At 40.6% G+C, this 144,179-nt stretch overlaps 1 protein-coding gene and 1 long non-coding RNA gene across 4 annotated transcripts in view; one reads left to right on the top strand and one right to left on the bottom strand.

Annotated features, from left to right (window-relative positions):
* Nucleotides 1-34,893: 34,893 nt before the first annotated feature.
* On the bottom strand, nucleotides 34,894-118,558 carry LOC132392643 (uncharacterized). Of its 3 annotated transcripts, none has more exons than XR_009511602.1 (3): nucleotides 118,334-118,558; nucleotides 78,124-78,558; nucleotides 34,894-35,831 (listed from the first exon to the last, which is right to left on the bottom strand). It is a non-coding gene; the product is annotated as an uncharacterized LOC132392643 (long non-coding RNA). The 3 variants fall into 3 exon arrangements; XR_009511603.1 differs by lacking the exon at nucleotides 34,894-35,831 and adding an exon at nucleotides 35,851-36,429; XR_009511601.1 differs by lacking the exon at nucleotides 34,894-35,831 and having other exon boundaries at nucleotides 75,753-78,558.
* A 14,939-nt stretch (nucleotides 118,559-133,497) lies between these two features.
* The window catches only part of pde1a (phosphodiesterase 1A, calmodulin-dependent), a 449,561-nt gene continuing 438,879 nt past the window's right edge, over nucleotides 133,498-144,179 (top strand). The window contains exon 1 of the mRNA XM_059966798.1: nucleotides 133,498-133,532. The gene's annotated coding sequence lies outside the window, so the exon portion shown is untranslated. The remainder of the gene's footprint in view (nucleotides 133,533-144,179) is intronic.

Raw genomic sequence — 144,179 nt, 5'->3', positions numbered from 1 at the left:
AGGGTGTGGTCATCTTCTCATTGCTACCACCAGGAAGGAGGTCTAGAAGCTTGACGGCACATACTCAATGATTCAGGAATAGCTTCTCCCCTCTGCCATCTGATTTCTGATTAAACCCACAAAAACACCACCTCACCACTCTTTATTTCCATTTTTTTTGCGCTACTTATTTAATTTAACTATAATTTATATTCACTGTAATTCAGTTTCTCTCTCTATTGTGTTACATTGTGCTGCTGCCACAAAGTTAACAAATTTCATGACATATGCTGCTGATATTAATTCTGGTTCTGTTTTTGAATGATATTAGTGAACAAGTTGAGTTCTCTAAAATCAGTTTTTAAAAATATTTAGAGTAAAGTGTCTGAATTTTTATGGTTCTTGTTGCTAATGTTGACTGCTTTGGTTTCAAATCCAAGATTTATTTAAATACTTGGAATTAACCTCCAGCGTCCATGCTTGGATACAAGGTGATACTTTAGATCAGTAGTCAAGGCACCGTTAGCTCAGTGATAACCCCTTTGTTCTTGTACCCTATGTTGGAACTGCAATTATACTTCGAAAGGCATAAGATGATTTAGAATATCTTCCAAGTTTCTGAAAGAGGCTATATAAATAGATGCATTTTTAATTCCATAATCTTGGCTTCCTTTACGTAGAAAAATAACTATTGCATTAAGTACTTTATTTGTTTATCTTTAGTAGCCTATTCGAACAAGGGATGGCATAGTAGCACAATGCTTTACAGTACAGTCAACCCAGGTTCAGTTCTTGCTGCAGTGTGCAAGGAGTTTGCACGTTCTCCTCATGACTAGGTTTCTTCCAGGTGCTCAGGTTTCCTCGCACAGTCCAAATACATACTGGTTAATAGGTCATTGTAAATTCTCCCATGATTAGGCTCGGGTTAAGTCAAGGGTTGCTGGGCAGCATGGTTCAAAGGGCCAGAAGGGCCTATTCAGCCTTGTATCTCAATAACTAAGTTGCATCTACCTATTAAATGGTATTAAGGCTGCATAATTTTACTTTGATGATAATAAGTTTTTGTTTTTTAGCTCTAGTTAAAAATGGTTAACATTTCATGTTTGGGTGACATTTTGCATTGAATCACTAAATTTCAGTAGTCTGGTTATGTTGATTGATATCCTGTTGAACCAACACGTATCTAATTGAATATAATTTCAGTAGCATTTAGATATAACTTCCTTTGTTTGAATATGGACAACCTCTTCACCACTTGCATGCAGTTAATGCCATTTATACATGTTTGTGTTATCTAGCAAAGGATATGGTGATGCAGTGATTATGTTGCCAGATGAACAGCCAAGGATGTGAATTCCACAGTGTGGCTGTGAATTTAAAAAAAACTAAGTAATTAAATTATAGGATTATTGTAAAAGCGAATGTTCTTCAGTGAAGGAGATCTATAGTCTTTACCTATATGTGATTCTAGACCAGGGGTTCCCAGCCTTTTTTATGTCATTGACAAATACCATTAAGCAAGGGGTTTGTGGCCCTCAGGCTGGGAACCCCTATTCTAGACCCAGCAATGAGATGAACTGTTAATTGCCTCCTTTGTGTAGGGGAAACGAAGGGTAGACAATAATTGCCAGCAACACCACTGATATCCACATCCTTTGAAGAGTAAACCAACAAAGAGTGGATTCATCATGGACCAAATCTTGCTTCATTTTCTCTCATCTAATCTTTGGTTAAGTTATCAGGTCCTAATGCTGGTTTTTCCCTCCTTTCCATCACCTGTATTTTGCCTTGTTGACAGAGGGTATTTTGTGGAATTAAGTGCATCTGATAAATATAAGGTTGCATTTTTTTGAGTATAAGGTTGAATCCATCTTGAATTCTCATTTATTGATGTAATTCAACAAACATTTTGATATTAATATGGTTTTCATATATGAAGTAGTTACTTCAGTTCTGTGGTCGGAATCATCCCTAAATTGTACATTGATTACTGATGTACAGACTCAGCACTTACAAATCTCTACATAATTTCTCTTCGATTCAGGCATGTTAGTCTCTCAATTTATCAGGCTATTTCTAGGTCTGTCTTTTGAATCAATACAATCTGCCTGTGACATTAAAGAGAGTGATCCAGAACTATAGCAAAAAAGTTCAGGTACAATCTACAGAAGGCTAATTTAAGAGCAAAAGACAATTCTGATTGAAGTTGGAGGCAGAATCAGATGCACATCAGCTGAGGCAGGGTTTGCAGGCCATTACTTCCTACAAGGCAAAACCTAATGTCATGAATGGCTGAGGTGCTTCACTCCCAGATGAGCTCAATGCCTTTTTTTATGCACGCTTTGAAAGGGTGAATAAAAGTGTGAATCCCTGCAGCATCTGGTGATCCTGTGATCTCTGCCTTGGAGGCTGACATTGGCATATCATGCTCTGATTTAGCTGCTAAGGCACTGAGAACCTGTTCCAGCCAAGTGGTGGGAGACATGTTCAAGGACATCTTCAAACTCCCACTACTGCAGTTGGAAGTTCTCACTTGCTTCAAAAGGGTGAGAATCATATCAGTGCCCAAGAAGAGCAGGGTGAGCAACTTCATTGACTGTTGCCCAGTTGCAATCACAACTACTGTGATGAAGTGATCTGAGAGGTTGTTTCTGGTTAGAATCAATTCCTGCACGGTGCTGGACTGCTGCAATTTGTCTGTTGCTACAATGGGTCTACAGCGGGTGCAATCTCATTGGCTCTCCACTCGTCCTTGGATCACCTGGACAATAGCAATGCCTACATCAGACTGCTGCTTATTGATTACAGCTCAGCGTTCAACACCATCGTACCCTCATTACTAATCAACAAGCCTAAAGGCCTCTGTACCTCCCTCTGCAACTTACACATCAGGAGATGATAGTCAATGTGGATTGGAAATAACATCTCCTCCTCACTGACAATCAACACCTGCGCACCTGTGCTTGGCCCGCTGCTCTATTCTCTTTATATCCATGAGTGTGTGGCTAGGCACAGATCAAACCCCATCTATAAACTTGCTGATGACAAACTATTGTTGGCAGAATTTCAGATGGTGACAAGGAGACATACAGTGGTGAGATAAGTGAACATTACACACAAAGTCAATAAGACCAAGTAATTGATTTTGGACTTCAGGAAGGGGAAGTCAAGAGTTTGCACACCATTCCTCATTGGGAGATCAGCAGTGGAGTGAACAGTTTCAAATTCCTGAGTGTCAGCATCTGTGAAGCTCTATCCTGGGTCTAATACATTAACAAAGGCATGACATTGGCATCTTTCATTTGCATTTGAAGACACTTGGTTGGTCTCACAATTTCTACTGATGTACTGTGGAGAGCATTCTAACTGGTTGCATCACTGTCTGGTGTGGAGGGGGCCATTGCACAGGATCAGTAAATACTCAGCTACAGCATGAGCACAAGCCTCCCCAGCTTCAGAAGACGATGCCTCAGAAAATGGCATCTGTCATTAAGGACCCCCTCCCCATCATCCAGGACCCCCTCTCTCTTTGCTACCAGCAGGATGAGTTACTGGAGCTTGAAGACACACATGCAGCATTTTAGGAACAACTTCTTTCCCTCTGCCATCAGATTTCTGAAGTCCATAATTTATTAGCTCTACCCCTCTACTCTTAACCCACCCTTCTTTCTTGGTGGACAATGAACCCATGTACACTACCTCACTATTTTTTCTTCTCCTTTTGCACTGCTTGTTTAATTTTTATATATATAATTGTAATTAATAGTTTTTTAAAAAAGTTGTGTATTTCAATTTACTGCTGCTGCAAAACAAGTTTCACACCATGTGCAGTGATATTCAATCCGATTCCGATTCAGTTTTTCTTGACCGATGAATCTTAATGGCCAGAGAAAAGGTCAAGAAAGTGGTACATTGCAGATTGGTTCTAAAGCTCAGTGATGTGCCTCTAGTGCCCTCTAATGGACAAATTGCTTCATGTCTTCTGAACTCAAAGTTCAGAATCGGGTTTATTATCACTGTTTTATGACGTGGAGTTTGTTATTTTGCAGCAACAATTCAGTGCAAAGATGTAAAATTACTATAATTTATAAAGCGTATTTATAAAAATGTAAAAACAGAATAATAACAAGATGGTGTTTATGGACTAATCAAAAACCCAATGGTGGAGCGGAGGAAACTGCTTCAGAATTGTTGAGTGTGGGTCTTCAAGCTCCAGTGGTTGTAATGAGAGGAGGGCATGCCCTGGATGGTGAGGGTCCTTATGGATGAATGTTATCATCTCGAGATACAGCCTCGAGGATTTTCTTGATGGTAGGGAGGATTGTGCTTGTGGTGGAGCTGAATGAGTCTACAATTCTCTACAGCCCCTGGTGATCCTGTGCATTGGAACCTCCATACCAGTCTGTAATTTAACCAGTTAGAATTCACTCCACTGTACATCTGTAGAAACTCTGTATGTCTTTGGTGACATACCAAATTTCCTCAAACTACCAACAAAATAGAGCTACTGGCATGCCTTCTTCAGGATTGCATCAATATCTTCAGCCCAGGACAGTTTCTCGGAGATGTTGATACCTAGGAACGTAAAGCTGCTCACCCTCTCCACTGATCCCTCAGTGAAAATGGGTGTGTGCTGAAGGAACAACTTTCCCTTGTTGAAATTTACGAACAATTCTTTGGACTTGCTGACATCGAGTGTGTGGCTGTTGCTAAGGCACCATGAAATCAACAGATCTTTTTCCCTCCCGTATGTCTTCATGTCACCATCTGACAGAGAGGCGCTGGAGGTCTCAGTGAGCAAAGGAGGTGTGCATTCTAACAGTGAGTGATTGTCTTGTTATCACAAGGCTCTGGATATTACTAATGTGGACTGCTGCAAGTCCGATTCACCGATTAAACGGCGGAGGAGCTGCATAGCTATGTTCGTGGCGAAGACTTGTCTCAAGCCACAGTGTCATCTGTTTACAGGCGCTCAGGAGAGAGGTGTTAGAGTTGGCGTGCTGTACTGGAGTGCTGGAGGAGCTGGTGCTGCCCCCTAGTGCTTGCTTGGCAGAAGAGAAGCCATATTGTGTTTGGCAGCAGATGGGGCCTCAAGGTCTTGGACTAACTTATTTGTGTGAATGTATTTTACTAATATCTTGTATATATGCTTGCTGTCTTTTATGTGCTATGTACTTTGTTTCAAAGTTCAAAGTAAATTAGAAGTAAATATACGTCAGCATATACAACCCTGAAATTAATTTTCTTACGGACATATTCAATAAAACCAATAACCATAATGTAATCAATGAAAGACCATACTGACAGGGCAGATAAACAGAGTGCAAAAGACAACAAACTATGCAAGCAAAAAAAGGGACAAAAAATAAAAAAATAAAATAAATAAGCAATAAATATGAAGAACATGAGATGAAGAGCCCTTGAAAGTGACTCCATAGGTTGTGGGAACAGTTCAGTGATGGGGTGAGTGAACTTAACCCCTCTGGTTCAGGAACCTGATGATTGTCCTGTACCACCTTCCTGATGGCAGCAGTGAGAAAAGAGCATGACCTGGGTGGTGTGTGTCCCTAATGATGGATGCTGCTTTCCTGCAATAATGCTCCATTTAAATGTGCTCAATGGTGAGAAGGGTTTTACCCATGATGGGCTGGGCCATATCCACTACTTTTTGTAAGATTTTCTGTATAAGATGTTTCCAGACCAGGCTGTGATTCAGCCAGTCAATATACTCTGCACAGTTGTGGATCTCATGCCAGATCTTCACAAACTCCTAAGAAAGTAGAGGTGCTGCAGCACAGTCTTCTTAGTTGTACTTGTGTGCTGGACCCAGAACAGGTCATCTGAAATGTTAACTCTGGGGAATATAAAGCTTCTGACCCTCTGATGAGGACTGGCTCATGGATCTCTGGCTTCCTCCTTCTGAAGTCAATATTCAGTCCTTTGGTCTTGCTAACATTGAGTGAGAAGAGGTTGTTGTGGCATCACTTAGCCAGATTTTCAGTCTCCCTCCTATATGCTGATAGGGCCTATGACAGGGGTGTCATTAGAAAACTTAAATATGACATTGGAGCTGTGCTTAACGGCACAGTCATAAGAGTACAGCGAGTAGAGTAGGCGCTAAACACTCAACCATGTGGTGCACCTGTGCTGATGGAGACCGTGGAGAAGATTTTGTTGCCAATCCAAACTTACTAGGATCTGCAAGTGAGGAAATTGAGGATCCAATTGCACAAGGAGTTATTGAGGCCAAGGCCTTGAAGCTTACTGATTAGTTTTGAGGGGATTATAGTATTGAATGCTGAGCTGTGGTTGATAAAGAGCATCCAGCCGCATGTATATTTGCTGGTCGGATGTTCCAGGGTTGAGTGAAAAGCCAATGAAATGGCATCTGCTGCAGACTTGTGTGTCTTTAGGCAAACTGGAGCAGATCCAAGTTGCTTCTTGAGCAGGAGTTGATGTGCTTCATCACCAACCTCTCAAAACATCTCAACACTGTGTATGTAAGTGTTTCTAGATGATTGTCATTGAGGTAGGTTACCATGTTCTTCTTGGGCACCAGTATAATTGAAGCCTGCTGCCAAAGTGAGAGGTTAAAGATCTCTGTGAACACTCCAGCCAGTTGTTCAACACAGGCCTTTAGTACTTGGCTAGTTACCCTGCTGGGCCGGATGCTTTCCATGTGTACATCCTCCTGAAGGCCTCAGAGACTGAAATCACAGGATCATCAATGGCTATGGGAGTTCATGATGGTTCCTCTATGTCTTGCTGGTCAAAGTGAGCATAGAAGGCATTGACCTCGTCTAGAAACAAAGCCCTGTTGTCACCTATGTTACTTGATTTAACTTTATAAGAGCTGATAGCATTTAATTCCTGCCACAGCTGTTGGATATCCTTCACTGATTCAAGTTTAGTCTGGAATTGCTGCTTTGCCTGCGAGATGGCTTTCCAGAGATCGTACCTGGACCTCTTGGTTGCCAGACTTGAATGCTTCTGATCTGGCCCTCAGCAGACTGCAGATCTCATGGTTCATCCAGGATTGAGGAAGACTGAATGATCTTGTGGGGACACGCTCATCTAGGACTGTCTTTATAAAGCCCGTGACAACTGAGGTGTATTCATTCCAGATCTACAGATGAGTTCTTGAACACAGCCAAGTCCACTGACCTGAAGCAATAATCTGTAGCTGCTGCTCTGCCTCCCATGACCACCTCTTTGTTGTCCTAATGTCTAGAGCTTTTCTCTTCAGCCTTTGCCTGTATGCAGGTAGGAGAAGGACAGCCAAGTGGTCAGATATTCTGAAGTGGGGTCTAGGCATGGAATGGTAAGTGTTCTTTATCTGAGTATAGCAGTTATCTAGTATGTTGGGACCTTTGGTGCCACAGGTTATATTCTGATGATAACTGGGCAGGGAAATCTTTAAACAAGCCTGGTTGAAATCCCCAACTACAGTTTGATATGCTTTGAGGTGACTGTTTCTTGTCTGGTGACAGCATCATGCAGTATCTCAAGTGGCTGATTACAGTGAGGAGAGCTCTCATGGTAAATAGAATGGTTAGCATTTGAACATTAGGTGTTCAAGGTTGGGGGGAGGAAGAGTGTGACAAAACTGCCACATCGGAGCACCACAGAGAGTTTATCATGAAATACACACCTCCAGCTTTTGGCTTTTCTGAATCTGTAGTTCAATCCATCCTGTGTATTGAGAAGCCTTCAGTTCTGATCATCATATCTGGCATACTCTGAAGTAAGCCACATCTTGGTAAAACACAGAACACAGCAATTTCTCAAAACAGCAATCAATTTTGTTCTCCAGGACTGCACGTTTGCTAACAAGATGCTGGGTAGAGGGGTCCTCATCCCTTTATACTTCAGCCTAGTTTGGAGACCCCCCTCCTTCTGCCTCAGTTCTGGCATGATGATGAATGTTTGTCTGCTAAAGTTGCTGTACGTACTTGCACCTTGGCCCCAGAGTTACACTGCTTTGTTTGACTGTATTCATGGCTATTCATGTATGGTTGAATGATAATTAAACTTGAGCAATGCCAAATTTCATAGGGGCCACAAGCAAAAGACAAGAAACTAGGGACCACAGGGGTTTCTGAATGGGCCATGATAAGTTTTGTATTTTAATTAAATATTACTAAAATTTATAAATCAAAAAGAAATGAATATATTTAATTTGAATCCTGAACGAAATGAATGGGAAAACGTGCCAGGGTGATGCAAATTATTCAGCAGAACACCTTAGCGCGTGTGTGTGTGTGTGTGTGTGTGTGTGTGTGTGTGTGTGTGTGTGTGTGTGTGTGTGTGTGTGTGTGTGTGTGTGTGTGTGTGTGTGTGTGTGTGTGTTGGGGTGTGGCTGAGGTGGTGGTTTGGCACATCAATTGTTATCTCTGCTCCTGCTTGACCACGCAGAATTCACTGTTCACACCCTACCTTAAAGACACACCACATCTGTTCCCTTCACTGATTATACAACGAGTAGGCAGGTGTGAGCCAACACAATACCCTGCCATGTGCTCCTCCAGCTCGTGACTGTGAGGGAAAGGAAGATGATTTAGAATGGCTACTAATGCATACAGAGGTCCTGTGGTTATTTAAAAGTAATTGTCTTTGTCGCTTTATTTGGCATAGTATTGTAGCATTTCTAAGAGATGAGCAGTTGGAGAACAAATTGTCACTGCTAAGTCTGACATTTTACCTGTCAGATATGATTGGAAAAACTGAACTTATGAAACAAACAGTTACAGGGAAAAAACTGCAATCTCATATCATACAAAGAAGTTATCAGAACTTTCCTTGGAAAACTCAAACTTTCCAGCAGCAATATCAGACATCTCAAGTTTCCTTCATTGGTTGCTCTTAAAATAGAACTGTAAGATTGTATATCTTGATCATTTCAAACAACCGCACACAGATATGGAATTTTGGTTCAGAAACCTGCTGGAGATGCACATTCCAGATTGGGTGGTGGATCCATTTAGGGTGAACATAAAATGATGTTGGCACCACATTGCAAGAGTATCCTTTTGAGCTGCAAAGAGATGTGGCAGCTTGAGCAAGTTCAAACATAGCGGGCAAAATTTCTGAATAGTGATATTCAAGATAAGTTTCCACAGCTCTGAGAGAAAACAAAGTTGTTTCTTCTTGGACTTCCCAGCTTTTACTAGTTGAATGTGGTTTTATTCAAGCTCTTCACTTGCTATCGAAACCTCATAACCTCCTTGATGTGAAAAGGATCTTTGACCATCTTTAACTCAGTTGCAACCAAATAGTCAAAAACTAGCATGTTTGTAACAGTCGCAAGGATCACATCAAGTACCCAAAGTAATAATATTAAGCGCATTTTCATTGGTGGTTGAAATAATATTTTATATGTATGTAAAATAAAGGATCCTATTCAGAGCTTTGAAGTACTTTATTTTTCATATACATCTCTAACATTATATTTAACATATAATAGTACCTATAATCTGTTGAAGCATTGACTGTATACAGTTGATGGAAAAAAAAACTTCAGCAACTTACAGAGATTGTGGAGGGTGGGGGCCACAGAAATAAATGAAAAAGATCTACGAGCAGAAAAAAGTTGAGAACCACTGTGGTAGTTTAAAGGAAGAGTGGTATCATTAGATATGAGGGCTCCAGTGCCCGGGAATGTAAGGGGCTTCAGAAGGTTGTAGACTCAGCCAACCCCCATCATGAGGTGGTATTCATCATGGTAGACTTTCACCATCTGCAATATGCCCTCTTCTCATTATTACCAGGGACCTGAAGACCCACACTCAGTATTTTAGGAACAGCTTCTTCCTCTCAGATTCCTGAGTGGTTCATAACTTATGAACACTACCTTTTTACTCACCCTTCTCTCCTTCCTTCCTTCCTCTTCATTATATTATTTACTGTATATAGCATCTTGGTTGTGAGTGAGTAAAAATTACTTTTAAGCCAGAGTATGAGCAGATTATTGATGAATGTAGTTTGGCTGTATAAATAAGTAAATAATATGCTTCACAGTTTCTGAGGCTGCCAAAACACTCGAGCTAATTTAAGTATAGTTACTGTTCTTTTGGGAATTGCCCTACAAACTGTGATGTGATGAATGATCTGTTTGTCTGATTAATGATGTATACCTCCTCTACTATTTCAAATAGTAGAATTTAAATTTTTTTATTCCAAAACCTCTGACACCCTCAACCCCCCTGGAGATTTGATGGAATGGGTTAAAGGTGTCAACAGAAAAACATCTCCTGGTGCGGGGTATGAACCTAGCAACCTTTTGACTCCTGGCCAACTCAGCCATAGTTGATGTGCATTCTTTTATGATGTGATTGGATTCTGCTAGTTTCTTTTGCTGCTCATAAAGGAAATCTAATACATAATTTTCAGTAGTGTGAGTAAAATTTGGAATTGGTGATCAATGAGATGGGAGCAGAGGTAGGGAACTAAGTGAATGGTTGACATCTTGATGTGAAAAATTTAATTAGTTTCTGGAGCATCTGCAGAGATTCTCAGGTGGATGTTTAATAGTGAAAGGCACTTGAGGTTATCATGGAGGATCAGAAGTGGAGAGAGTGAGCAATTTCAAGTTCCTGAGCGTCAGTATCTCTGAGGACCTAACCTGGATGCAACATATTGACACAGCTATAAAGAAGGCAAGACAGAGACTATATTTCATTAAGGGTTTGAGGAGATTTGGTTTGTCAACTAAAACACTCAAACTTCTACAAATGCACCATGGAGAACATTCTGACTGGCTGCATCACCATCTGGTATGGGGAGGGGGCAAGGAGGCTACTGCACAAGATCAAAATAAGTTGCAGAAACTTGTAAAATTAGTCATTAGTCATGGATGTCAGCCTCCAACATATCCAAGACATCTTCAAGGAGCGGTGACTTAGGAAGGTGGTGTCCATCATTAAGGATCCCCACCACCCAGGACATGCCCTCTTCACATTGATACCATCGGGAAGGAGGTACAGAAGCCTGAAGGCACACACTCAGCAATTCAGGAACAGCTTCTTCCTTTCTGCATCTGATTTCTAAATGGACATTGAACCTATGAACACTACCTCACTATTTTTATAATTTATTATTTTGCACTAATTTTACCTTGACTATTTAATAGACATATATGTACTCTTAATGTAACAGTTTTTTCTCTCTTTATTTATCATGTATTTCATTATACTGCTCTGTAAAGTTAACTAATTTCATGACCAAATGCTGTTGATATTAAATGTGATTCTGATTAACTTCACCCTCCTGGATCTTTTCTAGAATACAGTGTAAATGGGTATTCGGATTACTTCCTCACATAGAAGTCAATTAGCCCACCTGGTCAATACCTACGACAAGCTGCTGTTGATTTTATTACAGTTCTGGATTCAACACCATCATCCCCTCAGTACAAATCAACAAGTTTCACAATTTGCCTTCTGCAGCTGGCTCCATGACTTTCACATTGGAGACCCCGGTCAGTGCAGATTGGTAACAACATCTCTTCACTTGCAATCAACCCAAGCACAACTCAGGGATAGGAGCTTAGCCCACTACTCTACTCCCTTAAATTCAGACTGTGTGGCTAGGCATAGCTTAAACACCATCTATAAGTTCACCAATGAAACCGCTGTTGTAGGCAGAGTCTCAGATGGAGACGAAGAGGCACACAGGATTGACTGGCATACAGGAGTGGTGTCGCAACAACACCTTTGCACACACTGTCAGTAAGACCAAGAAAGGGGAAGCTGGGAGAACATGCACACATGAGTCCTCATTGAGGGGTTAGCAGTGGAAAGGGTGGGCAGTCAAAAGTTCCTGGATATTGACATTATGAAGGAACTAACCTGGCCCACATTATTGACACAATCAGGAATAAGATGCACCAGCTGTACTTTGTTAGGAGTTTGAGGAGATATGGGATATCACCAGAGACTCTAGCAAGTTTCTATTCATGTACCATGGAGAACATTGTGACTGGTATAGAGTCTCCAATGCACTGAATTGTAAGATGTTGTAAACTCGGCCAGCTCCATCACGGGTACAAGACTCATCACTATCAAAGACATCTTCAAATGGCAGTGCTTCAAGAAGGTGGCATTTATAATTTAGAACCCTCATCATCCAGGACATGCTCTCTTCTCCTTATTACCATTAGAGAGGAAATATGGGAGCCTGAAGATGCAAGCTTCGTGTCTGAGGAACAACTCTGCCATTCCGCCATTAGGTTTCAGAACAGTTCATGAACTTGTGAGCAGTACCACACTGTTATTCTTTTGCTCAATAAATTTGCCTATTTATGTATTTATGACTGACAACAGTAATTATTTTTGTCTTGCACTGTACTGCTGCCTCAGAACAACCAATTTCACAGCACACAGCAGTGATAAACCTGATTCTGACTCTGTTTCCCAATAAATAAATAAATACCTTGCCTTCTTATTAACCAGGAATGCACCGTATATTAATTCTTTCTCACTCTTACTCTCACTCTCCTTTTACTCTATGTATCCTTTTTCCACTTACCTACACCAGGGGCATTTCATAGTGGCCAATTAATACATCAGTTCATATTTTGAGAGGGGAATCTAGGTGTAGGTGATCAGGATGGAACCCAAGTCCTTGGAGCTGTAAGGTGGGGAAAAGCTTGGTCAGATCCAACCTCTATGTCAAGAGATAGTTAATCCATCTGGGTGCCAAGTTCACTCAAGCTTGTGCTACTTTAGCAGGCAAGGTTGGAAGGGGAAATCCAGGCTGAATGGTACAGTTTTGAAGGGGGTAACAGAACAGAAAGAGCCAGGACAAGAAAAGATAAATCCAGAATCAATTCATTATTGTTGAAGGTTGTATTGACTTGCAATTAAGGTGGTTTTCAGAGAAAATCAAAGAACAGTTCCACAGAAACCCAAGCTTTATAAATGGGAAAAAAAAACTGGATCTTTCTTCATAAGTCACTGGTTAGATTTCATGTGGAGCATTGCATCTGCTTTCTGGAATCCCATTTGAAAGGGTGATAAAGTTTAAGAGCAGGTGCAGATGAAATTGACACAATGGTATCAGTAACAAGGGGCTTTGACTATTCACTTTGATTGGAATATCTGGGTTTGTTTTCCTATGAAGCGGAGAGGTTAAGTGGAAATTGAATGTAGCTGTTCAAAATTAGAAAGTTCTTTAATTAAGTTGATGGGGTAGAAGCTGGTTCCACCTTCCACTTAGCAAATCAGAAGCTGAGAGGTTGGTACAGTTGAGAATTAGAGGGCTATGGCAAGACTTGTGGGATATTGGACATAAGGAGAGAAACATTTTATCAAATACATAAACTGTTGTGTCTATGGGGGAAGGGGGCCAAACAAGGGAAGAAATTACTTTACTCAACTTTGAAATGGGCAATTATTCCTTATACCTTGTTGGAAAACATCATTCTGGGTTGTGCAGGTTTTGTTATAATCATGAAACAGTTGAGCATATATTCTTACTGTGTGAAGCATATAAGATTGAATAAAATCAAATGCAAGCTTCATTACACTCTTTGGGGTTTGATAGTCTTCATTTAAAAACTTTTAAGTTATGGGAGTGACTAATTAAATTCACAATATTGTATTTCATTACTTACATTTCATAGGACTTTTGCGGTAATTTAGCTTTCATTTGAAGGAGAAGTAGTAAGGGATTTCTCCCTCTACCCCCCCCCCCCCCCGATTCTCTACACCACACTCCAGTCCAGTTGGTGGTGGCAATGCACCTTTAAGTTGGACTGCCAAATGCCATAAAAAGCCAAAAGGAGAAGCAGCTGTTCTACTGGTGGGAAGACCCATAATGTGATGAAGCCAGGAAGGGAGTGATAATCAAGTGAATGGTCCCTATCTGGAATGCATTACCAGTGAGCTAGGTAGAAGGTGATTCAATCGCTACTTTTAAAAGGGAAGGGTGTTATATAGAAAGAATAAAAATCTATATAATTATGGGTAAAGAGCAGATGATTCCAATTAGAATTGGCCATCTCTTCATAGACCTGGTGGTGGCAGTTGTCCATCGTGTCTGACAATGATCAGAGACCTGTGCATGAGTTTTTAAAGTGGAGAAGCTGTTGCACTGGGGTAGTTCCATTCTCTCAGCCTCAGAAGTCCAGGTCCAGTGGTACAAACAAGCGTCACAAACTCTGGTCTTCTGAGTCTGGTCATGCCCTTTGCTTTCCATGGTGCATTGCAGTATCACTTACCTGGCTGTTGGATCTCACTGCCCGGTCAGCTGGAGCTGACTCCACATGTTAAGACAGGCATGTCCACATCTCACTGGGATATGAGACTGCTGGCTACTCTCAGCTGGTTTGGTTCGACAGGTGTATCAGGGTGTGGCTGCTGTTGTGTGCAAACAATTACTTGGAGCCACAGATGGAAGCTGAGTGTCCAGTGGGGACCAAAGGTGGGCAAGATGCCCTGAAATGGACATGACAAGCCCTTTCACCAAGGTGCTATCCCTCCCTGGACATGCCATGCACCCCTATGGACATAGTACACAATAGGCATGAATCTGTTTCCAGGCAGAGACTGGAAGACTTGCATTGCAGTTTTGTAAATTGGTTTACTGTGAAATACACTGAGGTACATTAAAAACTTGGCTTTGTATGTCATATAATCACATCAGTGTATTGAGGACGTACAAGGCAAAAGCAATAAAAATGCAGAATAAAATGTTATAGTTACAGAGAATGTGCAGTGCAGATAGATAACAAGATGCAAGATGGTCAAGAGTCTTATCCTATGGGACTGTCTAATCGTCATTTTGAGAACATTTGTGTGCCACTGTCTGCTGATTACCCTTTCCACTGACAACTTAACCTTGCAAAACAACTCTACCTTAATTGTATCTCTCCCATCCAACCTAGTCATTCTCCTCTCAATCCCCAACTTAATATATGAATATTACTGTTATTCTTGTATCCATAAGTGGTAGATGGGAGTTGCTGCATTTCACCCTTGCATGCAGAAACTTGACAACTGCGGTATACTTACCATCAGTGACCACTACAGTAATGTTGCTGCTTTTGATGCACCTACGCAGACTTAAATACACAAGTATCCCTGAATGGCAAACTTTCAAATTTTCTGTTAGACTGTGTCCATTGCCTCCTTTGCAAAAATCATCAAAGTTGCTGTTGTCTTCTTTTCTTTCAGCCCTTCTCCCAGTCCCACGCGCTTGCACTCCAGCATGAGCTTTAAGACCTTCTGCTTCACTTGATGTTCCATTGCTTTCTCAAGTACTCCCGCTCTGATCTTTCCAGTATAGGAGTTCCCAACCTGGGGTCATAGAAGCGTAGAAAACCTGCAGCACAATACAAGCCCTTGAGCCCACAATGCTGTACCGAACATGTACTAACTTTAGAAATTACCTAGGGTTATCTGCAGACCCCTCGGTTAATGGTAGGGGTCCATGGCATAAAAAAGGTTGGGAGCCCCTGATCTTGTATATGTTTATATCATTTTGTTGTATGTGATTTGTGTTCAGCTAATTTGTGGGCAACTGGTGCAGGGGGGAAATGTTTCAGCTCCAGGAAACTCGTGTATTAGTTCATAAGTGGTCTTTGTAGAGACATAAATTTATGGGGAGGGTTCTGGGATGGAAATAAGGTTCAACCAGAGGAATGAGAGAGTATGTTACAGAACAGTTACATGAGGAGAGAAAAAACTATGGAAGATGCATAGAAAGCAGTACAAAGAATCAGGGTGAATGCTGGAGGAAGGAATAATAATTTGGCATTTCCTTTCTCTATAAATATCTACATCAGCTCCTAAGCCAATTATTTTCCAAAGTTATTAATTATATTGAATTAAATGAAAAAGCATTATTTGTTTTCTCCAATCCTATGCTATTCCATTGCTGAATTCAGTGTTTATCCTGTCAATGTTGACATGCATGAACACCTTTAGTTATTTTTAATACATGGATTCTTTACATTCTCATGATAGTGAACACACACTCGTGCTCCACTAGGTTCTCTCTGCTTTACACCTGTATTGGTTATACATTTTGTCCTATGTTTAAATGTTGTCAAAGTTTCAGCTTAATCTAAGTAAAAATATATTCTTATTTAGATTAAGCATGCAGGATTATTGCAACAGACAAGTTGCTGGAGGGACTCAACAGCTTGCAGTATCCATAGGAGTAAAGAAATTGTCAATGATCTGGGTTGAAACTCTGTATCAGAACTGGGGATTAGTGTATCCTTTCAAGTCTTACTTCACCAGAAATGCTCCCAAAATTACTTAAATGTTTAATTATAGCAGATTTTACTGAACCCAAAGAGGACAAAATGTTCTCATGTTGTTTTAATTAAATTCCTTGCTACTGACTTAAAAGCATTTTCTGGAGACTGCCTCTCCATTTATTACACTAGGTGGCAGGGTATTCCATATTTCAGCAGGTCCATCAGAGGTAACATTTTCCTTGTGGTCTTTTTAAGTGGTAGCATTCAAATGAAAAATATAGTTTACGTGCCTTTACAAGATTATCTCTGTAATTTTTTTATTATTAAGGCTAGAGAGATTTTTGAAAAAAAGATAATTATAGCTTAGTAAGCCATTAAAAATGTAGATCTCATTCTCTTTGTGTATATAACAAGGAACTTGACTTTGAATTTGATCTGAAATTCTGGACCATTGCTGTAAATTTAATTCCCACAGGAGCTTTTCAATTTGATCTGTGGTGTTATAATGTAACGATACTTGGGGGTGCAAATGGCTTTTGCATATACCACGCAACAAAGCAAATTATCATAGTTGCGAAAATGTGAAATAAATTGGAAAATATTAGGAACGCCTAACACACTTTGAATTTATGCAGGGAAACCAAAATCAATAATTCACGTCAATGACTATTACTCTGCATTGATTACCCAGTTGAATTCAATAAAATGAATACTAGGAGGTGAGTATAATTGACTGCTGGTACACTTGCATGTATTTAGTGCTACCAGCCAAAGAGAAGTTCTCTCCCTATGCAGCAAAACCTCAGTAGGACAGCAAATTAAACTGTATCTGAGGTTGGGGAGAATTGTTAATTGACAAAACTACCTACTCTCAGCCCATAGATGAGCCATTGGAACGTAAATTCAAATGCTTATTTTTAAGTTCAAAAATTTAGGATTGTTTCCTAACTTTAACCAATTTAAGCCAATTATGACTATGCTTTTGCTGGTCACTTGGACATGTCTGATGGGATGTTATGGTAGGATGAAATTATTATAGAGCCTGAAATGTTTACTGTATTTGAAAATGTTTGTTTCTAAATTTTATGTCACATGCAGATTGTGGTAGACCATAATACACAATTCCAGAACTGTCAGTGTAGTAGCTGAAGGTAGGCTGTGTCCCAGTTAAATGTTACTGGAGCTTTCTTGCCATAATAATGTATGATCTTTAAGGTCACTACTTGTATACTCATGTGACACTTGCATATTTACACAGAAATCATTCCCTCTTCTCTCCTCTTCCATCGGGCAGAAGTTATAAAACCTTGAACACGAGGCTCAAGGACACTTGAATTGATCTCTTGTAGGATAAAGATAAGCTCCTAATCTGTCAATCTGCCTTATCATGGCCTTTGAACTTTGTCTCTCTGCACTGCACTTTCTCTGTAACTGAAACACTGTATTCTGCATTTTATTATTATTTTCCATATTGTGCTAGCTCAATGTGCATACTGTATGTTTGAAATGATCAGTCTGGGTGCCTGCAAAATCGGGCTTTTTCCTATTTCAGAACCAGCGGCAATAATTTGTGAATTAATTTATTTCCTTGTGAGAAACAATTATAACTTTAGCTTGTTAAATAGTTTATTCGAATACTTAGACCTTTACATCTGCCTTTCAGTTCTTTTCTGTTGTGGTTATTTCCTGAAGAACCTATCAGATCTTCACTAAAGAGTCTATTAATGCATCCTCTTTTTTTGTTGATTCCTGGTCCACAACTGGGATAAATGCATCAACATATATTTCTTTAATATGTTCAAATATACCTCTTGCATTTTTTCAATCAATAGAGATACTTGTAAGATACTTTCAATTATCACAAGATATTTCTTCAGACTGCAGTCTTGTGCTTTCTCATTAGTTTCCCACTTTTATTGTCGTTCTCTTTCATCAGTCTTGACACCTATTTTTTGTGTTTCGTTTGATTTGTTTCTTTTTGAATTTTCCTATTTGCTTTATTCTTCCTGCCACCTCCTTAGTCTCTCCTCCAGTCAGATCATATTAAACTCTCAGTCTGTGACATTCCAGTTCTGCTAGAATGAAACCAATGATGGAATGTATTGTACAATCTTTGAATAATAAGTTAGCCAATGTATCTAATTGGAACAGCCTTGGCAAATTCGCTTCTTCAAGGTCACCTGCAGAACATGTAGCAACCTTTTCTGTTATGCCGCTGAAGGCAGAATGATAGATAAGAAGGTCTTAGACAGTAAGACCATAAGACAAAGGAGAAAATTAAGCCATTTGGCCTATTGACTCTGCTTGGCCATTTTATCATAGTTGAACCATTTACCCTCTCAACTGTATTCTCCTTCCTTCTCTCCATAACTTTTCATGCCCTGACTAGTCAAGAGCCTATCAACCTCTGCCTTAACTACACCCAATAACCTAACATCCATCCACAGCCACCTGTGACAATGAATTCCACAAATTCACCACTCTCTGGTTAACAAAATTCCTCTTCATCTCCATTTTAAATGGTCATCTCTCTATTCTGAGGCTGTGCCCTCTGGCTTTAAAGTAACTATATTGACTTTGATCCATTTCCTCATGAGTTATCTGCATTCAGACCTGTCAGCTTCCAAAGCACCTTATCCCTAGTAATAGCAACTGCCCTTACTTCTCTCCCCTGATACTCTGTCTTCCAGCTTACTGCCAGTGTCTTCCACAGTGAAGATCAATGCAAAATACTTAGTCAGCTCATCCACCATTTCCTTGTCCCCAATTTTCAGTGTCATTTTTCAAGCGGCATGATATCTATTTTTACCTCTCTTTTACTCCTTATGTATCTGAGGAAAAAAAAACTTTTGGTATGCTCTTTGATATTATTGGCTAGTTTTCCTTCATGTTTTATCTTTTCCCTCATTATGGCTTTTTAGTTGCCTTCTGTTGGCCTTTTAAAGCTTCCCAATCCTGTATCTTCCCACTAATTTTTGCACTTTTATATACCCCCTTTTGCTTTTATGTTGTCTTTGACTTCCCTTGTCAGTCACAGTTTAGATCAGAGAGGCTAAAGACAGGTATAGGAGGAAGCTTGAGTGGAAACTCCAGCAGACCAACATGAGAGAGGTCTGGAGAGGGATGAGGACCATCACTGGGTTCCGGCAAACTAGCAACAGAGGAGCTGAAGGCAGTGTGGACAGGGCCAATGAACTTAACCTGTACTTCAATAGATTTGACACTGTGGCCCCTGCCCATCCCCCCACATGATTCATCAGTTGTTGGCCCCCAACCAACACATACTCCACTCTCCCCTCCTACCCCTCCTCACAGCCCTCCACCCTACTCTCATGACTACACCCCTCCCCCAGCTGATACCACCACGGTGGGCTTCACAGCTGAACAGGTGAGAAGACAGCTGAAACGTCTCCATCCAAGCAAGGCTGCAGGCCCGGATGGTTTCAGCCCCAGGATGCTCAAAGCCTGTGCCCCCCCCCAGCTATGTGGAGTACTTCACCATGTCTTCAACCTGAGCCCGAGTCTCCAGAGGGTTCCTGTGCTGTGGAAGACATCCTGCCTTGTTCCTGTACCGAAGACGCCGTGCTCCAGTGGCTCCAATGATACTGACCGGTGACATTGACCTCCCACATCATGAAGACCCTGGAGAGACTTGTTCTAGAGCAGCTCCAGCCTATGGTTAGGCCACACTTAGACCCCCTCCAATTCACCTATCAGCCCCAACTAGGAGTTGAGGATGCCATCATCTACCTGCTGAACCGTGTCTACACCCACCTGGACAAGCCGACGAGCACTGTGAGGGTCATGTTTTTTGACTTCTCCAGTGCGTTCAACACCATCCGCCCTGCTCTGCTGGGTGAGGAGCGGACAGTGATGCAGGTGGATGCTTCCCTGGTGTCATGGATTATTGATTACCTGACTGGCAGACCACAGTACGTGTGCTTGCAACACTGTGTGTCAGACAGAGTGGTCAGCAGCACTGGGGCTCCACAGGGGACTGTCCTGTCTCCCTTTCTCTTCACCATCTACACCTCTGATTTCAACTACAACATAGAGTCTTGCCATCTTCAGAAGTTTTCTGATGACTCTGCCATAGTTGGATGCATCAGCAAGGGAGATGAGGCTGGGTACAGGGCTACAGTGGGAAACTTTGTCACATGGTGCAAGTAGAATCATCTACAGCTTAATGTGAAAAAGGCTAAGGAGCTGGTGGTGGACCTGAGGAAGGCTAAGGCACCGGTAAACCATGTTTCCTTCCAAGGGGTCAGTGTGGACATAGTGGAGGATTACAAATACCTGGGGTTATGAATGGACTGGTCAAAGAACACTGAGGCTGTCTACAAGAAGGGTCAGAGCCGACTCTATTTCCTGAGGAGACTGAGGTCCTTTAACATCTGCTGAACAATGCTGAGGATGTTCTACGAGTCTGTGGTGGCCAGTGCTATCATGTTTGCTGTTGTGTGCTGGGGCAGCAGGCTGAGGGTAGCAGACACCAACAGAAACAACAAACTCATTCGTAAGGCCAGTGATGTTGTGGGGGTGGAACTGGACTCTCTGACGGTGGTGTCTGAAAAGAGGATGCTGTCCAAGTTGCATGCCATCTTGGACAATGTCTCCCATCCACTCCATAATGTACTGGTTAGGCACAGGAGTACATTCAGCCAGAGACTCATTCCACCAAGATGTAACACTGAGCGTCATAGGAAGTCATTCCTACCTGTGGCCATCAAACTTTACAACTCCTCCCTTGGAGTGTCAGACACCCTGAACCAATAGGCTGGTCCTGGACTTATTTCCACTTGGCATGATTAACTTATTTTTATTTAATTATTTATGGTTTTATATTGCTATGTTTCTTCACTGTTCTTGGTTGGTGCGGCTGTAACAAAACCTGATTTCCCTCGGCATCAATAAAGTATGTCTGTCTGTCTGTTTCTTCCTCCATTTAGAGCACTTCTTTGAGATATATCTACCCTGTGCCTTCTGAATTGCTCCCTGAAGCTCCAGCCATTGCCGTTCTGCCGTCATCATCCCTGTTCATGTCCCTTTCTAATCAGCTTCAGCTAGCCTCTCTTTCAGGCATCTGTAATTCCCTTTTCTCCACTGTAATATTCATACATCTGACTTTAGTTTGTCGCTTTTAAATTGGAGGATGAATTCTATCATATTATGATCAGTGACACCTATGGTTCCTTTACCTTAAGCTCCCTTATCAAATCCTGTTCATTACACAACACCTAATCCAAAATATCCTTTCCCCTAGTGGGCTCAACCAGAATCTGCTCTAAAAAACCATCTTGTAGGCATTCTACAAATTCTCTCTTGGGATTCAGCTCCAGCCTAATTTTCCCAAATTGCATGCATATTGAGATCCCGAACAGAATCGTAATATTGCCCTTTTGACTCGCCTTTTCTATTTCCCATTATAATTTGTACCCCACATCCTGGCTCCTTTTCAGAGGCCTGTGTATAATTCCCATCAGGGTATTTTTACCCTTGCAGTTTTTTAGCTCTACCCACAAGGATTCTATATCTTCTGAACCTATGTCACCTCTTTCTAAGCACTTGACTTTACTCTTTACTACCAGAGCCATGCCACAACCTCTGTCCCTGCCTGCCCTTTCAATACAATCTGTAGCCTTGGATGTTAAGCTCCTAACCATAATCTTCTTTCAGCCATGATTCAGTGATTAAAGTATTCTCAATATAATTGTATTTCATGAAACATTCAAATGGAAAATTGGTGAACTGGTGTCATTTTAGTCAGTCACTATGTGGTAGATTGATCTTAGCTTTTCGATTGTGTTTTTCAGTTATGCTGGATGCCATGTATTTAACTAAAATGTACTTCAGGTGTGCATCAGTGAAGATTAGGAAGTTGTCTTTCTGATAATAATCAAAACATATTCTCTGAAATGTCTATGTTGGTTTACTTTATGTCTATAATTGTCAAGTGGTGCTATTCCAAGCTCCTGACAAAACCAAAAAACATTAGCAAGAATTCTTCTAAATTCATTACCTTTTATATAAAGCTCTGATAGTACCTTTCATATTTTTATTGTCAATATATTCTGCATGTCCATAATCTATCTTATCAGAACATTGGGAATAACTATTCTATATCCTCTCTGCAGGCACACTTGGTTAATGGGCAGTTCAGGTATTCATAAAATATTGTACCTGTACATTTTGAAGACTTATAAAACTGATACTACCACCGAGTTCTTAAATTCATTTTAAGAGCTGGTCTTGCTATGTCATCTAATTTTCTGCAGCTGTCATTCAAGTGGCGCTATCTAATGGGTGTATTGCAAAATTCATGCTTTCATCACCACCTCAATATCTTCAATCTGGAAGATCTATTCAATTAAATAGCAGTACTGGAATATTGAACTGCATATATTTGCAGCTTGGAGCTGCCTTTTGTTGGAATTGCTGATTCTTTTGTTTTGTAATGGCTAAGGTCTCTGCGATCAATGAAATGACTCAAAATAAATTGATGAAGTTATTCCACTCTAAAACTGGGACCATGTTTCCTTCTGAATTCACGTATCCATTTTGTCTGTTTATTCAGCGAAACCTGCTACTGGTTCCTCTTGGACTCATTCAATGACGTGGCTTGAGACAGCACCTACCACACAGTTCTGGGTATATCACATGACCTTGAGTATCTTCATGTCATATTGAACTGACAGTGATTTACTCTTTAAACTCTGCTAACATCGATCTTATGTTTTATGTTGGTCCTTAATCCATCTCCATTTCTCATTCTTAATAATCTGATGTGGTGGTGTAAGCGCTATAGTTAGATTCAGTAAGATTTTGGACTATTATTGAATCATTTGCCATGAAGATTCTGAAGCTGTGATGAATATTCACTGTCCGGGACCAGAGGAATTTTTTTTTTTTTTGCGATATTCAGCTTTCTAACACAGCAGCTGACAGGTAAACTTCCAGCCAATATTCTTTGTTCAGTTTCTTGTCTTAAACAGAAGCAGTCACCATTCCATAATGTAAATGGCAAGTGATAACCAGTCTGAAGTTAAAAGGGCAGCTTTGCAAACAAACAAAACTGTCTTTAGAACATAAGATGCTGTAAAAAAAAAATCAAATGTATGTGAAATCTTCCAAGTGCCAGAAAAGCAGTATAAATGTAAGAACGTAATCAGTCCTTTAGAAATGATCACAGAACACTAAGAAGAATGTCAGAAATGTGGGGTGACTAGAATGCATTCCCCCGTTTTCAAGTTCTGTGATGGACGAGTCAATAGACAATAGACAATAGACAATAGGTGCAGAAGTAGACCATTCGGCCCCTCGAGTCTGCACCACCATTCTGAGATCATGGCTGATCATTCACTATCAATACCCAGTCCCTGCCTTGTCCCCATATCCCTTGATTGGTCTGCAACTCATTGGTGTCATTTTAACTTATAGGAATTGTATTTATGTTTTGGAAATCACTTGTGTTTCAGAAATCATTTGTAATTTGGAAATCTTTTATAAGATAATCTCCCAAGTCTTAAATTTTTCTGGATTTAAACACCTATCACTAAAAATAAGTGAACTGCTTTTAAACTACTTTGATAGTATCTTCTCGGTAGGGATGGGGAGCACACCACTCAAATAGTGGGTATTGGCTGTTAAACTTGCCAAGGAGGATAAAAAGGGAAGTGAACTAGACTTTGAGTAGGTGGTTACAGAATAAACTCCCTTTAGTGAGTGTACCCATCGCTCTCTATATTGAATAGAGCTTCAGTATTTTATTTGAATTTAGAACTTCAGTCAGCAAACCCAATAGCATCATTGCTTCTTCTATAACTCCCTGAGGTGATACTCCTTTAATTTTTTTCAGAAACTTCCCCACACAACTGTGCCTTTCCGTATGTGGTAGCAGAAGGAGCCTACACTGTGACCCTTTTCCGCTGAGCCTTGGCAGTGGCTGAATCAAGCTTCAGTGTATCCCTTAGCATGTACTCTTGAAGCCTGAACTGTGTCAAGTGCAGCATTCTTTTGCAGACATCAAGAAGTTTCAGGCAGACCAAAGGGCATCCTTCAAAGAGCTCATAACCTTTCAGCAGTGCTTGATGTCTTTCTCAGTATGTGACCCAGAGAGCAGCCTGTAGATCAGAGAGTCCTCTGTCACGTGGCTACTGGGGATGAACTGGGTCCTGCACCCTTGCATCAGTCTCTGAGTGAATCTTCAGTCTGCAAAGAGGTAGGTGACTAGTATTTCTTGTGCTCCATGGCCATACCGAGTACAACATACATAGATGATGGCTCCGATTGGGAGTGCACCTCTCCCTACAGCCAAGCAAAGTCTTGATGCTTGATGGTCATATCTGGCCATAAGGCATTCTGCTATATGGTCAAGACAGTTTGTTCAGGAACAAACACATAGAATCCATAGCACTCTCCAATGGACTTGTGGTCAAGGGTGTTTACTTGGAAGAACTCTTCCAAAAAGAACAGGTAGTGTGGAAATGTTCAGCTGACAAGGGTGTGGTGTGGCAGAGTGGCCAGCCCTATTTTCTGCAACAAAGGAAATGGGTAGAACCACAGCACCTGGTGACATTTAGTACCCACAAGTACAACATGGGTCCACATGCCAACTGGTACAGACAAATGAGAAGGTGGTAATCAGGATGAGGGCATTGTCGGGTACACATTTAATCCCAATCTCAGGTGACTTGTGGATTGTGACCCAACAGACTTGGTCCATTTTGGGCCCACAGATAATCTGGAAGTTGTCCTAGATGATTACTGAGGCAAGGAACAGGACACACCTTTGTATCCATTGGCACCTGCATTCTGTCTGAGATAAGTCACTTCTTGTTATGTTTATGATTCACGTCAAAGTGGTGGAAGCTTTTAAGAGTTTCCTCTATATAGATTATCTTGTACATTGAAGTCAAAGTCCAAAGTAAATTTTATTATCAAAATGCACATATGTGACCATATACAACTCTGAGATTAATTTTCCTGTGGGCATACTCAACAAATCTATAGAATAGTAACAATAACAGGACTGATGAAAGATCAACCTGTCACATTTTCCATAGCCTTGCAATATACTTCCTTGCCATGCCCAGTTCTTTCTGACAATGGAACTCGACCCTATTCCCATCTTCAGTCTGCACTCCAGATTCCATTCACAGTTTATAGGGAAAAAAAATCATCATATACTGTAACTTATGGGTGCTTCCTTTTGTACCTCCTCTCCTCAATCCCTCCACCAAAATGGAACAGCCTTCTTCTCTGCATTTTAGCCATACTTTCAGATTTCTCCTCAACTTTTCTTTCAAGGAAATAGTCCCAGCCTCTCCAATCTAGCATTCTCCAGCATTTTGTGCGTTACTCTCCCGTCTCTCCTTGTCAATGCATTGCTCAATCCAAATGCCATGCTGGTATAGCTTTACAGAGCAGTCTCCATTACAATGAATTGATCAGTATTGAGCAGAATACTCACAGAATTTTAGAAGTTCAGCAGAACATTCTTGCTTTATATAGTTCATGTCTTTATCAATAAAGACCAGAACTGCTTATGTCTTATTCACTACTTTTTCATTCTGTCCTGCCACTTCCATGATGTGTATCCATGTCCTTGGGTCCTTTGACTTGGTCTAGCAGAATCTTGAGTTTAATTTACTTGTCCTTAAATTCAACTTATTGAGATCTTCCACTCCCTGCTTCTGTGATCTCTCTCTGAGATATCTGTACTCCTATTCTTATCTCTTGAATATTCCTTAATTTCTTTGCTGTGGGTGGCGATGTCTTCATTTGTCTGTGGTCAAAACCCAGAGATATTCATTTTTGTACTTCCGAGCCTCTGCCCTTCCTTGAGCTGCACTTAAAACCTACCTCATTATGCAGACCATTATTTGTCCAGTTATCCCCCAAGGATCCGAATGCATTAAAGTTGTTATACAAACATGAAATGTGGTTGTTTTTTGTACTAGCATGTCTGAAGCACATCTGAAAGAGCAAACATTTGCCATGGCTTCAATGAAACTCAATTTTGGAAGAACAGAAGGCAGGGTTGTCTACCAACAGCACAAGTGATCGAAGTCAGCATTTTCCAAGTAATTTGATGAAAGCAGCAGTGAAATTAGGTTTTGCCTTACCCTATCATGTTGGTCCTTTTAATGAGTTGCCATGACATCAGAATATAAATCAAGATCAAACAAAGACTAATTGTCCCATCAAAGCTTGTGCTTCTAGGGCTGTAATTATCCGTTATGATATTCAGTCTTCAATTGAACACTCCAAAGCCTTACACTTTACCAGGCCACCACTTCCCATTGTCAACAAGGAAGAAGTGTATTTCTCTTATTCTTATTCTCTTAATCACACCAGGCAAAAGAAGAAGGGTTGTTGCTCATGAGATGCTCTACTTTTATCACACAAAAAAAATAACTTTATATGCTAGCAGAGTATTTGATCTCGGTGATGTGCATTTTGATCTCTAACAATCTGCAAAGGTATAATGCATTTCTTTTTATCCTGCTTCCTTTTTATCTTCCTTCTGTATGTTGCTAAGTACCTCACCAAGTTCCAAGCACTCTTTTCTCCAGCTCACTGATAGCATTCGAGCAACAATTTGAAATATTTGTGAATCTTTTGCAATCCTCCTTGCTTCTTTAAGATGACATTTGCAAGTGCAGCAAGGATTGTACAAGATCCCCATCTCATTCTTTTGTCTTTAAATTTTTGAAGTTTTGCAAAATGAAGTAAGGCACAAGGTAGAGTAGATTTCATGGATTTAAGAAAGCACGCAGAAGTCAGTGGGGGGGGGGGGTGGAATTAAGGATATCAATCTTCTTTCATTGCTATTTAATTCATTAAGAGCAACAACAATGTGAGACATTTTCCTTAAGAGTATTTTAACTTTTATAAATTCTGTATTTAAAACATAAAAAGAAAACACCAGAAATCGATTTGGTTTCAGTTTGTTGCACTGATAAATGAAACTGACTGAATCTGCGAGAATCATCACACATTCTCAGAGCATTGTGGAGAGGCAGAGGCAGACACATTGTAATTGGCTGATGAGCTGCGAGATGCACATCCTGTTAAGTGCTGGATTCACTCAATGGTGAAGCCTTCTAGCCCAAAGGAGTGTGGTTAGGTTTAAAAGCTGATTTTTCAGTGCAAGTGCTGCATGTGCTAGCAAGCCTAAAGCAAGACCAGTTGGATTACGCAAAAATATCACAAACATTGGGATGAAGAAGAGTGGATTCGATAAAGATCATGATGCCTTCAACATTACAAAAATAAGACCTACATTAGGTAAGGAAAAATATTTTCAACGTTAACCTTTCCTTTTGTAGCTTAGTGTTTTTCATGGTTCAGCTATTGTATCAAACTGATCACCACTGTTATACTTTTAAATTGCATAGTTATTTTCATATATTTCTTAAGTATAATAATTTGGCTACAGCAAATTAAGTTTTACTTATTAATTTAAGACACTGCTATTTATGAGTACATTTTGCAACCACACTTGCTAACAAATTAAATAAACAGAAAATATCTAGTTCAAATCTTAAGGAAAAATATTTGTATGAACAGTCTTCATAATTGTTAATTGCTTATGATCATGAACAGCAAATCTGGAGCATTTTAGCTAAAATTTATTTGTTTTTGTAAATAAGTAGGATATTTAAAAAAAAAACTTGTGGATTTGCAGTGAGTAGTCAGGTAGAATTTTCATTCTTCCATCCTTTCAATTTGTAGTTGGGGAATGTGTTTGTAAGTATACTTCAAGCAATCATAATCAAACATGTTATTTAGCTGCTCAGGCTGCCTACAGCGTGTGTATTAGCATTTTGCTTCATTTGTGCTATCTAAATTAAAATCCAGGAAGTTGGAAGCAACAATTGTTTTTCTTTCATTTAATGGGAGCCTCAAGATAGTCCACCACTGTAAAATATCTTAGTAAAACAATTCTCATCCTAAAATATGCATAGTAGTTTCTGAAAAGACATTTATACTTGTATTCTAACATGTAAACAAAAATGAAGGGAGAAAAGTTTACACTAGGTTCAGTTTTCTGTTCGGGCTCATACAATTGTCGCAAAATGAATGGATTTATGTGAATTTGATCAGATTTTTAAACTTGCTAAGTGTCTCAAATCAAAATCAGCAGTGAACACTGAGCATTAGAAACTGAGAAATTGAAGCATTTTCTGTACATTGATCACGTTTCTTATTGTAATACTTTGTTTCCATCAAAAACTATACCGGTAAAAAAGGATATTACAGCTTGTGGCACAGTCTGACTTCATTTGAACTTATTCAAAATCGATGCTTTTATTTTTACAATTTCTTTAATAAATTATTTTCATGAACAAAGATCTTCAGAAGTCAAAATACTATCCTTTATATAATGCTATACATTTTAAATTGTGGAGATTTTGGTCACCATTTTTCAAATTTAACTTTTATATTTTTATGTGAAAACAAATGTTAGCATTGGCACCTCTTGCTGACTTTAGCACATGATGGAAATGCACAAAATAGTCTTTTAGGGGCATCTGTTGCCAAGCAACACAAGACAGCTGGCTTCTTAGGGGCCACATTGTTAACACAAGCATGCCATACATTAAGATAATCAAAACCAGCATAATGTGTTAGTTGCTTTCTTTAGAGATCTGTTTTTTATTGCATTGAACATGATTCATGTACTGGCATGCAAGATGAAAATTTCAGAGCAAATTGAAACGAAGCAGCAATTACTTTAAACATAATGAAGCTCATAAATATAGAACATCTGAAAACCTTTGAAGTTTTGAAACAATTGCTTAAATAACGTCAGGATGTGGGAAGGTTAGAACAGTTTAACTTGATAATAGAGTGAAAGATTGGGGATAGTATTTGGCTTGAGGAATGGTATTGAGAAGACAAAAGCAAGCCCGATGCTGGTTCAGAGTGCTTATCATCTCATATGTATTTCCATTAACTACTATGGTAGGCAGATCTCTTTATGCCAGATCTTGAGCAAGTTGAGTAATTGCACCACGCATCCACCACTACTTGATTCAGTCTGTTTTTGTCAAGTACTTCTCTATTCCATAATTCGGTTTGCTCAAACTAATCAGCATTGTAAGGCTTTTGGTCTGTATTTTCTAAGTTGCAATTTTCTTTTTTTCCTGGTGACAAAAGATAAATCTATTGTTTCCAATTAAATTGCAGTCCACTATTTGTGTCACAACACAACAATGTAATAACTGTTATATGTTTGGATTCAGAATATCTTCAAAATAAAATCAGATATAGTTTGTTTACCTCATTAATTATTTTACACAATCTTAATATCAGTTGGATAGAAATCCTCATGTCTTTCACATTAATCTAAGAAATCTTTTAAAGAGACATAAAATATGTATACACAATATGTGCTGAATTGAAATATTTATTTTTCTTCACTGGCAAACACTCTTTATCCTCAATATTAAAGATTCCAACTATTTTCAACCAATACTGGAATTCAAATAAAAGTTAGAAAATAGTTGCTTTAAATCTATTGATGCATCATTTCCAGAAACTCCATTCTACCATCCCTGAAGAAAAATCGGAATTGCTATCTCATAGTGCCGTAATCATGTACGGTGTATCAAATCTTTTGTTAAAAGACAAGTAAGTATAATCAAAACTGAGTAAACCAGGATTAAAATTGTTTAATAATTTCCATTTTAATCATAAATTGGAAAGATTTGGTAATTATGTATATAGAAGAAATTCCATAGAAAACAAAGTGGGAGGATTATTCGAGTGGGGCTGTATTCTAGACACCCCTCCCCGCAATCGACTGTCCCATTAGTCAGTGGGAGCTTCATCTCATAGTTGTAAGAATAATGGGGTTGGATTAGCGGAAGATTTTAATTTTCCTGATATTGACCGGATCACTCAATGTGTTAAGAATCTGGATGATTGGAATTTATGAAATGTGTCCAGGAAGGTTTCTCAAGTCTCTGTATAGAAGGTCCTACTTGGGAGGTTGTAATGCTGTCCATCTTGGAGAACAAGGCAGAGCAAGTAACTGAAGTGGCATTCAGGATGGGAGCACTTTGGCTCTAGTGACCATAATTCTATTAGTTCTAAAGTAAAGGACAGCTCCACAAGTTCTAAACTGGAAACAGGACTAACTTTGCAGGAATTAGGCAGGATCCATCAGAGGTTACTTGGGTGAACCTGTTTGAAGGGAAGGGGTAGAACTGCAAGTGGGGAGGCTATTAAGAAGGTGATATCAAGCGTCTAGGTGCAGCATATTCCTGTTAGGGTGAAGGGTTAACCTGGCAAGTTTAGGCAGAACAGGTTTGACCTAATTCTGCTCCTATGACTTGCGGTCTAATGAGAGATATTGTGCTTTGGTCAAGAAAAAGGAGGAAGAATACACTGGGTTTTGGAGGTTGGCAATAAATCTCTTGATTAATAATTTTAAGGAAATCAGGACAATGAGAAGGAATGAAAAGAACCCTGTAAGTAAACTGAAGGAAATTTCCAAGAGTTCCCCAGCTGTATTGGAAGGGCTAAGCAGAGAGAAGATCCCCTTAGAGATCAGCAAAGACCACCTATGTCTCAAGTCGCAGGATGGGTGGGATTACTGAGGAAAAACTCATAGTTGCTCAAGAGATGGGGGAATAAGAGGAGATGCTTGGAGGACATTAGTAATACTATGGAGGAGGTATTTGCAACCTAACAGGGCATTAAGGTGGATTAATCCCCAGTGCTTGACAGTGCATTGTTGGAGAGGTGAAGGTGCTGAAAACCGAAAGGTAGCTAAAGCTGTTCTATTGCAAGCCAGGAAACTACAGACTGGTCAGCCTGACATCAGCAGTGGACAAGTCTGACGGAATTCTTGGGGACAGGATCTGCCAACAGTTGAGTAGACAGAATCTGATTGGGGGAAGTCAGAATGGTTTTTGGTGTGGGACGTCATGCTTGATGAATATTTATGAGCTTTTTTGAAGAGATGTCCAGAGCAGTAGATGAAGTTAGGACAACGGATAGGATCTATTTGGCCTTTGATAAGGTGTGTATGGTAGGTTGGTCTAGGTTAGATCCCATGGATTCCAGGGTTCAAAATTGACTCAGATAGGAAGCAGAGGATGGTAATTGAAGGTTGTTGCTCAGATGTGCTGCAGGGGATAGTGTTGGGACCCTTGTTCATTATTTATATACTTCAATTTGGATGCAAATGCACAAAGTTTGATCAATAAATTTATGGATAATACAAAACTAGGAAATGTTAGTGAAAAAGGTTTTCATAGATTATAGAGGTATATTGATCTGTTAGGCAAATGTGCTGAGGAGTGGCAAATGTATTTCAATACAGATAAGTGTAAGGTGATGCATTTTTTGAAAGTCAAACCAGTGTAAGACTTATACTGTGAATGGTGGGGCACCAGGTAGTGCAATAGTACAGGGAGTCTGAGAAGTACAAGTTCATTGAAAACTGTGTAGACACGGTGATGAAAAAGGTTCTCATCATGCTGGCCCTCATCAGTCAGGGCAATGTGTATAGAAGTTGGCGCATTGTTACAGCTGTACAAGTTATTGGTGAGGCCAAACTTGGAGTACCCCTGTTACTGTTTTGGAAACACTCAGTTAAGCTGGAAAGGGTGCAGAAAAGATTTGAGAATGTTGCCAGGACTAGAGGACCTGAGTTGTAAGGAGAAGTTAGCTAGGTAACATCTTCATCCTTTGAAATTTAGGGGAATGAGGAGCAAACTTATAGAAATGTTTAAATTATGAGAGGCATGGACAAGATGGATGGGTATATCTTTTCCTTTGCATAGTGGAGTCCAGAACTAGATTTGGGGTGAGAAGGGAAAGATTTAATGGAGACTTGAAGGGCAGATATTTCATGCACAGGGTGCCGATTATGTGGAACAAGCTACCAGAGGAAGTGGTTGAGGCAGGTTGAATTATATCATCTAAGAAGAGTTTGATTGGTATATGCAGGGCAGGTCTTAGAGAGATGTGGGCTAGACACAGGCAATCTGGATTAGCTGGGTGGGCACTATGTCAGTATGGACTCCTTTGGCCAAAGAACTTACGTTTGTGCTGTATTGCTCTATAACTTTTCAATAACTAATTTCATAATTTGTGTACAAATTTTGTACTTCCAGTCAAAATCTTCCACTATCAGTACCCTGGGAGTCACCATTACCAGAAACTGTGCTGTACCAGCTGTATAGATATGACTGCAGGTGAAGGAACTAGCAAACCTAGCGATTCACCACCTCGAGTCTTTGCCCCTTGTACAACACAATACAACAGTATGATGGAAATGTGTCTGAATGAATGTCATACCAAAACTTTAAATATTGTGGGCATTATCCAGGACAAAGCCCCATGCTTGTTTGGCAAACCACCAACCACTCCAAACTTTCATTCATTCCACCAATACACAATGGCGGCAGTATATACTATCTACAAAATGTATTGCAGCTACTGGCCCAAACAGTTCTGATACCACCTCAGAAACCTGTAACCTCAAACACCAAGAGTAGAGTGGACTACTATAGTTATTAGGAAATTTGTCTAGCATCTTCTGCACCATGCTGGCAAGGTAGAGCTGTCATTGTCCTTCCCCCAGATGATTGCAGGTGATTGCAGTTAATTCACTGGTGGGGCGGGATGGGAGCAACATGAAAGGCCAAGTATCCACAGTACTTTAGTTGACTGCATTTCATGTTCAAAGTTCAGAATACATACATGTCACCACATTACAACTCAGATACTCTTTTTCCTGTGAGCATACTCAGCAAATCTATAGAACAGTAACTGTAAGCAGGATCAATGAACACCAAACTGTGCAAATGCAAATATGAATAAATAGCAATAAATAATGAGAGCATGAAATAACAAGATAAAGCGTCCTTAAAGTGAGACCATCAGTTGTGAGAACACTAGAAATAGAATGAGTGTAACTATCCCCTTTTGTTCAAGATCCTGATGGTTGAGGGGCAGCAACTGTTCTTGAACTTGGTGGTTTGAGTCCTAAGGCATTTGCACCTTCTACTTGATGGTAGCAGCAAGAAAAGAGTATGGCCTGGGTGGTGAGGATCTTTTCTATGGCAACATTTCATGTAGAAGTGCTCAATGGTTGGGAGGGCTTTATGCATGACGTACTGGGCAAAAAAACACTACATTTTGTGGGACTTTCTGCTCAAAGGCATTGGTGTTCCCAAACTTCCCACCACACATCTATAGAAGTTTACCAAGGTTTTTGATGACATGCTGAATCTCTGCAGATGCCTGAGAAAGTAGAAGCACTGTTGTGTTTTCTTTGCAATTATATTTATATGATAGGTACAGGACAAGTCCCCTAAGATGGTGACATCCAGGAATTGAAAGTTACTGACCCTCTCCACCTCTGATCCTCTGATGAGTATTGGCTCATGGACCTCAAAATCCTCCACTATCAGTACCAGAAACTGTGCTGTACCAGCTGTATAGATATGACAGCAAATGAAAGTTTCCCTCTCCTGAAGTCTACAATGTTGATCTTATTGACATTGAGTGAGGTGTTATTGTTATTACACCACTCAGCCAAATTTTCAATCTCCCTCCTGTATGCTGTAAGGCAACAGGAAAACTTACCTTGTGCTTAAGTTGCAATAATTTTGGGTGTGTTTTCAATTTGCTACAGATTGAATGAGCAGCTTCTCTCTTTCCTTTAGATTGTTGGATTTAAATTTGACTCAATTATTTTGCTTTGATGAGGCAGCTGATTTATTTCTGACCTAAAAGTAATCCTTTGAGGTGGACTTTTCTTAGCCTCTCCAATAGCTCAGCATGTGGATGTACTTTGAACTTCAGCTGGCCATGCATTCGAATAAAGTGAATCCTTTGCATACGTATTGTTGCTGTTTACAAAGGTGGTTATCCTAGTTATCCTGGTTGTACTACCATTGACTTCGGTGTCATGACTGCTGAGTGGAAACATCTGAATGAATGCATGTGTTGGATAGCTCAAACCAGAATTGTGGGATCTTTATGTTCTTGAGGTTAAATAGTAATTTGTATGAAATGCTTAGTGGCAGTAAGCAAACCACATTGTAGAAGGGGAGGAAGAAAATACTGTGAGGAAATTAAATCTTTCTCTTAACCTCTGGGGGAGGAGAAATGTTCGTTGTTATTTCAGACCAGTTATGCACATCCATGCAATGGTAATTTTTGTTTTACAGTCAGAATATAAGAATCTTGCAAAAAATGGGAGCAGGCGAAGGCCATTTGGCCCTTTTGAGCATGCGCTCTCATTTTTAGAGATCACTTTTTACCTCAATGTTATTTTCCCGCACTAGTCCCATGTTCCTTGATTCCCTTAAGACTGTGAAGTGGATTGACCTGTTTTGAATGGACTCGATGATTGAGTAGAAAAACCTAAAGATTTCTCATCTTCAAAGTGGGGAGAAAGTTCTTCTCATCTCCAACCAGATTGGTTGTATCCTTATTTCGAGACTATGACCCAGCTTGGCGGACGTTCCTCACAGAAGATTGTTTTTCTGTGCGGAGGATCTGTTAGTTTCTGGGTGTGAGAGAGGGGTTGAGAGGTTGATGCTATGTTGCTGTTTATTTTTGCGAGGGAAGGAGTTGGGGATTTGGGGTTTTTGACGATCTAGCTGCCGTAAACCGGATGGGTAATCTGTTAGTTTTTGTGTGAGAAAGGGGGTTGGGGATCTGGGGTTTGATGTTCTAGATGCTGTTTTCCATGTGGGCAACCTGTTAGTTTTTGTGCAAGGGATGAGGTAGGGGTTTGGGGTTTTAAAGGTACAATTAATGTTGGAGAAATGTATACAATATACACCCTGAAATGCTTTTTCTTCATAACCATCCATGAAAACAGAGGAGTGCCCCACAGAATGAATGCCAGTTAAAGTCCCCCCAGCTCCCCTCCCTCCCGTGTGTAAGTGGCATCAAGCAACAATCCCCCCCACCAGCAAAAAAAAGTGTCAGCATCCACCACTGAACACTCAAGCATGAGCAAAGGAACAGCAAAGACACAGACTTGCAGTTAACCCAAAGACTTCGCATTTCACTCAGTATTCGACATACCACAGGCTCTTTTTCTCCTTAATAAGGGAGAAAGGGGTGCCTCTGTTTCACAGTGAGAGGAGAGACATATAATAAATAACTCATTGGTTTACGATGTTAAAGGTCCATTACATTGCCTTTTTGAGCTCTGTGCCCAAAGATCTCGGGTCTCTGGGCACAAAGCTGTAGATATTCCAATTCCCCTGACAACACACAGATCTCCTGCCATGACATTTGATCTGCCCTGGTCCAGAGCCCCGAGATCCTAGGCCTCCAAAGTTGAGCTGAACTCTTAGGCAGAGCCCTCGGCATGCCGAACAATGGCCAGTTATGAAACCCGAGAGAGAGTCCCATTCTCGCAAAGAACCATAGTCAGCGTGTAATTGCAGGTCAGGGTCTTCAAAAGAACCCCGAAGGGGAAAAAGAGATATTAAAGATGGAAATACAGCTGTTTCCGAAGATGCAAGCAAAGGAGTCACTGTTTAGTGCCATTATCACCGCTCTGCTCCTTGTGTTTGTGGATTTTGTTTCCTTTTTCTTTATCATGATGGGTGGCTGATGTCTTCCCTTTCAACAACCCCCATGGTTTTTCTGTATTTCATGGCTATGGAGAAGACAAATATCAGAGTTTTATTGTACAACCATACTTTGACAATAAAATGAACCTTTGAACACTGAACCTTTGACTCTTGGTTCTTGACTTCCCAGGGAGGGTAAGTATTCATACCACATCCAGTCTTTAAAAGTTTTGTAAGTTTAAATGAGATGTCCCCTCATTCTTCTAAATTCTAGAGGCTATAGGCCTAGTGTGTTCAATCTTCATACAGCAAACCACCATCCCTGGAACCAGCATAATAAATTTTTGCTGAGCTGCTATGCAAGTACATCCTTCCACAGTTAAGGAAACCAAAACCAAGCCCAGGTATCAATGTCATAGTGTAACTGCAGTAAGACATCTTCAGTCCTGTACTCATGAAGGGCATCACACCATATGCCTTCCCAAAAGGTTGTTGCATCTCCATGGTGGTTTTTAGTGACAATTTGAAAATAAGGGGTCTAACATTTGGATCTGACATTAGTTTTCCCTGCACATGGAGGACGGCCAATGTTTGGGGCTCCTTTTTTCAGAGCGTTATGTACATTGTTGTATTCATTCAGAAGTGAGATGAACAGATTTCTGAGCCTTGACATGATTAAGAGACCTAAGGAAAGTACAAGAAACTAGATTAATTTGAATATTAAAGTGATCTAATTTCTCACCATTATAAAAGCACTGTTTTATTTTTGATGCATCAAAATGGATAACTACACATTTCCCCTCAAAGTGTTGCACTGTCCATGTCTTCTGTCATTCATTCAGTTGTTTTATAACCCCTTCAAGTGTCTTTACCTCTACCTTTTCATTCACAATCATGCCTTGTTTTACAAGAGCAGCAAATTTCAAATTGATTTGTGAGACAGTATTTAATTTGATCATAGTTGGGAAAATAGTGCCCAATATAGAGTGTGGGATCAAAGAAGGAAAATGGAACTGGACAGTTGGTAAGTTGATGGAGAAGATCCTGAGAGGCAGATATTTGGAGAGGCATAATATGATTAGGAATAGTCAGCAAGGCTTTGTCAAAGGCAGGCCTGACTGAATTTTTTGAGGATGTGACTAAACACATAGATGAAGGTAGAGCAGTAGATGTAGTGTATATAGATTTCAGCAAGGCATTTGATGAGGTGCACTATGTAAGGCTAATTGAGAAGGTAAGGGGGCATGGAATCCAAGGAGACATTGCTTTGTGGATCCAGAATTGGCTTGCCCACAGAAGGCAAAGAGTGGTTGTAGACGGGTCATATTCGGCATTGAGGTCAGTGACCAGTGGTGCACCTCAGGGATCTGTTCTGGGACCACTTCTCTTCGTGATTTTTATATATGACCTTGGTGAGGAAGTGGAGGGATGGGTTAGTAAATTTGATGATGACACAAAGGTTGGGGGGTGTTGTGGATAGTGTGAAGGGCTGTCAGAGGTTACTGTGGGATATTGATAGGATGCAAAACTGGGCTGAGAAGTGGCAGATGGAGTTCAACCCAGATAAGTGTGAAGCGGTTCATTTTGGTAGGTCAAATATGATTGCAGAATATAGTATTCATTGTAAGACTCTTAGCAGTGTAGAGGATCAGAGGGATCTTGGGGTCCAAGCCCATAGGACATCAAAGCTGCTGCACAGGTTGACTGTGCGGTTAAGAAGGCTTATGGTGCATTGGCCTTCATCAACCAAGGGACTGAGTTGAAGAGCTGAGAGGTAATGTTTCATCTATATAGGATCCTGATCAGACTCCACTTGGAGTACTGTGCTCTGTTCTGGTCAGCTCACTACAGGATGGATGTGGAAACCATAGAAAGGGTGCAGAGGAGATTTACACGGATGTTGCCTGGATCGGGGAGCATGCCTTATGGGACTAGATTAAGTGAACTTGGCCTTTTCTCCTTGGAGCGACGGAGGATCAGAGGCAACCTAATAGAGATGCATAGGATAATGAGACATTGATCGTGTGGATAATCAGAGGCTTTTTCCCCAGGGCTGATTGGCTAACACGAGAGGGCATAATTTTAAAGTGCTTGGAAGTAGGTACAGAGGAGATGTTTTTTTTATGTAAGGAGTGGTGAGTGCATGGAATGGGCCACTGGCAATGGTGGTGGAGGCAGATATGATAGGGTCTTTTAAGAGTCTCTTGGATAGGTACGTGGAGCTTCAAAAAATAGAGGGCTATAGGTAACCCTAGGTAATTTCTAAAGTAAGTACATGTTCAGCACAGCATTGTGTGCTGAAGGACTGTATTGTGCTGTAGGTTTTCTATGTTTCTATAACAGAAGTACATGGTGGAGTACTCATTAGATACCACTGTCGGAAATTCCTCATGTAGACAGTGGTCTCAGGGAGAATATACCATAGAAACATAGAAAAGGTACAGATAACCTTTAGTTAGCTAGTTAGCACACAACCCTGGAGAAAGTTTATCATCTTTTCCTTGGATGTTGCATGAAATTTTTTTTTTACCTGGGATGGCTTCTTCAATGCAAAGTTGTTTCACTGTAACGAGGAAATCTGCAGATGCTGGAAATTCAAACAACAACACACACACAAAATGCTGGTGGAACACAGCAGGCCAGGCAGCATCTATGGGAGAAGCACTGTCGACGTTTCGGGCCGAGACCCTTCATCAGGACTGAAGCAAACTAGATTGTTTATGGAACATAGAGCTTCACCAACTACATGCATGGTATAGACTAATACTTGATGGGCTGTTTATTTTATATTATATAGTATTATTGTGTTTGTTATAGTTTAAAATATTTTGTCAATACCATTTCTTTCTAACTTTATACTCGTGTGCGTTAAATTATTGTTGCCTGGCAAATGGTAAATTTTCATGCATATGTCAATGATCACGTAAGTAATTGCCTTCATCTTTCTTTGGAAAGTTCATTCAAACTTATGTTTGTGAATGATATTTACCTGAATCATATTTACCCTCGACATGTTTGTTTAATGGAAATGAACTTCTCATCGTTATTCCCCATGCATTGTAGACTTGTGTTGCTGTTGGGCTGAATTCACAGTAAAAGCTAACTCATCACGAGCCTAAGTGGGTGGGTTACAATATACTGTACATAATCACAAACCTAAAATCAGGCTGCAAAATAAAATTTGATATTGTTTTCTTTATTTTTTTAATGTACTTAAATTATTCCTAAATTGTCTATGAGCAGCTTTTCTTCCAAAACCATTACTTCAATCCAAGCAATTTATTGATATTATTTCCCCAACTACAAACATGCCTCCCTTTGCTGATGTCAGGAGATAATGTCCAATGCCACATATACTGTATACAACCAATAACCAGCCCTCACACCTTCAGGTGTCTTACTCCCCCACTGCCTATGTTGCCAGACTCATTCACATCTTAACCTAGGTGAAATGAATTTAATCCAAATAAACACTGGCTTTTGTAGTCATTGTCTTTTGTCCCTGGCTGAACCTTCATTACTAATCCCATTTCCTCCCTGGTCACTGTTTCAGCTGAACTAAGTTGTTTGCTGTCTCTGTGTTGTATTTGATACCAAGGTGTTCTTCCTATTCTGAATTCCTTTCCATCACAAAGTCTGTCTACTCTCACCACCCTTGCATTGCCTGCCTCTTTTCCAGTCGCAGCCCATCTACTGTAGTGCTGAAACCTTCATCCATGGTTTGATTGGCTCCAGATTCTGATTATTCATGGAAGGTAGATCCATTTACTTTCTATCCTCTGCATTCAAGCATCCAAAACTCTGCAGGCCAAATCCAGAATTGTCTTCATCACCTCCACTCACTCAAATGAATAATGAAAAATGATACAAATAAATCCTACCAAATTGTGCAAACCATCTCCCCCATAGGTCACCTGTTTCAAACATTTTATCTGCATAAGCAGATGGCATAGGCAAAAAATAAAATCCACTGCAAAAGTGATGATCATTATGGGTGAAGTGCCCAGTTTCTCTCTGTTTTCACTGGCTTCCTGTCCCATCCTCCATTCCTACAGTTCTCATTTTTAACTCTGGCACTTTGAGGTTAAAACCTTAAGAATTCTTTTTACAAACCTTTTCTTCAGTTGTCAAGATTACCAATCAAGAGCTTGATCAGCTGCCTTAATATCTTCTCTATCAACTCAATAAAAAAGTTAGAACCCTGACATGTCGTCCCTCAGACCCGCTCCAACATTCAATAGATTACCTTTGTTCTTTTACCTTAATGCCACATCCCTGTACTATAAGACCTACTGAGCAGAATTAGGCCTTTTGGGCCATTAAGTCTGTTCTGCCAATCCATCATGATCATGGCCAATCTATTATCCCTCTCAATGCCATTCTCCTGCCTTCACCCTGTAAACTTTAATAACTTTGCTAATCAGAAACCTATCAATCACCACTTTAAATATATTAAATGACTTGGCCTCCACAGCTGTCTGTGGCAATGAATCAGTGAATCTTTACCACTGTCTCAATGTGCAGGTTAACCTTTAGGGAATCCTGCATGAGGACTCCAAAGTTCCTTTTCACCTTTTGATTTCTGAACCTGCTCCACATTTAGAATATTGTCTATGCCTTTATTCCTTCTACCAAAGTAAATGACCACACACTTCCCTACACTGTATTCTATCTGCCTCTTCTTTTCCCATTCTGTAGACTCCCTGCTTCCACAGTAGCAGGGAGTCTACAGAATGGGAAAAGAAGAGGCAGATAGTTCTACTGAACTTTCTATTGTCTGTAAACTTAGCTGCAGAATCATCAATTCCGTTGTCTAATCACTAATATATAACGTGAAAAGAAGCTGTCGCCTCATCACTCATCACTAACAGCCAACCAGAAAAGGACCATCTTTGCTTCCTGCCAGGAACCATTCTTCTATCCATGCTAGTATCTTTCCTGTAATACCATGGGCTCTTACATTGTTTAGCAGCCTCTTGTGCAGCATCTTTTCAAAGTCTTCTGAAAATCCAAAGAAAATATTTTATTGATTTGCCTTTGCTGATAATGCCTGCTATTTCCTCAAAGAATACCAGCAGACTTGTCAGGCAATATTTCCCCTTAAGGAAACCATGCTGATTTTGGCCTATTTTATCATATACCTCCAAGTACCCAAAACCTCATCCTTAATAATGGACTAACCACTGAAGTAGGGCTAACAGGCCTACAGGTTCCTTTCTTTTGCTTCTTAAAGAGTGTTAGAGGCATTTTCAACTTTCCATTCTTCTGCAACCATTTCAGAACCTGGTGATTCTTGAAAGATCACCACCAATGTCTCCACAATCAAATCAAGTTTAATTAACATTCAAACCATACATGGATACAGCCGACCGAGACAGCGTTCCTCTGGGACCAAGGTGCAAAATCATATATGCAGATCCAAAATAACGGAAGAGCGAAAAATAGAACATAATCATACAAGAAAACACATTTTTGGTCCAAGACCCTCAGAGACAAGTCCCGCAAATTGATGGTTCCCAGGAGCCCAGCCTCTAATTCCCTGGATCCAACACTGGAGGGCAGTACCAACAGGAGAGGCTATTCTCCACCAAGCCAATATACCGCGCTATATTGCTTCTGGGGTTTTCCCTTCACCTGGCCTGCAGCAGCAGGCAAGCCCACTGCTTGAAGCCTAGACCTTGCCACAAAAGAGGCAATACTACTACCTCAGCTCCTGTCTCTCCACCAAACAAGGGATACAGGCCTGTGGCAACCTATGTTCAACAGGGTCTTACGATTGCAAGAGAAACATCCAAGACAGTTACTCATGGTTTCTCTGCACACCGCTGTTGTGCAGCAGCTCTGGTGCCTTAAAGTAGCAGGCAGCTGCACAGCCTACACCCAGGTCAGCTCCTGTGAGCCCAGTCCTGACTCCTCCCACTGCCTGACTTTCCTCCTGTGGCCCATTGGCCTGACTTTCTTCCCGCTGCCTGATCTACCACAGCGGCCTCCTCTTCTCTGGACCACCAGCCGGCTACTCTGACAATGAACAGCTCACTAATGCAGTACATCTGCTGTACTCATTATTGGGGTCCAGTATAGACATAATTAAAAAAAATACATTTAACAAAGAGAAAATAACTATTTGTTGGCCCACGAGAGGCTGCTGCATCTACATGCACCGCCATTTTACCAGAAGTTAAGACCTCTGAAGCTATCTCTCGCAGAACCCTGGGCTGTAGTCCATCTGGTGCAGGTGACTCATCTACCTTTAGACCTTTCAGCTTCCCAAGCACCTTCTCCTTAGTACGAGTAACCACACCCACTTATGTCCCCTGACAGCTCTAGCTTCTGGCATACTACTGGTGGCTCCCACAGTGAAAACTGATGCAAAATTCTATTGAGTTTGTCTGCCATTTCTTTGTTTTCACATTGTTACCTCTGCAGTGTCATTTTCCAGCAGTCCAGTATCCACTCTTACTACTCTTTATGTATCTGAAGAAACCTTTGCTATCATCTTTTATATTATTGCCTATCTTACCTTCATATTTCATTTTTTTCTCTGCTTATGGCTTTTTAGATGCCTTCTATTGGTTTTATAAGCTTTCCACCAATTTTTGCTATATTATATGCCCTCTCTTTTGCTTTTATGCTGTCTTTGACTTCCTTTGTCTGCTACGGTTGCCTCATTCTCCATCTTTAGGATCTATCTATCTTGCACCTTTCAAATTCTTTCCAGAAACTACAGTCTTTTCTGTTTTGCCATCATCTCTGCTCATGTCCCCTTCCAATCAACTTTGGCTGGATCCTCTGTAGATCTGTTTATTCCATTGTAATTCTGATTTTAGCTTCTACCTCTCAAACTGCAAGGTGATTTCTAACATATTATGGTCACTTGTCTTCTAAGGGTTCCTTGACCTTAAACTCCCTAATCAAATTCGGTTCATTACACAACTCCCAATCCAGAATTGCCTAGTCACCCACAAGCCATTTTTAAAAAGCCATCTTGTAGACATTCTACAAATTCCTTCTCTTGGGACCCAGCACCAAGCTGATTTTGCCAACCTATCCGCATATTGAAATCCACCATGCCTATTGCAATATTGCCCTTACTAATATTCAAATCTCATATCCTTTTATTCCCTATAAATCCCCAAATCTACTGGTAATTGAATATACTCAGCAATTTGGTCTGCACAGCCCTCCTTGAGTAGAGAATGCCAAAAATTCAACAGCATCAGTGTGAAATAAATTCTTCTTATTTTAATCCTCAATAGGTGAACCATCTGAAAATGTTAACTCTATTTCTCTTTCCACATATGTTGCCTGGCATGCTGAATGTTGGCAGGGTTATCTGTCCATATTTTGGGTTGCAGCATCTGCACATTCTTGATTTGTGATCTAAGGACTTGATACCCTTAGATGGGTATACCAGACCCACGAGCCATTTTCCAGGTGTGGACCAGAATCCTTTATAATTGCATTAAGATATCTTCCATTGTGTCCTCGATAGTGTTTGATGTTTTCCTTTCTATTTGTTAGTTGTACCTGCCTGTTGTTTTTCAGTGATTTGTGTTCAAAGACAAATCTGAATACTAACACTTCACAATCTCAAAGTTCAGAGTAAGTTTATTATAAAAGCATGTATTGCATTTGATTAGATTAGGGTTAATTTGGTTTTACTGGGGCAGTGGAGCTCAAAGGGCTGGAAGAGCCTTCTCTGCATCATATTTTATAAATAAATAAATAAGCCACCATATTCTGCCCTGAGATTCATTTTCTTGCAGGTATGCTGACGTTGGAGTGTGCATAATTAGGTACTTAGAAAGGCCCAATAAAAAGAATTTAGGTTTAAGTAGAGTGGCCATTTTGGGAGAAGGCCACTATTAGAATAGGGAGTTCAGGCTTGGCTCCCAGAGGCTTCAGCGTGGAGAGGAAGATGCTGTAGGTAAACTTTATTGATTTAATTTTTCTTTCTTCCATATTGTACAGTTTGAGCAGTGGCAATGCCAGGCAGTATAGTGGAATGCTTCACTTGTGGAATATGGAAAGGCAGGGAGAGTTCCAGGCTCCCTGACAACTATACCCGCAAAACGTTCATCCAGCTTCAGACCATTAAGGAAATGGATCTGGAGCTAGAAGAACTCTGGATTACTTGAAAGGCTGACGGGTTGATCTACAGGACATACAGGGAGGTAGTTATACCCAAGGTGCAGGATGCATGTAACTGTGTCCCTGTTAGGAGGGCAAAAGGGGATAGGCATCCTGTGGCTGTTTCCCTCAATGACAGGTATACTGCCTAGGATACTGTTGGGGGGAGGAGGGTGAATACCTAACACAGGAAAGCCTCAGTGATCTGATCTCTGGCATTGCGTCTGGCTCTGTGGCTCAGAATGGATGTGGGGTGAAGAGGTGAGTTGTGGTGTTGGGGGATTTGGTGGTGAGGGAAACAACAGGAAGTTCTGTGGATGGGAATGAGATTCCAAACAAATCAGCCGAAATGAGCTTTGCTGATATTGTGAAAGTAATGCAGGAACATTTAGAACCAAAAACATTGTTGAATGCAGAATGCTTTAGGTTTCATAAGTGAAAAGGGAGTCCATTTCAGCATACATAGCTGAATTGAAGCTGTCTGAGCATTGCCAGTTTAGTGAACAGCTTAATAATGCACCAGGAGATTGTTTAGTTTGTGGAATCTTACAAGAGAACATTTAAAAACAGGTCCTCACTGAAGAACATTTCACATTTAGAAGAACAGTTGAAATAGTTGATTCAATGGAAACAGCAGACAGAGACTCAACTGAATTGCAGCCAGGAATGAAAGTGAGCGTGAGCAAAATTGTAATGTCGACAGAAAATGGCCTCTCCGAACAAATTGTGGCAGTGGTTCATGAATAGCAGGCCAAATCAGGATTAATGGTGAAACCCACAGAAAATGTAACTAAGTAAGATATATACTAAGAGCATGTTGGGCAGCCAAAAAGAAACAAAATGCACAGAGAAGATAAAAAGATTAAAAAGTTAAGCTATAGTTTTAAAAAGAGCACTGACCTGCATGCTGTTGAAGAAAAATCTGATAGTGATAGTGATGCAGGACTGAGAAACCTTGAGATTTACAGTGTGAAAATTAACAAGAGACAAACAATGTGGCTTACACCAGAAGTGAATGGCAAGTTAATTAAAATAGAATAGGATACTGGCTTGGCTGTTGCAGTCTGTCTATAAAATGAGTTTTAACGGCATTTCAAAGATACTGAACTGAAGCCTACAGATATCCAACTAAGAACCTAGACTGGATAAAAGATAATTCCTGTGGGAATGACAACAGCAGGAAATATAACAACCAACAAGCCACATTGCCACAAGATAAGGTGCCCAAACCCACTCATAATACTCCAAGTGAGGCCTAACCAGTGCTTTATAAGGTTTCAACATTACACCTTGTTTTTATATTCTAGTGTTCTTGAAATGAATACTAACATTGCATTTACTTTCCTCACCACAGATTCAACTTGCAAATTGTCCTTTAGGAATGCTATGACTCAGTCTTTTTCTACTTTCTCTCCATTTAGAAAATAGTCAACCCTTTCATTTCTTCTACCAAAGTGCATGAACATACACTTCTGACACTGTATTCCATCTACCATTTCTTTCCCCATTCTCCTAATCTCTCTAAGTCCTTCTGAAACCTCCCTACTTCCTCAAAACTACCTGCCCCTCCACCTATCTTTCGGTAGATAAATCCATAAGACCAGACAAGGTGTTCCTCTGAGGTGTGAGTGGCTAGAGCAGGAAATGTATGAGCCCGAGCACAGATATGAAAATATGCCTTAATCAATGGGTGAGGTGCCAGAGGATTGGAGGATATTTAATGTTGTTCCATTGTTTAATAAAGGCTCCAAGAATAAACCAGAAAATTATAAACTGGTGAGCCTCTCATTAGTAGTGGGAAAGTTATTGGAAGGTATTCTAAGGAACTGGATATACAAGTATTTACTGTAGATAGACGGGGACCAATTTATGGGTAGTCAACATGGCTTTGTGTGTGGTAGGTCATGTCTACCGATCTTATAGACTTTTTTGAGGAAGTTACCAGTAAAGTTGATGAAGGCAAGGGAGTGGGTGTTGTTTACATGGACTTTAGCAAGGCCTTTGACAAGGTATGTGAGTTTCGTCAAGAAGTTTCAGTCACTAGGGCTTCAGGATGAGGTAGTAAAAAGAATTAACTTTGGCTTTGCGGGAGAACCCAAGAAGTGGTGGTAGATGGTTGTTTCTCTGATTTGGAGGCCTGTGACTAGTGGAGTACCAAAGGGATCAGTGCTGGGTCTGCTGTTTGTCATCTATATCAACAATCTGGATGATAATATCATAAATGGATCAGCAAATTTGCAGATGACTCCATTATCAAGGGCATACTGGACAGCAAGGAAGGCTATCAAAGATTGCAGAGACAACTGAACCAGCTAAAAAATAAGCTGAAAATATCAGATGGAAGTTAATGCAGACAAATGTGAGGTGTTTCACTTTGGGAGTGCAATGTCAGTGAGCAATAGGACACTGCGGAGTACGGTAGAACAGAGGGATCTGGGAATAGAGATCCATAATTCCCTCCAAGTGGAGTCACAGGTAGATAAGGTTGTAAAGAAGGCTTTTAGCCCATTGGCCTTCATAGATTAATGTATAGAGTATAGGAGTTGGACATGTTGAAATTATATAAGATGCTGGTGAGCCCTAATTTGGAGTATTGTGTGCAGTTCTAGTCAACTACCTACAGGAAAGATGTAAGTAAGATGGAAAAAATGCAGAGAAAAGTTTCAAGGATGTTGCCAGGACTTGAGGGTCTGAATTGCAGGAAAAGGTTGAATAGGTTAGGATTCCCTACAAAATAGAAGATTGAGGGAGATTTGATAGAAGTATTCAAAATTATGAGTGGTATAGATAGGGTAAATGCAAGCAGGACTTTTTCCACTGAGGCAGAACTTTTTTCACTGAAACTAGAACTTTAGGTCATGGGTTAAAGGTGAAAGGTGAACTGTTTAATGAAAAAGTGAGTGGGAACGACTACACTCCAAAGCTGGTAAGAGTATGGAACGACCTGCCAGAACAAGTGGTAGATTTGGGTTTGATTTCAACGTTTAAGGGAAAATGTATGGGAGGGGTCTGACTGCAGGTCAATGGAACTAGGCTGATGTCCCGACTGGAAGTCAATGGGACTAGGCAGATTAATAGTTTGGAATGAACTAGGTGGGCTGAATGGTTTGCTTCTATGGAATGCTGTAGTTTTCTATGTTTCTGTGACTCTATTCACAGTGTTACGTCCATAGCCCCCTCCTTTGTGAGAATCACAAGATCACTGTTGGGTTGGGTCAAGGGGCCCAGGAAATGAGAGAAGAGACGTGCAGAACGTCTTGTTTCCCCGGCGAAGTAAAGCTACGGGACATGGCCATTGTCTCCAGAAGGCGAAGTTGTGGATTGGAGACTATGCTACGTGAATGCTCTCAGGCAAAGTGGGCTGGTTGAGGGAGAGATTGCACACCCCCAACCTGATTGACATCTACGACCCTGCGAGTCAGGATAAATGAGGGTCTGTAGGAACAGCCCCTCAGACGCACCAGAAGAAACAGTAAGCGACCATGTAACAGCAGGAAGTCATCTGAAGGAGGCCACGTGCGTTCAGTTCCGTTGCTGGAATTGGTGGCTGGAACCACGGAAAACGGCTTTTAGCTAACAACGGGGAAACTCACTCCCCTGACTCAACGGATTGGCATCATAAGAGACCTGGGCAAGATTAAACCGCCTTGACCTTAAACCCAAAAACGCTGCAGCTTGAATGAACTAACAGTGACTGTTATATTTCTATCGGACAATACATTATCCCCTAGACAACGATAGAGCTATTTCTTATTGGTTATTATTATACCCACACTTAGATTTAGTATTGACAACGTATATTATCTGTATGTTTGCATTAATCTTATTTTTGTGCCCTTTATCAATAAATACTTTTAAAAATAGTACCATCAGACTTCAACGGACCTCTCTATCTTTGCTGGTAAGTGACTCAGTTACGGGGTTTCGTAACAACAGTAGAAAAATTTTTTTTCAGATCAATGTAAATCTATTCACAAAAGCTGAGAAACAACCAATGCGCAAAAGAGGTCAAACTATGCAAACCCTGAATAAATAAATACACTTAACAACACATTGCTCTCCGACGTCACCGGTGCCAAGCTGCATGGGTCCTAGTGCCCTTCCCTTGGACAACATCGGTGGCGTGGAGAGGGGAAGGCCTGCAGCTTGGGCAACTTCTGGTCTCCCGTACAACCCTGCCCAGGCCCGCGCCCCGGTAACTCCAGGCGCATATCCATGGTCTCTCGAGACCAACGGATGCCACCATTAAGTAAATAGAAAGAAAGCTGACACCATGAGTTCATAGATTGTGGAATCAGTTTAGAATTGTGGTGAGTGAAGCTATCCATGTCAGCTCAGGTGCCAGATTATTGAAGATGATAAATGTTCATGAACTTGGTGGTGTCGGACCTAAAGTTCCTGCACCTCCTTTCTGGCAGCAGTGAGAAGAGTGCATGGTCTGGGTGGTGGGAGTCCTTGATGAAGGATGCTACTTTCTAGTGATGCAGTCTCTTTTGGGTGTGTTTCTTGTGGGGAAGCCTTTCCCTCTGATGGACTGGGCTGCTTCCACCATTTTTAATCCTTTTTCATTCTTGGGCGTTGGTGTTAATACACCAGGTCACTTTGCAACCAGTGAGGATAATCTTCACTGTTCATCGATAGAAGTACATCAAATTTTGGATAACTTACTGAGCCTGCATGAACTTCTAAGAAAGCAGGGGTGTTTCTGTGCTTTCTTTGAAATTCCACTCATTCTGGTCCCAATACATGATATGATAACAGATAACGATACCATTATCTGATATGATAATGCCAAGGAATCTCTTACCATTTTAAAAAAAAGAGGCCTTCATATTTTCTCTGCCAAAGTGAATAATTTTTTTTTCTCCCAGTTTAGATATTATTCCTTATTTTTCCAGTTTAGAGTTTTCTGCCATTTCCTTACACATTCACTTAAGGCTCTCTGTATCACTTGGAAGTCTTTGCATATCTTCCTTACAATTACACTTCCATCCAGCTTTGTTCTGACAACAAAGTTGCACCTCCTCTTCCAAATCAAAGATGTAGCTTGTGAACAGTTGGTGTCTCAATAATGTCCTCTGTTATACCTATTTGTCACAGCCTCACGGCCTGAAAATGGTTTGTTTGATCTTTTTGTTTCTGACCATTACTGCAACGCTCAGATCCATCCTGGTGTATTACCTACAACGCTGCATTCTGATTACATTAAATATCCTCTTGTGTGGTACTTTTATTAAGGACCTTCTAATGGTACAAATATATCATATCCACTGGTTTTATTTTATCTCTTCTGCTACTTACAGCCTCAGTAAGTGCTAACAAATATTTGAACATCATTTTCCCTTTCATAAATCTAATTGACTCTGCTCTGACCTCTGACTACCTCCTTAAGAAATACATGCATTTTTCCTATTATTGATGACAGATAAACTGGGTTTTAGTTCCCTGCTTTTGCTAGCCCTCCTCTAGTGGAGTACAATAATTAGTCAGTGACAACTGCTATATTCACGAATTCCACAACCCATTCTTTCATACCTTGGAATGCAAGTTACTAGTTTCTGGAGGCTTAATTACTGCAACCCATTAATTTCTGTAACATCTTTTCAGTAATTCAAATTCCTATTTGCTCCAGATTCTTTATTATTTCTGGGGAGAGTTTTCTGAGCTTTCTTCCATGAACAAAGACAAAATATGCTTGTTTTGTTTCTCTGCCATCAATGCTCCCTTTAATTTGTAATGACTTTGCGCAAAAATCTTGTACTGTGCCTTTTTTTTGATCAGTGACATGTGTGCACTGAATTATTGCTTCAATAATTTCATCAATGAAACCAGTATAAATAAACCAGTTCTAAAATGGCAGGCAAATCATTGCAAACTCCACGTCATCGACGCTGCATCAGAAACCGAAAAAGGAAGTGATTGTGTATGATTGTGAGATATACTTAACATGCCAATGAGGTAGAGGGTGACAACCCTTTGTGCGCAGTTTAAGTTCCTTTGTGCACTAGTAGCAAAAGATGTGTGCGCACATGCACACACACCTTAACCTTAGAGGGAGCATTATCTCCTTGTCCCTCAAGACAATTTCTTCTGTGTTAATAAGGGATTCATGTTAACTTTTGCCATTCTTTTCTGTTATCCTCACATATAAACTCTTTTACATTCTTTGTTTTCTTCAAAGATTACTGTTATACTTAACAATTAAATTGCTCCTCCTTTGCTAATTTTTGACATTTTCCTGTTTTGGGGAACCTTAAAACCATTTGCCTTTGATCTAATGCACTGTTGGCTGCAGCTGGACCACTTTTTCCTGTTGGGATTGTGTCTTAAAGGGATAAATATTTGCTGTAAACTATGTATTGTGGTGAGTATTTGGTCCATAATGACAGACGAGGAACCTCTTTAACCCAACAACAGTTTTTATTGTGATAAACACAAAACAGACCAGGCACAATAACCCAGAGAGTGAACCAAACCAATCTCACACCAACAGAGGAGGTGACCATCACACACCCTGGTTACAGTTAGGGTGACCCACAAATACACAAGCAAATAACTATATAACCCAAGCTAAAATGTAACAATAAACCAACTGGAACTCCCCACCATAATCCCATGAAAGAATTTTAGCACAAGAACAATAAACAGTACTGGTCGTTAGAAACGCAAAACACGACAAAATCTGCAGATGCTGGAAATTCAAGCAACACACACAAAATGCTGGCAGAACACAGCAGGCCAGACAGCATCTATAGGAAGAAGTACAGTCGGCGTTTCGGGCCAAGACCCTTCAGCTCTTAGCTTCATTCCTCCCCGTCCACCCCCCATCTTCTATCATTTCAGATCTCCCCCTCTGGCTCCCACTTTCAAATCTCTTACTACCTTTTTTCAGTCAGTCCTGATGAAGGGTCTCGGCTAAAACGTCGACTGTACTTCTTCCTATAGGTGCTGCCTGGCCTGCTGCTTTCCATCAGCATTTTGTGTGTGTTGCTGGTCATTAGAAATGCAGGGGCAGGCTGTTGACCATGCCCCCACCCAGAATGTTACAGTATTAATTATTTAAATGTTAGCTATTTGTTGTTTTACCTTTTAATGTACTGTAATTTACAATCTACTATTGCTAACTTGGTCTTTATGCTTTTGTATTTGCTTTGCTTCAATTTTAGTTTGGCTTTGGGATGTACTAAATCATTTAAATTTATATAGAAAATTCAATAAAACACTCTTTCGTGCAGCACTTGGGATGTATTGCCATTTTTCCGATGAAAACTGTAGTATAAATGTCATTCTCTGCTGGTTTTCCAGGTGATTTCAAACAAATTTGTAATGGGTGACTATATGGGGTAAGATTTATCATGCAATGCATATTACCTAATAAACAACATGGAACTCTGAAACAAAATACTGCAAACACCTTTCTGTGGAATCTTGTAATTCTTTTAAACATTTAGAGCCTCATCATTTCCTCTGTCCCTACACTACTATAAGTGGCTAAGGAACAATTTGATCACATTTTACATACATATAATCCACCCAGGGATCACTATTCTAGTCTTGCCACTTGAGAATTTGAGTGTCTGTGGAGACCAATTTATGTGGGTGGAATGGTTGCAACTCAAGTTAACAAGGAAAGGTTTGCTTTATCAAGGTGTGTTGGAAGTGTTGTTTAGTTTTACAAGCATGGTAAGATCACTGTCAATATTAAATATCAATATTATGACCAATTGAAGTTATTAAGCACAGTTGGGCAGCAAATGTATATAGCACACTACCGCACTGTACAGGCTTTTCGGTCAACTAAATTGTACTGACCTCTTAACCTACTCTAAGATCAATCTAACCCTTCTCTGCTACATTGTCCCCCATTTTTCTGTCACCAATTTGCCTATCTAAGAGTTTCTTAAATACCCCTAAGCCTCATCATCTTGTATACCTTTATCAAGTTACCTCTCATCCTCTTTTTCTCCTAAGAAAAAAGCCCCAGCTGGCTCAGTTGATCCTCACAGGACCTGCTTTCTAATCCAGGCAGCATCCTGGTAAATATTCTCTGCACCCTTTCTGAAGCTTCCACATTCCAAATATGGTCTAACCAGGGTTTTATAGAGCTCCAACATTACATTATGGCTCTTGAACTCAGTCCCTTGCCTAATAAAGACCAACACAACTTATATCTTCTTAACAACCCCATCAACTTGCACAACAAACTTTGAGGAGCATGGAGATCTCCCCTGTTCCTCCACACTCCAAAGAATTTTGCCATGTTCCCTTTTGAGGCAAGTCCCATTCCAGAACTTCAAGAACAAAATTGAAAGAGCTACAGATATTTTTAAATCAGGGAGGAATAAAGTAAATAAGTATAGAAATACACAACCATGTCAGAAATAATCTATGGAAAGGTGCAGTGTTGATATTATCACCTGACTATTGTTGGTGCAATAAATTGGCAATTGTTGGAAGATTAGATTGATCTGCGATAGATGTCATTCTGAGGTAGCCTTTTTGACCCATATGTTTTGGTTTTGCTCTCTTTTGGAAAAATATTGGAAAGATATTTTTAATATATTCTCTACAGTTTTGCATATTGATTTACAACCTCACCTTGTCACTGCAATTTTTGGTTTACCAATGATTGATCTGCCCTCTTCAGCTCAGTGAATAATTATATTTGCTACTTTAATAGCTAGAAGATCTATTTTATTGAATTGGAAAGAGATGAATCCTCCAACTACATCTCAATGGTTTTTCCAAACAATATCCTGTGTAAACTTAGAAAAAATTAGAAGTGGTACCTTTGATCCCGCAGTTAAATTTGAAGAAACTTGGAGGCCATTTATCCAATACTTTCATAGAATGTAATTTGACCTTTTCCGATTCCTTTATATTATTTATTAATTTGAGTAGAGTAGTGGAGTTGATGCCATTAATGATTTTATCCGATATAATAGAATAGCCCAGCTTTGTTTAATTTTATTTCTGTTTGGTTTAGTTTACTTTGTTTTTGATTTTTCAATTTGGGGTTTTCTCCCCATCTTTTTATTTCCTCGTATCTTGTCTACATTAAGAGTTTGGGAGGTCAATTATATTGGTGTTACCTATAGTTTCTACTCACATGTATTAATTCCCAACAATGTAATCCCACTCCCTTTGTACTATTATGACCACTATGTATTTGTCTACAAAAATTCAATAAAAAGATTGAGAGAGAGAGAGAGAGAGAGAGAGAGAGAGAGAGAGAGAGAGAGAGAGAGAGAGAGAGAGAGAGAGAGAGAGAGAGAGAGAGAGAGAGAAGGAAAGAAAGAAAGAAGATCTAAATCTGCTGTTCTTCTATAGTTTTGGACAATTTACTGTCAATTCAAGTATACTGTTGTTGGATCATTTATTTTTATAGGTTCTTTTTGTTTACTTAATGAGCAGTTTTATTAATTTGGACTTTTGCCTAATTTCCCTACTGCGACTGACTCATTTTGCAGTATGACTTTTTCCATACTGTTTTCTCTCTTGTACGAGGTTGCTTAGTGCTGCTAATGAACCTGCTAATGAACATTGCTCATATTTTGGAAAATGTGACTATCGCTACTTAATTTGCTTGTCACCCAGCACAAAGCTGACCACTTATCCTGTGATGCTGTTCTGAATACATCTGGTAATGTTGCATTTTTTGAAGTCTCCATTTGCTGTTCTGTGATGGCTGCAATGCCAGGTCGGACGCTCCACGGACAGTTTGGGAAAGCTACTCCTTGGGCTCTTAGTCTTGTATGATCTGTGTTAAACATTACCAATTTGAGTTCATTTGAAGCCACTGGTACTTATTTTCCTCATCTTTCTGAATTTTGGATACATGTTACCAACTAGCTAATTCCTTCTACAGATGAGATGTACTATATAATGAGTTTTTGTTTGCCATATTGATATATAAAGTTATACATTACTAATCTGTGGTTTAATTTTGTTTCTCTTATGGTGTCATTATATTTACTGTTAAGGACTTTCACCATTCGGGTGATGTCCACTTGTCATTAAGACCATGAGGGAGGAGCCTGAAGATCCACCATCAAAAGCAATTGCTTCCCTTCTGCCATGGTCTATTCAGATTTCTGAGCTGTCCATGAACACTGTCTCATTATAGCACACACAAAATGCTGGAGGAATTCAGCAGGTCAGGCAGCATCTGTAGAAATGAACAAACAGTTTACATTTTGGAGCGAGACGTCAACTGTTTAGTCATTTCCAAAGGTGCTGCCTAACCTGCTGAGTTACTCCAGTATTTTGTATGCGTTGCTTTGGATTTCCAGCATCTGCAGACTTTCTTGTGTTTATGTTTATGATTTACTACCTCATTTTTTTTGCACTGTTTATTTAGTAACTTGTAGTGATTTTTGTCATGCACTATACTACTGTCACAAAACAACAAATTACAAATCATATAGGACAGTGGTAATTAACCTGATACTAAAATATTCTTTAGGCATGAGCTACATTGATTCAGTTTTAACTCTATCTCGAATAATTTTTGTTGCATTTCTACTACATGGTTGTAGTTAGGCATGTACCTGCCTCTTTGGTTCCCCTCAACCCTTCACCCCTTTCCTCATTCCATCATCTTACCTCCTCACTTTTCTCACCTCCTTCATCTTTTTCCCTTACCAGCTCCCTCCATACAATCTCCTCATTGGATTAACTTGCTTTCCTTGCCAGATCACTTTTTCATTCACATATTTCCCTGCCTTGCTTGGGCTCTACCACTCCCCGCCCTTGCTGCTCCTCATTTCACCACCTCCTCACTTAATCTTGCCTGCCTCCCTCTCAGCTACTTTGCTTCTCTTACTCTTTCAGCTTCTGCCACTCACTTTCCATCACATGTCTGCCTCACCTCCCTTGGTTACTACATTTCCTTTTCTGCACCTGCTCTTGCCTGCTTCTCCTCCCTTGTCTCACTGCCCATCTTGTTCTGGCATGGTAATTTTCCCTTAGTTCCTTTTCTCTAGGTTCCCTCACCTGCTTCCCCTCCCCTTGCCTTTCTCATGGGCATGGGAACCAGAGTGAAGGGACTGAGGATAGGATGGATGGTAAAAAAAGCAAAGATAGCATTCAGTCAGACTGTCAGAAATGGTAGGCAGATGATAGGACAAAATTGCAGCCAGCAGGGTGAGTATCAGTATATTAGGGATGCAGAATCAAAAAGAGTAGCAAATACAGTACACAGTGTTCTATCTCAGTGCATGAGTATAAGTAATAAGCTGGATGATCTTATTATGCTTTTACAGATTGTTGGGTATGATGTTGTGGCCATTACTGAGTAGTGGCTGAAGGATAGTTGTAGTTGGGAGCTGAATGTCCAAGGTTACATGTTGTATCAAAGTGATAGGAAGGTAGGCAGAGGGATTGGTGTGGCTCTGTTGGTAAAGAAAGGCATCAGATCTTTTGAAAGATGTTGAATCCTCATGGGTTGAGTTAAGAAACTGCAAGGGTAAAAAGATCCTGATGGTAGTTCTATACAGGCCTCCAAGCAGTAGCTGGGATGTGGACTGCAGATTGCAATGGGAAATAGAAAAGATGTGTCAAAAGGGCAATGTTATGGGAGATTTAAACATGCAGGTACATTGGGAAAATCAGATTGGCGATGGATCTCAAGAGAGTGAGTTTGTTGATTACTCATGAGATGGCTTTTTAGAGCATCTTTTTGTTAAGCCTACTAGGGGATCAGCTGTACTAGATTGGGTGTTATGTAATGAACCAGAGGCAATTAGGGAACTTAAGGTAAAGGAACCCTTAGGAGTCAGTGATCACAATATGACTGAGTTCAACATGAAACTTGATAGGGAGAAAGTAAAGTCTGATATAACAGTGTTTCCGTGGATTAAAGGAAATTACAATGGTGTGAGAGAGGAGTTGGCCCAAGTAAACTGGAAGGAGATTCTGGCAGGGATGACAACAGAGCAGCAATGGATTGAGTTTCTGGGAAGTCATGGTTTGTCAAAACTAACGTAAAAGCAAAAGAGAGGGCATTCAACAAAGCAAAAATTGGTGGGAAGATAGAAGATTGGAAAAGTTTTAAAAACCTCCAGAAAGCAGCCAAAATAATCATTTGGAGGGAAAAGATGAAAAATGAAAGCTAGCTAGCAAACAATATCAAGATGGATAGTAAAAGCTTTTGCACGTATGCATATAAAAAGAGATATGAGAGTGGATATAGGACCACTAGAAAATGAGGCTGGAGAAGAAATAATGGGGGCAAGGAGATGGCAAATGAACTAAATGTATATTTTGTATTAGTTTTCACTGTGGAAGACACTAGCAGAGTGCCAGGTGTTGACTGGTGTGAGGGAAGAGAAGTGTATGCAGTTACTATTAAAAGGGAGAGGGTGCTCAAAAAGCTTAAAGACTTAAAGGTACATAAGTCACCCAGACCTGATGAAACTGCACATTCGGGTTCTGAAAGAGATGGTGGTAGAGATGGTGGGGGTATTAGTACTGATCTTTCAAGAATCTTTGGACTCTGGCATGGTTCTGGAGGACCAGAAATTGCAAATGCCACTCCACGCTTTAAGAAAGGAGGGAGGCAGCAGAAAGGAAATTATTTACCAGTTAGCCTGACCTCAGTGGTTGGGAAGATGCTGGAGTCAATTGTTAGGGATGAGGTTATGGAGTACTTCATGACACAGAATAAAAATAGGACAAAGTCAGCATGGGTTCTTTAAAGGAAAGTCCTGCCTGATTAATCTGTTGGAATTATTTGAGGAGATTACAACTAGGATAGACAAAGGGGATGTAATGGATGTTTTATATTTGGATTTTCAGAAGGCCCTTGACAAGGTGCCACACATGAGGCTGCTTACCAAGTTAAGAGCCCATGGTATTACAGGAAAGTTACTGGCATGGTTAGGGCATTGCCTGATTGGTAGGAGGCAGTGAGTGAGAATAAAAGGATCTTTTTCTGGTTGGCTGCCAGTGACTAGTGGTGTTCCACAGGGGTCGGTGTTGGGACGTCTTCTTTTTATGCTGTATATCATTGACTTAGATGATGGAATAGATGGCTTTGTTGCAAAGTATGCAGATGGTACGAAGGTTGGTGGAGGGGCAGGTAGTGTTGAGGAACCAGGAAGGCTGCAGAAGGATTTACACAGATTAGGAGAATGGCTAAGAAATTGGCAAATTAAATACAACTTTGGAAAATGCATGGTCATGCACTTTGGTAGTAGAAATAAATGTGCAGACTATTTTCTAAATGGGGAGAAAATCCAAAAATCTGAGATGCAAAGGGACGTGGGGGTCTTTGTGCAAAACAAGGTGGTTAACATGCAAGTTGAGTTGGTGGAGAGAAAGGCAAATGCAATGTTAGCATACATTTCAACAGTTCTGGAATATAAAAGCAGGGATGTGATGCTGAGGCTTTATAAGGTGCTGGTGAGGACTCACCTTGAGTATTGTGAACAGTTTGGGTTCCTCATCTAAGAAAAGATGTGCTGGCATTGAAGAGGGTTCAGAGGAGGTTCACAATGATGATTTCAGGAATGAAAGGGTTATCATATGTGGAACGTTTGATTGCTCTTGTCCTGTACTCGCTGGAATTTAGAAGAATTAGAGGGGGATCTCATTAAAACATTTTGAATGTTGAAAGGCTGAGACAGAGCAAATGTGGAAAGGATGTATCCCATGGTGGGGGAGTCTAGGACAAGAGAAAGACCCTCAAGATTGAGAGGCGTCCATTTAAAACAGATGCAGGGAGATTTCTTTTGCCTGAGGGTGGTGAATTTGTGGAATTTATTGTAACAGGCAAATGTAGAGGCAAGGTCATTGGGTGTATTTAAGGCGGAGATTGATAGGTTCTTGATTGACCATGGCATCAAAAGTTATGGGGAGAAAGGTTGGGGAGGGGGACTGAGGAGCAAAAAAGTATCAGCTGTGATTGAATGGCAGAGCAAGCTCGATGGGCCAAATGGCCCAATTCAGCTCCTATGCCTTATGGTCTCATCTTGCTGCCTACTCCTCTATACCCTTTGCTCATCTTCTCTTTCTCTCCTCCTTTGAGCGATTTCCTCATCTCTTGCCTCTCCACCACCTCTTGCATTTCCCAGTTCCTTTGCCAACCTTTCCTCACCTGCCCCTCTCTACTTGCCTTCCATTGCCTGCCTTCCTCAACGTTCTCCCTCACTTGCCCCTAGTTTCTCTCAGCCGCTTCCCTCCCTCCAGCACCTCCACTTTGCCTATCAGTGGTGACCCCTTCTGCTATGGATCCTCTTCATGTCTATGCTTTTCCAATCCTGTCCTCACAGCATTGGCTATTCATTCAATGCCTTGGGAATCCATTCTCTTCCTTGCTGACCCTCAAGTCTAGATGGACAGGCAATGTTTTCCCCATCAAGTATTCACACCATCTTTCCCTCTACTTCTGAAATGCATTCTCAGGATTAAATTGACAAGTCACCATTTTATTTTCCTACAAATGAGAGTTTTTATGAGTGGATTGTTACTAAAGTCTAAAGGAAACCCCGGAAACACAAAAGGGCCTGCCTAGTTATTTTAGCCCCACATCCAGTGGAATGGCACTGTCACAGGCTGTTAGCAATTACTGATTAAGGAAAAACAGTGAAAGTTTTTCAGCTGCATTTACTATCTTTGGGGTTTTTTTTCTGCATCTCTGATTAGATTCATTGGTCACTATGGAAACTGCAGCACAAGGCTGTATCCCTAATTGTATGGTGGAACTTGTCACATTGTTTTGTTTTCCCACACACATACACACATTATGCCTTCTTGTGCTAAAGTAGTTTTTTTTTGTACACTGTGTAGTTTTGGAAAATTATCCCTTTGAGTCATCATACTATTTGGATGATAGCGCCTTATAAAAATGAAAATTGTTTAACATTCACTCATTGTAATTGTTTCTCTTTAATTGGATCCAAATTTTTGGACACAGTTTTCAAGATGATTTATTGATATTGCTGTACAGGAATCTTCATTTGATAAACATGAAATGAATATTATGAGCAACAGTTCTTTGTTTTCAAATTTGCTTGGAGTATCTGTGCAAATTTCAATTAGAAAGTTTAAATGGTGTGAATGGACCTGAAAACCTGATGCTGAATAGCTATAAACTTGGAGGGAGAGAGTTGGAGAGTGCATTAATGAGCTGATGCTACTACTAGTTAGAACCTTGGAATTATTTTGCTCACCATGTTTTTTTGGTTAAGTATTTTAACAGCTCCTGCTGTTAAGTTCAAATGTTCTTCATTCTTCTCAGTAATTTCATCCATCCGTTTAACTGAGCTATTTCTCATTTCCAATATCACTTCAGTATAAACAGGGAATGCTGGATTTTGCTTATTAAATGAGAAAAAATTCTGGAAGATGAGCAGAATTATTGTTTCTTTCATTAGAATGGGGAACCAAATGACCAGATATTGCAGGGAGATGTAAATTCCTCATGGAACTTCCAGCAAGTTTGAGACTTCAATTTATATAACTGAATTTGATGGCTGTTGATCCCAAGTGATATTCTGACTGGACTTCAATGCTGAATAACTCTTGGAGCTCAGTAACAGACCTCAAAGTCACAGAAGAATCTATTTAAATATATATGCCTGGTTACACTGGGGCAGACAGTTCTCCTGCTTTGATTTCAATGACAGAACAGTGTGAGAGATTAAATTGTTATTTTTTTTTAAACTTATTCTTACAAGTTGATTTTGATTACTTTGTTTTCATAATTAATATCTAATTGTAATGGGATGTGTTAAACTGCTTTTGAATATGGAGCTTTGATAGATGGCTGATTAGTTTCTATTGTTTTCAACATGTCTGCGGGTTTATTTGAGTTCCTTGTGCCACCGCCCCCCCCACCTTTTCGTGGTCCTCCTCCAACCTCCCCCTATTCCCATCCCTTTTCTTCATGCATTGGAATTTACACATCTTCCTGCAAAGTAGAAGATAAAAACATCTATTTGCAAAGAGAATAAATCTCAGTTTTTAGAGTAGCACTATTACAACACCAGTTCAATTCCTGTTACCATCTGTAAGGTGCTTGTATGTTTTCCCGGTGACTGTGTGGATTTCCTCTGGGTGCTCCGGTTTCCACCCACATCCCAAAGACATATGGGTTAGTAAATTGGATAGCATGTGCTCCTTGGTCCAAATGAGTCAGTTATAGTTCTGTACTTCTAAATAAAGAAATAAAGTTTATTGTTTTAACTTGTTCTACCTCAATGACTTGATTGGAATGTATGGTATCCAAAATAAATTTTCCCACTGTGTCTCAGGAAATTTGACAATAATAAACCAATTCTAATGCTTCAACATTGCTCTCCAGGATGATTGATTCCTAATGGACCCATTTCTGAGAGCAGCTAGCTTCTGCAGAATCCCTAATGCCCCTTAGGGCCAAGTACTCCCCTCCTTGGTGAGTTCATAGAGCTAAAGAAAGCATTAACCTGTAATTTAACCAAAGCAACAGCTAGTAGAAATCAACCAGCAATAATCTTAAAGTATCTGAAGATCCATTTTAAAATGTGCAACCTCACTGTTAATCCTCCATCTGTGTTTTCAAGAGGGTGTTAACTAGAGCAGTGAAGATTATGCAGCACTGGCATTGAATCAGCGTTATACACTTAAATCATGTTACAAATTGCCTACCTAGCCCCAAGAATGATAGAAACTTAAGAAAATTAAAGCAGAATTAGACCATTCAGCCTTTTGAGCATACTTCACTATTCCAGATGATTATAGCTGTGACAATCCCTTCTTCCTGTGGTTTTACAATTCCCCTTAAAGCCTCCTGTGCACTGAAATCTGTCTATCACCTTAAGCATGTTTAGCGTGTTAAGAGGATTACACAAGTTAATCATTCTGTGAAGAAACTTCTCCATCTCGGTCCCAAATGTTTGGCTGTATTTCTTGATACAGTGACACCTGTCTGTAGATTCACCACCCACCGGAAACATGCTACCTACACTCAACCTTTTGAGTACCATCAGAATTTTGTATGTTTCAATAAGATCTGGTCGGATTCCTCTCAGCTTTATTGGACATCAGCCAAGTCAACCTAACAGCTCTTCATTTGACAGTCCTGCCATTCCAGGAATTGTGTAAGGAACCCAAAACTTCATAAAATATTCCAGTTATCTGTTGCAGTAGTAACCAGATATTCATGTTGCTGTGTTCAAAAACCTCTCTCAACAAAATCCAGCATCCATTCAAAGGTGCTTGCAGTGTCTACATATTTGCTTACAGTGACAGGCATACAAGAATACCTAGGTTCTTTTGTTAATCATCATTTCCCAATATGTCACTTTTTAAATAATAGTTTGCCTTTGTGTTTATCCTAGCAAGACAGAAAACTTCACATTTATCCACATTACAGTGCATCTGGCATGTATTTGCCCACTCACTCAACTTGTCTAATTAGCAAGCTTCCTCAAAGCTCTCAATTCACTGTTGTCACCAAACTTTCAAATATTACATTTTGGTCCCTCATCCAAATCATTGATGTATTTTGTGAATAGTGGGGCTCAAGCAATGATTGTAGCTCATAAATCACTAACCAGACAAAGGCACATTTTTCTGAATGTTTCTTGTCAATTTATGACAGAATATTATTGTACAATCCTATGTACTTTAATTTTGTATGCTCATCTCTTGTGTGGGACATCCTATTACCAAATATCTAAAGTAAGTTATATTATCAAGGTACATATATATCACCATATATAACCACGAGATTCATTTTCTTGTGGGCATACACAAAAAAATCTAGAGAATATTAACTATAACAGAATCAATGAAAGACCACCCAAACAGGGTGCTCAACCAAAGTGCAGAAGACAGCAAACAGTGCAAATGAAAAATGAAAAAACAATAATAATATATGCTGTAAATAAGCAATAAGTATTGAGAACACGAGATGAAGAGTCCTGGAAGATGAGTCCATCGCTTGTGGGAACATTTCAATAATGGTGTTAGTGAAGTTATCACTAGGTGAAGAACCTAATGGTTGAAGGGTAGTAACTGTTCCTGAACCTAGTGGAGCGAGTCTTGAGGGTGCTGTACCTTCTTCCTGATGGTAGCAGCGTGAAGGAATTTAAAGTTGCTAACCCCCTCCACCTCTGATCCTGAGGATTGGTTCATGGACCTCTAGTTTCCTTCCCCTGAAGACTATAATCAGTTCTTTGGCCTTGCTGACATTGAGTGAAAGGTTGCTTAAATGACACCACTCAGTCAGATTTTCAATCCTCCTCCTATATGCTGATACATCACCATCTTTGATTCAGCCTACCACAGTGGTGTCATCAGAAAATTTGAATATGGCATTAGAGATGTGCTTAGCCACACAGTCATAAGTGTAAACCAAGTAGAGCAGGGGGCTAAGCCCATGGCCTTGTGGTACACCTGTGCTGATGGAAATTGTGGAGGAGATGTTGTTGCCAATCCAAACTGACTTGAGTCTGCAAGTGAGGGTTCAAGGATCTAACTGTTCAGCGAGGGATTGAGGCCAATGTCTTGAAGCTTATTGATTAGTTTTGAGTGGATGATGACCATGAATGCTGAGCTATAGTCAATAAAGGGCATCCTAATGTATGCATCTTTGCTATCAATGTTCCAGGGTTGAGTGAAGATGGCATCTGCTGTAGACCTGTTGCTCCAGTAGACAAATTGGAGTGGATCTGGGGTTGTTTCTCAGGCAAGAGTTGATGTGTTTCATCACCAGCCAGTCAAAACACTTCATGACCGTAGCTGTAAATGCTTCTAGGCGATAGTCATTGAGACAGGTCACCACACACTGCTGAAGCGATAGGTTAAAGATCTCAGTGAACACAACAGCCAGTTGATCAGCACAGGTTTTTGCTACATGGCCAGGTACCCTGGCTCAGCCAGATGCTCTTTGTGGGTTTACCCTTCTGAAGGCAGCTTGGATGTTGGCTTCAAAGACTGAAATCATAGATTTATTGAGGGATGTGGGAGTTTATGATGGTTCCTTCATGTTTTGATGGTCTAAGCGAGCATAGAAGGCATTGAGCTCATCTAGAAGTGAAGCCCTGTTAACACCTATGTCACCTGATTTTACTTTGTAAGAGAAGAGTGCATTCAAGCCCTGCCACAACTGTTGAGCATCCTACGTTGATTCAGGTTTGGTCTGGAATTTCATGAGATAGCTTTTTGGAGATCGTACCTGGACCTCTTGTAACTTTCTTGGTTACCAGACTTGAGAGCCTCTGATCTGGTTCTCAGCTGATTTTGGATCTCATGGTTCATCCCGTGCTTCTGATTGGGGAAGACTGAATGATTTTGTGGGGACACACTAATCTACAACTGTTTTAATAAAGACCATTACAACCATGTGTATTCATTCAGATCCCTAGATATGTCCTTGAACACAGCCCAGTCCACTAATTTGAAGCAATCCCTTAGTCCCTCCTCTGCATCCCGTGACCACCTCTGTGTTGTTCTAATCTCTGGAGATTTGCTTTTTAGACTCTGCTTGCATGCAGGTAGGAGAAAGATAGCCAAATGATCAGATTTCTCAACAGGCAGTCTGGACATGGAACAGTAGGCAGTGGTCCAGCATGTTGGGACTTCTGCTGCTACAGATCATATGCTGATGGTAATTGGGCAGGGTTTTCTTCAAACAAGCCTGGCTGAAACCTCTGACTATGATTTGAAATGTGTTAGGATGGACTGTTTCTTGTTTGGAGACTATCATGCTGTAATGGGAGCACTTGATTATAGTCGATATGGCCAGGGTCATGGATGAGAACTCCCTAGGTAAATAGAATGGATGGCATTTGACTGTTAGGTCAAGTTGGGGGAGCATGAATTCACCCAAACCCCCATATTTGAACACCGTTGAGCATTTATCATGAAACACAAACCTTTTTTTGGCTTTCTCTAAATCAGCAATTTGGTCCTGTCATAAGGTGGGTGTTGTGAACGGACCCAAATGCAAGGCCCAGACACTGAAGTACTAGGGAAAGGACCAGGTGTGTCAGAAAGCAAGGGAAGTAGGTGAGAAACAATGCTGGACAAGACGCAGGCCCTGGACGAGACTAGGGTACAGGGATCTAGGATTAGACTGGGAAAGCGGGACCTGGAAGAGGAACTAGGAACTGGGAACTAGGAACCTGGACAAGGACTCCAAGCCAGAGACTGGAGAGACACCTGGAACCTGGGTCTCGACTCAGACTCGGACTCCGGATCCAGGCGAGGACTGGACGTGGCAAAACAACAGGACTGGACGTGGGGCCAGGACGATGGCATGAAGCTCAAATTTGGTCTAGATTGAGGGAGAGCAAAGCAGAAGCAGGGAGAGGCATAGCTGGACACGGACACTGGCCCTGGATGAGACCAGGACTCAGGGCCTAGGCTACGACTTGGACTAGGACTCTAGGAACCTGGATAGGTACTGGAGCCTCGGACACGGAATGACAGACAATGCCAGTCCACTCGAGTAGCGGCAAATGGCCTGCCTACAGCGCTAGATATGAGACGACAAAACACCCATAATCCATTCGAGTCTTAGCTCGGAGAAGTAGCAACCAGACCAGCAAAAGTTAGCTAGCCATGGAAACAGCAGAATTCATACCTTTGGCTCAGAGTGGCGCAAACAGCAGTCAACTCAGCTGGTCACAAAAACAACTGAATCCACAACGTAGCCCCAGTAGCAAAGCCACTAAGAGTCCACAATGAACAGGGACCCAAATCAGGCACAACTGCACTTGCTCAGGTGCCAGTCCTGCCCAGGAGTTCTGACAGGAGTTACTGCCAAGGTAACAGTAGGGGATATGGAAGGGACGATCCAGCCACAGGATAACAACAAAGACAGCCTGACTTACCCCACAGTGGCAAGGACAGGATACAGACAAGACAAACCCCACAGAGGTGAGGACAGGATACTGACAAGACAAACCCCACAGAAGTGAGGACAGGATACTGACAAGACAAACCCCACAGAGGCAAGGAACAGAAACCAACAAGATAAACCAGCTCCTACACTCTCTCTCTCTGTCTTGTTTTACGGCGGTTGGCGCCCAGCTTAATGGTGCATTACCGCCACCTTCTGCTCCGGAGTGTGCGATAGACTCACATTCTAAATCCCTTCACCCAATCGCACACACACACATACCCTAACCTACACTTTATCCTCCCCATCCTAGTACCCTATTCCTTTTTATCCATCATATCCTATAAAAAAAAAACCCTGTACCCCTTAAGAAAGCTAAAAATACCCTAACCTGTCTCTCACCCATGCCCAGCAACCCTTTTAATGTGGATTCCTGCACCCCCAATTCCCTTAGATTAATTCTCATCATCTCCCTCTGTATCCCATACTTCCTGCAACTCAGAGCTACATGTTCTACTGACTCCTCTTCCTGACATTCCTCACACAGTCCTGTCTGGTGTTTCCCTATCAATTTCAATGTTTGGTTTAGTGCACAGTTCCCCAGTCTTAACCTAGTCCACACAATTTCCTCTCTTCTTTATCTACTACCTACCCTAGTACCTGCAACACTATTTTTTGTATTTGATATAAATGCCTCCCTTTCCCCTCCGTCCCATCTTCCTTGCCACATTTGGTTGATTTTTTTCCCAGATTACACACTTAACCTCTACTTTACTGATACTAATGTGCATTTCTATATTTTCTTTCTTTAATGCCCTCTTTGCCAGCTCATCCACCCTTTCATTGCCCTTCAGCCCTACATGAGCTGGAACCCATAGAAATTTATCTTGACCTCCCTGATTTGCATCTCTTGTGACTGACTGAAGGACTTCATGAAGTACATCTTGCTGGCTGTTTGAGTGAGAAGACCTTAAACTTGCTAGTACTGAAGATCATTCTGAGCATATCAACGCTTTGACTAGTCTAGCTTTCTCCACCCAATACAACGCAACCAACACTGCCATCATCTCCCCTGTATACACTGCTAACTTATCAGATGTCCTTCTGTTGATTGCAATTGTTTTTGCTGGTATAGCCACCCCAAACCTTGTCACTCCTGTTTCAGGTTCCTTAGCACCATCTGTATAGACCTGAGTATAATCACTATACTTTTCCATCACATGACAGTTAAATGCACTTGCCAAATCAGTTTTATACTTTCCTTTCCTTTTTACCCCTAACAAATGCCAGTCTACGTCAGGCCATACCAGCTTCCATGGAGCTACAACTGGATAAACTACTGAAGGACTTATCCTTAGATCAAACACTCCACGTGATCTAGCAATATCATTCCCTACCCGACTAAAGTTTTCCCTCTGAAACCTCCCATTTTCCCAGGACTCCTGGAACACTCCTTTAGCAGGGTGAGAATCATTGTGTCCCTGCAAATTAGCCCAGTAGTTTGCCATCAATTGCATTCTTAATTCCAAAGGCATTACTCCCATTTCTGCCTGCAGGGCTGATACTGGTGACGTTTTAAAAGCCCCACTGCACACTCTCAAAACCTGAGCCTGAATCACATCCAGTTTCCTTATAAGGGACCTAGCTGCTGATCCATATGCTACACTTCCATAATCCAACACAGATCTTACTAAAGCCACATACGTTCTCTTCAATGCCGAACAACTTGCTCCCCATTCCCCACCAGTCAAACATCTCATCACGTTTATTACTTTTTTACATTTCTCCTCAACTTTCCTGATATGGTCTGCCCATGTTAATCATGAATCAAATATAACTCCCAGAAATTTAAATGATCCAACCCCTTCTAATTCAATCCCATACATCCTTAACTTCTTCCCTACCTCAATTCTTTTCCTAGTGAAAAATGCAGTTTGAATTTTTTCTACTGAAAGTCTATATCCCCAATCATAACCCCACTCTACCACTTCATCAATTGCTCCTTGTAGTTCCCTGATTATATGCTCTATGTTCCTACCTCTTTTCCACAAGGCCCCATCATCCACAAACAGTGACATACCTATATCCACTGGTACCTTTGTGAAGACATCATTGATCATAATGATGAAAAGTAAGATCTAATCACACTACCCTGAGGTGTGCCATTTCCCACTACGTACTGTTTTGATAATTCTGATCCAATCCAAACTTGAATTTTTCTACCAAACAAAAAATCTTTAATCCAATTAAAAACTCTCCCCCCAACCCCCATCTTGTGCAGTTTAATTAATAATCCTTCCTTCCACATAATATCATTGGCTTTTTCAATGTCAAAAAACTCTGCAACTACTGATTCTTTATTTGCCTGGGCCTTTCTTATTTCAGTCTCTAACCTTATCACTGAGTCCATGGAATTCCTTCCCTTCCTAAAACCACTCTGAAAACTTGCCAGCATTCCTCTCTTCTCAAGATCATATGATAACCTTTCAGTTATCATCCTTTCCATTACCTTACATATACTTGATGTTAGTGCTATTTGCAGCCCCTACACTCAAACCTAGGGCCACTTATATTTCTGGCTGCAAGACGAGAATCAGGTGCCTATGATTAAGCCTGAATGAAACAAGGGACAGCAGGAAGACCCAGAATCTGGAGCCCGTGGACCAGACTGTGAACCGGAACATGAACTTTATGGACTGGACCATGACAGGTCCATTCTGTAAATTGAGAAGCCTTGGGAACTGATTGCAATATCTGGCGTGCCTGGAGAAAGCCACATCTTGGTCAGGCATAGAATACAACAGAATTTCTCTGATAGAGCAGTCTTGCCCTCAGGTCTTCAGTTTTGTTCTGCAGCGACTGCACATTTGCCAACAAGATGCTTTGTAGAGGGGCCCACGTCCCTCTACATTTCAGTCTGGCTTATAGGCCTCATTTCCGGACATGGCAATGAACCTTTGTCCTCTAAAAGATGTTGTAGCTGCATGGCCCATTGAGCCCTCCAGTTGATCGTGACTTCTGAAGATCATTAAGCGTACATTGCTTGGAGTGAAGTTAAGTGCTGCAGATTGCAGGGGGAGTGATTCAAAAGAGGTATACTTAAAAGAATGTTTGGAACAGTTGTCTGCAGCCCACTGAACATTGGTAATGATCATCTCATCTTAACATGGATATTAGGAAAATATCTGGTCAAATGCATATCATAAACATCCTTGCATATGCAATAGATAAGAAACAGAATTCATGGTGATGAAATACTACATAAATTTTACACTTGCACCTTTATAAGTAATTAACCAGGATTCATCAGATCCTTTTGTCAAAATTTGTCATAAGAACTTTTCATATTTAAGAGTATATGAACTACATTTCAAAACCAGACCAACACCTTTTGACTACTCTTTCCCATGCACATATAGAAACATAGAAAACCTGCTGCACAATACAGGCCCTTCGGCCCACAAAGTTGTACCAAACATGTACCTATCTTAGGAATTACTAGGGTTACCCATAGCCTTCTATTTTTCTAAGCTCAATGTACCTATCCAAAAATCTCTTAAAAGACCCTATCGTATCTAACTCTACCACCATTGCCAGCAGCCCATTCCACAGATTCACCACTCTCTGAGTAAAAAAAAAGAACTTACCCCTGACATCTTCTCTGTACCTGCTCCCAAGCACCTTAAACCTGTGCCCTCTTGTGGCAGTCATTTCAGCTCTGGGAAAAAGCCTCTGACTATGCCTCTCATCATCTTACATACCTCTATCAGGTCACCTCTCATCCTCCGTTGCTCCAAGGAGAAAAGGCCAAGATCACTCAACCTGTTTTCATAAGTCATGCTCCCCAATCTTGGCAATATCCTTGTAAATCTCCTCTGCACCCTTTCTATGGTTTCCACATCCTTCCTATAATGAGACAACCAGAGCTGAGCACAGTACGCCAAGTGGGGTCTGACCAGGGTCCTATATAGCTGCAACATTACCTCTTGGCTCCTAGATCCAATCCCACAATTGATGAAGTCTAATACACCGTATGCTGCTTTACCCACAGAGTCAACCTGCGCAGCTGCTTTGAGCGTCCTATGGATCCCCAAGATCCCTCTGATCCTCCATACTGCAAGAGTCTTACCATTAATACTATATCCTGCCATCATATTTGACCTACCAAAATGAACCACCTCACATTTATCTGGGTCGAACTCCATCTGCCACTTCTCAGTCCAGTTTTGCATCCTATCAATGTCCTGCTGTAACCTCTGACAGCCCTCTACACTATCCACAACACCTCCAACCTTTGTGTCATCAGCTAACTTACTAATCCATCACTCCACTTCCTCATCCAGGTCATTTATAAAAATCACAAAGAGTAAGGGTCCCAGAACAGATCCTTGATGCACATCACTGGCCACTGACCTCCATGCCGAATATGATCCATCTACAACCACTTTTTTCCTTCTGCGGGCAAGCCAGTTCTGGATCCACAAAACAATGTCCCCTTGGATCCCATGCCTCCTTACTTTCTCAATAAGCCTTGCATGAGGTATCTTATCAAATGCCTTGCTGAAATCCATATACACTACATCTACTGCTCTTCCTTCATCAATGTGTTTAGTCACATCCTCAAAAACATTCAATCAGGCTCATAAGGCACAACCGGCCCTTGACAAAACCATGCTGACTATTCCCAATCATATTATACCTCTCCAAATGTTCATAAATCCTGCCTCTCAGGATCTTCTCCGGCAACTTACCAACTACTGAAGTAAGACTCACTATCCAACCTGGTAATTAATCACCCCTAAATAAATTACTGAATTTTATAATTTAACATTGATTAGTGATTTGTTTCTTTATATTATCATGAAATTCAATATGAAGTTTAATTTAATTATTACACTGAAATTAATTGTTTAATTCAATAATTTGCCTCTTTCATAATCAGCTATTCTTTCAAATATTCTGCATATTCAGCATTTTATAATTCAGCAAATCCTTCATTATTGATAAATGCTACTAAGTTATATTGTCACATTTCTGAATACTAAAACTATCAAAGCATATACTTCAATGATTTACATTTTCCAAGGATGGGCCAAAGTACTTCATGGCCTTGTATGTGCTTCTGGATTGCACCGATAAATTGCAGGTGGGTTTTGAAAAAAGTGAGCTGAAGTATTTATGGATATGATGGTTGTCACCTTCCAAGATCCCAAGCTTGTAGAATTGTTTTCACAGACACTGATGTAGCAAGTATAATCTACTCTGTGTGTGAGAGATATTAGTCACAGAGAAATTTTTCCAGGAAGTGATGCAAAGACACTTAGAAAATGATTATACTTTTGGGCAGAATCTGTCAAGAGTTTAAAAAATATTGTCCCAATCCGAACAGATAGAATAATACAAGTGGATCTGGTGTCTTCAGAAGGCTTTTGATAAGGTAACACACTTCTTTAAGTGATTTGATAATCTCTTTGCTGCTTTCTACACTTACAGCAAGACACTTTTGGTTTTCTATCCCTTTTTAGAAAAAAACACTTCCGTAGATGCAACATTCCCTTGGGCTAGATTACATACTTGTGATTTATTTGATGGTTATTGGAACTCTGACATCACACCTCAAAGCATGCTTCTGTCATCATTGATTAGAGTCTTAAATTTGATTTAATCTGTGCGAAACCTGGCATTGCCAAAGTACCTGTTAGTAGTTGTCCAACATTTGCTGCTTTTTAATGTGTGATTTTCAGTTGGCTGAAAGGGAACCCATCTGCTTACCTAAGATTATATGATTTTTCTCGAAAGTTTTGTTATATATATTAGGCTTCACTTTCCATTTCAGCCTCAGCTATTATCTTGTGCAAGAGAAGAAAATGAACCATGAAGATTGAAAGCTTTTCAGGAATATGTTTTTGATTCTGCGAGAATATAACTAATGCTACAAATGTGTAATGGAGAATTGAATTTAGGAAAAAGACCACCGTAAGTTATATGAATTAGAAACATAATTAACATTTAAATCTGGTACAGTGTATTTCTTAATTTAAATTTGTGTACAAATTAGAATGTATAGGTTAATTATTTAAATATACTCCATATAAATCGTCTCTAGATTACACAAAAGTTCCGTTCCTGAGAACTATGTCAGTCAGAAGCGTTCACTTTCTAACATGCGTTCTATCAATCTTGCTATAATTTTACTGTATTTCATTGAATAATCACCCAACAGCTATCTGTCATTATTCTAATGGAATATATACAGTATCTAGTCATAAATACTGCAAATTAGGCAGCATGATAGTGTTGTGGTCAGCTAACACTTTATAGCAGTAGTGAACAGAAGATGGGGGTTCAATTCACACCGCTAACTGTAAGGAGCTGATGTATTTTCCCAATGGATTCTGACTGTTTCGTTGTCAATTCTGCACCTTTGCTTCCACTTTATGTTTTAAATTTAATTCATTTTGTTTCAAGACAATTTTGCATTGATCATTTTTAAACCTTCAAGAAAATAAAGGGAACAAAAAAGTTTAGAGTGAATTTTTGAATGTTGAGCTTGTATTCTGTAAAAAGGGGAAATATATAAGTAGTAGTCGTGCACTATCCAACCGAAGTACCAGAGGCCTGAGAGATGGTAATACAAGGATTACCCCACAAAAATAATGATCAGTTAGGCAGAGAGAGGATCTATATTTACTCACAAGTACTGTTATTGGCTTAGCGAACACATAAATTTACAAAGGTAAATAACTGTGCACACCCACTAGGTTTCTCTCACTCTCCATAAACAGATAAAGAAGAGAAAATTTAATATTTTGGAAAAAGGAGTTGATGTTACTCAGGTGTTATTCTCAATCCTGTCACCTGTGCTCCAGAAATCCTCCTTTCTTAATCTTCTCTTTATCACCTGATGTTTCAATTGCAATGGCTTAAGGTCGTCTGACTGACCTGGTCAGCTTCCCATTGGACGTGCCCCGAAGTTACTTACAGTATTGTTTTAAGGCTCTCCCTTCTGTCTTGTGACCTAGGTAATGTCTTTTGTTCCTTCCATCTCAGACTAGTTCACAACAGTCCAACCAGGTCTGCTGAACAGTGGACCTAGATGACCTGATCATAGGCTGTTCCTCTGTATGCCTGCCACTTTGCATAATAAACAGCTTCAAGTTTAGCAGATCATCAGCAGAAACTCCTTGCATTCATGTTCAATTCCTCTGATTAAAGGCTGATTTATACTTGTGCGTATGGGCTACGCCGCAGCCTACACCGTAACCCTGATTTTCACTTCTGCATTACTCTACGCCGTAGCGAGCATGTGTTGGTGTGTGTCCAAATGCTAGTTGGCGGTGGGATTTTTATGCCACTGTATTGAGTTTCTTCGTGAGAGACATGGATGAGGAAATGCATTTCAAACATTTTCGCATGTTGGCAGGTAGATTTGGTGATTTGGTTCATCTATTTTGCATCAGTATACGCACAGCCTACAGACATGGCAGAGAAGAAGCAACTGGAAATGTGATGCTACCAAGTGGACCAATCACAGTTGTTGCAGTCTGCGTCGCTGCAACACGTGTGGAACTTTTCTGGAGAGGTACACGTCACCTTACGGTGTAGATGCGACGCACAAGTATAAATCAGCCTTAAGTTAGCCCTAAGCGTGAACCACTTTACAAAATGGCAGCTGCAAGAACAGTCTCACAAAATGGCTGCCTCCACTTCTGCAACCACCTGACAAAAACAAAGAGTTTTGCTTTGTCTGTTTCTGCTGCCTTTGCTTCATTCCTGTTCATGGCTTTGTACAATTAGGTCTTTCTGGCCAACAACGGTATCTGAATTGAATGTGTACTGTGGTTATAAGTTTTATTTCTAAACTCTGATCAGTAGATCTGATCATCTGGCTATCCTCCTCCTGCCTCCATGTAGGTAGAGCCTAAGGAGCAAGTAAGGACAGTGAAGAGGTGGTTGCTGCAGGTAGAGAAATTGCCACAGGACTTCTTTGAGTCAGTGAACTAGGCCATGTTCAAGTATTCGTCAAAGGATCTGAATGAATATGCCACAATATGTCATAGACTTTATGAAGCCAGTTATGGATGGGTGTGTCTCCACAAAATCATTCAGTTTTCCCCAACCAAAAACCCTGGATGAAACAAGAGATAATGCAATCTGCTAAGGACCAGATCAATGGCATGGTCTGGTGAACAAGTAAAACAAAAGAGGTCCTGGCACAATCTCCGGAAAGCCGTCTCACATGTGAAGTAGTAATTCCAGTCCAAACTTGAATCACAGAAGAAAGTTTGACAGCTGCGATCGAGACTGAATGCCTTCACCTCCTACAAAGTAAAACCAAGCCACATATGTGACAACAGGATTTCGCTCCCAGATGAGCTCAATGCCTTTTATGCTCGCTTTGACCAACTGAACATGGAGGCACCTTCACAAACTTCCACATCTCCTGATGACCCTGTGACTTCAGTCACAGCATACTTTAAGAGCATACTTTAGGAAGGTGAACCCACAGAGAACATCTGGCCTGGACAAGGTAGATGGCTGTTAGCGAAAGTTAGTGTATAGGTTGTGAGAACTGATCAGTGTTTGGGTGAGTGAAGTTAAATTGAGTTATCCCCTCTGGTTCAAGAGCCTGATGATGGAGGAGTAATAACTGATCCTGAACCTAGTGGTGTGGGTCCAAAGGCTTTTTGTATCTCCTTCTTGATAGCAACATTGAAAACAGAGCATGGCCTGGATGTTGGGGTCTTCGATGATAGATGCAATAGTGTTCTTCGTTGACTACAGCTCAGCATTCAATACAATTATCCCTCAAAAGTAATCAATAAGCAGCAATACTTGGGCCTCAGAACTTCCTTGTGCAATTGAATCCTCCATTTCCTCAAGTGCAGACACTAAACACTTTTGATTGGCAATAACATCTTCTCCATAATCAATAATTGTACCACAAGACTGTGTCCTTAACTCAGATTCAGAATCAGGTTTATTATCACTGATATGTGACGTGAAATTTGTTAACTTAGCAGTAGCAGTTCAATTCAACACATAGTCAGGGTACTTGGAAGAACATGCTAAAATAGGCCAAAGTCAGCATGATTTTCTAAAAGGGGAATTTTGTCTGACAAATCTGTTGGAATTATTTGAGGAAAGAACAGACAGGATAGACAAAGAAGAATCAGTGGATATTGTTTCTTTGGATTTTCCAAAGGCCTTAGATAAGGTTCCACCCATGATGTTGCTTAACAAGATAAGAGCTCATGGTATTACAGGAAAAGTAATAGAAACTATAGAACGCAAACACGAGGAAATCTGCAGATGCTGGAAATTCAACAACACACTCAAAATGCTGGTGGAACGCAGTAGGCCAGGCAGCATCTATAGGAAACACAAAGTACACTGCAGATGCTGTGGTCAAATCAACACGTACAAAAAAGCTGGATGAACTCAGCAGGTTGGGCAGCATCCATTGAAATGAGCAGTCAACTTTTCGGGCTGAGACCCTTTGTCAGAAAATTTAGAAGATTGGCTGACTGGCAGGAGATAAAGTGTGGAAATAAATGGAGCCTTTTCTGTTTGTCTGTTTGTGCCTACTGGTGTACCGCTTCTTTTCACGTTGATGATTTGGATGAAGGGGTTGATGGCTTTGTGGCCAAGTTTGTGGGTGATACAAAGATAGGTGGAAGGGCAAATGGTGTTGATGAAGCAGGGCGTCTGCCGAAGGACTTATAGAAATTGGGGAAATGGGCAAAAAAATAGCAGATGGAATATAATTTAGGAAAGTGCATAGTCGTGCACTTTGGTAGAATGAGTAATGGCATAGACTATTTTATAAATGGGGAGAAAATTTTAAAAATCAGAAATGCAGAGGGACTTGGGAGTCCTCATGCAGGATTCCCCAAAGGTTAACTTGCAGGTTGAGTCAATGGTAAGGAAGGCAAATGCAGTGTTAGCATTGATTATGAGAGGACTAGAATACAAAAGTAAGGATGTAATTTTGAGGCTTTGTAAGGCACTGGTCAGATCACACTTGGGTATTGTGGGCAGTTTTGGGGCCCTTATCTAAGAGAGGATGTGCTGGCATTGGAGAGAGTCCACAGGAGGGTTAGGAGAATGATCCCAGGAATGAAAGTGTTAATATATAAATGAGCATTTGATGGCTCTGGGCCTGTATTCACTGGATTTAAGAAGAAGGTGGGGGGGATCTCATTGAAACCTATGGAATATTGAAAGGTCTGGAAAGAGTAGATGTGGAGGACCAGAGGACACAGCCTTAAAATTAAGGGACATCAATTTAGAACAGAGATTAGTGTGGTGAACTACATATACCTGTCTGGACATGCTCCCTCCCTGCTGACTGCTCCTGTGGCTCCTCCCACAGACCCCTGTATAAAGGTGATTGGAGGCACTGCTCCTCCCTCAGTCTCCAGGATGTGGTGTGATGGTCTCTTGCTGCTGATAGTGCTCTCTTCCAGCTAATAAAAGCCTATCTCATGCCTCACATCTACGAGAGTTATTGATGGTGCATTAATGAGAAAAAAAATTCTTTAGCCAGAGGATGGTGAATCTGTGGAATACTTTATTACAGACAACTGTGCAGGCCAAGTCATTGGGTATATTTAAGGCAGAGGTTGATGGGTTCTTGATTAATTAGGGCATCAATGTTCATGGGGAGAAGGCAGGAGAGTAGGGTTGAACGATAATAAATAAGTCATGATGGAAGAACAGAGCAGATATCATGGGCTGAATGACCTAATCCTATTCTTAGATCTTCTGGTCTTATAATAGATCTTCTGGTCTTACAATATTCTAATACAATTAAGTTTGAGAGAAAGCTAGATGTTTGGGTTTAGCTATTCTTTGAGGACTTTACTCTGAGCTTTTCTGATTAATGTTGTGAAAATCAAATGCCAAATGCTTAAGTGGAATCTGTTTTTGGAATTTGCATTTATGCATAGGTTACTACATCATTTAAATGAAATATGAACAATGAGTACAAGCATTGGTGTTGGGAAAATATTTTATGCAGTTTGATGAATGGATATATAATTACTGAAATCACTAAATTAAAACATTTATTTTAGTCTTGGGTATAAAACACACATCTGTATAGCAGTTTTCATAACCTCAATATGTTGCAAAATGCTTTTCCAGTTGAGCCACTTGTCATGCAGGAAAAATGCCAGCCAATTTGTACATAGTGCAAATTTAGAATTTCATTAAATTTAGGAACTATTTCAGTGACTTGATTTTTTGCTGAAATGCATGCTGCTTTAGCAAATGGAAGATTTCTTGTTTTTAATGGAATCTGTATTCATGTCAACTATTCCCAAAAGTGGAAGAGCATCAATTTGTAAACTCTGAAGTGTAATACAAATTAAGGCAAGGAAAACACATGAATAAATGGCCAATTAGACTCCCAGGGAATGAGACCAGAAGCTACAGACTGATAGTCTCTTAGAATTCTATTGGGAATGAAAATGGTATTTTGTTAGTGTACCCTGGTCCAATTATCGCTTGTCTGGACTGGATTCACCTGAAAGCACCATTTTCTGTATTCGGTACCAAAGGCAATGGTCTGCTTTCATTAAATTACTCAAATTCATTATGATAACGAATGACACTAATTAAAAGGGAAATAATGTATCAACATTCTTTCTAATTGTTTCAATTTCCTCTTCTATGTTTTTTCAGACCTTTCCTGCATAGTAACTGGACTTCTTTGTGTGTGAAGTTTCTGGAATGTTATGCAGTTATACACATCCTCTTCACATTTCAACTTCCATGTTCTCTTTTTCCACCAAACTTTGTGTCCGCTTGTTTTCTTGGGTTTGAGCTACCGGCTCAGCCATGAACTCTGGTGCTAATGTGGTAGAATTGTATAACTTAGCAGAACTGGTAAAATAAACAGGTCCATTTGGTTGGCATCAGAGTCACTCATCTTGCCAACAGAGGCATCGTTTCAAACTGAATGAAAGTTTACGAAGAATATATGTAGTTCAAATATAGAGCCATAGATTATTATATTACTGTGAAAGTTTACGAAGAATATATGTAGTTCAAATACAGAGCCATAGATTATTATATTACTGTTAAACTATAATTGGCAGACTAAGTTTGATATGAAATATAGACTGCTACCAAAGTCAGTTGACCTCGCATGTCCTTTGGGACACTTGCAAAGAGCACACCACGCTGGAGGTGCACATTCATTAATGAGTGTTGTACGCTTGACAGGGCATTGATTTGCTGTTGTATTAAAAGTCCTTTCATTGCTTGTGACCTGGATTAAATGGGACATGGCTTGCCTTCTAGGGAGAGTAACCTAGATGTGTAGATCACTTTCAATTACTGTGAAATTGGACAAGCACATTGTATCTGGAAAAAAGCAATGATTTTTAAAGAATATTTGTTCCTACTTTTTGGTCACTTTTGTTGCTGGTGGATTGTAGTTATTGTGGTGATGTGATGCATATTTTTCTTGCATGGGTTTATGTAGTAAGTATTATATAACTGTTCAACCAGTGATCAATCAAACTGTATTAAGCCAAATGGAAACATAATTTTGATAATTTCAAGAACCTTGATCACTTTTTTTCATCATTTGGTCAGCCAGCATTTGTGAAGATGGATATCAAATTAACGTTTCAGGTCAATGACCTTATAAACAGACATTAAAAAAAAATCACATGGTAAAAGTTAATTGAGCTGAAATATTAACTCTCTTTGTCTCTCTACAGGATTTCAATATAACTCAGAGTTGTTATTCTCTGTTATAGCCTTTAGTAATATAGTGTTGATCAATATCTACTGTTTTAAATAGCTTTTATCAATGGAACTGCCAAATTTATAATTTCGAGACATACACAGTATTGAGCATCAAAATATCCAACTAAAATAATTTGGGCAGGGGAACATAATTGATCTTTAAGGTTGAAAAGTGCCAATATTTCCCGTAGTCTCTCATAATACAGTCCACTGACTGTGAAAATCAATTTTGTTCCCTTGAAAGCAGAGATCATTGAATTCAGAGCACTAATCTATGCTTGTGCTTTTAGTGGAACAAGCTCTTGATCTGCTTCCAACCAATTAATATCCTTCATAAGTGAGGAGACTTAACACTTTATGCAGTATTTGGGATTTGGTCTCACTTGTGCCCTAGATAGCTGAGTTATGACCTTCATTCTATCATATTAATCAAAGGTTTCAAAGGTACATTTAATGTCAGAGAAATGTATACAATATACATCCTGAAATGCTTTTTCTTCACCACCATCCACAAAAACAGATGAGTGTCCCAAAAAATGAACGACAGTTAAATGTTAGAATCTCAAAGTCCCCCCCAGCTCTCCCCCTCCAGTATATAAGCAGCAGCAAGCAACAATCTCTCCTCCCCCCCAGTGGCAAAAAAAAAGCATCTGTACCTGTCAGCAAGTGCTCAAGCATGAGCAAAAGCAACAGTAAAGACACAGACTTGCAGTACTGCAAAGAGTACATTGTTCACCCAACATTCGACATGCCACAGGTGTGCACGGTCTCTCTGTCTCTCTCTCTCCTCTCTCACATAACAAACAACTCACTGGCTTATGAAGTTAAAAGTTCATTGCGTTGCTTTTTTTTGAGCTTGTGCCCAAAGATCTCAGGTCTCTTGGGACACAGCCAAAGATGTTTCAGTTTCCACGACACACCCATCCATCTCCAGAGCCCCGAGATCCTAGGCCTCCGAAGCCGAGCCAAACTCTTGGGCGGAACCTTTGGTGTGCCGAACAACGGCCTGTTGTGAAACCCCGAGAGCGGGTCCCATTGCCGAAAGAACCGGAGTCAGCGTGTAACTCCAGGTCAGATTCTTCAAAAGAACCCTGAAAGGGAAAAATAGAGATATTAAAGATGGAAATAGAGCTGATTCCAAAGATTCAAACAAAGAAGTCACCGTTCAGCGCCATCATCACTTTGCTCTGCCTCCAGCCATTTGTGATAATAATGTGAAGTTTCCTAATTTACTTGCTGTACCTGTATACTAGGCTTCTGCAAATTATGTACTAGGACACCCAAATTCCTCAGCATCTCTGAACACTTTATCTCTTATCATTGAGAAAATGTTCTATTCTATTTTCCTGCTAAAATGGACAGCTTTGCATTTTCCTACTGTACAATATATGCCACTTGTCAGATCTTGGACCCATCTGTGGTTTCCTGCCTCCCTCACAAGTAGGTTTCTGGCCAATTTTTATTAGAACAATTCTTTTGAAAAGAATATAAGAAGAAACTTGGAATGAGAAGAGGAGCCTGTTCTACCAAAGGCCCAAGCATAGATGGAGTAATACAAGTTGGACCTCTGTTCACTGGGTTTAGGACTTCAGGAACAGACTTGATTGGAAATTGGTTGTGAGTTATGTTGATAGGGTGCATGCAGAAATGGTATTTTTGTTATTGTAGGAAAATCCAGAAATAGATATCACAGTTTAAAAATAATCATTCCTCCATTTAACAAGGATTTGAAGCAAAATGTTTTCTGAGGACTGAACCTTTTTGAATCATTTTCCTCAAAGGTAGCATGAAGCAGAATCTTTCAATATTTTTAAACCAGAAGTGGACAGATACTTGATAAACCAGGGAGTGTCAGTTTACTCCAGGTAGTTGAGAATGAAGAGCTATAGTTACAGTCAGATCTGCCATCATCTTATTAAATGGCAGAGCATGTTTGAGAGACCTTCCAGTTTAGTCCTTCTCCTAATTCGCATGTTCATCGGTATCCAATACTGCTTTGAATTATCTCATGCTGAAATTCACATACTGTATATCACTTTTTTAATAAAGTATTTCTTGTTTTAATGCCACTCTGGATTTTATTTTGATTTTCACTTTAATTCTTTAATGTTCTATCCATCAGCCAACGGAAACAATTTTACGTTATTTACAGTACACAAATCTTAGTGGTTTTCAAATTTGGATTAGATTTTCTTGTACCTTTCATGTTCCAGAAGACTCCCGAGGTTTTCAGCTCTCTCTTGTCACATATAGTGCTGACATTGTACTTTAGAATGGCCCTGACTGCTTCCTGTAATTGAGTTCCTGCTAAGGAACGACATCTTCAAACTATTCCCTCAAATGCAGCCTGAGTCATTGGAGAATTTGGTTCTTTAGGGTTTAGTATATTTACATTGTTAATCCTTAAATAGCAATTTCCCTTCATTGAATGCTGTAGGCTAAAGGATATCAAAGGTTGTTTTCAATAATGTTCCTTTTGTGCTAAATCAATAACTTGTCAGAATATGTAACTTCAGACATTTAAAGATGAATTAATCTGCTATTTGCATGCTCAGATTGATTACTTGGACATGTTCTTCAACTGACTCTTGATTTCTAATTAAAATTAGTAATTTTTACCAATTTATTATTACATGGTAAAAAAAGATATTGAAGTTCCCTCTGTTTAAATTACCTGCTCAAAAGCAGCATAAAAAAAATCACAAGGATGTCATTAGTTACATGGACTTATAGAAAGATAGAGCACAGAAACAGGTTACTTGGTCCATCAAGACCTCACTGACATCAACACCCAGTTTTACACGAACCTTACCCTCCTCATTCCCATCACCTGTACAATAGGGCTAAGTCACCATAGCCAATTAATGTACTAATCTGCATATTTTGAGGATGTGGGAGGAAACCAGTGCATTTAGAATTCTAGAGCACTACAGCACAGAAATAGACCCTTCAGTCCATGCCATTTCATGTCTTCTGCATAGTCTCAGCCATCTACAACCACACCATAGCCCTCCATACCTCTCTCATCCATGCGCCTATGCAAACTTCTCTTAAATGTCACAATTGAATCCACATCTACCACTTTCACTAGCAGCTGGTATCATATTTGCACCACCTTCTGAGTGCCTGACTAATCAAGAACCTATCAACCTCTGCCTTAAATATACAATAACTTTGCCTGTACAGCTGTCTATGGCAACAGCTTCCACAGATTCACCACTCTCTAGTTAAAGATATTCCTCCTTCTCTCCATTTTAAATGGAAATCACTCTATTCTGAGAATGTGTCCTCTGGTCCTAGACTTCTTCATCATAGAAAACATCCTCTACACATCCACTCTATCGAGGCCTTTCAAAATTCAATAGGCTTCACTGAGATCTTCTCTCATTCTTCTGAATTCCAGTGAGTACAGGCCTAGAGCGATCAAACACTCCTCTTATGGTAAGCCTTTCAATCCTGGAATAATATTTATTAACCTCATTTGGACCCTTTCCAACGTTAGCCCTTCCTTTCTTAGATAAGGAGCCCAAAACTGCTCACAATACTCCAGTTGAGGCCTCACTAGTAGCTTATAAAGCCTCAACATTACATCCTTGTTTTTATATTCTAGTCCTCTCAAGATAAATGCTAACAGTGCATTTGCCTTCCTCACCCCGACTCAACCTGCAAATTTACCTTTAGGGAATCCAGCACGAGGACTCGCAAGCTGTTTTGGACCTCCGATTTCTGAACCTTCTCCCTATTTAGAAAATAGTCTATGCTTTTATTTTTTTCTATCAAAGTGCATGGCCATACACTTCCCAGTTCTGTATTCAGTCTGCCAATTCTTTGCCCATTTTCCTAATCTGTATGATCTTCTGCAGCTCTCTGCTTTCTCAACACTACCTGCCCCACCACCTATCTTCAAATTATCTGCAAACTTGGCCACAAAGCCACAACCCAAATTATTGACATATAATGTAAGAAGAAGTGGTTGCAACACCTGTCTCTGTAGAACACCACTAGTCACTGGCATTCAACCAGAAATGGCTTCTTTTATTCTGATCCTTTATTTTGCCTCATACCAATCAGCCAATGTTTTATCCGTGCTAGTATCGCTCCTGTGCTCTTAACTTGTTTAGCAGCCTTGTGTGGCACCTTGTCAAAGGCCTTCTGAAAATCCAAGTACACAACATCCACTGGTTCTCCTTTGTCTATCCTGCTTGTTATTTCTTCAAAGAACTCCAACAGATTTTTCAGGCCTCTAAGTACCCCCAAATCACATACTGAACAATCTACTCTAACATCTACCCAAACACTGAGGTCAAACTAACTGGCATGTAATTTCCTTTCTGCTCCCCCTCTCTCTCTTCTTGCAGTTTTTCTGTCCTCTGGAACCATGCCAGAATCCATTGATTCTTGAAAGTTCATTAATAATTCCTCCACAATCTCTTCAGTCGCCTCTTTCAGAATCCTGGGGTGTGGACCATATGGGCCAGGTAATTTAGCTACCTTCATATATTTCAGTTTTCCAAGACCTGTCTCCCTAGTAATGGCAACTTCACTCACTTCTGCCCCTTGACAAGCTCAAACTTCTGGTATACTGCTAATGTCTTCCACAGTGAAGACTGATGCAAAATACTTCGGTTAGTCCACCATTTCTTTGTCTCCATTGCTACCACTCCAGCATCATTTACAAATGGTGCAGTATCTACACTCACCTCTCTTTTACTCTTTATATATCTGAAGAAACTTTTGATATCCTCTTTACTATTATTGGCTGCCTTACAATATTCCATCTTTTCCCTTTTTGTGACTTTTTAGCTGCCTTCTGTTGGCTTTTAAAACCTCCCCACATCTCTAAATTCCAACTAATTTTTGCTCTTTTATATGTCTTCTCTTTGGCTTTTATGTTGGCTTTGATTTCCCTTGTCAGCCATGGTTGAGTCATCCTTCCGTTAGAATATTTCTTGCTCTTTGGGATGTATCTATCCTGCACCTTTATTGCTTACTTCCATTGTAATTTCTCTGGAGCTATTACACTTTATTCCGAATTGCTTCTGTTTTACCCTGTTCTACCTCAAAGTTCTGTGTAATGAGTTGTACTGTATGAACAGGAGCACGATCGACATGATCTTCACAGCCTGGCATCTTCAGGAAAAGTGCCGGGAGCAATATCAAGACCTGCTTATGGCCTTTGTCGACCTCTCCAAAGCATTTGACACTGTGCAAATGGAGCTCTTATGGGATGTCCTCCTCAGGTTTGGCTGTCCCAATAAATTTGTTAACATCCTCCATCAGTTCCACAATGGGATGTCTTCTTGGGTGACCATAGGAGGACAAGAGTCCGAGCCCTTCCTGGTATGCACAGGGGCGAGGCAGGGGTGTATGCTAGCACCAGTGCTCTTTAACATCTTCTTCTTGTGTGTTACCAAGCTTCTCCACAATGAGATTGAGGACAGCAGCAGTGTGGCAGAGGACGTCAGATTAGATGGCAACCTCTTTAACATCAGGAGGCTCCAAACAACCACCAAACTCCATAGAGGATGGGTCCTGGAGCTGCAGTATGCGGATGACTGTGCTCTTGTAGCCCATACTCCGGAGGATCTTCAGACTGTCCTTGCTGTGGCAGTGAGAGCGTACAGCAGGATGGGGCTGACTGTCAATACCACCAAAACAGAAGTGGTTTGCCAATGGGGTACCAGTGTCCCACCCACCCTACCTGGCGTCACTGTTGGTGATGAAAAGCTGTCAGTAGTGCCATCTTTCAAATATCTGGGGAGCATTCTCTCTGAGGATAGCGGCATTGACAACGACATCCAGAGCCGCATTAAACAGGCATCAGCTGCCTTTGGGAGACTTCGGCATATAGTCTTTCAGAACAGGAGCCTTCGTCCCTCCACAAAGGTCGCTGTATACCAAGTGGTCTGTGTCACCACCCTCTTTTATATCTGTGAAGCTTGGGTAACCTACAGCCATCACATCAAGTCCTTGGAGTGCTTCCACATAAGCTGCCTTCAGTGCATCCTGGGAATTACTTGACGTGAGCGGGTGCCTCACACTTGTAAAGACCAACTGCAGAAGTATTGAGGCCATGATCACCCAGTGTAAGTTGTAGTGGCTGGGGCACGTGATAAGGATGCCCCCATGTCGGCTACCCCGCACAGTGTTATATGGCCAGCTACATCATGGTCGATACTCCGCTGGAGGGCCGAAGAAGCGCTATAAGGATCAGATGAAGAATGCTTTAAGGAAGTGTAAGATCAGACCCAAGGACCTGGAGGATGTTGCTGCTGACCGTAACACTTGGCGACAGCTGTGTAGGGACGGGCTTCGTATTCTGGCGATGGAAAGAACAACCAGGAGTCAGCAGAAGAGAGCCAGGAGAAATGCAGCCATGGTTGCCATCACTACCACCACTACCACATATACATGTCCCACCTGCAATAGAACTTGTGGGTCCAGGATAGGACTGTATAGTCATCAAAGATCTCACTGTTAAAGGAGTGGTCATCGTCATCGGATTCCTTTCTTTCTTTTTCAATCTTTTTATTAATATCAACATATTGAGATTACAAAAATTGATACATAATTATTGGGATTACAAAATTAAAATGAACATAGAAGGATACATAAACAATAATACAATAAAATTAAATCTCCCAAAAGCATACATGATACGAATATAATATGAACAAGGCAAAAAAACGAACTATAAGAATATGAAAAAAAGCAGAAAAAGAAGAAGAAAAAAATTTACCCCCCCAAAAAAGTACTAATCTAACAAACTAACCACTAACTAAAAAAAAGAAAAAGAAAAGAAACATGGGCTGTTTATAGTATCTAAGAAAAGAAAAAGAATCATCAGTGTCATCAACTCTGATCCTCTCTACATGTATATAATCAGAAACAGAAAGAAATAGGATTGGAAAAGGGTCCATCATCAGATTCCGATGGATAACCAAAGAATGACTGTATGAACAGTATGCAAGACAAACTTTTCACTGCATCTCAGTACGTGTAACATTAATATTCCAATTCTATTCTTCAGCCCACTTCATAAAGGTGCCTCTGTGTACCTTGATTGCATTTTGCATCTGCCTTTGGAAAAAGTAGTTTTGTGAGCTTGGTTACTTTTGCCAACTAATTTGGGTGAGGATCAATCACATTGCAAATAAGTGATGCATGAAGACAGAAGAGAGGAGGGAAATAGCTGAAACTCTGAGATGCAGAACGCAACTGATGCTGGAAAAATCCAGCACAGAGGGGCGGACCACACTTGGAGTACTGCGTGAAGTTTTGGTCACCTCATTACAGGAAGGATAGAGGAGATTTGGAGAGGTTATTAAAGAGGTTCACTAGGATGCTCTCTGAGTTAGAGGAGATAAGTTATAAGGGAAGGTTCAATAAACCAGTTGTTTTCTCTGGAGTGTCAAAAGCTAAGGGTAGAGTTGATAGTTACAAAATAATGTAAGGTGAAGATTGAGTAGATGATGAGAATCTTTTTCACTGAGATGTACAAGGTAAGATTTTTTTTACACAGAGTGGTAGGTGCCTGGAATGTGCTACCAGGGGTGGTTGTGGAAGCAACTATGACAGTGGTATTTAAGAGTATATGCAATAAATTGAGAGATAGCGATCATGCAGAGTCAGAAGAGATTTAGTTTTATTTTGCCATCCTGTTCAGTGTAGACTTCTTGAGCCTGTTTCTGTACTGTGTTCTATCTCTTCCTCGCTAATCTGCTGTAACTAACAATCTTTCATCAAACAGACTCAATTGTGATTGCAACACAATCATTTTTGCTGTCATTCAGTCTCTCTTGGCCCTCACCTGCTTTACAGCTACTCATTTTGTTCTGTCTATCTTTCCACCATCTCAACATGATTTTAACTCCACTCACTAGTGACAAAAGGTTCTGGACCTGAAGCTTTAACTTTGGCTTAAGATGCTCTCTGACCTGCTAGGTGTTTCCAGCTTTTGTTATTTATTTTTCAGATTACCACCAATTTGCACTCTTTCTGTTTTGGGTAGATTAGGAGAGTGCTATCTGTGAAGATGATTTCCTGTTTTGCATCAATAGCCATCCTCTTTTAATTGAAGAAAAAAACCTTGGTTTTCTTAACCACTACAGGCAGGCACGTTACCACTTCCTGAATGCTCTAGATATCTTTAGAATAAATGCTTAAAAGCTGGGATATTTCCAGCAGGTGCATACTAATGTCATTGAATGCACGTATTATCTTTTAAAATTCAGTTGGATTCTGTTACTGGGCTGAAACCCTAGAACAATGACATCAAATGGAGATAATGCCTTTGTTCTATGTTCACTTGAGTTGATTAAGATGTTGTGCTCAGACTCGAATTAACCACTTTAAGATGTATATTGGAACCAAATATATCTGCTTTATACTTGGTAACTTTTAAAAAAACACATTAACCATGCTTATGCATTTCTTATAAGTATGCCGCTGTTACAAATAGCTACATTTGAAACCAACTGAGTCTGACTGTAAAAGAACGTTTATTCCCTCTCCATGTGTTCAAAGTAAGTTTATTATCAAGGTACATACTGTATGTGTTACAATATATTGCCCTGAGATTCATTTTCTTGCATGCAATTACAAGAAAAAAGAAATGTGTAATAAAATCAATGTATCTGATTTTTTTGGAGCTCTGACCAGCAACCAATCTGGACATGAGATGTTTGAGAGGATGAAATTTCACTCAGGTCCACTGACGGAGTAGAAAAAGATCAGTGGTGGATCACGGCAGTTTATTCAGAGCTCTAACCAGTGACCACTTGGCACTTAGGATTGAATAGCAAGAGCAAGTTAAAGGAAGGCAGGGGCAAGAGCAGCGGCCATTGTCAGAATGGACAGAGTTGGAGTGGTGATCTTCAGGCTTTAGCTCTTTGAGGCTTCAGCAAGGGGAGGCTTCAGTCAGAGAAGGCAACAAAGAAAAGCTCCAAGTAAAATTCCCTTCTTCATATCTGCTCAGTAGGACAGTAGAAATGCTAGATAGTACAGAGGGATGCTTCTCTTGTGGGATGTGGGAAGTCAAGGAGACCTCCAGTGCCCCTGACAACTACAACTGCGAGCAGTGCATCCAGCTGCAGTTTCTAATAAACTGTGTTAGGAAATTGGAGCTAGAACTGGATGGACTCTGGATCATTCGGGAGGCTGGGGGATGATGGACAGGACATATAGAGAGTAGTTACACCCAAGGTATAGGACACAGGAAACCAGGTGACAGTCAGGAAGGGGAAAGGGGTGAAGGAGCCAATGCAGAGTACCACTGTTGTCATCCCCCTCAACAGCAGGTATGCCACTTTGAATCCTGTTGAAGGGGTTAACATAACAATGGAAAGTCACAACGGTTCGATCTCTGACACTGAGTCTGCCTCTGAGATTCAGAAGGGTAGGGGAAGAAGAGGCACGCTGTTGACAGGAGAGTCGTTGGCTAGGGGAATGGACAGGAGGTATTGTGAGTGAGAATGAGATTCCCAGATGGCAGGGTCTGGAACACTCTGGACCAAGTCCTCAACATTCTTAAGTAGGAGAGTGAACAGTCAGACATTGTGGTCCATGTAGGTACCAATGTCATAGATAGGAAGAGTGATGAGGTTCTGCAAAGGGAGTTCAGAGAGTTAGGTGCTCAGTTAAAGCTCCGGACCGCCAGGGTTGTGATCTCAGGATTGCTACCCATGCCATGTGCTAGTGAGGTCAGAGCTAGAAAGATTATGCAGTTTAACTCATGGCTAAGGAGGAAGGGCATAAGATTTTTGGATCATTAGACTCTCTTCCAGGGAAGGTGGGACCTGTACAGAAGAAGTGGTTTGTTCCTGAACTGGAGGGGGACTAATGTCCTACTGGGATTGTTTGTTAATGCTGCACAGTGGGGCTTAAACTAAGGTTGCAAGGGGATGGGAACTAGAGTGCCAGATCAGTTAGTGGAGAGATTGTGAAGGCAGATGTTGGTAAGACCTGACAAAGTCAGGTATCAAAAAGGTTGAGCATGGTGCGACTGGTGTCCAGAGCTGCATATATTTTAATGCAGGAAGTATCAGAGAAAATGCCGATGAGCTCTTGGTGTGGAATTATGACATTGTAGTTGTTAGTGAGACTTGGTTGCAGGAGAGGCAGAACTGACAGCTCAATATTCCAGGCATGACAGAATGGGAGGGATTAAAGGAGGAGAAGTGGCATTATTAGTCAGGAAAAATGTCACAGCAGTGCACCGTCAGGACAGACCAGATAGCTTGACTAGTGAGGTGTTATGGGTGGAACTGAGAAATAAGAATGGGGCTATATTACACACCACCCAACAGTCCTAAGGATTTAGAGGAACAAATTTGTAAAGAGATTGAAGAAACATAGATTGCAAGAAACATAAGGTTGATTATAGTAGATGATTTTAACTTTCCACAATTGAATCCCATACTGTAAAAGGACCAGATGGGATAGGGTTTGTCAAGAAGCTCAGGAAAGTTTCCTTTCTCAGTACATAGAAGTCCCAACAAGAGAGCATGCAATATTGGATCTGCTATTTGGGAACAAGGCAGGGCTGGTGACAGAAGTTTGTGTAGGAGACACTTTGCATCTAGTGACCACAATGCCATAGGTTTCAAAGTAAATATGCAAAGAGATAGGTGTAGCCCACAGGTTGAAATTCTGAAATGGAGAAGGGCCAATTTAGATGGTGTCAAAAATGATTTGGCAAGTGCAGATTGGTTCAGACTGCTTTCTGGCAAATGTGTACTTGGTAAGTTGGTGGCCTTCAAAGACAAAATCTTGAGACCACAAAGCTTGTTTGCAAGTTTGAAAGGTAAATATAACATGTGTAGGGTACCTTGGTTTTGAAGAGATATTGTGGCCTGGTTAAGAGACAACAGGAGGTGCATAGCAGGTATAGGTAAGTAGGAACAAATGAGGTGCTTATGAAGTATAGGAGATGTAAGAGAAGACTTGAGAAATAAATCAGGAAGGCTAAACAAAGCCATAAGATGCTCTCACAGACAAGGTGAAGGAGAATGCTAAGGGATTCTACAGATATGTTAAGAGCAAAAAGGTAAAAGAATTGCAAGGGGCAAAACTGGTCCTCTAGAAGACCAGAATGGTCATCCATGTATAGAGATGTGAGAGAACTTAAATGAGTTCTTTGCACTGTATTTACTCAGGAGATGAAGTGAGGCAGAGTGGCATCAACTTCATGGGCCATGTACAGATTCCAGGGGATGAGGTGTTTGCTACCCCGAGGCAAATCAGGGTGGTTAAATCCCCAGGGCCTGACAAGGCTTCGCCTTGGCCCCTATGGGAGGCAAGTACAGAAATTCTCGGGACCCGAGCAATGATATTTAAATCATCCTCAGTGACGGGAGGTTTCAGAGGATTGGAGGTTAGCAAATGATTTTCTGATGTTTAAAAATGGCTTTAAACACAAACCAAGAAATTTTAGGCCAGTGAGTCTGACATATGTTGTGGGAAATTGTATCAGTGAGGCCTAACTTTGAGTATTATTTGCAGTTTTGGTCACCTATCTACAGGACAGATACAAATAGGATGGAAGGAGAAAATTTACAAAAATATTACCGGGTCTGGAGGAGTTATACAGAACGATTGAACAGATGATGAGGCCTTTGTCAGTTAGGGTTGACCATGGATGTTGCATCTTAGCTGTCTAGATATGCAAGCCTGGACAATACGATATGGAGAGTAAGCTGTTGCCCATATTGCAAGCTCCTCCTCTCCATGCATCTGATGAACCCGAAGGAATGGCAGAGACTGATACAGTTTGGTACCAGCTGCATTACAGGAGGTGCCAGTTTGTGTTGAAATCCTTAGAGATTCCAATTGTGGATGTTTTTTTTCTCCGGGTTTACTTCTGAAGCCTTCCCCATGAGTGGGTATAGCTGCAAGGCAGCAGAGGTTGAAATCAAGAGCTTTCCTTCTTCTAGATGAACTACCAACCATGGCTGACAAACTCCATCTGCCTGAAATGACTGGTTTTAAGTTGCCAGTAACCCACCTTTGCCCTTTCTCCTGTCAGTAGCTAAGCCAGATATGAAGGTCAGGAGTTGGTCTTTGTTGTCAGAGACTATTTGAGCTGCATGCCATTGGGAGCATTTAATAAGTTCTAGGAGCTTATCCCCACTACAACTTCCTGCTATTACAACCTTAAGGAACCAAAGATTAATTAGGTCATTCCTTGGAACATAGAAGATTGAGAAGAAATTTGATAGAGGTATACAACGTCATGAGGGTTATAAATAGGGTAAATCAAGCAGGTTTTTTTCCACTGAGGTTGGGTAGGACTACAACCAGAGGTCATGGGTTGAGGATAAAAGGTGAGGTTTAAGGAAAGCAAGAGGGGAAACTTCTTCACTCAGAGGGTTTTGAGAGTTTGGAATGAGCTACAAGCGCAAGTGGTACATGCAAACTTGATTTCAATGTTAAAGAGAAGTCTGGAAAGGTACATAGATTGTAGTAGAATGGAGGGCTATGGTCTGGGTGCAAATCAATGGGACTAGGCACATTAACTGGGTCAGTATCGAGCAGAAGGGCCGAAGGGCACTCTTATGTGCTGTATTTTTCTATGACTATGATTCTATGAAAAATGATACATTAACAGACTGATAAACAACAAATGTGCAGAAGAAAATAAGGTGAAAAGAAAAAAACAGTACTGAGAACATGAGTCGAGAGTGAATCTGTAGGTTGTAGAATCAATTCAGAGTAGTATGATTGAAGTTATCCACGCTGGTTCAGGAGCCTGATGTTTGCAGACTAGCTACTGTTGTTGGTGCCGTGGGAACTAAGGCTTCTATACCTCCTGTCTGGGAATGTGGCAGAAGAAAGCCTGTTAGCCTGACTTCAGTGGGTTGGGAAGATATAAGAGTCCATTATTAAGGGCAAGGTTTCAGGGTGTCCTCTGATCTCTTTCAGGGTGACCTTTTGGAGACATATAATAAAATCAACTAATGTCAGCATGGTTTCTTTAAGGGGAAATCATGCCGGAGAAATCTGTTGGAATTCATTGAGGAACTAACAGGCAGGATAGACTAAGGAGAGTTGGTGGATGTTGTTTATTTGGATTTTCAGAGGACCCTTGACTAGGTGCCGCACATGAGGCTGCTTGACAAGATAAGAGCCCATGGTATTATGTGAAAGGTACTACAATGGATGGAAGACTGGCTGACTACCGGAAAGCAAAGAGTGTGAATAAAGGCGGGGGACCCTTTCTGGTTGGCTGCCAGTGATTAGTGGTTTTCTGGAAGGGTTTGTGATGTGACCTCTTCTTTTCTCATTGTATGTGAATGATTTGGATTACAGAATTGATGGTTTTGTAGCTAAGCTTGCAGACGATATGAAGATTGGTGGAGGGGCAAGTAGTGTTGAAGAAGCAGGGAGTCTGCAGAAGGGTTTGGACAGAATGTGGGAATGGGCAAAGAAGTGGCAGATGGAACATAGTAGGGAAGATATAGGCATGCATTTTGGTAGAAGAAATAAAGGCACAGACTGTTTTCTAAATGAAGAGAATATTCAAAAATCAGAGGTTCAAAGGGTTTGGCAGATTTTGTGCAGGATTTCCTGAAAGTTATCTTGCAGGTTGGGTTGGTGGCAGGGAAAGCAAATACAACTTAGCATTCATTTTGAAAGTACTATAATATAAGAGGAAAGATGTAACACAGAAGTTTTATAAGGCATTGGTCAGACCACATTTGAAATTCTTGATTAGTCAGGTGTCAAAGGTTATGGGGAGAAGGTGGGAGAATGGGGATGAGTGGGATAATATATCAGCAATGGTGGAATGGCTCAATGGGCCGAGTGGTCTAATTCTACTCCCATATCTTATGGTATGATGGCAGTAGTAGGAAGAGGACATGAACTGGATGGTGGGAGTTTTTGATGAATGCTGATGTCTAGTGGCAGTGCTGCATGTAAGTCTTAATGGTGGGAGGGTTTTGTCTGTGATAGGCCATATTCACCATTTTCTGTAGCCCTTTTTGTTCCTGGATGTTGGTCATTCCATCTCAGGGCATGTTTGAAGAGCAGATGCTGTGGTTAATTTTTGTCCGACTTTCTCCTGACATGGAAGTGTGACATTTGCACACAAAATTCTCCAATTCCAGCTCCATACACTGATTGTTCTTTGATGCTTGAATGATTGCTTCAATTAGCCTAGAGTTTTTTGCTAGTGAGATGAATCTTTAATATTGTGAACCGGCACTTAACAAATTGTGAGGAATTTAGCAATCTGTTATATTGGTGACTGATGTTAATCCACTTTAATTAACCAGAATTGCCTGGGAATGTAGGATATAATCTGGCCATGTTGGGCTTGAACTGATGTAAAACCTCATCAGGCATAAAAGAAGAAACTAATTACTCATTGATCCAGGTTAGGATTGAGTTCCTGATTCAAGGGTGGAAGCAGAATTATTACAAATTCATACTACCTCACTGTGCATGACAAGTATTTCCTTTGTCCAGGGAGTCTAGAACTAACGATCAAATTAAGTCAACCTTTCAGGACTGGGATGGAAAGAAATTTCTTAGGATGGATGGTGGTGAATATCGGAATCCTTCTAGCCCAAGTACCTATGGAAGTTCAGTCTGAGTATATTCAAGACAGATCTTCCATTATTAAGGGAATTATGGAATGTGGAGTTAGTGTTGGAAAATGGCACTAGGTGAAAGATTAGATATTTTGTTAAGTTCTGGGGTGGATGTGAGGGACTGAATGGCCTTGTCTTGTTTCTGTTTCATGTGCTCTTGTGCTTTGCTCCCTGTCAAGTCTCCCCAGGCATTTTATTCATGCATGTAGATGGGGAAGCAATTAATACGTTGTTGCATAGACTGAGTTGAACTGTGGAAAAAGTCCTGCGGCAAGGAATGCTTGTGTAGCCACTTGTATTTGATAATCATCAATGTTAGGCCATTTTATTTTTATTTATTATTTTTGCAGATATTTTCCAAATGTAGCTTAATACTTTGTTTTTGTTTCTCTTATGTATTACTTTTACCAGTTGTAATCATCCTTGAGTATGGCCTTGAAGACAAACTTCACATCTTCAATGTTGTTCTCACTACCTAATGCAATGATATTCCTGGATGATGCTTATTTGTATTCTAAACCATTGTGGCCTCATTGGTGCAATTGCCAACAACCCCAGCTGTATGTACAGAACTTGAGCACTAATCTAATCTGACAGTCCTGAGGACTATGACCAAATGCGGTCATAAACTTGGGTCCTGTTTGCTTGAGTAAATTGTTGAAGAGTATGTTAAAAATTCCACAGTTCTACTTGAATCAGAACCAAGCTTTTCCTCCTTATCTTCTCTTACATCAAAGGCAAGCCCCTTTCTGAAAAACTAAAACTACATCTAGATCAGAAGAAACAGTAGGGTAGTGGTTAGCACAACCCTATTACAACTTGGGCCATCCGAGTTCCGAGTTCAATTCTGGCATCCTCTGTAAGGAGTTTGTACATTCTTCCCATGAACATGCGAGTTTCCTCTGGGTGCTCTGGTTTCCTCCCACAGTCCGAAGAGTAATATTTTAATTGATCATTGTAAATTGTCCCTGATTAGGCTAGGGTTAAATAGGTGGTTTGCTGGCTGGTGTGGCACGTTGGGCTGGATGTTCAATACTCTATCTCTGATTAGATATATTAATTAAGTCACTTGCTTTTCTTTCCACCCTTGGTTACACAGGGAACTGACTTCCAGTTTTGCCTACAAAATGTAATGTATTGGTTGCGTTCTGAGATTTAACAGAAGGCTTCAAATAACCGAAACCTTTCAATTCCTATTATAGAATCAGCCTTTGATTGCTCACACTGAATGCGTGTACAAGTATTGGCTTTGTTTTTATCTATCTCACATTTCATTCTTTTGAAATCAAATAAATTAAATGTGCAGGTGCCCAGTACAACTAGCAGCAGAAATGAACTCCTCTCTTCAATCATAACCAAAAGGTGGCACCCAGAATCATGCTTGTTACAATCCTCGTAGTGACCCCACTGTTCTACAGCACTGACTGTGCTAGAGTATAAAGAGCAATGAAGTTCCCCAAACATGCTGCTGAGCAGGCACCCCGGATGTGACTGGCCTCCAGCTACATAGTCCAAGTGAGAGCAAATACTAAGGAGGCCCTTCCCATCACGGACTATTGCTTTGCATCATTGGATCCTTATGATTGTGCACAATTTGGGGGATTTGGTATTGTACATGAGTTATCAGAACAGCGATTGGGAGTCGGCCACGTAATTTTTCCAATTTTCCTCATGAAAAGAAATGTTGAAACAACTGAATAAATTGTCGCCTTCTGAAAAGTAATCTGGGATTCAATTAATAACAGGAGTACATTAAATACAGCTTTCTCATGTAGCTTACTTCCTGAAAGGTAAACCATCCTCCTCCTTCTACTTTGAAATGTTTGCACCAATCTCATGGACAGCAAATGGCCCCATGTCACATTTCATAAGGATGTACACACCTAACCTTACATAAGCTACATATATTTGAATCGAAGTTACAATATTTCTCCCCATCGTCAAAAGAGAATTATTGTGCTCAACATCATTTTGGCAATTTTTAAACAAAAATCAGCTCTTCCGCATCTGTAAGTTTAATGATGATGCTTTGCATTGAAACGTCAAAGGTATGACTGATTGTTTTGCAGCAAATTGACAAATCTTAACAATTCAGCTGCATTTGTTTCGCAGTACTGACAAAGTCTGCATTTTTTAAAGACAAAACTTATTTGAAAACTGCACCATAAACAAATATATTTTTCTTATTTAGACAGATTTTATATTTGACATAATGGTACCTATGGTTTTGTAATCTGTGTCCTGAATTACTAAGGAAACAATGCTTTAACAACTTTCAGAAGTTCGGTTTTAGGACAAAGACTTTTCAGCATGTGAACACTCAAATGATGTGACCCAAGCCATTTGGATCATATGGTAATCCTTCTTCTATCATTTAAATTTCAGAACATCTGACTAGTGTAAGCACATTATTACAGTAATCTGCACCATTATCATGCTCAATGGAAACATTTGCACCTTGAGTTTGATAACTTTGTGACCTATATGTTGTAGCACAATTAATAATGAAGGTACTGCCCTGTACAAATGTCACATCAAGCCTCAAACCCAACAACTGCTAACAATATTTCACACTTGATAAAGTTTTAGTTATCTGATGTCAGCAGTCTTGGATGTAAGCGCTAGCAATTAGTTTCTGAAATGCATACAGGGTTTATTTGCAAATACTGGTAAACTTGGGAAGTTCAATCTTCCTGTTCACTTGGTTGTGTTGGAGAAACTTGATCCCCTCACATTCTCTTTAAATACTTCCCCTTTCACAAACCTCTCTAGTTTTAGATTCCTCTACCCGGGGAAAAAGGCTGACTATCCACCTTGCTTATGCCACATGGTCTTATAGACCTCTCAGCCTTCTTTACTCCAGAAAAAATGGTCCAACCTATCCAGTTAACTCAAGTCTTTCAGTTCCAGCAACATCGTTATGAATCTTTTCTGACCCTCACATCCTTCTTATAGGTACTGAGTATAAATTTTCAGGTGTGGTTTTACCAACGTTCTCTGTGTGACATTTTAACTACTACACTAGGTGCTCCTTCTGATGAAAGCAAGCATTGTGGCGACCCATTTTCTGGCACATCCGAACCAGCTCACAATGAGATAGCCTACGGGGGTTTGCGAGCACAGGGCTTTGGAGCCTCTGCGCCACGGGGGGCAGGTTGAGGGAAGCTTAAAAGTGAGGCTGAGGATTTCGAATAAAGTTTTCCCTTCGACTGCAGTTACCGACTCCGTGTCGTAATTTTAGCGCTGCGTGTAGCACACCGCTACAATTGGTGACCCCGACGGTCCAAACGATTTTTGGACCAGAAATGACCGACGCCGCCTCTGTTCATGCGGTTTCGTTGAAACTGCCGGGTTTCTGGACACAGCGCCTAAACCTATGGTTCCAGCAAGCCGAAGCCCACTTCCACGTTCGCCAGATCACCTCAGAAGACACCCGCTACTACTACGTGGTGAGCTCCCTCGACCAGGACACAACGGCTCAGGTCGCGGAGTTCGTACAGTCGCCCCCGGCAGACGGCAAGTACACAGAATTCAAAGCCCTGCTCCTCAGGACTTTCGGACTCTCACGGCACGAGCGGGCTGCCTGTTTACTGCACCTGGATGGCTTGGGCGACAGACCTCCATCGGCTTTAATGAATGAGATGTTGTCTCTCGCCGACGGACACACACCCTGCCTCATGTTTGAGCAGGCATTCCTGGAGCAGCTGCCCGAGGACATATGCCTGCTGCTGTCCGACGCGGATTTCAGTGACCCCCGGAAGGTGGCAGCCCGGGCGGACTTGCTGTGGAACGCCAAAAAGGTGAGCGGGGCGTCCATTGCACAGATCTCCCAGCCACGCTCCCGGCAGCAAACCAGTCCAGGCCCGGCCGCAGAGCCCGCCAACACCCGGCCCAATGAACACTGGTGCTTCTACCACCAGCGGTGGGGCGCAGAAGCCCGCCATTGTCGCCCGCCCTGCAAGTTCCCGGGAAACGCCAGGGCCAGCCGCCGCTGATGGCTACGGCGGCTGGCCATCGGGATAGCCTCCTGTATGTGTGGGATAGAAGGTCGGGACGCCGGTTTTTGGTCGATATTGGGGCTGAGATCAGCGTTTTACCTCTGACGAGTTACGACACCCGCAGCAGGGCACCGGGTCCCCCCCTGAGGGCCGTGAATGGCAGTACAGTAAGGACCTATGGCACCCGTCAGGTGCAGCTACAGTTCGGCTCCAGCCAGTTCACGTGGGACTTCACACTGGCCGCCGTAGCCCAACCGCTTCTGGGTGCGGATTTTTTGCGAGCTCACAGCCTACTGGTCGGCCTGCCCAGGAAGAGACTGGTACACGCCGAGACCTTTCAGACGTTCTCCCTGGGTGCAGCCCAGTTGCCAGCCCCTCACCTCGGCTCCATCACGTTGTCCGACAACGACTTCACCAGGGTCCTGGCGGATTTCCCATCGGTTCTGGCACCGCAGTTCACAGCGGCCATGCCCAGACATGGCGTACAGCACCACATCCCGACCCAAGGACCACCCCTCCACGCCGGTGCTCGGCGGCTTCCCCCGGACAAGCTCCGACTGGCGAAGGAGGAGTTCCAGAGGATGGAGGAATTGGGGATCATCCGGCGGTCCGACAGCCCATGGGCCTCCCCCCTGCACATGGTGCCCAAAGCGACGGGAGGCTGGAGACTGTGCGGCGACTACCGCAGGCTGAACGAGGCTACCACACCGGACCGCTACCCTCTGCCGCACATTCAGGACTTTGCAGCAAACCTGCACGGAGCACGGATCTTCTCCAAGGTAGACCTCGTCCGAGGGTACCATCAAATCCCGATGCATCCTGACGATGTCCCCAAAACGGCTCTCATCACCCTGTTTGGCCTTTTCGAGTTCCTCCGCATGCCGTTCGGTCTGACGCATGCCGCACAGATGTTCCAGCGGTTAATGGACGCGGTGGGACGGGACCTGGACTTCGCGTTCATCTATTTGGATGACATCCTCATAGCCAGCAGCAGTCGTCAGGAGCATCTGTCCCACCTCTGTCAACTCTGCGCCCGACTGAGTGAGTACGGTCTTACAATCAACCCCGCCAAATGCCAGTTCGGACTCGGTACCATTGACTTCCTGGGCCACAGGATTACTAAAGACGGGGCAACCCCTCTGCCTGCTAAGGTAGATGCGGTCCACCACTTTCCCCGACCCACCACGATCAAAGGCCTTCGGGAATTCGTAGGTACCGCCGCTTCCTCCCTTCGGCTGCCCGGATCATGCGCCCCCTGTTCGCCCTGATGTCGGGTCTGAGCAAGGACATTACCTGGGACGAGGAGTCCGCCGCCGCTTTCGTTCAAACGAAGGAAGCTTTGGCGAACACCGCAATGCTAGTACATCCCAGAATGGACGCCCCTACCGCCCTCACAGTGGACGCATCTAACACGGCAGTCGGTGGGGTGCTGGAGCAACTCATCGCAGGTCGCTGGCAACCCCTGGCGTTTTTCAGCAAACACCTGCAGCCACCCGAGCTCAAGTACAGTGCTTTCAACCGGCAACTGTTGGCGCTCTACTTGGCAATCCGGCATTTCAGGTACTTCCTAGAAGGTCGGCCCTTCACCGCGTTCACGGACCACAAACTGCTTACCTTTGCGTTTACGAAAGTGTCCGACCCCTGGTCGTCCCGCCAGCAATGCCACCTGTCCTACATCTCTGAATACACGACGGATGTCTCGGGTAAGGACAATGTCGTGGCGGATGCGCTCTCTCGCCCTACCGTTCATGCCCTTTCCCAAGGGGTAGACTTTGAGGCACTGGCAGAGGCGCAGTAGGCGGATGAGGAGATTCCGAGTTACAGAACCGCAGTCTCCGGTTTGCAGCTCCAGGACCTCCCCGTGGGCCCGGGTGAGAGCACCCTACTCTGTGACGTCGCCACCGGCCAGCCCCGTCCCGTCGTCCCGACAGCCTGGCGGCGCCGTGTTTTCGACTCCATTCATAACTTGGCGCATCCCTCCATCCGGACAACTGTCCGGATGGTTTCCAGCAGGTTCGTTTGGCACGGACTCCGCAAACAGGTCAGTGAATGGGCCAAAACGTGCATGGGCCAGATGGCCAAGGTGCAGCAGCACACCAAAGCCCCACCGCAGCAGTTCCATCCCGCCCACCAGCGTTTCGACCACATTCATGTGGATATCGTGGGCCCCCTGCCAGTGTCGCGCGGAGTGCGGCACCTCCTGACTATCGTGGACCGGTTCACAAGATGGCCAGAGGCGGTCCCGCTCACCGACACCACCTCCGAATCTTGCGCCCGAGCCCTGATCGCCACCTGGATATCTCGCTTTGGTGTACCAGCCCACATTACCTCCGACAGAGGCGCCCAGTTCACCTCCAGCCTGTGGTCAGCTATGGCCAGCCTTTTGGGGACTCAGCTGCACCACACCACTGCCTACCACCCACAGTCGAACGGGCTAGTGGAGCGTTTCCACCGTCACCTGAAGTCGGCCCTCATGGCCCGCCTGCGAGGAGCCAACTGGGCGGACGAGCTTCCCTGGGTCCTACTCGGCATCCGCACAGCGCCCAAGGATGACCTGCACGCCTCGTCGGCCGAGTTGGTATACGGCGCGCCCCTGGTCGTCCCCGGGGAGTTCCTACCAGCCCCACGGGGGCAAGAGGAAGATCCCGCAGCAGTCCTGGGCAGACTACGCGAGAAGCTCGGTAACCTAGCCCCCATACCCACTTCACAGCACGGGCGGCACCCGACCTGCGTACCCAAAGACCTACAGAACTGTAAGTTTGTGTTTGTACGAAGGGGCGGGCATCGGCCACCGCTGCAGCGGCCATACGAGGGGCCGTTTATGGTGCTCCGGAACAATGGGTCCACGTTCGTGCTGGACGTTGGGGGGGAAAGAGGAGGTTTTCATGGTGGACCGCCTCAAACCGACCCATGTGGACCTGGCGCAACCGGCCGAGTTTCCGGCACCTCGGCGCAGAGGCCGACCTCCCAAACAGGTTCTGGCCCAGACTGTGGACATTGTGGGGTGTATCGCCGGTTCTGGGGGGGGGGTTATGTGGCGACCCATTTCCTGGCACATCCAAACTTGCTCACAATTAGATAGTCGTCGGGGGTTTGCGAGCACAGGGCTTTGGAGCCTCTGCGCCACGGGGGGCAGGTTGAGGGAAGCTTAAAAGTGAGGCTGAGGATTTCGAATAAAGTTTTTCCTTCGACTGCAGTTACCGACTCCGTGTCGTAATTTTAGCGCTGCGTGTAGCACACCGCTACAGCATGCCATATGCTGCCTTCACCACCTGTGTTGCTTGTGGTCCAACTTTCAGTGAACTGCGTGCTATGTACTTGGACCAGAGCTACGTCCCTGTTCTATAACACACTGCAGGGCTCTGTCATTCACGGTGCACCAGATGACATAACCATTTACTTGAGCAACATTCACTGGAGCAGGTTATATGCTGTTTTGTGTTCTTTACATCATATGTGGAGTGGAACAAATCTGATCTGTACTGATTTGCTTTTCATAATAACAGGGTTCCTCTGCCATGCTTCCACATGTCACCCAAAACCTAAATGTGAGAGTGACTGCAACTCTTTTGCCCCAGAATAGAACTGCACACCAAAATTTGTGTGCTTTACTCTTAATTGCCCCTCAGTTCTTATCTCTGACTGTACTCTCATTCCATTAATTCAGCACCCTTCCACCTATTGCTGCAACATCTTTTTTAGATTGTCATTTGATATCCTATTCTTTGTGGCATGGTCTCACCAGTTCCTTTGCCACATGTCTCCAATCAGTCCGGAGTTTTACTTCCAGTCAGATTATGCTCAGCAGGACTGAAGGGCTTAAACAAATGAAAATACCAATGGACCTCACTTATAAGTTCTCAGAAGCAAACACTAGTGCCAAAGAAATATCTTTTCATCAGATGGTCTGCTGGGACCAATACTGTCACATGACCAGCTAAAAAAAAGTTAGCTAGCTATTTCATGGAGCCTTAACTGTTCAAGCTATTTAATTGTCCTATAAATTTCAAGGCCAAGCAAAAACCACAATTCCTCTTTTTTATGCATTGTCTGCAGCTGCATACATGCAAATTCAAAATGAACTTGTGTGTTTTCTTTATTTGAATGGGGTGGAAGAATAAGTTTGATTGCTCAGCTTTCTGTATCTGCGCTAGACATGGTGTGCTGGTTATCCATCATCTTTCAGACCCACGAACAAAAAAAAAACGTCCTTTCTGACTCCCTTTGCATCCCAGAACATGTTTTTCTTTATGGTCTGTGTTGAACACTTTCCCCCACCATTTTTATTCCAATTTTTCTAAAATAAAATTTGATCTATTAAAAAGACAAATAAAACAATTATGGATGAAAAAATGCTTTAAAATGCCCTTTATTTAGTGCATCTATTTTGCAACCCCTCCAGCAAATGACTTCAATAACCTATCACTTGGAACTGGTTATGTGCCTACTTCTCCATTCTTCAGTTAGTTTGTGAGGTCTTTGCTTGTCTGCTCTTTCAACAGTAGAGCCAAGAGTTCCATTCTTCCATACTGCAGTTTGCTGTTACTCGATTGTGTCTATATATGTTTATTGTTCACAATAATGACATAGCCCTCAAACAGACTCAAAAAAGGTGTGAGGGATGAGATTTAAAAACACATCGTCAAAAAAAATTGTATTTAATTTTAACAAACAAATTAAGTGAAGAAATGCAGGTGATACCTAGATACCTTCTAGATACCTAGAAGAATATGATAGAATAAATATGTATATACAAAGATAATTTGCCTTCGGTCTAATGCATTTTGAGGAACTAACCTCACCTAATTTTACACTCCATGAACTTCAAGACAGATGGTATATAGGCACACGTAGTTTGGTACAATGGCACAGTTGATAGAGTTGCTACCTTACAGTTCCATTCTGATGAGGGTCTTGGCCCAGAAGGTCGACTGCTTACTCTTTTCTATAGACACTGCCCGGCTTGCTGAGATCCTCCAGCATTTTGTATGAGATGCTTTGGATTTCCAGCATTGCAGAGTTTCTCATGTTTGTTATAGCTCTTAGAGCTGTCTGTATGGAGTCCGTACATTCTCCCTGTGAACGCACAAGCTTGCTAGCGCAGTCTCTTGACAGCATCAGTGATCAGGGTTCAATTCCCACCACCGTCTATAAGGAGTGTACGTGGGCTTCCTCCAGGTGCTCTGGTTTTCTCACACATTCCAAAGACATTTGGCTCAGGATTAGTGAGTTGTGGGCATGCTATATTGACACAAATCCATGGCAATATTTGCAGGCCTTCCCCAGCATAATTCTAGGACTCTGCTGGTCGTTGACGCAAAATGACACATTTTACTTTATGTTTTGATATACATGTGACAAATTTAATCTTTAGTCCTTCAGTGCTCTGATTTCTTTGCATATCTGAAAGATGTGTAGGCTGTTAGGTTGATTGGTTGCTGTATGCAAGTGAGTGGTAGAATGTGGAAGAAGTTAATGGGGACAGAATAAAATGTGATTACTATAATTGGGATCCTGATAGCCTAAATGGCATGATGGGCTGAAGGGCATGGAGTGGCTGCATGACGGTGAGCGGGGTCACTGATAGGGTGGAGTGAATCAGTTTGTAAAGATGTCTTCTGGTTTGTGAGACATCCATAAAGGTTTGAAATTAATTTTCCCTGCCATTCTCACATTAATACCTGGTTGTCACTACAGATTCCAGCAGCAAGGAGTCACCTGCTAATCACATGTAAATGAGAAGCTGCTCCTAAAGTCCAGCAACAAGGGCTCTGTCACTGGAGCAGGCAAGCATTGTGTAGAGAAACTGTGAGACTTTGTTTTCATTTCAGAGCAGTTGCAGTATGAATTTAATTTGAAGTGATGAGAGAATAGCTATTTGTATGTACAAATAAAAGATCCTGTGGAGGGATGCTGAAAATCTTGAGCAACACACTGCAGGATCTCTGAAGGTCAGGCAGCATATGGAGGAGAATGTTGATGCTATTAGCCTAGACTCTTATCAGCCCCGATGAAGGGCCTCAGCTCAATACTGCGTCTGTTTATTCTGCTCCGTAGATGCTGCCTGACATACTGAGTTCCTCCAGAATTTAGTGGGAATATGTATAAACCTTTTGTTAAAACCACTGATCCAAAGGCCACAAGTGGTTGCCTACTACTGAGTTTAAGTTACTTATTAATATTTGATAAGTGAGTCAGAGATTTACAGTATGTGTCAAGTTAATTTATTGTATCGAAATGTTCATTAACTCGTGCTCATTTATTTTTAGATTAATGTGCGGAAAGAAAATGTCTTCTTTATTAATTTTATGAACACCATTACTCAAACCTACTTAATGGAAAATTTATGAAATTACGCCTTTCATTTTTATTTTATTTACTGTGTTGACTGCTTTCTTTAGTGTAAGGTTGAATATCGTATTTGAAAATCATCCGGTGTATTGACTTAGTTTCATTATTTAATTCAATGTTTGTGTTCAATTGATCTCCTTGCAATGGGTATTAGAAACTAGTCATGGATCCATGGAAAACACAGTCGCAACATGTTCTAGTAGTTTGCATTAATGACTTTTGATATAATATCACTTTTGAGTTGTTTCAACATGGAGATGAAGTCTAGGACGAAACAATGAAGGCTAATTATGGAACTTCACTGTGGATAGCATTGATTCTCTTTTAGAAGTTAGCACAATATACTCTGTATATACATATAGGGTAATTCTAATTCTGTTTTGGTATTGAAATTGTTTTAGGAAGTAAAATAAAGTTATTTATTTTAACAACTTGGAACCACTCCAATATGCTGAGAAGTGACTGGGATCTGCTCCAATTTGCCTACTGGAGCTACAGGTCCACAGGTCCATCTCACTGGGCCTTCACTTAACCCTGCATCGTCTAGACAACAAAGATGCATACATCAGGATACTCTTTATTGACTACAGTTCAGCATTTGATACCATCATCCCCTCAATACTAATCAATAAGTTTCAAGACCTTGGCCTCCATATCTCCTTGTGCAATTGGATCTTGATTTCCTTACTTGCAGATACCAGTCAGTTCAGATTGGCAACAACATCTGCTCCATGTTCACCATCAGCACAGGAGCACCACAAGGATATGTGCTTAGCCCCCTGCTCTACTCGCTTTATACTTATGACTGTGAGGCTAAGCACAGCTCCAGTGCCATATTCAAGTTTGCTTACAACACCACTGTCGCAGACCGAATCAAAGATGATAACAAATCAACATATAGGAGCAAGAATGAAAATCTGGCTGAATAGTGCCATAACAACAGTTGCTTATTCAATGTCAGCAAGATCAAAGAGCTGATTATAGACTTCAGGAGGAGGAAACCAGATGTCCATGAGCTAGTCTCACTGGAGGATCAGAGGTGGAGAGGTCAGCAATTCCTTGACGTTATTACTTTGGAGGACCTGTTCTGGGTCCAGCATGTAAGTACAATTATGAAGAAAGCACAACAGCTCCTCTACTTCCTTAGGAGTTTGCGCAGATTTGCATGGCAGTTAAAACTTTGACAAACTTCTATAGAAGTGTAGTGGAGAGTACTATGACAGGCTGCATCACAGCCTGATATCGAAACACCAATGCCCTTGTATGGAAAATCCTACAAAAAAATAGTGGATAGAGCCCAGTCCATCATGGTCAACCCCTCCCCACCATTGAACACATCTGCGTGAAACATTGCAGGAAAGTATCCTTTATTATCAGGAACCCCCACCACCCAGGACATGCTCTCTTCTTGCGTCTGCCTTCAGGAAGAAGGTACAGGAGCCTCAGGACTCACACCACCGGGTTTAGGAATGGTTATTGCTTCTAAACCATTAGGCACAAGAACCAAAGAGGATAATTCCACTTAGCTTCACTAGCCCCATCATTGAAATGTTCTTACAATCTATGAACTCAATTTCAAGGACTTTTCATCTCATGTTCTTGATATTTATTGTTTATTTATTTGCTACTATTATTTCTTTCTCTTTGTATTTGTACAGTATGTGTCTTTTGCACATTGGTTGAATGCTGAAGTGGTGCAGTCTTTCATTAATTCTATTATGATCACTTTTCTGGATTTATTGAGTATGCCCACAAGAACATGAATGTTAGTGTTGTATATGGTGACATATATGTACTTTGACAATAAATTTACTTAGAGGCTGATAAATCCAAGCAATTGCTGTCATTTCAGCAAATGTCTCAGAGGTATCAACAGTCAACATGCGAATGGAGAAAATGAAGATGTATATTGACTGACATAGTAATGACATATTATTTCTAGTGGAGATGTTGGAGGACAATTTCACATAGAATTTGGACATCATGAATGAAGCCGGTATTTGATATTTAAACTTAATTGTATTGAATTGCTGTCTGAAATTATTCAGGTCATAAGCCTAGGCTGCAGTTTGCTCCATTTGAAAGATTTACCAGGCAATTTCAGAGGCCAGTTAATTGGAAAGTACATTGCTTTGTGAATGGACCTACACATAGAACTGGCTTGGTAAAAGCGACAGATCCTTCCCAGTATGTGAGAACAAATCTCGCTGAGACATATTGGTAATTGGTTTATTATTGTCATTTGCTAAGGTATAATGAAAAACTTTATACCCTTCCATACAGATCATTGCACAACATCAAAACTTTGAGGTAGTACAAGGAACAATGATAATAGAGGCAGAATAGTGTGGGCAACCTACAGAAAATACTGGAGGAACACCTTGCCTTATGTCTTTTCCTCCCTCTCCCCACCTTCTAACTCAGACTGCTCATCTTTTTCTCTCCAGTCCTGATGAAGGGTCTTGGCCCGAAATGTTAACTATACCCTTTTCCATAGGTGTGGCCTGGCCTGCTGAGTTCTTCCAGCATTTTGTGTGTATTGATTGGATTTCCAGCATCCGCAGATTTTCTCTTGATTGTGAGCAGAACAATGTGGTACAGTTAAAAGAAAGTGCAGTGTAGACTGGCACTTCTCCATGGCCATGCTCCATCTTATATGCTCCATGTCATATAAACAGCCCAGCTAATAGGCTTATGTCTGGATAGAAGCTGTCCTTGGGCTTTTGGTATATGTTTTAGACTTTTGCATCTTCTGCCCAATGGGAGGAGGAAGAAGAATGTACCAGCTAGAAGTGATCTTTAATTTTGTTAGTTGCTGTTCGGAGGCAGTGAGAAGAGCAGACAGAGTTCATGGAGGGGAGGCTGGTTTTGTGATGTGTTGAGCTATGTTCACACCTCTCTGTAGTTTCTTGCAGATTTTAAACCATTGCTTGTTTGCTTTGTCACAGGTCCAGGCCATGTTGTTTACACAAAATCTTAATGACAAAGAAGCAAAGTTTTAGTCTGATTTTCAAAAGCTCATTGAATGTTTGGCGCAGTAGGATTTTCTAAAAATGTTAGTACTGAACCCAACTTGATTGGAACTAAGCTCAAAACCAAAGGGGAACTGAGATTAATTTGAGACTTGGAGAATGGGGTATTTATGTGTGTTCTTTGAAGGGAGTGGGTAGGTGGTGAGGGAGAGTAAAGATAACTGTAGTTAAGTAAAGTAAGTTTAATTTCCTCTACATCAAGCAAGTTTGGCTCTTTATTTGTAATACTGTACGTTTAAAGCACTGACTTAAAAGTATTTGGTAGATATTTAATATATAAATTGGTGCAAAAATATGAACAGGAAAGGTGCTGGTAATTTGAAAAAGTGGTGAAAATATTCTAGGAGATAACAGGAGATAATGCTTCAAGTAGAAACATAGAAAATAGGTGCAGGAGTAGGCCATTCGGCCCTTCGAGCCTGCACTGCCATTCAGTATGATCAAAGCTGATCATCCAACTCAGAACCCTGTACCTGCTTTTTCTCCATACCCCCTGATCCCTTTAGCCACAAGGGCCATATCTAACTCCCTCTTAAATATAGCTAATGAACTGGCCACAACTGTTTCCTGTGGCAGAGAATTCCACAGATTCACCACTCTCTGTGTGAAGAAGTTTCTCCTCATCTCAGTCCTAAAAAGCTTCCCCTTTATCCTTAAGCTGTGACCCCTCGTTCTGGACTTCCCCAACATCGGGAACAATCTTCCTGCATCTAGCCTGTCTAATCCCCTTAGAATTTTATACGTTTCAATAAGATCCCCCCTCAATCTTCTAAATTCCAGCGAGTATAAGCCCGGTCGATCCAGTCTTTCTTCATATGAAAGTCCTGGCATCCCAGGAATCAATCTGGTGAACCTTCTTTGTACTCCCTCTATGGCAAGAATGTCTTTCCTCAGATTAGGGGACCAAATCTGCACACAATACTCCAGGTGTGGTCTCAGCAATGCCTTGTACAACTGCAATAGAACCTCCCTGCTCCTGTACTCAAATCCTCTTGCTATGAATGCCAACATACCATCAGCCTTTTTCACCACCTGCTGTACCTGCATGCCCACTTTCAATGACTGGTGTACAATGACACCCAGGTCTTGTTGCACCTCCTCTTTTCCTAATTGGCCACCATTCAGTTATTAATCTGTTTTCCTGTTCTTGCCACCAAAGTGGATAACCTCACATTTATCCACATTAAATTGCATCTGCCATGAATTTGCCCACTCACCTAACCTATCCAAATCACCCTGCATACTCTTTGCAGCTAACACTGCCGCCCAGCTTCGTGTCATCCACAAACCTGGAGATGCTGCATTTAATTCCCTCGGCTAAATCATTAATATATATTGTAAACAACTGGGGTCCCAGCACTGAGCCTTGTGGTACCCCACTAGTCACTGCATTGTACATTGTTCCACAGTGAGATGATTAATTTTCATTTTAGTTGATTTACAAACAATTTGATTCAGTGTCCGACTGGAAAGCTTTATGTGAAAGTAAAAAATAAATGGAGTGTTACAAGATTTTATTCTCTGAATGCAAGACCAAAATATGCTAAGGAAATGACACCTCCAAATAGCATTGGGGAGTTTGGGAGTAAGGTTAAGGGAGTGCGAATAGAGTGTGAATAGATATAAGCCATATTATATTGGTAAAGTACATTATCCTAGATGTCCATTGGAGAATAATCAAAAGTTAGTGAAATCCAGGTATAGCTATGGATTCTTTATTATTAATAATATGGTTAGTATGAGTTTTCATTTTAAGAGGAGAAATTGCAAAGCTCATTTTTGCATAGGTGTAAGCAATCAGAAGGTACATAATTAGGGCCACAATGTTTCTTCATGATTTCTGTCTTGGTGGGTATTTTTGACTTCAGGGTGGCCAGGGTCAGGATCTGAACAACCAAGGCTATTCCATTTTTAGGCAGATTTGGCAAAAAGGGTGGGGAGGTGGGTATTGTGAGTAAAGGAGGAAATAAATTCAATGTTGAAGAAGGACATTGGTTCAAGACATCATGAAGGAAGATCAGGGTGGGTAAAGCCAAGGAGCAGAAAATGTCTCTAGGCACCCCCCCCCCCACCCAAATCCTAGCAGTGACAATAGAATGGAATTCAGCAGGAAATCAGGGATGCAAACATTGTGTACAACTATGATAATAGATTACTTTAATCTACAAAGATATTAATCAAATTAGCAATAATGCTGAGAGGCAGGTATTGTGATTTTAATTCAATCTGTTGAGAAACCAATCTGAGGGCAGGTTATACTTGACTGTATGTTATGCAATGAGGAAGGGATAATGAAAGATCTTGTTGAGTCTGATCCCTTGGCAATGATGGAATCCTTCATTAAAATGGAGAATGAAGTAATTCAATCATAAACAAGAGTCTTGAATCTGAACAAAAGAAACTACATACAAAACCATGAAGTGTAAGTTGACTTTGATAGATTGGGAAGCTGTTGCTAAGTGTGTTGATGATAGATAGGCAGTGGGCAATATTTAAAAAAGATGTTAACTGGGATTGCAATAATTATTCATTCCTGTCTGGTATAAAATAAGTTGGGGAAGATTAGCTCAAATGAGGCAACTGAAGGAAATTAGGGACTAATATTAGATCCAAAAAGGAGGCATATAAATTTGCCAGAAAAAAATTAATAGGCCTGACAGCTGAGAACAAAGGTAAACAAAAAGATTAATAAAGGGTTGGAGGTTAGAGTATGCTAATAATCTTGAAGGGAACGTACAAACTGCTGTAATTTCCATTAATATGTGAAGAGAAAAATATTAAAAAAGACAAATATTTCTCCCTTTTAGTCAGATATAGGGAATTATAATTAGGAACAAAGAGAAAATTAACCATATAATTTGAATTTGTCTTTATATAATCACATCCGTTACCTTCCTGATATACCGGGTCATCAAAGGTCTAGACAGAAGGAACTTAAGAAAATAGTATATAGTAAGGAAATAAGGGTTGGTGAAGTGGGCTAAAGGCAGAAACATAGTTATGGCCAGATAACCTACATCCCAGGAAACTAAAGGAAGTTGCCCTAGAAATAGTAGATATATTCGTGGCCATCCTGCAAAATTCTACTTCTGGAGCATTTTCTACAGATTGAAAGGTGAAGAGTGTAGTTCCCCAACTTAAAACATAAAGAAGAGAAATATACAGGGTGTCACAGAGAAGTAAATCTAGCATCAACCATGGGGAAAAATGCTGGAATTTGTTATAGAAGATACAACATCTGGACAGTTTTAATAGAACGAAGCCAGGTGATCTGATGAAAGGGATATCATTCTAACACATCTACTGGAGTTTTAAAGGATGTATCTATTTGCAAAGAGACGAGGAGAATATCAGTGATGTGGTGTAATTGCTTCTTTCAGGAAGCTTTTGTAAGATCCTGTCATTACAGATCTCAAGTCTCCTCTTGACAATAGCTTTGAGATTATAATGACAATCTCATTACAGACATGTCCTGCCTGTTGTTTCCTGATATGAGGAGGTGTTGGAGAATCCATAGAGTAGGAATTGGCTATTTTCTATCAGTGATGTCATTTGCGTTCCTACCAATTGCCTCTGGACGGTTTTATCAGAGCTGACCCAGACTACAGACCGTCCTGGAAAAGATTTTTTTTTAGCTGTCGCAACTCCGCATTCAGTTTCACAGTGAACCAACCATTTCCACATCATGTGGGGATTGATACCAGCTGTAGATTGATGTGTGTACATATGTGCCTTGTCGACTGATGTGTTGTGCATACTGAAGCTTCTGTCAGAAGTTTATATCGAGTGTGATAAGCACGGTTCTTAATTATACATAAAATCAGTAATGTTGTGATATTGTGTTTATTGATGTAGGTGTTGGAGGATATGGATGGAGTTCTAGTGAGCCTCTTTTGCAGTAATAGGTTCAGGAACTTCAATCAGTTATTTATTGAGCCAAGAGCAAGGAGCTTCTTAATGCTAAGCACTTACAAGCCTTTATCTGATTAGATATTTCCATGACCTCTGACCAAATGTGCTATTTTTAAGAGCCAACAACCTGTCTCTTAATGTGAATAAAACAAAAGAGATGGTTGTTGACTTCAGGAGGACATGGAGCGACCATTCCCCACTGAACATCGACGGCTCCTTGGTAGGGATCGTTAAGAGCACCAAATTTATTTGTGTTCACCTGATGGAGAATCTCACCTGGTCCCTCAACACCAGCTCCATAGCAAAGAAAGTCCAGCAGCGTCTCTGCTTTTTGCGAAGGCTGAGGAAAGTCGATCTCCCACCCCTCCATCCTCATCACATTCTACAGGGGTTGTATTGAGAGCATCCTGAGCAGCTGCATCACTGACTGGTTCGGAAATTACACCATCCTGGATTGCAAGACCCTGCAGTGGATAGTGAGGTCAGCTGAGAAGATCATTGGGGTCTCTCTTCCTACCATCACGGACATTTACACTAAACGCTGCATCCGCAAAGGAAACAGCATTATGAAGGATCTGTGGTAAACTATGTATATTTGTCTGGACACGCCCCTCTGATGACTGCTCCTGTGGCTCCTCCCACAGACCCCTGTATAATGGTGTTTGGGGCACTGCTCCTCCCTCAGTCTTTGAGATGTTGTGCTCCCTTTTGCTGTTAATAAAAGCCTATCGTTCACTTACAGTCTCTGAGAGTTATTGATGGTGCATCAGGACCCCATGCACCCCTCATAGAATCTCTTCTCCCTCCTGCCATCTGGGAAAAGGCTCCAAAGCATTCGGGCTCTCACGACCAGACTATATAACAGTTTCTTCCCCCAAGCTATCAGACTCCTCAATACCTGAAGCCTGGACTGACACCTTGCCCTACTGTCCTGTTTATTATTTATTGTAATGTCTGCACTGTTTTTGTGCACTTTATGCAGTCCAGAGTAGGTCTGTAGTCTAGTGTAGCTTTCTCTGTGTTTGTTTAATTACATAGTTCAGTCTAGTTTTTTGTACTGTGTCATGTAAACCATGGTCCTGAAAAACATTGTCTCATTTTTACTATGCACTGTACCAGCAGTTATGGTCGAAATGACAATAAAAGTTGACTTGACTTGACTTGACTTGACTTGACTTGATTTACATAGACACCAGTGCACCACACACAGAATAAGTTGCATTGAACCTAATCACATACTGTGAGTTGAAACTCTGGGTCCTTTGTGGTAAAGATGAGTGATAGGAAACAAGATCAGTATCTCTCAGATGTGTGAATAGTAGATAACATAAGTAGGATAATTTAAAAATAAATTTATAGATGTTAGATTTTAAGCAAAGAAATAGAAAAAAACTTTTATTAGCTTTCCCTTTCCAATAATTCTTAAGGCAAAGATGTTCATCTGCTCAGAGTCCCTTTTTCCTTATTGTTTTTTCAGGACCATGCAGGGCCCAGTAAAGGTTATTTCTACTCCATTGATCTCTTGCACTCTGATTCGACTTCGGCTCAGTTTGTGTTCCAAGTTAAATGTCAACAAAGCTCCTCTGGATGCCAATTCTTTCTTTACAGCTCGGGCTTTCTTGCTGTTGTTTTCCATGTTGGCATGGCGGCTCTCTCTGTGTGTCAGCCATCCTGCCGAGAGCCAACCCTGCTTTCACCGTCCAGAGAAATGAGTCAGAGTCACAGTAGGTTCTGCAGGGAGAAGCCTTGAACCATGCCAATTAAAAGCTGTCTGGAGGAATGGTAGAATGGATGCAGAGCAATGACTTGATTGTATTTATGTGGTATAATCCTGTGCCTTGTGGGTCTCAGAGTCTGATAACCTGAACTCCAGGTGTGTGGGAGGGTGGGGGGAAGCTTGTGTGGCAGCTAACTCTGAATGATATATTTCTTCTTCTTTATTTAACAGTTGAATGATAATGACCCATCCCTTATAGACTTAAAAAAATTATTTGGAATAATTGACCTCAATTCATTTAGTATGCTCTCAATTCTGCCAGTTTAATGGATTTTCAATTGATTGGCCTATAAGGGGCAGGAAAGGTGCAGCACTTATCGTACCTTTGGGATGGAGGGGATAGTGTAGGTTTACCTGGGCTGGGTAGACTAGTGGAAAAGTGGCTATATCCCGGTTAAAGAGGACAGTCGAAGGTCAAGTATCCCCAAGCTGGAAGGAATTGGGGCTGGAAGTGACAGCTGATGGGGTGGCAGCACTAGAGTAGCTGGGATTTCCTAATCTGAGGGATTGGGTATATTTGGGGTAGAGGATAGAAAAGCAGGCGAATCTGGACTGGAGTATTGAGTGGTGGGGGAATGCCAGGGTCACATAGCTTTGAGAGGATGGTAGGGGAAGGGCAGAGATATTTGAACCAAAATCAGAATTATATTTAAAATCATTGGCATATGTTGTGAAATTTGTTGCTTTGCAGAAGCAGTAAATTACAATACATAATGATAAAAAAGCTGTAAATTACCATCATAAATATAAATATATATATAATAATATATAATAAGTAGTGGAAAAAGAGCAAGTATAGAAAAAAAAGTGAAGTAATTTACATAGGTTCATTGTCAAATCAGAAATCTTATGGTGGTGGGGAAGAATTTATTCCTAAAACCTTGAGTGTGTGTTTTCAGGCTCCTGTACCTCTTCCCTGATGGTATCAATGAGAAGAGGGCACATCCTGGGTAATTGGGGTCCTTACGACGGATGCCTTGACTGATGACGGATGTACTCTGGCCAATGGGTCTTGAGTTTTGGACTCCCGATTTAGCCCACGGGCTTTGATCTTTGGCATTGACCACAGGAACAGTTGATCAGACTTTGAACTCCAGAGTTGCCGAACTCCAAAAACCAGGCCTCGAACTCCAGTTTCACCAATTTGGAAACCCAGATCATCAGATCTTATTCCTGTTTCCCGCAGGAAATCACCGACTCTGGAACCTGCCAGCAACACACTAACTCCATGGGAAGCCACCATCTTTCATCCATGTTGGTCTGTTGGCTAGACATCCCGGCCCAGTCCATGGATACCTATCCTTTGAATGTGGGTTGGAGACTGAAAATTCTGGCCTGTCCTTTAATTCCCTCACATCCCTGTCCCTGAAGCCCTAACATGACGCTTAATTTGAACTCATTCCAAAATCTATGGGCTCACTTTCAAGGACTCCACAACTCATGTTCTCAGTATTATTTATTTACTTTTATCATTTTTGTATTTGCAAAGATTGACAACCGGCTAATGTGCTAAAGAAGACTGTGTGTGAGTGTGTGTGTGTGCGTGCTCGTGCGTGTGTGTGTGTGCGCGCGCGTGTGTGTGTGTGTGTGTGTGTGTGTGTGTGTGTGTGTGTGTGTAGTCTTTCACTGATTCTATTGTATATCTTCGTTCTACTGTGAATGGTTACAAGAAAATGAATCGTAACAGAGGTCACAGCTTGTCGCCATCTTGGTCACAGAAAGATAAGACTGTAAAATAATCCAGTCATAGCCTTTGGAAGAAGATTTTTAAGCTAACAGTTATACTGTGAAATACCACTGAAATTGTAAAATGTTGGCTTGTACCGTCTCCTTAAGTTACACAGAGTAGATAGATACACCAAGGTACACAAGGAAAATCTCCCACTTGAATACAACTGTTTGAATACAGTCTGTAATGATGAGGGTTCATTAGTATGCATTCCATAAGATGCATGGAATCAGCGGCAATTAGACCATAAGACATTCATTCATTAGAAGATCACTTCTGATTATTATAGAGTGTTAACTTTCAGCATTGTTCAGAAGGGGTCTTTACGGACCTTAGCAGCTGGAAATGATTTAGTGTGTAGTGTATTATGTCAGAAAATGAATGGATTTAATTGACTTATTGAATAGTGGCAGTGATGTATACAGTATGTATAATGTATATATGAATATGATATCTTATGAAGTTCAAAGTTCAAGTTCAAAGTAAATTTATTATCAAAGTACATATAGCATATATGTCACCATTACAAACCTGAGATTCATTTTCTTGTGGGCATACTCAGTAAATCTAAGAACCATAATAGAATCAATGAAAGACCGTACCCAACAAGGTGGACAAACAACCAATGTGCAAAAGACGACAATCTGCAAATACTAAAGAGACAAAAATACAAATAATAATAATAATAAATAAGTAAGCAATAAATGTCGAGAATATGAGGTGAAGAGTCCATGAAAGTGAGTGCATAGGTTGTGGGAACAGTTCAGTGATGGGGTAGTGAAGTTAAGAGAAGTTATTCACTTTGGTAATAGTTCCTAAACCTGGCAGTGCAAGTCCTGAGACTCCTCTACCACTTTCTTGATGGCAGCAGTGAGAACAGAGCATGGCTTAGGTGATGGGAATCCATGATGATGGATACTACATTCTTGTGACAGCTCCATATGCTCAACGGAAGGGAGGCCTTTACCTGTGATGATAGGATTTTCCATTCAAGGGCTTTGATGTTTTCATGCCAGTCTGAAATGCAGTCAGTCAATATACTCACCACCATACACTTAGAGAAGTTTGTCAAAGTTTTAGATGTCATGCCGAATGTTTGCAAACTTTAGGGAAGGAGAGGCACTGCGAACTTCCTTCATAATTGCACTTACGTACTGGGCCCAAGACAGTTCCGCGGAAATGATAATACAGAGGAATTTAAGGTTGCTGACCCTGTCCACCTTTGATCACCCGATGAGGACTGGCTCATGGACCTCTGGTTTCCTCCTCCTAAAGTCTATAATCAGCTCCTTGGTCTTGCCAAGGTGTAGTGACAGATGGTTGTTATGGCACCACTCAGCAAGATTTTCAATCTCATTCCTATATGATGATTTGTCACCACCTTTTATTTGGCCAATGACAGCTGTGTTGTCAGGAAACTTGAATATGGTTTTGGAGCTGTGCTTAGCTGCACTGTCATAAGTGTAAAGCAAATAAGGCAGGGCGCCAAGCACACCACCTTGTGGTGCACCCGAGCAACACACACACATTGCACAAGGAGGTATTGAGGCCCAGTTCTTGGAGTTTATTGATTAATTTTGCCGAAATGATAGAAGATCTATGGAGCAAAATGTTGAATCCATCTGGGTAGAGATTGGAAACAGTAAAAGGGAAAAATTCACTGGTGGGAGTTGTTACATAATAGTAATGCATAGCATAGTAGTGCAGGTAATAAACTAAGAAAATATCTGATGCATGTAAGAATGGAATGGCATTTGTCATGAGGGATATTAACTTGCACATAGATTGAGTGAAGAATACATCCATGATAGCTTTCTTTAACAGCATGTTAGTGAGTCTAAAAGTTAAAATGCTCTGTCAGATTTGGTTCTTGCGAAGAGGCAAGTAAACTTAACAATCTTATAGCTAGGAATCCTCTTGGAAAGAGCGATCACAGTACGATGGAATTTCTCATACAACTGGAGGATGCGGTAGTTTGATCTAAAACCAGTGTGTTATACCTAAACAAAGGAGACTGCAAAAGAGATAGCTGGCATAGACAAGCTATATGGTGGGGTAGTAGAAGACTTTCAAAGAGATTGTTCATTAATGCAAATTCTAGTTAAAAGCATGCATAATTACAATGTGGGAAGCCAGCCTTGGATAACAAAAGAAGTAAAGCTCATCAAATTAAAAATTCAGGTATACATAGTCGCCAATAATAATGGAAAACTGTAAGGTTGGGAGAACTTTAAACAGTAACAAAGAACCACTAAACAAACATTAAAGCAAAGATGGATTATGGAAGTAAACTAGCACAAAATATAAAAGACAATAGTTAATGTTTTTAAAACTAAGTGCAAAAACAAACTACCCAGGATGCAGAGAGTCTTAACCATCAGGTTAAGGTAGGTTAAGATAGTGGGCAAGGGTCTGGAAGATAGAGTTGAAAATGTGAGGTTATCCACTTTGGAAGGAAAATAGATCAGGTTATTATTCAAAAGGTGAAATATTGCAGTATTTTTCTGTGCAGAGTGACTTGGGAGTGCTAGTGCAAGAATCGCAAAGGCTGGTTTACAGCTACAATAAGTTATCAAGAAGGCAAATGGGATGTTGCCCTTTATTGCTTAGAGGGGTGGAATTTAAGAGCAGTAAGGTCATGCTACAACTATACAGGGTACTAATGAGGCCATCTTTGGACTAATGTGTGCAGATCTGGTCTCCCTACCTCAGGAAAAAAGGAATTTATTTATTTAGAGACCTTCCAGCCCCTCAATCCACACCACCCAGCAACTCCTGATTTAACACTAGCCTGATCACAGGACAATATACATTGACAAATTAACCTATTACCCAGTATGTCTTTTGAGTGTGGGAGAAACCAGAGCACCCAGAGGAAACCCACACATTCCACAGGGATGGCATATAGACTCCTTATAGGCGATGACAGAATTGAATTCTGAACTCTGATGCCCCAAGCTATAATAACATCGTGCTAACCACTTTGCGACCATGGCTCCCACTGTGTAATGGGGTTAAAGGTTGTACCAAGGAAATTCACCAAGATGATGGTGGAGGTGATGGTGTTGCCTTTGAGGGATAATTGAGTTACTTGGGGCTGTACTCACTGGGCTTTGCAAGAATGAGACGGGATCTTGCAAGAAACATAACATTTAGAAAGGGATAGATAAGGAACTGCTAGGGGAGATGAGAATGAGAAGACATGACCTGAGAATTTGGAGGATTCAATTTAGGATGGGGTTGAGAAGAAACTGCTTGTTCTGAGGAATACTCTGCCCAGTGATGCAGTAGAAGCTATCTTATTAAATATATTTAAGACACAGTTAGATTAAGAAGTATGTGTCTTACATACTTCTTAAACCATCTTCTCAACCTTCCCTGTAATTTTACAAGGAACTATGTGGGTATATCTTTCTGCCAGAGCAGGCTCAATAGGCCAGATGATCTACTCCTGTTCCTATTTCTTATGTTCTTATTCACTGTTATTATGCCCGATTATATATATGGCCCTTTCTCACCTTTCCTACCAAAATGTAACACTCCTCACTTTTCCTCATTAAATTTCATCTGCAACCATTCTGCCCCTTCAACCATCTTATCTATAATCTGAATGACTTTTATCACCATCCTTAAAATCCTGTACATGATTGTGACCTGTTCAAAGTTATGAACTGTTTTCCCAAATAAATTGAAACATTAGTAGTGGGTGGAGGCAGTAACGGAGGCTACGGATTACACGTAATTTGCCAAAAAGCTGGTGGGTACAATGCAAATTGTGGTGCACTTCCTGAATCAGTTTTAAGAGAATTGGAGAATTCTCTTAAACAGAGAGAAAATGTTAGATCTATGTGGAGATTAAACATCAGACTGCCTTTCGGACCCCAGCTCTGGATTTCTTCCTCAGGGTTTACTCCTGAAGCCTTTCCCATGGTTGGCCATAAGGCAGTGGAGGTTTAAAATCCAAGTTTTCCTTCTCATAAGTGGGCTGCCGTTCAAGGCAGGCGAGTCCCACCTGTGTGAAGCAACTCGCTTTGCGGCGCCAGTGGTCCGCCTTTGCCCCTTCTCTTGTCAGTAGAAACAGCTATGCCGGGATGTTATTCAATGGCTATGTAGTTTTTTTTCTAATCTTACTGCTTTTGCTTTCTGTATATAAGTGCCAGGAAAAAGTCCTGAGATGAATGAAAGCAATGAGCTTTACTTAGTTGGAAGCAATTGATGTCGGTACTAACTTTTAAACTGATCTTCCCAACGATAGTAAATATACATATGCTAGCAGTAGATGGGTAAAGTCAGGGTTGGGGGAGGGGGAAACAGCAATCACTTGTCTGCGATAGCTGATGTTAATATCAGTGGAAGCCACAGTCCTTGGAAAATAGCCTTCTACCTCAGCAACATTAGTTAATTGTCTATGTTCTCAATAATTTTTTGCATTAAAGTAGAAAAAGATTGTGTCACAGCATTCATACACTTCAAGGTCTCAGACCTTATGCCACAGGGAAATTGTTTGCAGAGGGAGAGGCTGTTTTTTTTGAGTTAATGATGAAATAAAGTATTAAATCTAAAATATGTTAGTTGAATGAGGAGAAATCATATGATTGTAATATATTGCATTTTGTTTTAAAGTTTCTGTCTGATTTTCTATCTGCAGATGATGATTCCCATGCTTTACCTGCAGCACACTTCTCATTGAACAAAGAGAACCCAGATGAACATCTGGATGATGGCAATGGGGAGGGAAAATCTCGTGCAGACCTCGGCACTGCACTTGGAACTAACACCCCAGAAAAATCGGCAATCAGGTCAGAAAAGCACCATTAAAAATTAAAAGGAGAAATCTGAAAATATTAGATTAAACAGTAGTACAGCATATCATTTTGTATTTGTGGAGGGGAATGATGTGTTATGATGTTTCCGGTACATTTTCATGAGCGCAGCCAGATGGAAATTCATCGGTCTTTCTATTCAAACTTCCAGCTTGACCTTTTTATGATTTTTTTTAAAACCAGAATTTAGTGCTTCATTTGAGAAAAGTGATTTCCACCATACATTCAGGATGCAGAGCAGAAGGACATCAGAAATTTGAGCACAGGTAGTCCATATTGGTTTGATCCACCATTCAGTGACAATATGGTTTATTCACAACCAGAAGTTCATATTCTTATTGAATCTTCAAACCCCTTAATTTCCCCAGAGACCAAAATCTATTGATCTGGTCTTTGAAGTTGCTCAACTTCTGCACCTTCACAGCTCTATGGGTTAGAAAATTGCAATGATTCACCGTCCTTTTCACCTGGATTATATAACCGATCACAATTGTGTTCACTTGATTTACTGTGAAGAAGCCCATCAATTTAGCAACAGCAGAAGAATATATTAGTTAATGCAATTGGAATGTTTCCAGATAATGTAACCTATGTTTGACATTAATCTTTCCACCTTTCAATATTGTACATTAGCAGAATCCCAAACTTACCGATAAATCTCTCTTCTATTAATGTAGAGAAAGTTCACCATGTACTTTGCACTGTTATGTTTCTCCTTGGGTTCTCTCACCTAACGTTTCAGACTTTTTCTTGACACCTTTATCTACCATGGTCACACATACAAAGGTGGAAAACATGAATAGAAAAGAAAGGAGCTGAGCTCTATTTGATACAGCAAGGAAGGTAACAGAATGTTCTCCTTGAAGCAGTTTCAATTGTTTCATTGAAAGGGATTAACAATTAACTAGTGTCCTTGTAAGTAAACAAGGTTCATTGTTGCACATGACCAGGTTAGGAATTGAATTTGGACGAAAAGCTTGTTCATTGCTCAGCAGAATTACCTAGAAAAATATTTTCACACTATTACTCCACGTTTTATTCTCTTGCATTCAAAACTAATTTTTTTTGAAGTAGTGCATGTGCATGTCCTTAACATTACAGGGGCGCGTGTGTGTGTGTGTAGATTCATCATCTCACTCTGAATTTGTAATGATTATTAGGGGAAAGGCCCCTCCACCCACTCGTACTCAGGCCTGTGTTTTAATGAAGAGATGCTTCTGAGCATAGCTTCATTCATATTTTAATAAGAATTCAGTATGAACATTAGTGAGCTCAAGAGATTTACACAGTCAGTTTCATTTCCAATTACTATTGTGATGTTATGATGTTACGATTAAAATTCCCCATTGCGCTGGAGCACATAATACAAAATTAAATTAAATATGAATGTTATTTCTGTGAGTGTAGTGCTGAGACTTCTGTATTCATTCCAAAGATATGGTAATTTCAATATTGGATGTGGTGAAAACACTGAATATTTCAGTGGTGCCAATTTTTACCGAAGCCAAACCATAGTAGCTGTTCATTGCATATTTGTGGTAGCCACCATCGCTTGCTGACAAATATCTGTGTATCTGAGACAGTATATTGGCCTTTTATATTGAGTAGACAGATCAGATAGTAGGTGAAAACCAACTGGGGAGATATCAGTACAGAATACATGTCTAGGACGTATTTTGCTGGCTTATAAAATTATTTTTAATTGATTTGGAGGCATGAGACTGCTTTCCTGGACCAGGCCAAAGTTGTCTTAGAACATCATTTCATTAGACTTTTCAACTGGAGATCATGAACCTAATTTAACCACATTCTTCGAGTTTTACCTTTGCTGACAGCAGAATGGCTGTCTGATACCTGATACTGAATATACATTTAAATTGATTATTAGAAAGATTATAGAAGTTAGAGTAAAAAAACATGGAATAATTGATGGCATTTTGGAGCTCATCTGTCTGAAACAATAGTTATTTGTACTTGGAGAGTTGTAATGTACTGGAATAATGAACCAAGAGCTTGGAAGAGGGGGGTATTTAAAGCCAAATCTCAGCTGGCATTGACAAATGGCTTTATTTTGTGCAGTACCTGATTCTGCTGATGCAAGTAACGCAGTGAGGGTCTAATTAGCATGGAGCCCTGATGCACCATCAATAACTCTTGGAGACGGGAGGCAAACAATAGGCTTTTATTAGCTGCAGGAGACCACGATTAGTAGCAAGCGACCACCACACAATATCCTGGAGACTGAGGGAGGAGCAGTGCCTCCAACCGCCTTTATACAGGGGTCTGTGGGAGGAGCCACAGGAGCAGTCAGCAGAGGGGCGTGTCCAGTGTCCAGACAGGTATATGTAGTTCACCACAAGCCCAGCCCTCAAGGTGGCTTCCAAATTAAAGTATACATCCAGGTGTATCTGAGCGAAAATAGTAAGGATATTTTAAAACATTGCATTGTCATCTTGGTGTTGACTCCAAGCAGAGCAAACAAGATTTAGGTACACTGACGAACCCTCCACATTTAAAAATGAAGTTGGTCAATAAGGATAAATGGAAAAATGATGGAATGGAGTAGACATCCATTTTATCTCTGTCTTGCAGGCTAAGTATGACTCAGCAGGTCTGATTCTAACCTTGCTGAAAGCTACCTGCTAGGTATCACAATTAACCAGTCAACCACATAAATCACCACAAAGATGTACACACATAAATATAACACAGAAAGTCTAAAATTAATCTGATTGTTTACCCTGGGCATTAATTGTGCTCCAAAGGTTTAAATGCTGCTGTATCTGTCAGATACACATGTCAAAAACAAACACTTGCCTTAAAAAAGTAATGGCCACTGTATATGGAGTGGGTAAACTTTTGATCCAAATGAAAATGTAGAATCTGAAGTAAATGAAGGATTTTTATGTTACATTGATTACAACAAAGCAATTGCTGTTATTTAAGATGTGTTTCCATTACTGAATTTGCAAATTTTCTGCATTTTTATCATTGGCAATGTCACGGTAGTAACTGAAAACGCAGGATAGGGTTTTCGTTCACCTGGCAAAGGTGATACATTTATCAACTGATGACATGCTAGTTACTGATACTGATGAGATAAATCAGGTGCAGCAACAGCAAAGTCCACTGTGGGATACTGAGCTAAAGTCACAGTGACGTAATTCTGAGCTAGGACTGCTTGTCGAAAAAGTTATAACACATTCATACACACCTGTTTAATTTCACAATTATAATGGAAAAATCATTCTGCTCAGCTAAAATTTCAGAAAATGTTAAAAAAATGCAATTAGGCAGAGGAAGTCTGAAAAATCTTTTCCGTGTTAGAAGAGCTGATGTGGACAATTTACTTGTAACTGGCATTTCAAGATAGTGATTAGAGTAAGATTGTAATTACTAGCAGAGTAAAAATTGTTGCATTGCTTTCTGAAATACTTGCCCACAGGAAGCAATGGAATCCCTTTCCTCCTTGTATTCAATGAGTATTAATGGATATAATTTTCAAAAAATTATTTATGCCAGAACTGCATGTTGTCACAATTTTACCATTGGGTGGATAATAACCATGAGATAAGTATAATATTTTAGTTGAAACTAATTTCACATTAGGATTGCTAACCATTCTAAGCAGCTTAAGTAACTGATCCTGCCCCTCAGGTAGGTGTGATTAGTGAAATGGTCCAGAGTGGCAAACTCCAAAGACAGGCTTGAACATTTTCTTGTTGTATGTTATGAGAGTAAGAGTTCTGATAGAACTATGACATCTCTCATTTTCATCATGTCCAACTTTCATAGAACATAGAAATCCACAGCGCATTACAGGCCCTTCGGCCCACAATGTTGTGCTGACCATGTAACCTACTCTAAAAGCTGCCGAGAATTTCCCTACCACATAGCCCTCTATTTTTCTAAGCTCCATATACCTATCTAAGAGTCTCTTAAAAGACCCTATTGCATCTGCTTCCACCACTGCTGTCGGCAGTGCATTCCATGCACCCACCACTTGCTGAGTGAAAAACTTACACCTGACATCCCCTCTGTACCTACTTCCAAGCACCTTAAAACTATGCCCCTTAGCATTGGAAACACAAAAAACCTACAGCACAATATAGGTCCTTCAGCCCACAATGCTGTTTCGAACATGTACATACTTTAGAAGTTACCTAGGGTTACCCATAGCCCTCTATTTTTCTAAGCTCCACGTACCTATCCAGGAGTCTCTTGAAAGACCATATCGTATCCACCTTCATCACCATTGCCTGCAGCCCATTCCACGCACTCACCACTCTCTGCATAAAAAACTTACCCGTGACATCTCCTCTGTACCTAACTTCCAAACACCTTAAAACTATGCCCTCTTGTGCACCCTTTCTATAGTTTCCACATCTTATTGAAATGTATAAAATTCTAAAGGGATTGGACAGGCTAGATGCAGGAAGATTGTTTCCGATGTTGGGGAAGTCCAGAATGAGGGGTCACAGTTTAAGGATAAAGGGGAAGCCTTTTAGGACCGAGATGAGGAGAAACTTCTTCACACAGAGAGTGGTGAATCTGTGGAATTCTCTGCCATAGGAAACAGTTGAGGCCGGTTCATTGGCTATATTTAAGAGGAAGTTAGATATGGCCCTTGTGGCTAAAGGGATCAGGGGGTATGGAGAGAAAGCAGGTACAGCGTTCTGAGTTGGATGATCAGCCATGATCATACTGAATGGCGGTGCAGGCTCAAAGGGACGACTGGCCTACCCCTGCACCTATTTTCTGTGTTTCTATGTTTCCATGCAGAATCCAAACCATCTACTCTTTGCCTTCTGTGGGCAAGCCAATTCTGGACCCACGAAGCAAGGTCTCCTTTGATCCCATACCTCCTTACTTTAGGAGTGAGCTTTGCATAGGGAACCTTACCAACTGCCTTACTGAAATCAATATACACCACATCCACTGCTCTACCTTTATCGATATGTTTTATTGCATCCTCAAAGAATTCAATCAGGCTCATAAACCACAACCTGCCTTGATAAAGCCATGCTGACTACCCCTAATCAGATTATGTTTCTTCAGATGCTCATAAAGCCTGCTTCTCAAGATCTTCTCCACCATCTTGCCCACCATCAATGTAAGACTTACTGGTCTATAATTTCCTGGGTTATCTCTACTCCCTTTCTAGAACAAGGGAACAACGTTTGCAACCCTCCAATTTTCTGGTACTTCTCCTGTCCCTATTGATGATACAAAGATCATTGGCAGAGACTCAGCAATATCCTCCCTTGCTTCCTACAGTAGCCTGGGGTGTATCTCATCTGGTCCTGGCAACTTACCTAACTTAATACTTTCCAAAAGCTCCAGCACATCCTCTTTCTTTATGTTTATATGCTCAAGCATTTCATTCTGCTGTAAGTCATCCTGACATTTGCCAAGGTCCTTTTTCCTGGTGGATACTGAAGCAAAGTATTCATTAAGTACCTCTGCTACCTCTTCTGACTGCATGCACACATTTCCACCATTTTACCTGATTAGTCCTATTCTCACACAGCTCGTCCTATTGCTCTTCACACATTTGTAGAATGCATTGGGGTTTACCCTAGTTCTGCTCATTAAGGCCTTCTTATGGCCCATTCTTGCTCTCCTAATTTCACTCTTAAGGTCCTTCCTGGCAACCTTTGTAATTTTCTAGAACTCTATCAGTACCTAGTTTCTTGAACCTTTCATAAGCTTTTTTTTTGCTTCTTAACTAGATTTTTCACATTCTTTATACACCATGGTTCTTTAACCCTATCATCCTTTCCATGCCTCAATGGAACATACCTGTGCAGAATGCCATCGAAATGTTCTCTGAACATTTGCCATGTTGCTGCTGTTCATTTCCCTGAGAACTGTCTAATATCATCAAATTTCCCCCTACCCCAATTAAATGTTTCCCAAAGTGTCTGCTCCTATCCCTCTCCAGCACTATGGCAAAGCTGATAAGAGTTGTGATCACCACCTCCAAAATGCTTTCCCACCGTGAGATCTGACACCTGACCAGGTTCATTTCCCTATACCAGATCAAGTACAGCCTCTCCTCTAGTTGACTTATCCTTCTTGAACACACCTAACAAACTCCACCCCTATACAAACCCTTTGCTCTAAGGAGATGTCAGTCAATGTAGGGGAAGAGATATCTTTCCATTTTAATAGAATAGCCCTTCTTGCCAATAATGTAACAAATGCAATTACATGTTGATCTGAAGATGAAATACCCTGAATATGATGTGGAACTATTTAAAATAGAACAGTCAATCTACTAGGTTGTAAATTACTTTTCAGAGCTTTAGAAATTGTAGAAAATAAAGATTTCCAAATGATTTTAATGAAGAACTTGACCAGAACATTTGTGACAAAGTAGCTACTTCTGTTTTACATCTATCACAGTAGTTGCCTATACTAGGAAATATTTTAGATGGTCTCTTCTTTGTTAAATAATAACGATGAACAATTTTAAATTGAATTAAACAGTGGTTGGCACATATAGAAAAATAATTTATGTTTTTCAAAATTCAAACCCAATCTTCATTAACAAATGTCATATTAAGTTCTCTCTCCCAATCTTGTTTAATCTTTAGTGGTAGGTTCTCTTTTTGTAACAAAAATAAATTATAAATTCTGCTAATGGAACCTCTCACTAAAGGATTCAACTTCAAAATGGTATCCAACAAATCAGATTCTTGTAAGTATGGAAACTTAAGTAAATATTATTGTAAAAAATGTCTAACCTGAAAATATTGCAAAAAATGTGTATGAGCAAGAGAATATTTGTTAATTAACTCTTCAAAAGTCATCAATCGACCATCACAAAGTAAATCTGTAAAAGAACGGATCCCTTTATCTCTCCATAGGAGAAAAATGGGGTCGGTTATTGAAGGTTTAAATGAAAAGTTTCGATATAAAAAACTAGACAACTTAAATTGTTTAAAATTTAAAAAATTGTGAAACTGAACCCAAATCCGTAGGGATTGTTTAACAATCGGGTAAAGATTTAAATTTGGAATTTTAGAGAGCTGTAAAGGTAATGGAGCTCCTAATATTGAAGTTAAATGAAATTGTTTAACAGCTTTTAATTCCAAATCAACCCATAATAAATCAACCCAACATTAATTGAATGGTTTTCTCAAGTAATGTTATGTCTCAGTTTGGAAAAAATTAGAAGTAGAACTTTTGAACCCCGATTCAACTTTGAGAGAAGATGGGGTTCTTTTGCCAAACAGTACCTTTTAATTTGAATTATTCTATATGGTTTCCTTCCAATTTTATTTTTTTTTAAGATATGAATTGGCAGTTGATGACTCTTTTTCTTTATATATTTAGATGATAGTTAGAAGTATTGCTCCGGGGGGTTGATTTTTTCTCTTTTTTTTGTAGTTAGTGTTTTTTTTTCTTAGTTAGATGGGATTCTTTTTTTCCTTCTTTTTCCTATATATAAATCTTTTTTCCCATTTTTATATATTACGATCAGCTTTTTTTCTTCAGCTCTATTAATTTTGTACATATTAATTTGTTGAAGTTTTGTATCATTCTATAGCTGTGGAAGATTATGTACCAATAAAAAGATTCTAAAAGGGAAAGGAAATGTCAGTCAATATCAGGAAAGTTAAAATCTCCCATCACAACAACTCTATTATTATTGCACTGTTCCAGAATCCTCAATGTCTCTGCTACTATTGGGGGGGGGGGGGGTTGGTCTATAAAAAATCTCCCTGTAGAGTTATCGCCCTCTTCCTGTTTTTGACTTCCAGCCACACTAACTCAGTAGAAAATCTCTCTATGACTTCCTCCTTTTCTGTAGCCGTGACACTATCCCTAATTAACAATACCATGCACCCACCTTTTTGCCTCCCTCCCTGTCCTTTTTGAAACATCTAAAGCCTGGTACACTCAGCAGCCATTCCTGCCCCTGAGACATCCAAGTCTCTGTAATGGTCACAACGTCATAGTTCCATGTATTGATCCACGCTGTAAGTTCATTTGCCTTGTTTATGATACTCCTTGCATTAAAATAGACACATTTCAAACCATCAGTCTGAGTGCATCTTTGCTCTATCATACCTATTCTTCCTCACAAGCTCCCTGCAGGCTGACTCTACTTGTGAGCCAGCTGCCCCATCTTCTGCCTCTTCACTTCGGTTCCCATTCCCCTGCAGCCATCTCCAATAGCATTAGCAAACCTCCCCACCAGGATATTGGTCCCCCTCAGATTCAAGTGCATCTTGTCCTTCTTGTACAGGTTACACCTGCCCCAGAAGAGGTCACAATGATCCAGAAATCTGAATCCCTGCCTCCTGTTCCAAACTTTACGCCATACATTTATCTGCCACCTCATTCTATTCCTATACTCACCGTCGCGTGGCACAAGCAGCAATTTGCTACCCTTGAGGTCCTGCTTCTCAGCGTCCTTCCTAACTTCTGCATTCTGCTTTCAGGACCTTCTCCCTTTCTCTACCTCTGTCGTTGGTACCAATATGTGTCATGACCTCTGGTTGCTCCCACACCCCCCCATTTCAGGGTATTTAATTAAAATATATTAATCATTTTCCAATATTTTCATATTTGATACTTAAAATAATAAGTGAGCTTGCCTTACTTCCATGTTCACAAGGACATTTACTACTGCTGTTTGGAATCCGAGGAGATGACTTAAAAGATCAAAGTAAATTTTATTATCAGACTACATCTATGTCACCACATACAATCTAAAGATTCATTTTCCTGCAGGATAGAATAGTAACTATAAAACTATAACAGGATCAATGGAAGATCAGGTAGAGTGCACAAGAAAACAAACTGTGTAAATACAAATGTAAATAAATAGCAATAAATAATGAGAACATGAAATAACAAGATAAAGAGTCCTTAAAGTGAGATCATTGGTTGTGAGAACTTCTCAATGGATGGGCAAGTGAGTGTAATTATCCCCTTTTGTTTAAGAGCCTGATAGTTGAGTAGTGGCAACTGTTCTTGAACCTGATGATGGATATTCTGAGGCTCTCATACCTTCAACTGGATGACAGCAGTGAGAAAAGAGCATGGCCTGGGTGGTGAGGATCTCTGATGATGGATGGTGCTTTCCTGCTACAGTGTTTCATGTAGGTGTGCTCAATGGCTGTGAGGGCCTTAGATGTGATATAATGGGCTGAATCCATTATCTTTCGTAGGATTTTCCATTCCAAGGCTTTGGCATTTCCTTACCAGACTGTGATGCAGCCAGTTAATATATTCCTCACTACCCATCTATAGAAGTTTGTGGAAGTTTTAGATATCATGCTGCATCTCTGCAGACTCCGAAGGAAACAGAAGCACTGTGGTGCTTTCTTCACAATTGCATTTACATGCTGGGTCCAGGACAAGACCTCTGAAATAGTAACAATCAGGAATTTAAAGTTGCTGACCCACCTCACCTAGGATCCTCCAAAGAGCACTGGCTCATGGACCTCTAGTTTCCTTCTCCTGAAATCTTCAATCATTTCCTTGGACTTGCTGACACTGAGTGAGAGCTTGTCGTTATGACACAACTCAGCTAAATATTCAATCTTCATCCTGTCTGCTGATTCATCACCAGCTTTGATGCGGCGCACAACAGTGATGTCATCAGCAAACTTGAATATGGTGTTAGAGCTGTGCTTAGCCATGTTGTCATAGGTGTAAAGCAAATAGAGCAGGGGCTAACCACATAGCCCCGTGGTGCACCTCTGCTGATGGAGACTGCGGAGGAGATATTTTAGCCAATCCAGACTTATTGGGGTTGACGAGCAAAAAAACCCAATGTCCAATTGCACATGGAGGTTTTGAGGCCAAGGTCTTGGAGCTTATTAATTAGTTCTGAGGGGATGATGGTATTAAATACTGAACTGTAATTGATAAAGAGCATCCTGATGTATGGATCTTTGCTGTCCAGATGTTCCAGGGTTGTGTGAAGACAATGAGATGGCATTTGCTGTGGACCTGCTACTCTGGTAGGCAAATTGGAGTGGATCTAAGTCACTTCTCAGGCAGGAGTTGATATGTTTCATCGCTAGGATCTCAAAACACTTCATCACTCTGGATTTAAGTGCAACTGGGTGATCGTCATTGAGACAGGTTACCATGCACTTTTTGGGCACTAGTATGATTGAAGCCTGCTTGAACTAGCTGAGAACCACACACAGGTGAACCAAGAGGCTAAAAATCTCAGTGAGCACACCAGCCAGTTGATTAACACAGGTCTTTAGTACATGGCCACTCGCCCCATCAGAAAACTGGTCCCACTAACTACGGACACACTTTCAAGGACTCTAAGACTCACTTTTTCAATATTTATTGCTTATTAATTTATTGTTAATATATTGTTTTTTCATTTTGTTGTCTTTTGCATATTGGTTGTTGTCTGTCCTATTGGGGGGGGGGAGGGGTCTTTTATTGATTGTATTGGTTTTCTTGTATTTATTTAGAAAGGGAAGGTAAATGTGACCCAGGCAACATTTCAGAACAGGAATGGGAATTGAATTTAAAATATTTGGTCACATAGAATTTCCACATGGTGTATGGAGTGGAGGTACTTGACAAAGCGGTCCCCCAATTTACGATGGGTCTCACTGTTGTAGGAAGGGGCCACATCAGGAGCACCAGACACAAATGACGACCCCAGCAGATTTGCAGGTGAATTGTTGCCTCAGCTGGAAGAAGTGTTGGGGAGGTGAGGGAGGAGGTGTATGGGCAGGTGTAGCACTTTGGCTGCTTGCTTAGAGATTAGTGGACAAAGCAATCACAGAGGAAGCAATCCCTGTGGAAAATTGGAGGGAGAGGATGGAAGGAGAGGTAAAGGTATGTTTAGAGGTAGAATCCCTGTGGAGGTGGTGGAAGTTGCGGAGGATAATGTGTTGGATGCCAAGGCTGATGGGTCATAGGTAAGGGCATGAGGAACTCTATCACTATTATGATAGTGGGAAGATGGGGTGAACATGAATGTATGGGAAATGGAGGACATGCGGGTGAGGGCAGCATCAAGAGTAGAGGGAGGGAAACATCGTTCTTTGAGGAAGATTGGAAAGCCATATCTTGGGAACAGATACAGCACAGGTAAATAAACTGAGAAAAGGGAATAACATTTTTTCAGGAGGGAGGTGGAAGAAGTATTGTTGAGATAACTATGGGAATCATTAGGTTTATAAAAGATGTCGGTTGCCAGTTTGTCCCCAGATATGGAGAAAGAGAGAGAGATCAAGAAATGGATAGGAGGTGTTAGAGTTGGCCTAGGTGAATTTTAAGGGAGGGTGGAAGTTAGAGGCAAAATCAATGAGATTGACAAGCTCAGCATGGGTGCATGAAGCAGCACCATTGCAATTGTCAGTGTCGCAGAGGAAGAGTTGGGGAGTACTTCCAGAGAAGGCTTTGAACATAGCATTCTATGTAGCTGATGAAGAGGCAGGCAGAGCTTGGGCTACCCCTTGGTTTGGAGAAAGTAGGAGGAGGCGAAGGAAAAATTGTTCAGGGTGAGGACAGTTCTGCCAGATGGAGGAGTATGGTGGTAGAGGGTGGACAGGTTGGTTTTGCTGTCAAGAAAGAAATGGAGAGCTTTGAGGCCTTCCATAGAAGTGTATAGTGACTGAACAACCATGGTGAACATAAGGTGGTCAGGGCCAGGGAATTGAAAGTTTCTGTGTTTCTGTAAAGAAAGTCAGTGACTAACACTGGCCCTCACCTTTTAATTTAGGCATATCCCCCTCCCCCTCCCCTTCTCTCTCAGTCCTGAAGAAGGATCTTGACCCAAAACATCAACTGTATACTTTTTTCCAAAGATGTTGTCTGACCTGCTGACTTCCTGCAACATTTTGTGTGTGTTGCTTTGGATTTCCAGCATCTGCCGACTTTCTTGTATTTTAAATGTTCATAATATTATGCAAGGCATAGGAAAACAGCTTCCCAGGCGTTGTCCTGGGTTGAAATGTCTAATACTAGAGAGCATGCTTTTAAGGTGAGAGGAGGAAATTTCAAGTTAATGTGCACTCTCACATGGAGAGTGGTGGGTGTCTGGAATATGCTGCCAAGTGTGGTGGTGGAGTCAATAGAGCAGAAGTGTTTAAGAGGTTCTTGGAAAGTTATTCATTAGCTTAAGTAGCTGAAAGACATTTTTCCTGTACGGTATTGTATCATCTTCTGTCTGGAAGTAATCACCTGGTTGTTCATGGATCTTATTGCACAAAATTTAGCTGCTATCATTTTTTTGTACCATATATAAAATAGACTGTATTTTGTGTGGTTTCTCAGTCCATCTTCAACAGCAGCCACCAAACCTAGAACCACAAACAATAGCAAGGACTATACTTCAAAAGAACTTTCTTGGAGGCATCCTGAGGTTGTTTTCTCATTTTTTTTTCTTTTCCTCTCTTTCACTCAGTTTCCTTTATTCTTTTGGTTCACTTATAAATTTATTTTACACTTAGTTTAGTTTGTCTCTGCATCAGTGAGGATTCTTCAACCTTATTTGTAGAAACAAAACCTTTGCTGTATTTTGTCCTGTTTGCAAATGTTTTCTGTATCTGCCAGGGAACACCGCAAGAATGAGGTGCCAGATGAGAGAAAGCCTGTACTGCAGAGTTAAACACATCAGTATCATTATCAACAGTTGGTATCTTTTCCTTGGCATTGCTATCAACTGTGGTTCATTGTACCTGAATAACTGAAGAAACGCCAATCACTGTTCTCATTGCTACCATCAGGAGGGGGGTACAGAAGCCTGAAGGCGCACACTCAACAATTCAGAAACAGCTTCTTCCCCTCTGCCATCCAGTTTCTGAATGGACATTGAACCTATGAACACCACCTCACTACTCATTTTTTTTGGACTACTTACTTAATTTATACATATATACTCACAGTACATATACTGCCTTAATTCAGTTTTCTTTTCCTCTATTATTATGTGTTACATTGTACTGCCACCACAAAGACAACAAATTTCACAACGTATCCCAATGATATTAAACCTGATTCTGATAAAGTGGTAATTTGTTGTACTTAATGAGCGAATTATGTACTTTTGCTTAACACAGCTAAGATAAAACATCTCATAACTATCAGAAATTGAGGTTAGGAATTGGCACAGTGGGTGAAAATTCATCCTGAATAACTTTAGCAAAGTGTGATTTCATGAAAGAATTAAATGTGTTTCCTGCCTGATTAGCACCTCATTCCTCACTTTAAATGTTAATTACCTCCATCATCAGTGTATTACTGTGTACAATCTACTCCATACTGCTGCTGCTTCTTTGGACTATTCTAACAGCAGCCCCCAAACCAACAGTCTTGACCAGTAACAAGGACAGGCTAACATGAATGTAGGAGTTTCCAAGTCACATGCCATCCTATCTTCGCATTGCATCACTGTTCCTTCATGAAAGTAGTATTGAAAGCTGGACATTCCTACCTAATAACATCATGAGACCATCTTCACTAGGAGGACTGCCACAGTGCACCACAGAGTAGGAAGGTGGCTCGCATAACCTTCCCAAATACTTCTTGAGGAAGGCAGCACATGAAATGCAGTTAACTGCAAAGAAGAATAAACCAACAAAGTAAGATCGCAGTTAAACTCTTACAGATCCTATTATTTTGAAACCTGCCAAGTTCTATTCAATTACTAATGATATCATTTTCCTACCATGACTGCTTAAAGACATTTTGTTGATCATAATTTCTTGATGCACTTTCAGTCTGAGAAACTAATCCATTTGGAAAGGCGTTTAATTTGCTGCTGGAGGTTGCAATGCTTTTTTTAAAAAAAAAGCTTTTCTTTTCTACTGCTGCTTGCTTTTAAGGAGATGCGCTACCTTTTAAAATGGAAAAAGAATATATAACATCCCAAACAGAGTGGATTGAAATGGCACTTGTTTGTCAGGGATGCCATTTTGCATGTAGAAACTTGCCTCCAAATCTCAAGTTATCAGCAGGCTCTCTGTTACACAATGAGAACTGTAACATGTTCTACAATCTAGAATGGCACTGGATTAGATAAATGAATTTAGATCAGTGGCAGATGTAAGTTCAAAGATTCCCATAGAATCTGGAGTAATGAAGAATCTATGGCTCAAGCAGCATCTGCATGGGGAAAAGAAATGTTCGTGTTTCGTGTCAAAACCCTATATCCTAAGGATGGTTGGATTGTTTAAATGGGCGGGTGAAGCAGGTTCTTTTGCGGCATTTAAAACGTATACAGATTTAAATGTTTTGAGCAGCACAATGGCAAAATCAGTGGAGCTGCTGTCTTACTGTGGCTGGGACGTTGGCTCAATCCCAAACTCTGGCGCTGTTGGTGTGGCGTTTGCAAATTCTGCCTGTGACTTGCATGCCTTTCCTCCAGGTGCTCTCATTTCCTCTCACACCTCAAGGACATGTGTTTCTGAATGTTAATTGGTCACTGTAAAGTGTTCCTCATGTGTAGGTGTGTAGTAAAGTGGGAAGATAATGTAAGATTGGTGTGGCCACTGTAAATTGATTCTATTTTGCAGAGTATGAAGACAGTGAGAAGAAAACATAGGATTAATGTCAGTGGGTGGTTGATGGCATTGCATTCCTGGTGGAAAAAATGGCTTGTTTCTATGTCGTATCTTTCTATGTCTCTAGATGAGCACTTAATTTGCCAAGGCAAAGAAGGCTATGGACCAAGTGCTGGTAAATAGGATTTGAAAATAGATCATTGATGGTTGGCTTAGACCAACCAACTTAGGTAAAGAGCTGAGGGGTCAGACTTTATGATTTCATTTAGGAAGTTATCGTAGAATTCAATAACAATTCATAATAATATCACTTTCAAATCCTGATTTCTGTGAGTGACACATTTTACAGTTACCTGAAACTCTTCAGCAATTAAGGAAATATTATTTCTAATTATCAATCTGGAGTAAGCAATGTGACAAAGATCCATGTTTCCTTTCTTGGCATGCTGATTATCTTTGTAATATCCACACTGAGGCTATAAAATTTGTAATGATTGTAAATGACTGTCACCAGCTTCACATTGAGCATTTTTATTTTATCCTTTTGGTTGTCACTATTCAATTTTATTTCCAGTGAGAATGTGGAAATGCACATTTTTTCAATTTATTTACTATGCACCAGAATTGCTTGTTTTGTTCACAAGACAGAGGATCCTTGTGAGCTAAATTACAGTATGTCTATTCATTCCTAACTTTTAGATATGTAGAAAAGATGACCAAGGCTTTAAAATTGTTAATAACTATGTAAGCTTTGCTATGATATCAAAGATTGCATTTGATGAGAATTGCCAAAACTGGTTAAAAATGTGTTTTAAATCTTCAACACTTCAGATGTTGCATACTGTTCAATGCAGCAATAATTTAACATTTGGAAGAAAAAGTATAAAGAACTAGAAAATAAAATATTGCAGATTCTGGTAATCCAATGTCTGACAGAAAATACTGGAAATGTTAATAGGTCACCTAAAACTCTGGAGAGTGTTTATTTTCAGGTTGATGACCTTTGATCTGAACTTGGGAAAGTTAAAAATAAAACACTATTTAAATTGCAGAAGGGTGGGAACAGTCATGATGGGTGGAAACCAAGAGAAATTGAACTGTGTAACTGATGGTCGTACCAACTACGAAAGGTGAAGTCTTGTTTATCATAGTGAAGACATGGCCAAAGGAAATGAATGAACACAGAGATTAAAATAGAGGAAGGGAATGAGAAAAAAAGTTATAGATCTGAAATCATGAAATGAATAACTCTAAAGTTATAAAATGTCTGAAATAAATCATAGAAGAATGGAGAAAGTGAGTATGCCAAGCAGTACCTATGGTGTGAGAAACTGAACCAGCATTTCAGGTTGGTTAGCATTCATTGGACCGAGGACCTTTAAAATCAAAATTCTTAATTTCTCTGCCTGACCTGATATTATCAGCCCTTTAGTTATAAACAATGTACTATGATTTCACCTTGCTCACACATTCTATGGAATGTCTCACTGTATTTAGACCAAAGTAATTGAGCCTAAAGTTAATCTCCTTAAATGATGCAATTTATGCATGTAATGTAGGCATTAATTGATCATTGCACCCAAATTTCTTTTAGTATATTCTTCTGGCTCCATCTCATGGCTAAGTAGCCATTAATGTGATCATCCACAAAATTGCTTTAGTTCAAAATCTACTTTGCCTCCAGCTCTTCCCCCTCCCCCCACCCCACTCCACACACACAACATCTCTAACTTTTGCTAGTTCTGATGAAAAGGTATTGCCGGATCTTCAGGTGCACCACCAAACAGGGCCATATTGCTGTTTCTTTTGCTGGAGCTGTTGATGGAAGGTATTGATTGAGATCAGCCCCTTTTTTCTGTTTCCCTGAATACTTCTTTATGTTTTCAGTAACAGTCACATTCAAACTCTAAACTTCCATATATGGATGTTCTTGACCAACTTGTGCATAAATATTGGCTGGACATTTTAAACTTCATTGGTAATTCCAAAATATGATGTGGATTCTGCACATTGATTTATTAATGCTGATATTTGCATTAGCAGAGACATTCTAAGAAGCTTACAGAAAGTAATGTTGTTAAAATGAAAGGGTGATGAGGCAAAATGTCTGTTTAAACTTCTCAATTACACTCTCACAGGAAACACAATCTCAATGTTTACCAAATCCTATTTATTGTCTATGAGCTCAGTGCAGTCTGCCTTCACGTAGCATATGTTACATTTTTAACAATTTAAGGGGCAAGGGATGTATATATTAGTAGCAAAATAATGTATAAGCCCAAATTCTATCACATACAACAAATAGCCAGTGCCAGCCATTCATTACATTTAGATTTATCCAAAAACGTTCACTGCCCTTCTGGGATGGGATTTGTAAATGAAATCTATTTCAGTGCAACTAAAGGACATTTAACTGATCTTAATGAGGACGTTTTACTGTGTATATAGAAGGTATACAGGGAGGATTAAGTTAGAATTATTGAAGCAATGTCATGTCTAGAAAGCAAAGCAGGAAGAGGTAATATCTGATGGGATTAAGAGATGGGGATGAAAAATAAAATTAGTAAATTGAACCATGCCGTTTGGAACATTGTAACATTATGTTGCAGTCGTACAAATCATTGGTAAGGCTGCACTGGGAATACAGTTTTGGACACACTATGGTTAAAGTGGAAAGAGCACAGAAAGAATGTTGTCTAGTCTGGAGGGCCTGAATTATAAGCAGAAATTGGCTCGAATAGGTCTTTATGCCTTAGAATGTAGGAGAATGAGGAGTGACTTTATATAACTGTTTAAAATTATGAAAAGTGTAGATAAGGTAATTGTCTTTTTCCCAGGGTAGGGGAGGCCCAAACTGGGGCTCACAGATTTAGGGTGTGAGGGTATAATATTTAAATAAGGGACAACCTTTTCATGTACAGAGTAGTGAGTATATGGAATGAATTGCCAGAGGAAGTGGTTGAGGCAGGGTTAATAGTATCATTTAAGAAGTACCTATGCAGGTACATAGAGAGAGGGGCTCGGAGGGGTATGAGCTGAATGCCGGAAGTTTGACCAACTTGGTGGGCAGTCTGCTAGACATGGACTCATTGGGGTGAAGGACATGTATCCCTGCTATATTGCTATATCACTCTAAGTTCTTGATTTCTACATTTAATTTTGCATGTGTAATTATTATCCAATTTAAACGTTAAGAGCAGTATGTTCTATCTGAACCAAAAAGATAGAAATTTGTTCTCTTCCTCATTCATTAAGTATGCAGCATTAATGCAATTCAGTCATGAATTAATGTGTGTGAACAATATGCAAGAGAGGTTTTTCACCAGGTCCTGGTATATGTGACAATAATAAACTAATTTACCAATTTAGTTGCACATTGGCTGCTCTACAGATTTGGTTCCCTTGACCTCAAAGCTTTCTTTCACACTGGCAGTATCATACCAATTGCTGACGCATATTACAAAATCAATTAGTACCACTTTAATAGAGCAGCATATTTTTGTGCAGCGAGTGACCCCCTTGCCAAATAGCAGGCCACATTATCATATCATGTTGATTAATTGCACTTGCTAAATCATTTATTGCTCAGGAAGTGACAAGCTCTCCCAGTCTCCTTTACCACTGGATTTCTTTGGAATGTGAGATTCTGAAAATGCTAAAAATCCAGAACAGCACGCACAAAATTCTGGAGTTGCTCAGCATATCGGGCAACATTTATGGAGAGGAATACTGTCTTTGCAGCTGCAAAACTGGATTTCATTGGTCGTGAAGCACTTTGTAATGATCTAATTGCACAATCAGGCCATTGTGAACTCCCTTTGTCATTGTCTATCCATTTTCATTGAGCCCCGGAATGGTGGGCAAATCCTGTGCAGCAGAAAGGAAATGAAGTATTCTTTTCTGATGGCTAAAACAGTCATTTGGTTCCTTATTTGAATTGGTAGATAACATATTATATACTATCCCCTGCTGTTCTGTTGAAGTGGACAACCAACCATAGTACTATTTGAATACAAAGAGCTTTTTTGTAGGGCCATCTCCTCATGTCACATGATATCCTTCTTTTGATAATGAGACCACGATCTTCTTCAGTGACACTGAGCATGAATTTCAAGGCTTCAATCTGCTTAACTGTAGGCTATTCTGCTAACAATACCTACTTGGATCACCTGACTCGATTAATGTCTTCTGCTGCAAAGTATTTTGATAACGATGAGGTAAATAGCTCAAAATTCAAGGCTCCTGAAACTTCACACTTGACGAGGACAAGTGCACATATACAAACTGGAGAGCTTAATGCCTCATTGACCTGATCAATCATATGTAAAGAAAAATAATTACTGACTTTGAAAAAATAACCATTAACTTTGTGACTTGCAGGCACACATTCATTTTTATATCCGAATATAAAAAAAAATCAATATTATAATGCTCCTGTCCTTAAGTTGCATGACTTATTGTGACTGATGTCAAGGGAGACTGGCTTGTATGACTAAAATAGCAATTTTATCAGCTATTTCTCAGCTGCCACATTAACTTTTTATTTGGGTGAAAATTAATAGTAGTCAAAATGTTTCTGAGCAAATCTGGTCTATTTCAAGGCAGTATGTAACATTTGTTCTATCCAATCACAAATTCTTTCACTATATATATATATCTATTTTCCAATGGAGAACTGAAATAGCACTCTGGTGCAAATAATGAATTTGTGGCATGTTTTTAAATGATTATTGTTTTAATTATTAGGTTAATGGAAATTTATTCACCTTAATTAGGAATTAAATAGCAATGCTTACAACAAATCTTACACCACCAGCTACAGTTTGTTCATTCTCTTGCTGCAATAAATGTATAGCTTCCTTAACATAATTGCAATTTTCTTAGTTGTTAATGTTTTGTTTGATTTCTGTGATTTTCATTCCAAGTCTAGAACCACCAAATTGATTCCTTATATCTGAGTGATAGTGACTTTTCTTTCTCAACTATCAGCCAGATTCTTATGGTTCTGTTGTTCTTTAACCCCATTCAAAAACAATTGTCACTACTTTGGACCATGAATTTTGTATCAGTTGTGTCAGGCAAAGTGAGATCACACCTCATTTATTCATTTCCCTGCTCCCGCTTCAAACCTGGTGATTTCTTCCAGGTTAAATTAAACCAATGGTTTGCATTCTCCATTTGCCTTCACATTCTTCTTGTTCTTAAATGTTTCAAATGTTCTCTATTCTTCAAGGGTTAACCCTTTAGTTCTGGACACATCCACTGCACATCCACCCAATCTGGCCCTTTCAACATTCGGTAGGTTTCGATGAGATCGCTCCACCTTCTTCTAAGTTCCAGTGAGTACAAGCCCAAAGCTACCAAATGCTTCTCATTGAATATCCCCATTCATTCCTGGAATTATTCCTGGATCCTCTTTTGGACTCTCTCCAATGATAATACGTCTTTTCTGAGATAAGGGCCCAAAACTGTTGACAGTACTCCAAGTGCAGTCTGACCAGTGTCCTATAAAGCCTCAGCATTATCTTCTTGTCTTTATATTCTATTCCCCTTGAAAGGAATGCCAACATTGCATTTACCTTCTTTACTACAGACTCAACCTGCAAATTGATCTTCAGTGAGTTTAACGCTGGGTGACAGTCAGGAAGCCCACTGCGGTGATAGGGAATTCTTCATTTAGGGGAACAGACAGGAGGTTCTCAGGGTGAGAATGAGATTCCCAGATGATATGTTGCCTCCCAGGTGCCAGGGTCCAGGATATCTCAGATTGAGTCATGAGTATTCTAAAGTGGGAAAATGAACAGCCAGAAGTCATGGTCCGTGTAGGTACCAATGACATAGGTAGGATGAGTGATGAAGTTCTGCGTTGGGAGTTCAGGCAGTTAGGTGCTATGTTAAAGGGCAGGACCTCCAGGGTTATGATCTCAGGATTGCTACCTATGCCACATGCTAGTCAGAGCAGAAAGAGGAAGATTATACAGCTTAACATGTGGCTAAAGAGTTGGTATAGGAGGGCGGGCATAAAACATTTTATCATTTGGGCTCTTTTCAAGGGAAAATGGGACATGTACAGAAGGGACAGTTTACACCTGAACTGGAAGGGGACTAATATCCTAGCAGGAAGCAGCATTTGTTAATACTGCACGGTGGGGTTTAAACTAGAGTTGCAGGGGATTGGGAAGAATAGTGCCAGAACAGTTAGTGGAGAGGTTGTGAAGGCAGATGCTGGTAAGACATCAGAGAAAGTTGGGAATCAAAAGGTTGAACATAGTGCGACTGGTGTCTTAAGTTGCATAAATTTCAATGCAAGAAACATTGTAGGAAAGGCAAAAATAGTGCCGAAGATGAGGTTGCTGGTTTACAAACGTAGGCAATGTGTAGTGAGGAGAGGCTGCTGATAGGGCAAAATTGCAGCCAACAGGATGAATTACAATGTTAAAGGTGGACAAAATAGGAAAGGGCTACAGGACTGAAGGTGTGTTTGAATGTACGTGATATACAGAATGAGGTAGATGAGTTTGCAGATTGGCAAGAATGAAGTTGTAGGTGTCACTAAATCATGGCTGAAAGAAAATTATAGCTGGGAGCTTAATGATTAATGCCCAAGGATACATATTGTATCTAAAGGACAGGCAGGAAGGCAGAGGGGTAAGCGTTGCTTTGTTCAGAAAAATACTGAAATCAAATTACTAGAAAGAGGTGTCATAGGGTTGAATGGTGTTATACCATTGTGGATAGAGCCAAGGAACAGCAAAGGTAAAAAGATCCTAATGGGAGTTCAATACAGACCTCCAAACAGTAGTAAGGACACGGTCTACAAATTACAATGAAAGAGAGAAAATGCATGCCAAAAGGGCAATGTTGCAATAGTCATATTCAATATGCAGGTAGATTGGGGAAAATCAGGTTGGTGTTGGAATATGAAGGGGAGTTTCTAGAATACCTAAAGGATGGCTTTTTAGAGCAACTCATAGTTGAGCCTACTAGAGGATTAGTTATTCTGGACTGGGTATTGTGCAATGAACCAGAATTGATAGAGAGCTTAAAGTAAAAGAATCTTTAGGGAAAGTAATCATAATATGATGAAATTCACCCTGAAATTTGAGAAGGAGAAGCTGAAGTAGATGCGTCAGTATTACAGTGGAGTAAAAGGAAATACAGAGGCACAAGGGGAGAGTTGGCCAGAATAGACTGGAAAAGGACACTGGCAAGGATGATGGCAGGGCAGCAATGGATGGAATTTCTGGAAGCAATTCAGAAGGCAGAGGATATATACATTCCAAAAGAGGAAGAAGTATTCTAAAGGAAAGATGACACAACAGTGGCTAACAAGAGAAGTCAAAGCCAACATAAAAGCCAAAGAGAGAGCATAGAATAGAGCAAAATAAAGTGGGAAATTAGAATATTGGGAAGTTTTTAAAATCAACAGAACATAACTAAAATAGTCATTAAGGTAAAGATGGAATACGAAAGTAAGCTAGCCAATAATATTGAAGAAGATACCAAAAGTTTCTTCAGATATGTAAGTGTAAAAGTGAGGTGAGATCGATATCAGACCATTGGAAAATGATACTGGACAGGCAAATATGGGGGAAACAAAGTAACTGACAAACTGAATAAGTATGTCTTCACTATGGAATACACTAGCAGTATGGTGGACATTCCAGGTATCAAGGGTCATGAAGTGTGTGAACTAGAGGGAAGGGTCTTGGGAAACTGAAAGGTCTGAAGGTAGGTAAGTCACCTAAACAAAATGGTGTACACTCCAGAGTTCTGAAAGAGGTTGCTGAAGATATCATGGAAGCATTAGTAATGATTTTTCAAGAATCACTAGATTCTGGAATGGTTTTGGAAGACTAGAAAACTGCATATGTCACTCCACTCTTCAAGAAGGCAGAGAGGCAGAAGAAAGGAGACTATAGGCCAGTTAGTTTGACCTCAGTGGTTAGGAAGATTTTGGATTTCATTGTTAAGGATGAAGTTCGGGGTACTTGGAGGCAGATAATAAAATAGGCTGTAGTCTGCATGGTTTCCTCAAGGGAAAATCTTGCCTGACGATACTATTGGTATTCTTTGAAGAAATAACAGGCAGAATAGACAAAGGAGAATTAGTTGACTTTGCGTACTTGGATTTTCAGAAGACCTTTGTCAAGGTGCCACACATGAGTCTTCTTGTCAAGTTACGAGCCTATGGTATTACAGGAAAGATTCTAACATGGATAAAGCAGTGGCTGATTGGCATGAGGCAAAGAGGGGAAATAAAGAGAGCTTTTTCTGACTGGCTGTCGGTGACTAGTGGTGTTCGACAGGGGTCTGTGTTGGGACCGATACTTTTTAAATTATATGTCAATGATTTGGATGATAGAGTTGATGGCTTTGTTGCAAGATTTGCAAACGATATGAAGATTTGAAGGGGCAGGTAGTTTTGAAGAAGGAGAGAGGCTACAGGAGGACTTGGATAGATTAGGAGAATAGGCAAAGAAATGGCAGATGGAATACAATGTTGGGAAGTGTATGGTCATGCAATTTGGTATATCATCATAAACAACCTTGAGATTCATTTTCTTGTGGGCATTCACAGTAAATACAGAAAACACAATTGAATCAATGATAGACCGCCCCCAACAGGACGGACAAGCAACCATTTTGCAAGAGACAACAAAATGGGCAAATACAAAAGAAAGAAAAAAGATAATAATGATAAATAAATAAGCAATAAATATCAGGAACATGAGAAGGATAGTCCTTGAAAGTTAGTCCATTGGTTGTTGTAACATTTCAGTGATGGGGTGAGTGAAGTTAAAGTAGAGCCACTGGTGGATGTTTTCATATAGCATCAATGTGTTGGGCTCAGGATAGAACTTTTTAGATGTTAACACCCAGGAGCTTGAAGATGCTTATCCTTTCCACCACTGACCCCTCAATGAGCACTGGTGTGTGTTCTTCCGACTTCCATTTCCAGAAGTCCACAATCAATCTTGCTGACAATGAGTCTGAGGTTGTTGTTGCAACACCACTCAATCGATCTATATCATTCCTGTACACCCCCTCATCTCCATCTGATATTTTTTTCAACAACATTGTCATCTGTGAGTTTATAGATGGCATTTGAGCTCTGCTTAGCCAAACAGTCATGAGTATAGAGTACAGCGGTGGCATATCCACGTATCGTTGAGCAGCTCCTGTGTTGATTGTCTGCAGGAGATGTTATCATTGATCTACACTGACTTTAGTCTCCTGATGAGGAGGTCAAGGAACCATTTGCTAAGGAACATACTGAAGCCCAGATTAGAAACTTGGTGATTAATACTGAGGGATAATAGTATTGATTGTCGAGCTGCAACTGATAAACAGCAGACTGACATATGTTTTGGTGTTGTGTAGGTACACCAAGCTGATTGATTCACTGTAGACTTGTTGCAGTGGTAAATGAATTGCAGCAGGTCCAGGTCCTCGCTCAAGTAGGAGCTAATTCTTCCCATAACTAACCTCTTCTAACCCTTCATATTGATAAATGTGAGTAGTATTGGGCAATTGTCATTGTGGCCACTCACCCTTCTTGGGCACTGGTAAGCTGCCATTTTAAAGCAGGGGAGAACCTATTCTGCAACAGTGAGATGTTGAGAATGTCCTTGAACATTTCAGCATAGTTGTCAGTGCCCTGCCAGATTCAAAAACACTTCCAAAATCCAAGTTTTCTATTAACCATATCAAGACTTTAGGGGGTTATCAAACATGAAATGAGCATTGGTGGTGATCAGGTGCCCATTAAATATCTGACTGTGTTTTCTTCTGTGTTGTAGTGGATATATATTAGGTAGCCAATCCATTAATGCTCATTTGATCAGTGCAAAATGGATAAAATTACCAGATCAGCACCAAGCAGTGCCCCAAAACAATCTAAACTTACACTAGGAAAAACAATAAGATGAGATCAGGTTGGAGGAGGATTCCCTCTCACAAACAGCATACACAAGGAGAAATATTGGACAAATAACAAAAGGCCAGGCAATAGTAAAGTAGTACACACAAAATGCTGGAGGAACTCAGCAGGTCAGGCAGCATCTATGGAAAAGAGTAAACAGTTGATGTTTCGGACTGAGACCCTTCATCAGGTCTGGAAATACATTGTATAATTTAAAGTCAGACTCATACGGCAGAGAGAGTCCCTTCATACTATCACACCAATGTTGGCCATCAGGACTATACTTTTGTGGTGTTAGTAAAGTTTGGGTTGAATGTGTATGAATGGGAGTGCAAGACAGGAGCTTGCCCTGGTGGATTAAAGGGGGATACTGGTGGAGATGATGACAGAGCAGAGATGGCTGAAGTTTCTGGGAATAGTTCACAAGGTGCAGGATAAGTATGTCCCACAGATGTTCTCAAATGACAGGGGTAGGCAACTATGCCTAACAAGGAAAGTTAAGGACTGCATAAAAGCTAAGGAAAAGGCCTATAACGTAGCAAAAGTGACTGGGCAGTTGGGTGATTCAGAAGTTTTTAAAATCGATCAAAAGGCAACTAAAAAACCATAAGAAGGGAAAAGATGAAATATGAGGGTTAATTAGCAAGAATATAAATCAGGATACTAAAAGCTTTTTCTGTTATATAAAAAAGTAAAAGGGAGGTAAGAGTTGATATTGGACCACTGGAAAACGATGCTGGTGAGGTAGTAAGAAATAGCAGATGAACTTTGCATCAGCCTTCACCGTGGAAGACACTAGCAGTTTGCCAGAGGTCCACGAGTGCCAGGGAATAGGAGTGAGTACCACTGCTATTACAAAGGAAAAAGTGCTACACAAACTCAAAGGTCTTAAGGTGGATAAGTCACCTGGACCATATGGACTATATCCCAGAGTTCTGAAAGAGGTTGCTGAAGAGATAGCTGATGCATTGGTTATGATCTTTCAAGAATCACTCAATTCTGGAATGGTTCCAGTGGATTGAAGAATTGCACAAGTCAATCCACTCCTTGAGAATGGAGGAAGGCAAAAGAAAGGAAATTATAGACCAGTTAGCCTATTTTCAGTGGCTGGGAAAGTGTTGGAGACCATTGATAAGGATGAGGTGTTGGGGTACTTGCAGACTAATGACAAAGTAAGCCAAAGTCAGCATGGTTTCTGAAAAGGGAAATATTGCCTGACAAACCTGTTAGAGTTCTTTGAGGAAGGAACAAGTAGGTTGGACAAAGGAGAGACAGTGGATGTCATTTACTTGGATTTTCAGAAGGCATTTAATAAGGTGCTACACATGAGGCTGCATAACAAGATCAAATATAAATCAAAGAGTAAGAAATCAACAGATTGGAATGGATATGATATGTATTTAATTAAAAACATCATTGACTGTGTTGTGAAACCACTGACTCATATTTGTAATCAGTCTTTGGTTGCTGGAAAATTTCCCAATAAAGTGAAAATAGCCAAGGTGATTGCAATATACAAAGCTGGAAATAAATATTTATTTTCAAATTATAGACCAGTTTCTTTGCGCTCACAGTTTTCCCAAATATTGGAAAAATATTTGTATATATGGATATATACAATATATGTATGGTCTCTCAGACATAAAAATGTATATTATTTGCTAATGATACAACTATATTTGTAGTGGGGAACATCTGAAACAACTTTTGGATACAGTGGAGAAAGAACTAAAAATTATAAAGAAATGGTTTGATACTAACAAATTATCACTTCATCTAAGTAAAACTAAATTCATAATATTTGGAAACTGTGTACCAAACTCATATAGTAAACTTAGAATAGATTATGTTGAAATTGATGAGGTATCTGAAACAAAATTTTTAGGAGTGGTAATAGATAGTAAATTAAGCTGGAAACCACAAATAAATTATGTCAAAGCAAAAATGTCAAAGTCTATTGCAATAGCGCAAGATTTCTTAAATCAGGAATCTTTGTATACATTATACTGTTCACTTATCGTCACGTACATGACTTACTGTGTAGAGGTATGGGGAAATACATACAAAACA

The sequence above is a fragment of the Hypanus sabinus genome, chromosome 4 (assembly GCF_030144855.1).
Source record: "Hypanus sabinus isolate sHypSab1 chromosome 4, sHypSab1.hap1, whole genome shotgun sequence".
Taxonomy (NCBI): Eukaryota; Metazoa; Chordata; class Chondrichthyes; order Myliobatiformes; family Dasyatidae; genus Hypanus; species Hypanus sabinus.
The sequence above is the reverse complement of the archived record's forward strand: the minus strand, read 5'-3'. Positions and strand labels throughout refer to the sequence as shown.